The following is a 131,812-nucleotide window of genomic DNA, read 5'->3' as shown; positions in this document are numbered from 1 at the left end:
ATAAAATACTGCATAATTTTCACTGTAAATGAAATATATATTTACAAAAGTGATTTAGTCAACAGCAGTGATAGATTTTCTTTCTTTTGTTGTTTGATTAATGTGAATGACAGACAGCAGAAATATTAGACTGCTGTCACTTTAAGAGCTGCTCTGATCAAATACTGTTACACATGTTTTCTCTACCTCAGCCTTTTGCTTTCAATTAAGACCTAAATATTATTAGGTTTACGAGGATACTTTCAAAGAAGGGCATTCTGTGTATATTTAACTGTTCAAGGCATATAAAGCGGCAAAAATAACTTAAAGTGCTCATGCCTCTCAGACAGCATTCATAGCAAAATTAGTTCCCTTTCGCTTCTGGTTGTGTTTCAATGCTGTAAAATCAATTGTTTTTAAACAGCAATGCTTAAAAACACATACGAATGATTTTCAGCAACGTCACGTGACCGTGAAACCAATAAAGACGTCAGTCCAAAATTTGTACCGGGTGAAACATTTCTAGTGGTTAATCTTGCCTATCGGTATATCCCCCACTCCTTTAACCAACATGCACATGAAAATTTGTATTTTATTAATTGTATTATTTCTTATGTTATTATAACAATATAATAAACTATACGCATTTACTTCTTTTATTACAATATTTTATGCAATTATTAGCCTACATTTATGATTATGATTGTGCTGATTTCTTTTACAATACATGAAAAATTATGAATTATTATATTAAATATTCATTTACTGCAAAAAAAAGCAATATACAATGTGTGTGTGTGATATAAATATAAAAGCAGTATACAATTTATAACGTACATTATTCAGTGAGCAGTAAAAATATAAATTAATTTAATGTAGTATATTATTGCATTCTGAACATAACTTGTGTGGTGTGTCTACTTACCTCATGCCAGCGTAGTGTTTCACGTGGCAGCCCAAGGTGGCAGTGAGGACAACAGCTTACAGATTCCTCTTCCTCCTCTCCCCTCTTCATCTCCCTTGGCCTATCACTGTCCCACAGGGGGAAAGACACAGAGCGAGAGGAGTGGGCTACTCCAAAATGAGGTCTGGGGTCTCGCTGGTAGTGCAAACGCTCACCACTGGGGGGCAGTGTTAGATCCTCACTGTCCGCCTGCAACTGAAACAAAACCTTTACTGAACTCCTCCATCTAGTGCACACATGCGGACATGACACGTTATATTTTGCAAAGCTAACTCAGCAACATAATTTACAACCAGTAAATAAGTAAATAAGTAAATTTACACTCTATGGACTACTATAATACATCTGATTCTGATTTCAATATTTTTGATTCCTCTTTAATTGATTCTTATAATTTTGATGTTGACCCAGATTTATATTTTTTTTCATCATTTGATACCACAAACCTTTGTAGATTTTATGATGAAACTCAGCTTAATGACTTATATGTTTCCATGCCTTCTAATATATTCTGCACTTTCCACTTGAATATAAGAAGTCTTCCTTGTAACTATGACAAATTTATTCATTATTTATCTTTACTTAAACATAATTTCTCTGTTATTGCTTTATCTGAAACATGGCTTACAGAAGACTCTAGAGAAATATTTAAATTATCAAATTACAATTCAGTTCATTATGTAAGAGAAAATAGATCGGGAGGTGGAGTATCTTTATTTTTTTAGACAACTATGAATTTAAAGTTAGGGATGATTTATCACTGAATTCAGTCATCTGTTTGTGGAGCTCTCTGGTGTTTTTGGTGGAAAAACGTCATAGTTGGTGTCATATATCGTTCACCAGATTCTGTTGTCAAAGATTTAAATGAATGTCTATACAGTTCTCTTGATCTGATTAACAAGGAGGATAAACTTTGTTACATCTTAGGTGATTTTAATATAAATCTTTAAAAAAATAATCCAGATACATTTACTGCAGATTTTCTAAATATACTTTATTCTAGTTATTTTTTCCCTCTTATTCATAAACCTACTCGAGTAAAGGAGAATTCAGCAACTTTGATTGATAACATCTTAACAAATAATTTGAATGAAGGAATGAAATCTGGAGTCTTGTATGTGGATTTGTCTGATCATTTCCCTATATTCCAATTTTCGTCAATCAAGTTTAATACAACCAAACAAAAAAAGAAAAAGATGCTTAAAAGAATTATGAGCAAGCTAAATGTTTCTAAATTTAAAGATATGCTTGCCAGTACTTCATGGAATGATCTTTACAAAGAAAAAAATGCTCATTTTGCATATCAAAATTTTATGAAAATTATTAGCGGTAGTTTCAATGAATGTTTTCCAATTATTAGCTCTACTAGGAAATAAAGTCAGGCCTTTAGTAAGCCTTGGTTTACAGATGACTTGTTGAAGCTCCTGAGGAAAAATAATAAATTGTACAAAAAATATATTTAAAATCCTACACCCCTTACCCGTGGTGCTTATACATCTTGTAGAAATAAATATACTTATTACATTAGATCGTCAAAAAAGAAATATTTCTGTGAGAAATTTAAGAGGTGTTCAAATGATACTAAAACCACATGGAAAGTTATAAATCAGTTGCTGCATAAAGATAAGTCTCATTCAGAATTACCTTCAGTTTTTTATGAAGGTGATAATTTTTTTAACAACTCATTTGATATAGCTCAAAAATTTAATAATTTTTTTGTTAACATTGGACATGAATTAGCCAGTAAAATTCCTGCTTGTAATGGTAATCCACTAGATTATATTATAAGGAATTTTCCTTCTATTTCTTTTTTTCAGCCTCCTGATGTTCAAGAAATAAGTGATATTATTGATGAAATGAAAACATCTTCAACCGGCCATGATAACATTTCTTCCAACTTGTCAAACAGATCAAGCAGTTTATTTTGCAGCCACTGGTTTTCATTTTTTCACTTTCTCTGAAAACAGGAGTTGTACCAGAGGATTTAAAGGTTGCCAAAGTTATTCCTCTGTTTAAAGCAGATGACCCTTGTTGCTTCAATAATTATAGACCCATATCCATATTGCCTTGTTTTTCAAAAATATTAGAAAAAGTTATATATAAAAGGATCTTATTCCATCTTGATTCTAATTTAATTCTTTATAAACACCAGGATGGCTTCAGGAAAAGTCATTCCACATCTATGGCCTTGCTTTATTTGATTGACAAAGTTTCCTCTGCATTAGAAAATAATGAATTTACCTGTAGTATATTCGTCGACTTCTCAAAAGCTTTTGATACAGTCAACCATCATATTCTATTGAAAAAATTGCAAAAATATGGTTTTCATGATGTTACGCTTGAATGGTTAAAAAATTATATTTTAAACAGACAACAGTTTGTTTGTATTAATGGATGCTATTCCAACAAAGACAGACTACTTTGTGGGGACCCTCAGGGGGCCATTCTTGGACCATTATTATTTCTTATTTATATTAATGATTTATCAAATGTGTCAAATATTCTTTTCCCAATAATGTTTGCAGATGACACAACTTTAGTTTATTCTCATTCAAATTTTAATTTTCTGATTAAAAATGTAAATACTGGTTTAACTGCATATGCTACATGGTTCAGATTAAATAAATTATCGCTGAATACAAAAAAATCGAATTATATAATTTTTAGTGGGAAAAAATCATATTCTAAGAACCTCTCAAAAGTCAAAATGGAGACTGTGGAGATATCCCAAGTCTCAACAACAAGATTCCTCAGAATTTTTGTTGATGAGAACTTGAATTGGAAAACACAAATTGACTGGGTTAGCAAGAAAATAAGTAAATCTATTGGTATAATTAGAAACATCCGTAGCAGGACTACAAAAACATGCTGCCTTCCTCAAGCAACGGTCTCTGATGTGAACAAGGAAATTCAGAACATTCTGATGAAGCACAAGACTGCAAATCGAATCATCATCCATGTGGGGAAGAATGATATTCGGAAAGAGCAGTCAGAACTCCTTAAGAAGGACTTCAGTGAACTCTTTGAAACACTTCGAAGACTCAAAGTTCAGTCGTTCATCAGTGGACCACTCCCAGCAAGGGGAACAAATATGTTTTCACGGTTGCTTGGGCTGAACACATGGCTACAAAGATCTTGTAATATAAAAGGAGTGAATTTCATTGACAACTTCAATCTTTTCTGGGGCCATAGACAATTGTTTAAACCGGATGGCCTCCACCCAAACAAACTTGGTGCTAGAGTGTTTAAGGACAATATCTACTTTTCCCTCTTTCATCCTTCAGCAGAGTCTGTCAATCCATTCAGCACACACACACCGGGTCCAGTCATCATGTGGTTGACATATCCCATAAGGACACTGATAACACCATGCAGCCAAAACAAGCACTGCTGATAGACACTATCCCGGCTGACCCCTGCCCACAGAGCTCCTCACAGACAGACTGTGATGTATCAAAACAGCTACAAGATTCAGCACCCAGGGATGACTTTCTGGAAAACAGCCAGGGAAGCCAGGACAACATATCACAGCCACCGGAAACACCAGTGACGCAGCCCATCTCACCAGACACATTATCCCTTTCTCCAGCATCTCCACTTCTGTGCTTTTCACAGAAAATGGAGGAATTGGTGTATGCTGGGACTAAACTCTCTCACTCATTTGCTGCAAGCCCGCAGATATCACCAAAAAAACGGCGGGCCCCACAACCACCAAAGCCTGTGGTCCCTGCTCCTGCGAGGGCTCTTCGACCACTGCCTCAACGCCAGGGCCCAAACCCTCTATCTGCTGAAGGTGAACCAAAAACAACTGATAGCAGCTCTCAGTGATATGTGTCGGGTCCCCGCTATAATAACAGCAACATTCACAAATGCCTACAGAACACGCGGGAACCCAGTGTGCCTGTAGCTTTCTCTATTTCAGTTTTATCACATGATAGAAAGTCTAAGGCCATCTCAAGCCGAAGGGCAAACTCATCTAATCTGCGGCCTATTATGCATCAAACTAAGATTGATGTAAAGACACAAAGCACAGCCATCAAGTTAGCATCTTTAAACATTCGCCCACTAAAAAATAAATAATTTCTAATCAATGACTTTATAACCACAGACAATCTGGATTTTATGTTTCTAAACGAAACATGGCTTGAAGACAGCTGCAGTGCAACAGTCCTTAATGAAGCAGCCCCTCCTAACTTCACTTACATGAGTGTCTGCAGGACTGTTAGGAGAGGTGGGGGTGTAGCTGCTCTATTTAAAGATGTCTATCAATGCAAGCAAGTGTCATTTGGTCAGTACTTGTCTTTTGAATATCTAGGGATTGTGCTGAAAGGTGCTCCACGCATTCTGTTTATTATTATTTACAGGCCTCCAAAATACTCTCCAGCCTTTGTTGAAGAGATCACAGAAATGTTATCAATGATTTCCTCAGAGTTTAACTGTTTTGCTATTGCAGGGGATTTTAATATTCACATAGATAATGAAGAAAACAAAACTACAAAAGATATGATAACGGTTCTAAACACTTTTGACTTGACTCAGCATGTGCATGGACCCACACACAAAGGTGGACACACTCTAGACTTAATCACCAGTAGGGGTCTAAACATTTCATCCATTGTTATTAAGGACATAGCACTATCTGATCACTTCTGTATTTTCTTTGATATTTTGATGTCTGCTACAACTGAATCTAGATCGGTCTCTGTCAGAAGGAGATGCATTAACGAGAACACAAGTGTAATATTTATGGAGGCTATATCTTTAACACCAAGCATATCTGCAGACTCTGTTGATATTCTCCTTGATTCCTTCAACTCAAAAGTTAAGAATGTTATTGATGATATTGCTCCAATAATAGTCAGTAAGAAAACAAACAGACAGAAATCAGTTTGGAGAAGATCAACAGCAGTTCAGACTATGAAAAGACAATGCAGAAAAGCAGAGCGGATGTGGTGGAAGACGAAACTTGAAATTCACTATAGCATCTATAAAGACAGCCTTCATGCTTTTAATGTGAAACTAGCCACAGCTAGAAAGAATTTCTTCTCAAACCTTATAAACAGGAACTTAAATAACACTCGTACTCTTTTTGTCACTGTTGAGAGACTGACAAACCCCCCAAGTCAGATTCCCAGTGAAATGCTCTCAGACAGCAAATGCAATGAGTTTGCTTCCTTCTTTTCTGAGAAGATCATCAATATCAGGAAGGCGATTAGCACATCCTCAAGAAATGCAGAGGTCAGACAGATTCAGCCACAATATCAAAAAGATACTATGTCTATTTTTGAAGCAATTGATAGCAAAATTCTGGACGACATAGTGCAGCACCTAAAATCATCAACCTACTACCTTGACACACTTCCCACATCTTTTTTCAAAAGTGTGCTTAACTGCTTAAAAGCAGATCTTTTAGAAGTGGTGAACGCCTCACTTCTTTCTGGGACATTTCCAAACTCCTTAAAAACTGCAGTTGTTAAGCCCCTCCCGAAAAAGAGCAATCTTGATAACACCATTTTGAGCAATTTTACACCAATATCTAATCTTACTTTTATAGGCAAAATTATTGAAAAGGTAGTTTTTAATCAGCTGAACAAATACTTAAACTCAAATGGATACCTGGACAATTTTCAATCTGTTTTTCGACCGCATCACAGCACAGAGACAGCACTCATTAAGATAATAGATGATATTCGCTTAAATTGTGACTCTGGCAAAATATCGGTGCTGGTATTGCTAGATCTCAGTACTGCATTTGACACTGTCGATCATAACATACTACTAGAGAGACTGAAAAACTGGGTCGGGCTTTCTGGGATGGTACTCAAATGGTTCAGGTCATACTTAGAAGGGAGAGGCTATTATGTGAGTATAGGAGAGCATAAGTCTAAGTGGACGTCCATGACATGCGGAGTCCCACAAGGGTCAATTCTTGCACCGCTCTTGTTTAGCCTGCATTGCATTTGGAAACATAGATGAAGTGTTCAAGGTGAATGCATACCTTGACTCTAGGGGTCAAACAACTAAAAATCAAGTCAGGAATATTGGTGTGATTCTGGAGACAGACCTTAGTTTCAGTAGTCATGTCAAAGCAATAACTAAATCAGCATACTATCATTTAAAAAACATTGCAAGAATTAGATGTTTTGTTTCATGTCAAGACTTGGAGAAACTAGTTCATGCCTTTATCACCAGCAGGGTGGACTATTGTAATGGGCTCCTCACCGGCCTTCCCAAAAAGACCATTAGACAGCTGCAGCTCATCCAGAATGCTGCTGCCAGGATTCTGACTAGAACCAGAAAATCTGAGCATATCACACCAGTCCTCAGGTCCTTACACTGGCTTCCAGTTACATTTAGGATTGATTTTAAAGTACTTTTACTCATATATAAGTCACTAAATGACCTAGGACCGAAATATATTTCAGATATGCTCACTGAATATAAGCCTAACAGAGCACTCAGATCATTAGGATCGAGTCAGTTAGAAATACCAAGGGTTCACACAAAACAAGGGGAGTCCGCCTTTAGTTACTGCCGGCCGCAGTTGGAATCAGCTTCCAGAAGAGATCAGATGTGCTAAAACACTAGTCACATTTAAATCTAGACTCAAAACCCATCTGTTTAGCTGTGCATTTATTGAATGAGCACTGTGCAATGTCCGAACTGATTGCACTATACTTTCACAGTTTTTTATTTATTTTATGTAAAATCATTTTCTAACTGTTTTAAATTCATTTTAAATAAGTAATTTTTAAAATAATTTTAAAAGTTTTAAAATTGCTTGTTTTATTCTTGTTATTATTTTTCTTCATTATTATTTTACTTTCTTTTATGTAAAGCACTTTGAATTACCATTGTGTACGAAATGTGCTATATAAATAAACTTGCCTTGCCTTGCCTTGCCTTGCCTTGCCTTGCCTTGCCTTGCCTTCCCTTGCCTTGCCTTACGTGCAGAGGTCAATTTATTATCAGATTTAGGGGTACCAAATTATGGAACAGTTTTTCTCACTTAGCAATAAACTCCTCCTCATTAAAACGTTATAAAAGATATTTAAAAGCCCATTTAACTGCTGTTCTAATTTTTTAATAGATATTATTCTGTTTTTATGTTATGATCATATTTTTTGTTTATTTTTTCATTACTGTAATCGTCATTAAAATTTGTTGATGTTATGTGTATGTATACTGTACATGCATGTGCATGTGTGTTTTGTGTGTGTGTTATGGATATATGTATCTCACTAGTTTGTTGTTACTTGTATGTAGTAAAATGTTTTTATTTTCTATGTTTTTTGTTTTGATTTTATTGTAATTATGTCTATAGGTGGAGGAGTTAAATAAGCCCAGTTGGGGGTTTTTGCCTCTTCCTGCACATCATTTAATTGATAATATGTGTCTTATTTTTGTTCATATATTTTATGTTTTGTTATTATTATTTTTTTCATTTTGTATTTTAAGATGCAAATATAAATAAATAAAAAATAAATAAAGCATTAATCTATTACAGCATGCCCTATATTTAATATAGTTGCACATTAAGGACAAACATGAGTTTCTCACTGTACCCGAGGTATGTTTTGGTCTTCGATCGGGAGAGATTTCAAGCAGTACCAACATAGATCAAAGGCGACTCCTATAGCTACTGAAGCACACACACATTATTAAATTAATTACTTTACAAAGCCTACTCCACCTATGCCAACACACTATCTGACGTATTTCACTCTAGGCATACATGTTATTTCTACAATGTTTATTTTATCAAATTTTTTTTTACCACAGAACAAACAGCTCAGAATATCCAAGAGTAAATTTAGGCCTGTGGCTGGCCATTGTTTCCCATCATCCACCTGAGTAAACAGCATTAGCATTTCAGTGCTGAACATTTGCACAAGGACAAACTGTTCAGCATTTTTAAAGAACCTTACCCATATGATAAATGTAAGCATTTATCTGCTGGCTAACAGTGACAGGTTTGTGTGTGTAGGCCTACTAGAGTCGCTGCTAATGCCTGAGCAATGTTTGGGGTCTGGTTGGATTCATGTTTCTCCTGTGTAACACAACAACTCCCTTCCTTGCATGAAACAATCTTTAGTAGCCCATAATGAAATAGAAGAGAATGAGTAACAGGGTTTAGATACAGTTCACACAGAGTATTTTTTTGCGTTCACTTGCGCTGCTTTGTAAGCGGTTTTATATGTAAACATGAGCACTGCGTCAAGTTGCTTTTCCAGACATTTTTAATCATAGAAAGTCTTAATAAATTAAGTAAAACCTTTCACACGTGCCTCTGTGATGTTTACCCTTGTCTCTATGCTTGGTTTCGGGTTTGCTCTATTTTTTAATGCAAACATGCACGCTGTGTCTTGAGAAAGCAAAGTTGCAAAGTTAAAACAATAAATGAAAATAAATGAATACCTACATAAAAGAAGTTAATCTTTTAAAAAGAAGACACGCTGCGTTGCTTTTTACTACGTTGTGTCTTGCTTGACTACTTTTTTCAAGTTTTGCGTTTTAATGTGCGGAGGGAAGAATAAATAAATAAATAAATGTGTAACTTTGTTTAAAAAGTCTGGAGACATTGCATTCCGTTCCATTTAATTTCCCTGTGTTTCGCGTTTTTGAATGCAAGCACATTTTCATTGTGATCTGTTCCTGCTGACCAATAAGAATCACGTATTCTAGAGCGCCATAGCATGTCAAATCGTAACAATGTCAAAATTCTATGTAGTCATTGTAGTCACACAAAAAATCGCATAAGTAATCTGTGTACTGATTGATCCATTGAAATAAAACCCTTCTGACCTTTTCCTGTTGGTCCAGTAAAGAGTTCTCTTCCTTGTCGCTTTGGTCAGACATAATCATTCTGTATTTTTAAAAGAAAGAGTGAAGCGTAAAAATACATGTTTATATTGGTTTTGTTTATTTGTTTCTGTATTTTAATAAAATCCCTAACACATTGCTGGGCTTTTTTCTTAGACAGTGCCTTAGTTCAATTACTGCTGTTTACCCCTCAACGGGAGGTTATCAGTTAATCCATCCACTTATGAGTTACACTCATAGGCTTGAGTTTCCCCAGCCAAGACCTTAAACTCACCCTGAAGCTAGCAAAACATCAGCAGTTAAGTGTTGTACTCGTAGTGAGCTCACTTACCCCACTTGGGCTGCTTGGCCGTCATTAACCATCCCCGCCATCTCACTGACCTCCCATTTCCGTGGGAGCAACCTCTTTTTGTTTATCTGTTCTCTCGTTCTCTCTCCCTAACCCCTTCTTCTCACGGCACGAAAACTGTGGCCATTCAATATTTGATGAATCTCAATGGCTCACAAGCAGATTTGCTGTAAAGAGAGAGAGCAGTGGAGCTCAGGTGTCAAACCAGTCTGGACTCCCAGCTGAGGATAAACACCCCTAAGGGACATTTTACCACATCTGCCACAATAGCACTTGATGTAAACATCAAATGGATTACGCCCTCGAGACAAGAGGGCTGTTTGCACACACAGTGTGCACCTAATATAGTACCAAAGAGTGAGTGCATGTGGAGCAGTATCTATGAGTGTGTGTTCAGGTTTTGTCCCTGTGGGCTTTTAGAAAATAGACTCTCTTAAAACACACTTCTAACACTCTCCTGTAATTTATCTGTTGACAATTTTCAACAGAATAGACGCATTTAATCAAAGGCTGTTTTGTCTGCAATTTCATTTTTATCACATCTTATGTTAATAAAACATTTGTTAATAAAAATATTTAATAAACAGGCTATTTTACATTGTCCTTGTCATGCACTTAATAAAAGTACATTTTGCATCACAAGCAACTAACCCTAAACCGTACCCTAACCCTAGTACATGTTGTTAATTAATATTATTCAGAACTTAAATATATAATTACAATGTACACCTTAAAATAAAGTGTAGCCTCTAAATGCATTCCACCACAGAATTAAGTTTTGGAAATTACATTTTAAATGTTTAATTAGTGACAAACATCTAATATATCCTCACATGATTTATTAAAATTGCTTAAAACAGCTTAACCAAACACATTGAGCTCAGGCATAATTCCTTAGAGTTACACATCATGTCTCATATTTCATCTGCAGCTCCTCACTGACACTGTTTACTAAAAATAAATGTAAAAATAATCATTAAAAAAAGTATACTAAAAGGTTATATTTGTTACTCTTGAAAATGTGAAAAAGTATGTAAAAGGCTATGTAAAACATTGAAATTTATAATAAATTATGTTAATTATGTATAAATTAATATAAAATTATATACACACAACTTTATGACTGAGTTTTGTTTTTTAAGATTGAAAGTCTGAGTCAATTAAGATATATATGTATATATATATATATATATGTATGAGAGTGTTCAGTGCTCTAGAAGCCAGGCAATGAGCTTCTTACTCTGAAGGTGGTCGGCCACTTTACAGAGCTGCTGGATAAGTACTTATAGAGAGTGAGTCACTCAGACTTTCACCTTTATTCTCTCGGTTTCACTCGCTCCCTCTATTCTCTCTGAATCTATCAGCTCCTCAACCCTCTTCACCTCCTCCCTTTCTTTTTTTAAATGCGGCACCGACCCAACCGGCAGATGAATGAAATGTTGATGTTGTTTTTCCACTCGCTGTTAACCTTCTGCAGGTGTTTCTGCAGTGCTGATCGTGATCAACACTTTTAAGCTTGCGTGTCATAATACGCCATTTCCATACTTCCATTTACATCAATACACTTCAATGAAGATAGCAAGCCACATTAATCAGACGTTATAACGTGATAGATGGTCTTCCTCTTGTTTTATTGTCAGAGCACACAAAGCTCTTGAAGGGAAACATGACTGCTGGTGCATGCTGGGAGCCGAGAGCCTGTCGCCTGCCTCCCCTGCCAGTGCTGTCAAAGATCATTCTCCCCCCGGCGGGTGAAATGGAACATTTTGAATTGATTCCGAAAGAAAATTATTTCACACAGTCTTTAAAATGAAACCTCTAGAACGTGACATATTAAAGGCGTATCCACTGCCATACATTACAACATTACAGCACAGGTACATTCAAAATCGACGGACGCCAAAATCATTTCAATGCCAGAATCCGGCGTAATTGCACATCCTGTGAGACACAACGACAGACTCTGGCAATCAGCTCTTACGGCGAGAGCAGAGAGTATAATTGAATGGTAATTACATGGTAATTATCATCATGCATAAAGGTTTGGCATACAGAAAAGGATTGAGGGGAAGAGGAATTTTTTATTTTATCATTTTTTTAACAACCTCTCCGAGATTTAAATGATTCTGTTCAATTATGGCTAATCACTGAAATCCAGGAAGGGCATAAATGGGGGCTGTCTATCTACAAAGGCAGCAGAGAGCTTCAAGGCACTTTGAAGCACCTTAGAGAAAGTTTCATCTGAGAGTGTTTTTTCCCGTGCTGTGTTGGTCGGTCGGCTTGGCAGAATGCATCATTAGAGCTGCTGTCTGAGTCACAGTCATTATCAACCACTTTTTACCTCCAAAGTGTCATCAGGCAGTGTTTATGCCTGATTTTTGCAAGCGCACGCGTGCGTATGTGTGATCACGTGCCCGGGCAACAGATGGAGCCGCGGCGTACATTAATGACTCAGAACATTTCATGTGTGAAGGTTTTGAAGAGTCAGGCGTCCATTTACAGTAATTACCGCTGTAACTTAACAGACTCTTTGCATATTTCAATGAAACTGTTTGAGAATAGAGGTTGAGGCAGAACATAAGTGGCCATGACTCACCAGCCTCCAACAGCAGCGTCGTGAGACTTCACCGCACTTATGCTCATTCACGGCCCTCTTCGTTTTCGACACAAAAGCTGAAAGAAAAGGAATGAGAGAAACACATCAGAGCCTCATATACAACTGTCCCCCGTAGCCGCTGCACTCTGGTCACTAATGGAAAATTTTCTGCCATCGCAATGGTTAATTTGCAGCGGGGTCCACCACTAAAGGCTGTTGGATGGGAAGCCGTGGATCTTTAGAGTGCATCAGCATGATAATGAACGTCTGTTTGGGGTTAAACCCCACTATTATCAGTCGACGGGAGGTCTTGGTGGTGTTTTAACCAAACGCTGTGCAGTTTGAATTAGACGGCAAGGCCTTCTGGTAATAGGCGTGTTTGCGTCTTGCCTAATGCAGGTGTTTTCGAGCATAATTGAGTTCTGCATTGTGTCCAAAGTCAGGGTGTGGGGGAGTGGGCTGGTGTTTGTGCCTCTGTGTGAGAGAGAGAGGGAGAGAGAGGGAGAGGGTATAAGTGCTTGAGGTTCTGCAGTGGTGCATGGCAGTAGATGACTCACCCGTCAATCATGTGACTCATTAATCACTGCAGCTTTCTCTCTCCCCACCCCTCTCTTTCATTTGGTCTCAGTTTGTCTCCATGTCTATTGCCTTCACATTACTCGTCTTTTATTATTCTAAGTTCTTTTTATTAGCGAATGACTTTCATCTAGTGGCGTCTTATTGAACAGCATCATTCTAAGGAGGTTGAAACCATGGATTCGGCTTTTGCTAGTTAAAGATGCTTGCATTCAGATGCACTTACATCTTCTCTCACATAATTCTGTACGTGTTTTGCTCTGATGTTTGGTAAACATGTTCAATCTTAATAATCACAGCATGAATGCTTGTTGTGGAACAGGATGCCATGAGTAATGCGGCCGTGAATCGTGAAGGGTTTTTCTTTTAAGAATCATAGAGCCGCATATCTGTCTGTTTCATTAGAGATCTTTGTAGGTATGTGAGTAGCTGGTGAATAAATTGTCTCTGTAGTCAGTCAGTTTGTGTTTTCAGTGTTCTGCTGTAATACGGCATGAGAAAAAGCTTGTGGAAAATAGAGATAAAATTCAAAGATGTACTGGGCATGCTGGTTCAAACTCTGTGACGTCAAATGCAATTTCTGCTACAGGTGAGATAAGAAACGGCATATATCATCCTAGCAAGAACCCTCTGTGGTACAGAAACTAATTAATTTCTGCTCTGGATCTGATCAAAGACGTTCCAATAAGACATTTGTTAAAAAAACTGACTTTAATAAAATAATTGCTTTTATTTTCGTCATATAGCAAAACTAGTAATCAACATGCTGTTATTTACACATTGCACACACACTTGTTTATTTGACACTGTACAACTTACAATCGAGAAGTTGACAACAACAAATTCCTTTCACAAGACAGTTCACTGATGAAAACACTTGCTATAGTAATTAGAGTTGTCTTTCTTTTTTCTTCTTCTTTTTATTTATTTTTAAAATAATCACAGTTTGATCAAGGAAATTTTCCCCAAATGTGGTTTTTTTTTTTTTTTTTTTTTTTTTTTTTTTTTTAAGATGCAAATACAGATAGACGTGCAAACTTTTCACTCTTAGAGTATTCCTCACAAACTTCAGACATTTTAAAACTTTTTTAGGAACAAACATTACTATACAGCGTTCTGTTGGCTCTCATGACAAAGATCCTGTACTCAGTGGTTGAACACTGGAGATAACCCATAGCAACAGGGGCATTTATTTTTAATTTGCTTGAGATTTTGGCAAGATGCTAAGTTTACAGTAAATCACATGTGTACAGGTATTCCACCAAGCAGATTGACAGGGCACCGACCTAGCAAAGATTTTCATCATTTTGCATTTCTGTGAATAAAATGGAAGATTTAGTTTCAAGCATTGTTTACAGCGTGCGTGACAGAATTTTTTTTTTTTTAGTGGTGCAAGACCTGCATGCACATGGATGAGCTAAAACAGTGATCAGTATTAAGGCAATAGGAACATTGATCAAAACAATCAAACAGACCCTCAGGAAAAGCCTGTAATAATTTGACAGTTACTTGTTTGTGTAACTAGTGCCATAGCAATTATTACTGTGCCCTGCAGTATCAAGAATGCAACCCCAAGCTTTGCTTTTCAATTAATCAAGTGTTTCCTAAAGAAAATAAATCTTTGTATAAACATGGGTCTCTTGCAATTGGCACCAAAATGTTTTCTTTGACCATTTTCTCTGCTTGTTTTTGGTTTCTTTTTGTTTTATCTTTTTTTTTCCACATGCAAGAGATTTAAAAACATACCTGAATGAAACCTTACAAATTCACCTGTGTATTCTCTCACCAAATTAAAATGTAAACTGCGAGAGAAACCAAATAAGTGCACGCAGAGAGGTTCTGATAAAGCAGCACCATCTCTTCCGTTCCTGATTTGGAATGTATCAAAACACAAGAGTGGAGAAGAAACACCTAACTGTCTTTTCATAGCCCTGTCGCTCAAACTCCCTGTCAGCTTTTTCTCCTGACTCTTTCATCGCTTGTTTCACCGCTTTAGAACATCCTGAACTCCCAGCTGACTAAAATAACCTACGGTTGTAATAAATCTTCTCAATGAAGTTCTCCAGTTCTTCATCGCTCTCCTGTGGAGACTCCGGCTCATCGTACACATAGTCTGGTGGGTAGATGTAAGAAGGTGGTCTCCCACCCTGAGGAGAACGTGGTTTGGGCATGGGGAGAGCCTGGTAAGTTCGGGGATGGGGGAGAATGTAATTAGGTATGACAGTATCTGGTTGTGGGTAGGGGTTCTGGGAGCGTTGCGGGGCTTGTGCCCATTTCCAGTCCCTTGCCTTGGGCCTGTCTCTGTACCTACGGCTTGGAGGCTTCAGACCATACCCCACGGAGCCCCCAAAGTTGTAGTCAAATGACAGAGTGGGATTTGTATAGAACCGTGGCTTGGGGGGTGGAAAGAAGACCGGGTAATAGGCTCGATATGGCTTCTGATAATAGGGGAACGAGGGATAGGCCAGAAACTGCTTCTGCGGCTTAAACCAGTAGTCCTGCTTGCTGAGCTTGCCTTTGTTTTTCTCCTTGTACCATTTCTTATATGGATCGACAGTATAAGAGGATTTTTTAGGTGACTTAGGATATTGATATGCCTGGGGCCTCGGCTTGGCTTTAAGGGGAACTAGAGGGCGGAAACGAGGGTTGTTGCTCTGGGGTAAATCCTTTCTCTTTTTCTTCTTCTCCTGAACGTCGCTGATTATTTCGACCACATCGTCGGCAGGCAAGTGCAGCTTGCTGGAAATCTCTATCAACTTGTCAATGGTCTGGGGATCCATCTCATCATCGTCATCATTATCCTCCACCTCGTTTGAGCGCTTGTCCTCGGCCACGTTGTTTAGAAGAGCCGCCGCCTTCATGTCGCTCATGTAGGACGATGTTTTTGGCTTCCTGCCCATGTACTCCAGAAGCATGTCAGAGGCGATGTCTGCCAATCTCTGCTCCTCCTCACGCGCCTCCTGTGCCTCGGCTTCCTGCCGCCTCACCTCCTCCTGCTCTGATTGTGCCCGTGCCTCCTCCTCCTTGCGGGTCAGAATCTCCTCCGCTTCTTCCACAAAATCGAAATCATCCATGAAGTTTCTTTCAAGTTGGGATGGGTTTCTCGTTCGCTCCTCCTGCCACTTAAGCTTCTTGGTCGCATGGGCCAGTTGCTGGTTATATGCTTTATAGCCTTTTAAAGGTGGGAGGATCTCATTGTCTTGCAGCCCAAGGTCAATGTTTTGAAAATAGCCCCTGGTTTTGCGCTGGAGGGGGTTGGCCACTTTAGACTGACTCTGCCCGTCCGTTCCTTCAGCCGTATTCACTTCGTCCTCCTTCACACTCTCACTTTCATCGTTTGGCTTTTCTTGTCCCCAATTTTCCTCCCTTTGCTGTACTACCTCTGCCGATTTCTCTGTGTCCAGCTCAAGGTCTCCCTGTTTCCTCATTGCCTCTATCGCGAGTCCTTCTTCAGATTCCCCCTGGGTCATCTTCTCTCTAACTGGGTGGTCAAGAGCCTCAAGCAGAACCAAGGCTAGAGAACGGGCAGAGTCCATATCTGAGACATGTTCCTGTCCCGAGGATTTCTGGAGCAGGCTGTCCACTTTCCTATGTGTCCAAGCAGCTCCTTCTGCTGCCCCCGGGTCCTCTTTTGCCAAGTTGAGAGCCTCATTGATGCTGCTGCTGACTGAAGATCTCTGCTGAAGTGCAGGGCCAGCCAGGGCCAGCAGGGGGGTGAGGCTGAGGAGGAATAACAGGAGAGCTGAGGTGCTGGAGGGGTAGCAACAGCAGAACATGACCATGCAGAGAGGACAGGATGGGGGAGAGGGGAGCACCTATCAAAGACAAAAGAAAAAAAATGGTGATTAATTTTTTTTCTGAGCATTGACAAGACTATACATTTTATTGACACTGATATTTTAACATCTCGTCTTTACAGCATTATAACGTACATTAGCTGAGATCTGTTTAATTAAATTAGTACAACAGAATATTACAACGTGCGCTTGTTTTACATCAGTAAGTCGTCAACACAATACATTATCACATTTTAAATCCAATTAATAGTGCTGCTTTAATTAAAGTGAGTCCACACGGAGACTAAGTATAAAGGCAATATCGAGCGGATTCCGTGGTTGCCTCTTCACCTATCATTTCTCGACTCGGATTAGCGAAACGCCACAGCAAGGCGACATATGGTTAATGACTATATTAAAACAACACTTAGTGTAAATTGTCTTTCTTGACTTGCAAGGGAATCGAAAGCTTGCGTGAATAAAACCTTATAAATTCACGTGCTTTATCTCACTCTCTCCTGAAATGCAAACTGCGAGAGAGAAAAAACTAGTATGTCAGTCAATATTTTTCTTTTCATTCATTCATATAAAAGCAATTTGGTCTTTCATTTATTAGTTTGTAAATTCTCTCCCTCCTTTCGATTTTCAAAGAATGAACTCATAGCCAACTAGTCTTGACATTCATTTAAAATTCACATTCCTACGCACACGATCCCAAAATATATAATATTATTATTATTATTATTTATTGCTTTAACAAAGAAAAAAAAAACATTGACATCACATTTCAAAATTACCTTGTCGGAGAGGTAGGCTACTGATGCGGATAAAAAGAAAAAAAAGGGGAAAAGGCGTTTAGAAATTTATGAATGAAACGCTTGTTGATCGGTCGACCTGTATCTCCTTGAATGACTTGCACTGAGATTCAACATCATCTCAAGGTAGGTATCAGCGGAAAACTTATATCTATTCATTCATAGCGTCTCTTTGTTGTTATATGGAACTATAAACTATTTATCGAGTGCGTGTAGGAATGGCAGTGCACTTACTCACCTGATTTCCCGAACAAATTAGCTGGAACTCAAAACCTTGTGCTTCTTGGATGAGGTTTGGAAACAACCGCTATCCTTAAGTTCATTTAAAACTTGAGTTAAAGTAAGTTTGCTTCCCACAAGAATTATTTGAAACACACTTCGATCCGTCTTGTTGAGAGATGAATGCGGAGCGTGATTTTTTTCAGGACCACGGACAGCGCAACTCCCATTTGTATAGACGCGTCTGGACACGTGACCCACGAGTCATCGCGCCGCTGTTGACGTCAGAACTCTCCATTGATAAGAATTTCGTGTCTCGTTTGAACTCAGAGGGTACGCTACGGTGATCTGATGAATGAACAGAGATTGCATGAATGAAACAGTCTCTCCATTAAGAACGGAGTCTGTGGTACACAGTGAAAGCACCACTGCTAAATTAACTCATACAGAAACTAAATGTAATTGTAGCTGAGTTGATTGAACACTGGTGATTTGCTGTTTTGAACATTATACATTTAAGTCTAAAATATCCGTTTATTCGCAATACATGGGAAACCATTACAGGGTACACCATGTACCTAGCAAAATTTGACACTGTCACTTACTTAGCAGACCATTTTGGCCTGTTGATTGTTTGCGAGGTGGCCTTAATCAGAGCTGGAGAGAGACCGAACTGCTGCACCCACCGTGACGCAGGCGGTTCAGCTTCACTACTCTACTTCCGCTCAATTTCCCGATCTCGTTCAATTTTCCGCTCTTTGTCTCCTGCCGCCCCTGACTTTCATCCACCTGTCTCTAACGTCATTCTCATGTAATGTTTTCAAATTAACATGTAATTTTTTTTTATTAGGCCTATTTGCATGTACAGGAAGCTTCAGTTCACTCAAACGACCCACAAATAATCCAGAAATAGTCAAGATGTGTCTTGAAGAGTGCAACCATGGCATTCTCTCTCTCTCGCAATTATGCTTTTCGAGATAAGAATTTCGTCTGACGTGGTTTAGAACCTTTACATGAATACTGTAGCTTTACGGAATAGGCCTAATTGGAAAAAGCTCGCGTGGCATTGGAGCCAACAGCAATCCCGCCAATCACAGTTTATGAATCGTGTAATTGGATTAGTTGCAGTGCGGATATTGAAGTCCCACGAGCCACACTCGAAATGGCAGCATCAAAGCTGTCTCATTATAGAGTGGGAACCTTATTTCAATATTTTCAAAGGCTGCATCCAATAGAATCGTGTTCTTGAATTGGCATGAAACTTTGAGATCCGTCCTACCTAACCCTGTTATCGTGTATGTTTGCGTTTTATTTGTCTTTTATTGTTATTGTTATTTCCAGGTACCCTACTTAATCAGATTGATGAAAATTGGTTCGAATTAGAACCTAATCGGTTTTGCAGCCTGATGTCACTGCAAAACATTTTTAAGAACGTTTGTAGCCTACCATACGTACTTGTTCTTTAGAGAACCCATATACCAATACACTGATCCATAACGAAACATTGAATAAGAAAAGTAAAACATTTAATTAATAATAAATAAATACAAATCTAACCATATAAACAGTCCAAAGACCATATACAACCAACTTTGACTAAACTAAAATGTTTGCTATGATTCACAGCAAACAATTCATTTTTAAGCTGTCACTTAAAAATGCTGCATTTTTCGCCCCAGAGAGGTATACGTGCGAGGCCTGATTCTATCAATATTTTCCAACAGCTATACCGTGCCAATAAATAACGTGTGTTATTTAAGTTGGCAGGGAAATTACCTTTTTATTCTGTAAAGGGAAATGTGGCATGCAACAAAGGAGTTCACTGGTAAGCGTGTATAGCTATGAGTGTGAATGCTTGTCCTTTTCTACCTTGGTGGCGAATAATATAAGAGCTCCAAGGGCCAGGGGTCAGATTTTGATACGGCTTGGCATTATCGACTGCCACTCAGCATTAGCGCAGTTGCGACCCTTAAACCAGCGCTCTCCATCCCCCGCGCTGACTCACCTCCTCCTAACTGCCCATGCACTTCATCCAGGACCCAAAATGCCCACTCAAGAAGAGAATGAATATGTTAAAAACTGAGGCAAAACAAAGAGAACTGGGCAAAATAGCAGATAAAAGCGCCTTTGAAGTTTTTCCTGGGTGTATGGGGTGATGAGAGTTATTGTTCACACCTACACAAGGAAAAGATTCGTCAAGTTTTCGAGGGCTCTGCAGACATATTGGCTGCAATTATGAAAATGTATGTTCAGATACACTCAAAAAATGTCCACCGCCTAATGGAAGTGACATAACACGCGTTCATGAATAAAAGAATTCGTACTCCCACGAGACTGAAAAAAGCATCGTCCTGGGATCGATTAATTCTCCCATTTCACATTTTACTCAGCTGCGGCTCGAGCTTAATGGTGTGTAGCCCAAGCCTCGCGCCCACACACGAGCACCGCATCTGTTTGGATGGCATATTCTCCTAAGCGACTGCTCTCCTGAGGCGATAGGCTCTGATTTGTCGAAAACGTCTGACTGAAAGGTGCCTCAGTCCGGAATGAGCCCCGTGAAATATATAGGCACTTGAGGCTGACGATTTAAACCCAATTATGAGAGCAAATTTCCACGTAAATATTGACAAAGAAGAACCAGAGACGAGACAATTCATTGTGTGTCAGCATGCGCTCTTTGACCGTTGCCACTGGACTAACTTGCGGCTAGCAGTGATGTTTGTTTTATTTATTCTGTGCGGTGTCCCAATTTCAATAATGTCGACCCATGGTAGTGTTTGACCACGGAATATCTCCATATTTACAGTTCGAACAGTTCGTTACACTGCGAATGAAGCGTAGTCCGTCCTCGCGCGAGTCCTCATTCATACAGCTGTTATGTGCGCTTCTCTTTCACCAAGTGTTTACTATTGTCGCGTTTTTAATTGATGACCTTTTTCCGCCAAAAATATTTTATGGATAAATGGACAGATGATAACCCCAGTTCCAAATGTTCTGTCACACAAAACGACATTTTGCGCTGTAATAAATAAACCCGCTGTCATTAAGGACAACAATGATAATTGTAAATTAAATTTCGTTTACAAATATATTTGCCTACAGAATCTCATGCGTTTTTGTTTAGAGAACAGACCAAAGCGCTTTTTCGCCGAATTATGCGATGAACCCCTTTGGTCAGTGACATAGGCTATTACGTCGGAGGTTGGCTTCGTATTTGGAGTTAATGAGCCGATTGATATCAGCGAGAGTCATCGGTTCCCTGCCATCAATCTATCTTTCTTTCACGTGGAGAGAGGATAGATCAGCTCGCCCATAACATTTGGACTTAGTACAAGCGATGTTCAATTAAAACACGCATTTAGCATTTGTTCAGTTAATACGATTCTGAAAAATAAAAATCGTGATGTCTCGACATTTTAAGAGACAAAAAGCCCATGACAACGCATTTAAAGTGTTGTACGTATTGTACGTATTTTGTGCATTCACCCCTTACAAAACATTGTAAATAAATATAGCCTATTTAAACCTGTCGTCAGTCTGTTATTAATAATAGCCTATTTTGTGAATATTAGTGTAGACTTGAATTTCGAAAGAAATGACAGAATTTTTTCATATTATTATGATAAGTAAAGTTTTTATATATTTTGCAATGACTTTCAATTCAGTAGGCTAAACAAATCCCGTAATATGATGAATAATATGGAATCCAGTAGGCTTAGTAGCCTACAAATCACCAATTAGCTCACAAAATGTAGATGAACTTTTAAATGAATGCCAAAAAAAATTACATTATTTCTAAACATTTATTGGCTAAAATCTCAAATATGTTTTATTTTTTTTAAATAAATAGTATTTATAAATAAGTGGCCGAGAAACAATCACGTGAAGTCGGAAAGACAAAAGTGACTAATTATTGTGTTTTGCCATATTTAATGTAAAACACGTGTTTAGACATATTTGTAGTTTCGTCATACATGGGTCTACAAACTAAATTATTATTTTTTTCTTTGTCTCTCTATTTTTTTCAAGACAAAGGAATGCTGATATTTTAATGAAAGGTCACAAGAATATGTACACAAGGGAGTATACAGATAGAACTCAAAATTGTGCCTGTATTTTCATGTGGGTAGCTTTAAATACTAGGCTATATTAAATAATTCAGTATATTGTCAATAATACACAGCAAAGATGATTTAATACACTGCTTTGTCTGAGTGTATATCTCCTGGAAATAAATCCAGCAGAGGGCGCTATCATTACGTGATTCCAAGCGTTGTGACTTATGGTTCCTTTGTGATGTTGCCCATTTCACATTTAAAGTTGGCATCAAGGCAAATATTAGGAGGGGGGGGGGGCAGCCAGCCTATCAAACTGTTTCATCGTTGATAGAGATTTTTTAAAAGATATGGTAGGCTATGCGTCTTCTGAAAAGCCTTTTGAAGATTTAGGCGATGGAATACGCAAACGAGCGAATTAAGTATTACAAAAATAAAGATGAAACAAAAGAAGATAAACTGCAGAATAAAACGTAAACAAGAAAAAAAGTGGCGATTTAAGAGTAGCCTACAGCCTCAAAAAGTAAAAATTAATGATTCGAAATAGATATTTTTTCGTCATCTTCAATTATTATATAGTCGACGTTTTCAAACTAAGGAGCAATCAATTTATGAACCTGCAGGTAGCCTATTGTCTTCATCATTCTTGTTTTGATCCACATGTTCCATGACTTTCGGTGTTTACGGAGCACGAGACGCGCGCATGCGCAGCTCAGCACAACACACATACACAGTTACGCGCCATAAACTCGCACGCCCCGACAACACCAGCGCACAAGTGTCCTCCAAATCTCCTTGTAGGAACGAAAACTGTTATCGGTTATCAGCATGGAACCCGACTGGAAGGGAAGTAATTTGAAAGATGCTTTAAACTGGGTAAACTGCTGATATGACTCATCCAAGACACCCACAAGCCTCTGATCAATCGAATGGGAGGGAGGGGAACGAATTCGTGTGTGTGTGTGTGTGTGTGTGTGTGTGTGTGTGTGTGTGTGAGAGAGAGAGAGAGAGAGAGAGAGAGGGAGAGGGAGAGGCAGATAGAAAACGCAAAAAGATGAATGGAAGCACACCACCAGGATGCGATACATTCCCCAAGCCAAATGAAACAAAGAGAGAGAGAAATGTTTATAACTGCGTGAAATGTAGAGTCACGTTTTCTTAACATTCCATGAGAGGAAAGAGAAGCTCTAGACATACGGTTCCCCTCAGTTTTCGTCACCCTGACACCTTCAACACCCCAAATGTCTGATAATCCAGATGTCAGAAGACCCTGTTGTGACATGAACATGACCATTGGTTTCACTAAAAAATGTCAAACATCTCTCTACTTACAGTTAACCATGAAAATTAGCATTGCTGGACTATTTCACTGAATATGTTCTTATTCATCAAATAGCTCTAAATGTGTAAGTCCCCTCCATTATGCTATATATATCCTTGCATATATAGGGCAGGATTGTGGCCAAATTTAAGGCATAATGCAAATGTTTTTAGTTAATTAATTTATCTGAATTGTTGTAGGTTGAACTATATGTTTTAATATTGAACAATTTCAGTAACTTGTAATACTAGTTGTTATTTTTTGGTTATTTCTGAGATCATAAAAAGTGTGCCTGTTATGAAAACTTAATCCTCCACCATTATACATGTTCTGGCAACGGCCCTGCCATCTAAAATAGATGAGTTTGTTTCATCTGAACATATTTGGAAACATTTAGCATTACATCACTTGCTCACCAATATGTGCTCTGCTGTGAATGGGTGCCGTCAGAATGAGTTCAGACAACTGATAAAAACATTTAAATGATCCAAAAGTTATCAACAAGACTCTATTCATGAAAAACTGCACATTTTTAAGAAACTCTTCCTCTAGAGAATAAGTCAATCTTCAGTTGTTCACCCACATCAGATCCACTGTCATGTTTGTTTAGAACTATTTTCACTTATAAACATTCTTCATCTGTGCTTATTTCTGCCGTTTCAGACGAGATGACATTTTCACTGGAGAATGCAACAATGTGGGACGGCTGTGATTCAGCCGTAGGCACGATTCTGCAGACCAAGTGCCTTGGGTATTCACTGCATGTCGATGTACAGCCATATCACACTGCTACGAGTGTGATATTGCATTTATACAACAGTTTGACAACACAAGTGTGTACATAAGAAACAACAGAGTGTGTTTAAAAACGCTCTTTTGAACAGAACTACTTCCTTCCACCATGGATTCAAAACTAAAGTTGTTGTAAACTAAGTTAAAAGTGATTTCCAATGACAGCACAGCTCAGTGCATAGATTAGATAAGATCAATAATAGATTGATGAGATCAGAGAGTGGCCATTCAATTTACACAAATGGATTATAATTCATGTTTAACCACTATAGAGACATCAGATTCAGCGACAAATTCCAGAAGATCTGGATGAATTGAGGCTCTAAAATGGCTCTGAAAACACAGGAGCAAATTTTCAAAAAGACATTAACTTTCTAAACAAACCGCATAGTTGAAGTCTAAACATAAAATACTCTTAACACTACATTCCCTGACGCAAAAAATGTATTACTTATAAAATTATACTGGATTTAGTGGTCCTCCATGAGGCTCGCTGTGAGAAATAATGCAAGCGTAGTGATACAAACAGTGAAAGGGTTGGAGTTCCAATCTCACTTGATGAATATCGCACTCCTCTTAATATTTACAGAGTGTGTGTATACATATATACATATAAATATAGGATATTTCTGTCAACCCTAATATGCAGTGAAGGGCAAAATTCAAAATAACAAAAAAAAAAAAAACACCTGTAAAAAAACAAAAAAACAACAACAAGAAAACAGTAGGCTACATTGGACCCTGTTTTTACTTCTTTTTTAGAGGGAATATTATGGATAGTAGGCTCAAACTTCAGCTGGAAGCAACAGTTTGAAGGTTTTCATTTATTTCTTATACAAAAATGCTACGGTTCTCTTCTCAAAATGTTAATTGATGCACTGGAGTCATGTGGATTACTTGTGGACTATTGTGTTTTTTTTTTTTAGCAGATCCAATTTACATTTATTTATTTAGCAGATGCTTTTATCCAAAGCATTAAGCAGTTCATTTTAAAGAGGTAAATAGACACAGGAAGTGCTCGTAACACCAAGTTCCAGACATTGTTCAAATAAGTACTAGATAGACTCGGGATTAAGTACAAGCTACACTGGGGATTTTGACTGAAGTCAGATGACGAAAGAGACAAGTTTTCAGCTGTCGCTTGAAAACTGTAAAGGAATCAGCATTCTGGATAGAGGTGAGAAGATCTTTCCACCAGCCATGAACGGTGAACAAAATGTTCTAGAAAGTGATTTTGTGCCTCTCTGTGATGGTACCACGAGGCGTAACTCACTAGTAGATCTCAGACTTCAGGAGGGAATGTAGAGTCGTAAAAGTGAGTGGAAGTAGGCGGGAACTGAGCCTGTGGCTGTTCTATATGCACGCATCAATGTCTTGACTTTGATGCAAGTTGCAACCAGAAGCCAGTGCAAGGACATAATGAGAGGTGTGACGTGGGCCCTTTTGGTTTAATTGAAGTCCAGTTGTGATGCTGCATTCTGAATCATTTGTAGAGGTTTGATTGTGCATGATGAAAGTCCAGCCAGAAAAGCATTGCAGTAGTCCAGCTTTGAAATGACAAGGGTCTGGACAGGAAGTTGTGCAGCATGCTCCGTTAGGAAGGGCCTTATCTTTCTGATGTTGTGCAATGCAAACCTGCAAGATCAAGCCATTTTTGCAATGTGGTTGGCCAAGTCAGTTGGCCATCAAAGATTACGCCAATATGTATATGTAGAGTTGGAGTGGCAGGAAAGACAAGTCTTTGCCAGGTTGAGCTGTAGGTGATGTTCTTTCATCCATGCTGAGATGTCTGCCAAGCAGCCTGAGATCCGTGCAGATAGCGTTGGATCATCTAGCTGAAATGAAAGATAGAGCTGCGTGTCATCCGCATAGCAATGGTGAGAGAAGCTATGTGCCTGTATGATGGGTTCAAATGACATAGTGTATATGAAGAAGAGGAAGGGTCCAAGAACTGATCCCTGAGGAACCCCAGCGACCAGTTGATGCCTGAGGGTATTTATATTTTCTGCTAATTTAAATTTTTTCATGAACTATCCCTTTAAGAACTGTTCAGGGACTGTTGAAGAACCCAAAATGATTTTCTATATAATTACTGAGAAAAAAAACTTGGAGCAAACAAATTAATGTAGCTATGGATTAGAAGAACAGTTACATTTGTGGCTACAAGCAGCACTTTAAAGTCAAGACAAAACAGCATTCACATTCCACTTTAATTCCATAAGCAAAACTATAAAAAAAAAATGAGCTGGAGCAATTTATCACATATTAATGAAAAATGGCTAGGACATTATTTTTTTAAATAGTAGAAACGAATATTAATTATATTAATCATTGAAAACAGATAAAAGTGGTAGCCTAAATAGAGTCTATTAATTTTTTATATTTCCATATTGATTTGTAAATGAGTGATTTGACAAGTAGGTGGATGTATTTCAGGATGAACACTGATTTGTGGGGTGAACAATACTGATATTTCCTAATAACCCATCACCACCCACCCAACCACCAGTTATGATGGCTACTATGCCCCAGTGGAGAAGAGTGTGAGGAACATGTTTGTTGCATAACTTGCCAATAGAGTTTGTGAAACAGCACATACGGAGATGACTTGATCAGATAATGAGGACAGCACCGAATTAACATTACCATTATCTGTTTTTGTGTCATTTGACATTGGTATGGCGTACGAACGTACGTGAGCAAGCCTCCGCACCAAACAATGATTGTGTGTCTGTCTGCAGGCGAGGAGAGCGATAACATCTGTGTAATTTCAACATGATGACGGGCCCCACGGGAGCCAGCGCAGGAGATGATCTGAGTTGAGCTAAGTACTATTAATCGTTTAATTACCACTGGCTGATTCAGTCCATCAAAGCCCTCTCCGCATCGCCTCATAAAAATTCATCCATTATGAGGTCATTCATGCCCTCGTCAATCAAAATCGCACCACCCCCAACACCCAACCAGCCGTCATACCAGCTTGTGTTTTTACAGTGTGCAATGATAGGTGACATGAAAGGAACAGTCACTCTTGTCCTATTCAGTGCTGCACTCAGTGAGCCAGATGTCTGTGTTGGTTTACAGCAATATGTTTAATAATGAGGCCTATTATAACTGGAGATTAGGACATAAGCCTTGGTACAAAGAAGCAAGATTCATTGAGGATATTTCGATGAAGCATACGGAGGCCAACGTCTGTGAGGATGAAAGAATGTAGTTGTTGTCCCCTTTGTCTCTCATCTGTTGACTAAATATCACCCATCACTGTGCAAGAACTACATTACAAAACACGATATTGCATCTGCATTCATTGTAGCAATATCGCCTCTCAGTTCATAATGGCTTTCTTCTCCACACTCCAAAGGTATTATAACGGCTTTTATTTTATGTGAATAGGAGAGCATTCGCTCTTAGGATTTGTAAACTATGTCCAGAGTAATGCTCTCAATGCTTCACTCACTTGCTTCTCCTCAAGTGATTTTAGTCTGCAGATCACTGGCTTCTTAACTTTCCTTGTTCCCCGGATACAATTCATTTGTTTATGCAAATGCCATCATAGAACATAAGACTTTTAGGTTAGCAAATAAGAAATAGCAGACAGAGTATCTGTGGATAGGCTCACATAATCGATTTAACAGGTGCTTATCAATGAACCTCGTCATGGATATCATATGTGACTCAGACGCAAAGCGAGCTGTGAGGGATAGAATTCAGTGGGTTGGACTTTTACACAAAACTTTTTTAACAAAAATACTTCCAATACTCTTGTAAAAAACTTTTAAAGCATGGGTTGTGGAAAAGATATTTAGGACTACAGTATATAGCTCTCAATTTCATTCACAGCAAACAATATATGGAATCTAGCATGAATAAGGTCCATTAAAAAAAGCTTTATTTCAAACATTTCAGAAGGTTTTTTATTCATTTTATTATATTCATTTATTTAGCAAGGATGCTTTAAACTGATCAAAAGTGACACAAGAGACATTTATGTTTCAAAAGATTTCTATTTCAACTAATTGCTGCTCTTCTGAGTTTTCTATTCATCAAATAATCACTGTTCCCAGAAATATATTAAGCAGCACAACTGTTTTCATCATTGATAATAAGAAACATTTAACAAATCAACATATTAGAATGATTTCTGAAGGATCATGTGACTAACATTTTAATTTATATTCAAAAAGAAAACAGTTATTTAAAATTGTAATAGTAGTTTTAATTGTATTTTTGATCATATTAATGCAGCCTTGGAGAACATAGACTTCTTTTATATGTTTGAATGTTATTGTATTTTACACACACACGTTAACACATAATTAATTTGTGTTCTTTTACAGCCCGAATTAACTACAGGCTGTCAGATTATTTTGTTAAGCTGTATCTTGGTGGGTGGTTTTTAACAGCGTTTTCTAAGTACAGAAAGGTGTCCTCTGGCAAGCAACGACCTTGTTGTCCCAGATAATGTTTTGATAAGGACATACCTGCTCTACTACATCCCACCATCGCTTCCACTAACTCGCCCACACTGCCTCTCTATTCTGAACCTCTCTTAAAGGTCCTATGACATGAAAATTTCCCTTTCTGAGGTTTTTTAACATTAAAATGAGTTCCCCTAGCCTGTATATGGTCCCCAAGTTTCTAGAAATTCTAATCGGTGTAAATCGAGATTTTGCTATCTTTCTCTGCCTTTGAGAAAATGGAAGCTCAAACGGGCTGATCTGGAATCTCCTCCTTGTGATGTTGTAAGGAGAAACTTTACCTCCCCTTTCTCTTCTTTGCCCGCCCAAATATTTACATATAATTCAGTCGCAATGTCAGCACAGGCGTTACAAACAGACTTTTATGATATGGATTTGACAGCACCGCCACAAACGGTGAGTAAAAGTGTTCATTAATGCCTGATCTGTTAATAGTGATTTCTGATGTGTAGCTAATTATTCAAGTTCACACAGACTTTCTTTCTAAATCGTTTAATACTGTTTATGCATCAGTGAATCAAGCCAGTGACTAAACGATCAACTTCACGTTGTTTATCTTAGTAGCATGAAACAAATCTGTTATTTAAATTGTGATTTAACTACAGAGAGCGATCAAAGAACGCTCCCTTTTTTTCGGAGCTGTCAATCACAGATCGCGAGTATATCTGCACACTTGCCTAAACTGCCGTTACAATGAATGACGCTGTTATGCTGCACAACAAAGCTCTTAATGTATTCATGTGTTTGCTGTTAGTTGTGGTGAAAGCATTTTGTGAGAGAAAACGTGTTGCAATAATGACGAGATCACTACATTCACGCGATAAACAGACTCTGTCTACTCAATGCTCATCACTGCAGCCTTTCATGTGATGTGAAAAGATCGAAAAAATTATTATATAATCAACACTTCCATGATTCGTTAATCTCGACAGCTGTAATAGTAAAAAAAAAAAAAAAAAAAAAAAAAAAAAATATATATATATATATATATATATATATATATTTGAGAGGGGTTCCACATGTAATACGCATTTCGAATGCAAAGATGTCAGCCAATCACAACAGTTGTTGTTTACTCGGAGTCTCACAGCAGACACGCCCCTTCAAACAGAGCATTCAAGCCAGAGGGCTAATATCAGGATATAAAAATGCTTTTTATTTCAAAGTTTTAAATGTAATAATCATACTAACAATATAAGTACACCTAAGGTAACATTAAAAAGCATTTAAAGAAAAGGAAATGATAGATGTTATGGGTCCTTTAAGGATAAAGAGACCAGATTTCAAAACCACACAATATTTAAATAAACAGATTGTAGACTACACCTTGCCAACTTTATGCAAATAACTGTACAAAGGTAGCTGATGTTTAATTTAATATTGTCTAACTAACTATAATAAAAAAAAGTGTATACTTATATACCTTCACTTAACAATAAAATTGCTAGAGAAGTATTATGAAAAAAAGCTCTATTTACAGCTACAGGGTTGTAGGGTTAGAGAGAATACCAACATTTATAATATATAAACTTTCAATGATTTTGATGCCGATTAAAAATTAAGCAGAATCATTAATATCTCTGAGATATTAACATATAAAACATGCTGGGCATTCAATTTCCTTTAAAAAATCTGATTAGGCAAATTTTGCATTCCTTCCTTGCAAGTGGGAGATTTTGATTAGCATATAATAATGAAAATTAGAAAAATTGAGAAAATTTGCCCATAAATCACTCACCCTCAATTCATTCTAAGTGTATATAACTTTCTTCTTTTATCCGAAGTTGGGTGTTGCGGTGCATCAGTCCAAAAGAAGTTAAATAAAAAGCGCCCATCCAAAAAAAAAAAAAAAAAGTGTCTCAGAAGGCTCTGGGGAGTGAACAAAGGCCTCCTGTAACAAATCGATGTGTTTTTGTAAGAAAAATATCCATTATCAAAACTTAATATTGCACGCAACAGTTGTACACAGAAGCAGTTCCGGGAGCATGATGTATGAGGTCGGCTTTGTGCATGCACTGGTGAGTCTCGTGAAAACCAACGTTTGTTGACAGGAGCAAAGGAAGCAAAGTTTCTTTACTTTAGCAAAGGAAAACCAGTCTCCTCTTGGCTTATATTGAAATCCTCCAACGTCATTCTTAACAAATCCTTGTTTTGTACTTCTAATTAGTGACCATTGTTTTGTTTGGATCTCTCCTGTGAACTTATGTGTTCGTCACTTCTGACAAACACGCATGCGCAAAGCTGACCTCATACTTCATTCCTCCGGAACTGCTTCCATGTACAACAGTAAGTGCAAGCTATTTTAATTTGATTATTGCATTTTAAATATGGTTATTTTTTCTTACAAAAATGCAATGATTTTTTTTTTCATTTTTTTTTTTTTCAAAAGATTTAAAATTCATTTTGGACTTTTTTTTTACATTGGTTTAAATAAATGATTTTTTTTAACATTATTATATCATTATCATTATTACATTATTATTTATAAACAATGTATAAAACAAACTGATATGCATTACTGAGAGCAGAGAAAATTTGAGTAGTCAAAAGTTTTATTGTGACTCTTTAGCTAGTCATGGCACATCTGCAATGACTGAGCAAACTGCATGAGTCAGAGCTGTAACTACTTTGAGAATTCGAAAAGTAAAATTTCCGGTTTCTTTTCAGCAGCGTTTAAGCATTTTAGTAACACTTCTGATCGATTTAAAGTCAGCATGTGACCAGTTTCTCTTTATGCAATTGCAATTACTCATACACTTTTCTATACTGCTTCTTGCTTGTTTTGGTTGCAACTGTCAACTTTGGAAAATGTAGTGATTAAAAATGAGCCATAAACTGAGTCAGAAATTGTGTAGCATTTATGGTAAATCATGTTTATCTCTCTTACATACAAATACACTGATAAATCATTTCATATAAGGTAACTTCCCAGCATACTTAAACACCTGTATATGGTCTTTAGTTGTGATGCATCTTTGAAATGCGACAAACATCCACTTTTGACTTCTTTTCTTTCCTTCCTTCCTCTTTTTCATTTTTATGTTACTCTCTTACCATTTCATTATTGGAAAATGAAAAAAAAAATGCAAAAAAAAAAAAGGCAACATATAATAGAGACTGTGAGAATTATAAAGCGACTGAAAGGGACGGAAAATGAGAATAGTGAAAAAGTAGTAAAATTTTGTGGGAGAGAGACAAAAAAACAAATGCTAGAGAGACTCAAACTGGGGGATTTGGTCAGTAAGTAAATAACATGTGACTAGAGAAATCTGGGGGGACAGTGAGGAAAGGTGACGAGGGATGGAGTGGAAGGGACTGAATGGAGGAGGGCAAGAGAGAAGGAGGTACAAGGGGGGACTGGGAAAGAGGGGGATATAGAGATAGAGGGAGGGCTGGTGATCCTCAGGGCTGGATGACTCACTTTGCTGCAGCCGTTTGTGCGTCACTGGCGCAGGGCTGGAGGAGGAGATAGTAGAGAGGTCTGCACATTTAATTACAACCTGCCAATTTATATACAGTGTACACACACATATTCTCTCTTGTGCGTGCACACTCTCTCTACCCTCGCTGTCCCCCCTATAATGCCAACATATGATAACATGAACGTTCAAAGACCCCAACATCTATACACACAACAGCATTTCAGGCCACAGAATCTCTACATTCAGATCGACGTGCACACGAAACCACTCATCAATGCAAATGTAGATTTCCGGCAGCTTGGCATTTTGTCAAAAAGTGATGCAGATGCAGAGAGAGAGCATTTACAAGGATGTAAACCTTCACAATTGCAGGTGTCACACTATAAATTAAACGAAATGGATGGAAAAAGCCAGGCAAACAAATCCCATCTCTGGCTTTAAAGGCAAATGTATCTTGGCAGATAGTACAAAACAACATCTGACAAAAGTCGTACTTCAAGTGGAATGAAACCTCAAAGATCATCACCATCGTATTAACAGATAACGTCTTTTAAAAATCATGATGGCTCCAGGGCTCTGAGGGAGCAGACTATTCTCTGAACATTTCCGTCTCGCTGACATCGCCTTCAAGCTAGGCGAAGACACATATCACGGTGAAAGATGGGACTTCAGGTTACAAGCTGCAGAGTTGTCTTGGCAGACAATAGACTGGTATAAAAGCCATTACAAGTGTTATTCCCCATTTGCCACTCGCCCTTCACAGAGTACCCTGTGTCTTTGGTGAAACAATAGGACTGTGTGTTAGTACAGCTTAGTTTGAGAGTCCCTCTGGGAGGTTTTTTCTAACTAGAGTGTGTCGCTGGGAAAATTATCATAAATTATAAATCGAAAACCTTCCGTTGGCTCCATCCTCATCCTCCTTGCAAACACACAACACAGTGGCTCTCCCTTTGGAGCACGCCTCAGCCTCATTGAGCGGCAATTACCCCATGAGTGCCCATGAGCCACACTCGCTAGACAATAGCCGCAATCAGCCGCCCTTTCTCGAGCCGTGCGCTCTGTTCCGGCTTTCTTGTGTAAGAAGAGAGCAATTTAAGCAAACAACAGCATTCCAAAGAAATCACAAAGATAGAAGAGACTGCACACTGCGCCGATGATTGGCCAATGCAGCAGCACGCTCTCAAATAACACGAGAGCAAAACATAACACACCACCATTTCATTTCTGCACTAATATGGCAGCTACTGATTGGATTGAAGGGATCGTCGTGCTTTAGTATAAATACCCCAATGGAGCGACCTCAGAAAGCGAGACTCTGGTCATTGTTCAATCAGAAACAGGGTGAGGCGAGTGGGAAGCCATTGGCCCCGTCACTCAAAACATGGAAAACAAATGTCAGGCAGAATTCGCTATGAATTGTGGCGGAGGGGGAGAGCAATAAAACGACTTTTTAATTGCGAAAACAACCCACTATCTCAAAAGAGATCTGCGCTAGTGGGGCGACTTGCAATTTCAGAAAATACAGAATAGGAACCTACAGAATGAGTCGGGGTTTAGGTGACATCATAAACAGCTTGCCATTTCCACGCTTGAGCTGCACTCATTTTCAGTCAAATGGCTTTGAAACGCTTCAGCAATCACCCCTGGCTGTGAAATAAAGGCATTTTCTGGCCTTTTAAAATAATTCTTGATAGACCACTGAAAGGACGGGTGGCACATAAGTATAATGAAGCTGATTACAGACCCGCACGCAGCAGCTCTGGCACACGGTCCTTACTCGTCTGACACGTGGCATTTAAGGTGCGTATTCATTTTTGTTCACTCCCACTTCCACGCTGTTTCAGACACCAGTGTTTTCGTGAAACGAAATGGCACAGCAAGCTGTTGTAAGCCTGAGGTGTTTTAATACTGTCAGAGTGCAAATGAGCAATAACAATCATGTAGATGTGATAAATGGAAAATGGAGGATGAACAGACTGATACGGTGAGAAGAAATCGCAATGGAGAAGACAGAGAGATGGATGAGGGGGGCAAGAGGAAAGTGATGATTGATGCCAATGTGACGTTAAATGGGGGAAGAAAGGGCGGAGTGGGAAAGAAAATGAAAAAAGAGAGAGAATTGGGTGACACTCACAATAAATCTCATATTTGAGCCGATGCTCTGCACTGCCGCGTGCCCACACTCGCTACACAACACACTTACACGCTCTACACACCCTGTGACATCACGATGACAGAGCGAGGGGTGATGTGTATTGTCCAGTGATTGGATGCTGGGTTGTTCCGATGCTAAACACACATCTGAATTTGTGTCTTTTTTTCACATTAGTAAAGTGACCTGTCGGGGGCGGGCTCTCATTTTACATTTAGAGAGAGCGAGAGAGAAACAGACATACTAAACAGATACAGAAAAAGAGAGATTAGGACACAAAGAGACAAAGAAATATGCATAAAGCAGGTGAGTCACCATCAAACAACGGTCAAAAGCAACAAAGTGGGAATTTGTTTTTTTGCTGACAAACATTCATTCTCATCCTTTTGGTTGTTGTACAACAGTACTCAGACACTTTGAAGTGGAGGTTAACAGATCAACAAATTAATCTTTCTTGCCAAGTTCATAAACAAACAGTCTGTATACAGTCACACACATATCAATAAATAAATAAATATACACACAGACATTTACTCTTTCATCTGAGCCACTTTGATCAATAATGTGGATGCTAAACAGGTTCAAAGAATGAAAAGAGATGAAAAAGAGCAAAGTCTTATTGTGTATATATATATACACATACATACACATAAACTGTTTACATAGTTGGTCTATCATCCTGAGCTTTGAGGTATAGCATCAGAACAAGGATTAAAGCACACAAAACCATTACTATAGCACAAACACACACACACACAGGCCTCTGTGAGGATAACACACACACGGCAGAGCACATAAAAGGGACAGATGTCAAAGGAGTGTGATGGGAGAAAATTGTCTATCAAAAAGACCACAATAAAGGAATAACTGTACACACCAATCTAACCATCATGGGCCCAAAGATAATGTAAACATACACAAAAACATGAAAAATAAAAGAGAGAAATGTATTTTAGATCAAATTATAAACTATAATGTAAAAGCAGTCAGCCATTTGGCAAATCCTGGTATTCACAGAGGTTTTATTCCCTCTTCTCCCCCTCTGTGAATGGCTAATGTGTGGTGTGCATGGCGTGACACAGCTGCAGTGTGCTGGTCTGTCATCTCTGCTGGTTATTGTGTCTGAGATTAGCCTCTCCCATTCTCCCTAAAACCCTAAGGGCACTAGAGCCGAGACGATGGGTGTTATCACAGCGTGCACAGTCTTTATCTAGGAAGCCAAGATGATGAGCGAGTGCGGTCACATGCGTGTTTGGCTGCTCAGGTACCTGTCTGTGATGAGCCCATGTTAGAAGCATGTGTGTTCATATGTGAAAGTGTGCAGTTTAGGGTTTGAATTTGAGGCTTGTTTTCTTTTCTATTCATTTGAATTATTCCATTTAAATTGAGAATGTTGTGTAAATTATTAGTGTTAAATGTAAAATAAAAAATGTTTTATCAATTTTTATCATATTTTTATTTTAAAGTATAAATATGATGATAATAATAATATAGTAATATTTTTAAGTATATCATACAAATTTTACTAATTATTTTATAGATTTATGCAGAGCTATTTTATGAGGTAATTCGTAATATTTTATATATAGAATATTTTATTAATATCATTCTTATTGTTATCATTTTTATTATTAATTAATTATTTATTTTTATTAATAAATGTAATAAAAATATTATAAATAGTATTTTATATATAATTTAAGTATTAATATAGTACTTAATAATAATAATAATGAATACAGTAAAAACTTATTTTATTTCACATTTATTTTAAGAATTTGTATATGATATTTAATATCTGTGGTTTTATTACTGTTGGAGCAGGGTGTATATAATCCTTTTTCAAAAATAGCACAGGAAAGCAGTAATCCTTCAGAACAAAGGTGCATAAATTAGAATTGTCCCACTGAGCAGATGTTTATCATTAGACGGGCGATGTGACTCCGTCAAGACAGGCCTGTAATGAAACACTGGCACATGTTTAAAAGATGCTTAGAGGCAGCTGAAAGCAGAGCAGTCATGATAAACATCTTTAATTTACAGAACATCTAATTCCTAAATGTTTGACTCATACACTTAATTTGGCTGTGGATTCATTACTCACCATTTCCAAACCAGTCCCCGCCCCCCATCTAAAGTCCATCTTTCACTCCTACTCCCCCTTTCTCTATCTTCCTTTTTCCCTCTCCATCACACACAGCCCTTACTGAAAATTAGCCCAATTTAGCCCATCACTAATGGCCCCGGTGCCCGCTGCCCTACAACTAATGGCACTGGGTCTTTTCCTTCATTTATGACCAGTAATTAAGTCTCTGTTGTTTCAAGGCAAATTTGCACACTAAGAGCCCCAATTTTTAACAATTAATTCTGTCGTGCTCATACGACGTGGCTTTTAATTACTGTATAAAAAAAGCAAGCACCTGGGACTGCAGCCTCCTGAGTGATTCATGATGATGTGGAGGCAGACTCAGAAATTCACAAATATTTTGCAACGTGCTTGCATCTTTTATCTGGACTCAGGTTGATTTTCCATGTGACATTTTTAAATAGGCATTCCAGACATTAAATGAAAAATGCAAACAGACATCTTATATTCGAATATTAACCTTAGGAATTATTACTTTTCCATAGAGTAGATGGTTTTGTTTGAAGTGATTTAGTGTCGTGGCAGCAGTCCCCCTGGAGGAACCCGAGGTTAAATGCTTTTGAGATACAATTATCCTCTTGAGACCCAGCTATTCATTTTTATGTCTAGTATAGTGCACTTTCTTTGTAATATCTCAGAGACTATTTCTGACAGATTTACATCCTATATAATATAATATAAATAATCTTAGTTAGTTAATAATATAAAATATACACAATATGATATAACATAACAGTATAATATAATAATAACTTTTATATATATTTTTTATATTCTATATGAACACATAATAAAAACAAATAACCTTAAAACTAAAACAGATTTTATGTAAACCTAAATGCCAAAACCTTTTTTGTTCGGCCACAGAGAGGGTTATAATGGATCTGGATTGAGATCAAATTAACTCTCCAAATTCTGGACAACACCTGTTTGGGAATCTTGGCAGCTAACTACTAACTAAAAGTAACATCTGCTTATTTACACATTCAAAGAAAGCTAATTATGAAAGCAAGAGCCATCCTTGACACACAATGCCAACGAGCAATGTGCGTTCGCATGTCGTTTCACCGGCAGCATATTTAGACACTATTCTTAGAATTCAATAGAAGCTTAACTTCCAGCTAATTGACTTAATTGCTTATCCTCGTACCTCAAAATTAGTATGATCTCAGACCAGAAGTCCTTTTTGTGCATTTGTACGAGGACAAATTGAGTCATTTTTAGTTACTGAGTCAGAGCGTCATAGTCATCAGCATATGAGACATGACAGGAATACCTGCAAATGTGTAGTGAGGCAAAAGTCTATCCATGAGTCAGACTCTTAACACAAAGCATACAGCCGCTACAACACCAACTATTCTTTAACAATTTGCATTGTAAAAACAGTTAAAAACAGTTCATTTACATCTATTGTCCAAAAATTTTTTACTTTTTAAGAACTGTTCACTAGGAACTAGGATTAGCAACTAGATACCGGGGCAGTCCCCTGATAACTAAATTAAATAAACTAATGTTTACACAGCTTTTAAAAAATGCCATGTAGTCTCAGCCTCCGAAGTCACACCAATGGACCGCTGGCTGAACATCTGATGCATATGGCACACAAAATTAGAAACACTTCAGGAGTTTTGAAGTCATCATCTGATTGGTGCTTATGCTTATCAGGATCAGCTAAGCGCTAGATTTTCCAAACTATGTGAAACATGTAAAGTTCACAACTGGTCTCACTGGTCTGTTGTTGTGGGGACATTTTCACATCCCTAAACATGATGCACCCAAGGTTCCCAGAACTTCTGCCACCAGTCTGAAGGTCTGGCTACGCAAGACTATATGGCATGTGGCCAATCAATGCATAGTTCCTATTTTGCTGGGTTAGACCCTACTCCAAAGTAGGAGCTAATTTAGTCCCAGTTTTCCAGAAAGGCATTCCTATAACTAAAATCGTAAATGCCTGCAGTGCAAACACGCCAAAAAGCGGGAACACAGTTTACATAAACTTACTCCATGAACATAGAAAACACTGATAGATGGATCAATGGCGAATTCCAAGTACTTCTTCATCCTTCAACCTCTAGTTTTTGAAGATTGCAATGTTGAAGGTTCTTTATGGAGCCAATAAGGAACACCACTGGGATAAACACACTTTGGAACTTTTATTTTTATAACCATCCTGAGCTTATATTCAGTTACTTAGCAAGGTGGTCAAGTAGAGATCTTCTTACATATTGCTTTGATAAAACGTTTGCATTTATGATGGTATCATAAATGCAACATAGCAAATATAAAACAATGAAGTAACATCTGTCCTATATGTCCTTTAGATACACATGTCCAATAGAGGCGAGGTGGAAAGGGCGAGTGGGTAACCGCCCACTCCTGAGCACCATCAGAACAGGACTTACAACTGAATGGGCCACCAACCTCAGGCAAGAGTGTAATCGGCAGGAAATAGAGGCAAGAGGGACAGATCTGAGGGCATCACCACATAAACACACACGCACGCACATATGCACAAACACACACAGAAACGCACACACGTTCGCGACCCAGGGTACCGCAGCATCTCCACTGCGGTGTCAAAGCGGCTGATAATCCTAACACGTAAGCAGCTGGCAGGACGAGAGCAACATGGGAAGTTGGTTATTACTGTTATCATCAAAACTATTATCATTATCAGCCCGAGCAGCAGCAGGTCCCCTTCATCTGGGAGCGGTGCGTCATACGGCTGGGTCGAAACCATGAAGTGCCAGGAAGCAACCTGCACTGAATGTAAAATACAAAGACTGGGGGAAAATAGGCTTGATTCACTCCATTCTTTCAATTTTTTCTGCCTCTCCCCATTTCAGTCTCCCTCACCCCCTCCTCCTCTCATCGCTCTTGCCCTTCTTTCTCAATTTTATGTTTTTCTTGAACTAGCACAGATCCATTTCTCTGCTTTTTAAGGATTTGCGCTATCGGGACACTGTAACATAATGAAAGCACCTACATTTCCTCTCATACATCGATTTTCCTTGGCGCTCACATGCTCGCGCCCCCTCGCCATGTATACCGCGGTAAGGCCGCGCCACTGTACGCTGGTGGGCTGAATGCTCATGCCTGTCAGAGACAACGCATCACCAGCTGTCTTGTCTCTCTCAAACACTGTCTTTCTCTGTTCCTCCCCCATTGAACAACATTTGAACCCCCGCAAGAGTTTATTCGAATTTCTTCTGAGACTAGCATTTTTTCTCTTATCTCCGATTGGCACGTATCGGAGGGCGAAAGGAATCGTCATATTTGGTTTTTTGGACGTTTCCCACTCCGACAACCCACAGCCTGCCGCTGCAAACATGGCACACAATGGTCGTCATCACGCTTTAGGGCGCCAAACCAGAGAGGGTGACTTACTGCTGCCATCAAGTGGCCTTCGGGGAAACTGCAACCTGTTGCTCTTAAGAATTCAGATAAACCAGTGTAAGCAGGCCAAAGCCTGTAGAAATTGAAAATACTTTTGGAGCTTTTAAATAGTTTTTAAGTAATTTTTAACTAAAAATAATTTCATTAAATGTTATGTTTTATATTTACGAATTCATTTATTTTTATATTTAGTTTTTCCCACATGTATTTTTTTCAGTTTTCTTTATTTACATGTCTTACTTTTCTGTGTGCACCATGAAAATTAAGCAATCTGCCTTTTAGTGCTGCATTTTCTATATGCTATAAAACAGTCTATATATTTAAACAGCATCTGCATCAACTATAATCTATTACCTGATTCACTTAGTTCATTTAGATAAGATGGTAATACTAAGACAAATTTTTATAAAATGCATCACAAACTCACTTTCTCACATAATAACCTTTAGGGTGTATAAGAAGTTTTATTATAGCAAGAAAGACTGTACTGTACCAGTTTCAGTCATCGAAGCGTCGTCGCTCGCTTTCCCAGAACTCCAATAAAAAATGTTGTCATTAACCCGGTCTTGCAGGGTTTGAAGTAAACACACTTTCCAACAGTGTGCTAGGCTGTCTGTAAATAACATTAATGATTATGGATGTCAAGTACATAATTGACTGAGGAGGTGGACGCTGGAGGTTTATCTTTCCCGGTGGGGTTAATCAGGTTAAGTACAATGTTGTCATGTGTGCTTGACGCTAATCCTGCCTAATCTAAGGACATTATCTTGATACATATCCAAAAGGTGGAAAGATTAATGCTTCAGAAACAAAATACAAACCAGAGATGTGACAAGAATATGTTATCTGGATTAAAACTGATTTTATGTTCCCGGCCCACGTGCCTGTGGGACAGGACTCCTCATCCTCCTGAGGGTTTTTAATACTCTATCGGATGTGACTGATCAACAACCCCTGGAACAAAGCTCTGAGGCGAATGCTAATTTCATGGTGTCTTCTAAAATAAACATGTTACAAATATATGTACTGTAATGCTACTACATATGTTTATCTCTCTCCTTCTTTCATTATGCATCGCTCTCGTTCACTCAAGAATGACCTGATTTGTTTGGGGCTTTTTTGGATGTTTTGTTATTGTGGTTGCTGAAAGGTTAAGGGTGTGGGCATCATATTCAATGATTTAACTCTCTGAAGTTCATTCATGCAGCATAATTGTGGAGCACACCGTTTTAAGTTAGTAAATGTCCTCTAGTATAACCCTATCCGTATCTTCAGAATGAAGCTCGTCTTTATCTGTGTCCATCCTGCTCTGTAGACATCCAGACCAGAGAAGCTCTGATAAAATTCCACCATCGGATCAGTGAGCCTGATAAATGTCAGTAAACTCAAGTTTACTTGAGTCAAAGACATAACTTTGGGGAGAAAAACAGGATGGTATTTAAAGGCAGAAAATAGAAGCACTCTGTACTCGATGGAAAAGATAATCCACAAAGCATCTATACAGAACTAGTGACTGATGTTGTATCTTCAACCTTCTAATAATTTGTAGCCAGTTATGTTTTTAGAAAGCTAATCTCAATATTAATAATTAATAAATGTAGAAATAGGTTCATGGGGTTTCTCCTACATTTCATACAATAGTTTTCATAAAGGCTTTGTATAATATAAGCTTAATATACTCAAAAAGAAAAAAGGCTTACTGCCTGCAGTGAATTATGCATAATTATAATTATACAATTTAAACTTAATTAAATATAATTAACTCGAGTATAATCTTTATGGTGATTTGCTATGTAATGTAACATCAGTTCTCTATACTTCAGCCTCAAGCATTTCTGCTCCACTCAGTGCTTGTCTGACATTTTACAATTCAATAATAATGGTTGCCTACAACTATGGGAACTTCCGATCTAAAGTAAAGAAATTAGCATTATGAATGCTGAAGTGCATTTATAAAAAAGTTTACAGTTTCTGGTGCGCTATGAGTTTTAAACTCAGGGAAAGCATTTTTACACTTTTAAACCCAAAGGGTGTTTTACTCACATAATAAGTATTAGGAAAAACATTTCTGAAGTCAGCATACAGTATTATGTCCAGTGTCACACAATGATTTATTAGTAATATTTCAGTGCCCAGTAAAAAGGGCCTAGTGATGCTCTGCTGTGAACATTTCTCTGGTAAATTGCACAAATGTGATGTCAAACAAACAACTAGCTACATAAAACTTAAATGGGTGCATATAATTGTAACGCTATACTTCAAGTAAGAACATCTGTTTTATCGAGATTTTTACATTCAAGTAGTTTAAGAAAAAAAATGTCTGACTGAGAGACGTTTTGTGCCTTTTATTTTGAATTCACTGCATGCGCTTCATATCATCCGCCCCCTCTACAGCCAGTCAGATCGGTCCGGAAAAGAAACAAGGCAAATGTGTTGAGAACGGTATCGTGAAACTTTGAAAGAATTGGCAGTGCCGTATACAGCGAGAGTGTGTGTCTCGTTACTGATAAGAACTGACAGTTGGTTATAAAGTGAGCTTGCAGGAGGATTTTCCTTTCAGCCAATACAGCCGCCCAACAGAGGAAAAAAACCATACTGATTGGAGGCAGCTGACTCAAAGACATGACCGAAGTTCACATTAGTGACACATTATTCAACTGTTGTGGTGACCAAGCATTTATTTTCGAAAGGCCTTCAAAAAGGGCGAATATGCACGCTAAATCTCCGCAGTAAACAGCTTTGTGTGTAGTGTGTGTGAGTGATTACCATAGGTGATTACCGGCGGTGAGTTTTCCGATCCAGAACAAGTTCTGACTCATATGAGACCTGCAGGTATGCTGATAAAGAGCGACAGTGCGCATGCGCACATTTGTCAGAAAAATAAAATCATTCTTTATTTACATAAATAATGAGGAATTATATAATATCGGAATGGAAACTACTTGTTGCCTTTTCACACTGAAACTTAACTGTTTATTTTTGTGCCGGGTTCAGTTTTCTTGTAGCTCTGGAGAATGGAGCGCAGGAGCAGAATTCGTGTAGCGGTGATAGGAGGGGGGCCGGCGGGGCTCTGCGCTGCGAGACACATTCTGTCTAGGCCCGAGGCCTTTGATCCACCCGTGGTGTATGAAATGACCGATCGTTTGGGTGGGACGTGGTTCTATGAGGAACGAGTTGGCACATATGACGATGGATATCCCATCCACAGCAGTATGTATAGGGACCTCAGGTAGACACCAATATGTTGTTCCTATCCCTGCTGAGAATAAAAACATCTTCGACTTGCCTTAGACTGGTCAAGCTGGTCTGATCTTTCAAACTAACAAGCAGAAGTAACCCCAAACCCCATCAAAACCAGCAGACTTGACCAAGTCGGGTGAACTGAACAGCTAACAAGTCTAGGTTTAAGATTTTTTTATTACCATTATTATTAATCTGAGCAGGGAATTTATTTATTATAATTTTTGTACTTTTATATAACTTTATGTACTATAAAATCTCATCTGTTTTAAGGACCAATTTGCCTAAGGAGATTATGATGTTCCCTGATTTTCCCTTTGATGACCGCCTGCCTTCTTTTTTGCACCATACTTCGGTTCAGCAGTATTTGGAACAATACTGTGAGAAACATGATATTGCTCGTCATATCAAGGTATGTGTTTGTCTTTATTCTAAAATCTGTGTCTATAATGAAAAGTTATAGAAAATTAAAAATTAGGATGAGATACCTATTAAGCTCACTTCCATTTTTTTGAACTCCGATTATAAAAAGAAAAATTAATGCATTATCATACTAGATGTCTTAACCAATTGATGTGTTTGTTACTACATAGTACATACATCCTGTAATTTCAAGTCAATCTGATGATTGCACACTGAAAAATGAGTCTTGGGTAAGTTTCACTACTTCCTGTAAAATTAAGAGGTTAATGTTTAGACTTCAGCATATTATAACATGGAACTTGGATGTGGGAAATAATTACAGTTAGATCCAAAGCTAATGTATTACTTCACAGACATTATTGGCTCATACTTTTAAATCCATAATATTATAAATTGACAGTTTATTGCTGGTCTGTGTGCTCTCTTTAAGCTCTTCCACAATGAAAGTCTATGTAAATACTTTATAAACAGACTTTCATATAAACTGATGGTTGTCACTTTAAGTTAATCTTTATAAAATGGTTAATAATTTATTTTCACAGCTTTAAGAGGACAAAATCTAGACACAACTATAGTTTATGCCCAAAAATGAAAGAGGCATGTCATCCATTCAAAGAAGGAGCCATTAAAAACCTGTCATATCTGTCCTGGAAAAAGCCACTAAAGGCTGGAATACACTACAGGACTTTTAAAATTTCAACAGATTTTTAAAACACCAGTTTATGATGTGATCCTCAGTCGTTTAGTATATGATGGCCAGTTTAACTCTGTGACTTGTAAATAGTCTCAAAGGAAAACTGGGCATCATAAACTAAACGACTGAGAATCATACACTGCCAGACCTTCAAGTTCTTCCGATCGTGACAAACTCATCCAGAAATGTGCGCATTGTTGCTAGGAGACACTTGAAATTAAATTAAATTAAAACAATATGCATTCTTAAATCGGCTGAAAATATCATACTTGTTTGATCTCCTCTGACTGGGTGGAATCAAAGTCTGAAGCTAAAAAAATTGGAGTTTGTGACCATCATATGTGATTTTCCATGGAATCAGTCGACTCAGATCTGCAGACTGGCTCTGACCTTTGGCAACTAGTGTCAACTTCTGCAGACTGTAAATCTGTGGAAAATTGGAGCAAAAATCGTGTAGTGTATTCCATTTAATAAGAAGCTTTATAATGAGGCTAGTTTCTGTGTTCATCCCCATAAATGAAATGTTTTTGTTTTAACAAAACACGATGTGAGCTTAATGGGAACAGGGGTGTACTTAAAGAGTACAAAATTGTACCCATTAAGCACAGCCAGAACTTTTGCATTTAATGATTTGTGTGAGAGATTCATATTTTATTTTAACATAACTTTTTGTACTGAAACCAATATCTTGTGCACTAAAAAATGTCTCAACATAGATTTTGGTGAACTTAATGGGTATGTTTACCCTACTTCACTTCACATCATCAATGGATCCTCCACAGTGAATGGGTACCATCAGATTGAGAGTCCACACAGTTGATAAAAGCATGACTCCTGTCCATCAGTTAAAATTTTATAAAGTACAAATGTGCATTTTTGTAATAAACAAATCCATAATTAAGAGGTTTTTACCTTCAACCCGTTTCTTCTGAGTCCTCTATCCATAATATTGCTGAGAAAAAGTTAGCTGTCTGAACCAGGAGAGAAATATGCACAGATCACATTAACTCAGTTAAAAAAAAAAAACCCTGTCCAAAACAGTTCTAAACAAATGTTAGTGGATTATGATGTGAGAAGACAACAAGGAATGAAAATTTGAAGGAAGCATAATTATTGAATATGGGTGTGTATTTTGGCCAGAAGCAATATTTTAATGTTAAAATGTCTTATTTCTTACAAAACACTTTTTTTTTCTTGCTTTGACATTAATTGACAAGACATTAATCAATGGCCTGGAGTCATGTGGATTGCTTGGTGATTTTTGTGATGTTTTTATCAGCTGTTTGAACTCTCATGCTTGGTGGCACCCATTCACTGCTCAGGACTGATTTGCCAATTTGTAATTTTTTTTACAAATCTGTTCCAATGAAGAAACAAACTAATTTTGGATGGCCCGAGGGCGCGTACATTTAAAGCAAATTTTTAAATTTTGGCTAAACTACTCCTTGAATCGCTTCCCTAGTAAACAGCTCTTTTATTGCAAGAAAAGTAGACTGGCATTGCAGGATTTTATGTCTAAGTTTAATAAACCCAAATAAACCATCCAGAGTAAACTATTGTTAAAAAACAGTCCATCAGTATCCCTGTGACTGTACATATTGTGAAACTTAAACATAATGTCTCTACATATCTGAGAAAGAAGCAGAAAAAAATCCATAATAATGAGGGAAATGGATGATATTGGAAATTGTGAATGTATGTGAGGTAGAAACTTAATTAATATTGACGTGAATGACATTATGGATTAATCATCATGCGACAAATGCTATTTGGCATTTGTCCGTTTATTTTAAAAACTGAGAAAGCAATACATGACTCTCTTAGTCCAACTACATAAACTGTATTAGTCAAGTAAAAGAGCTGTAAGGGAAATATTGTTGTAGAACCGCTTGTGGTCAGAAAGTTGAGATCAGATGTAGGGGTCACTGACCCCTGCTTGTCAAAGCCATCAACGTCAACACAAAATCAAAGGACACATCCAAATGTGTTTCGAGAAATGTTCTCAGTGTTACTAAGTATTTTTCTTACCACCGGAAGCAAGAATATTGCTTATGACAGACCGCTTTGTCCCTCACAGTTCAACACCGTGGTGGAAAAGGTGAAGCCCGTCTCCATGGAGACAGAGACAGGGGGAGCTGTGACGTGGGAGATAATTTCGCGCAGCACACGTGGAGACCAGAACACGCAGACATTCGACTCGGTGTTCGTCTGCAACGGGTGAGGGATGCCATCTTAAAGAGTCCTTTTATCTCCCAGACATGCTCAAATGGACACAACTGCATCTAATCTCCGATTGCAGCTTCGCTGTGATGTTCTAAATGCATAGCATTCTTCAAATAGTGGCATGTTCATTTACCCCATGATATACCCAGAGGCTTTTATCTGGCTGAATTCTCGCAGAGGTGATGTGAATAGGTATTATGTTATGCATTCATGTGGCATTTCTGTGAGGGAATTCAGAAGACCACAGGAGCCCTTTAGCATCTCAGCGCTGACTCATATTTCCTTCCCCTTTCTGCAGGCATTACTCCGACCCCCACCTGCCCTACATTCCTGGAATAGAGCATTTTAAAGGTACAACAAATGATCACTGATCACTACAAATGCATAACCTTGAAAGCCCCAACCATTAGTCTCATTACACCCCTGCATCTTCCCTTTTATGTCTCTGTCTCTCATCTTCTTGTGTTTATCTGTGCCTTCTTCCACTGCTGTTTTGCAGGGAAAGTCTTGCACAGCCACTCGTACCGCTATCCAGAGCCCTTCACCAACAAGTCTGTTGTGGTCTTAGGGGCCAAAGCATCCGGTGTGGATATTTCCATTGAGTTAGCCCAAGTTAATGCTCAGGTTTGTGGCTTAGCTTCCTTTTTTAATATGTCACATACCATTTTAAATGCCACAGATTTGTTTGGCTGTATAATGAAAGGGTTGGGCACCTGAAAACAAAAATCTCATTATTTACTCACCCTTCATGCTGTTCCAGAGCCGAATGACTTTCTTTTCATTCTGGAAAACAAAAGATGTTAGTTCATGCTGCTCGGAATCGTGACTGATGCTGACAAGCTCCAGAAAATGAGCAGAAGCACCATAAAAGCAGATGTAAAATATTCAAAGCTTTGAAGTTTTAGCATCCTTGATATTCTTTTATAGGTTTTATTCAGATTTTATTAATTTGGTTCGATTTTTATATTTCCAATTTTTACTTTAAAGTTTTAGTCTTTTTTTTGTTACATTTTTATTAGATTTTATGTATGAATAGTTTTAATAAGTTTTATTAAAGTTGTAGTTATTTTATTACTTAATCTAAAAAGTGAGAAATGGCAACTAGCTAAAATAAAACAAGTTTAAGTTAATGTTTTTTTTAATGTTTTTTTATTATTATTATTTCAAGTATATATAAAAAAATGTGTTTCATGGTTTTTAATTTTAGTTAAGGATAATAACACTGAAGTCATAAGGTCTTTTGAAGTCATAAGTATAACAGACCCATATTTAAAGTATCTATTTTATAATGCATATTACAGACCTTATTGTGAAGAATTTAAATGTTCCTGTTTCCTTTTTCTTTTCCTTCTTTCTTTGTTTGTTTAATAAAAATGTCATAACTGGATATATACTAGGTTTCTCCAATGATTTAATCTTCTTAAATCCCACGCCTGCAATCTTAGGTTAATCTGCCTCCACTTTTAAGTGCAATGCTTATCTCTAAAAACAGTCAACAACCGATAGACAGAACAAAGTCTTCGCCCTGCTTTTTTAAAATTTATATATGGTGTGGAAGAAAATATGGAAGAAAAAAATTGTCAATATTCACTACTTCCATTTTATTGTGACTTTAATTAAACCTTCCCACCTATGCATTTTTATTGTTTTGAAAAGATCAGTATGATATGATATGAACTCCCTTTGAGTTTCACAAAAAAAAAAAAAAAAAAAAAAAGTCAAATGGGTTTAGACCAAACTGAGTGTGAATAAATAATAACAGAAATGTTATTTTGGATTGCTGCGTCCCTTTGTGTTTTTCATTTTATCCATCTCATTGGTTAACATTTCAAATCTTAAACAAGACTGAGATTGAGCGACTGTTGTTCAGTTTCTTATCCGCAAATGTTTTTCTCATTCTAGGTGATTCTAAGTCATAACACACCACCCATGTCCTTACCTCCTCCTCTGGGTATCCGGCAGGCTCGTGCTGTTGTTGGGGTTTCAGAGGACGGATCTTTACAGTTCCAGGACGGATCAGTGACTCAGGCTGATATTCTTCTGTTCTGTACAGGATACAACTTTAACTTCCCTTTCCTTTGTCCATCAGAGCTGGGACTGGACGTACAGGATCTTTTTGTCACTCCACTCTACAAGTACTTGCTGCCCCCTGGCTTCCCTTCAGTCTTCTTTATTGGCATTTGCAAAACTATTTGCCCTTTCATACATTTTGATTGTCAGGTTAGCAGAGAGGAAACACAATATGATTTGAATCCTAATGTGAGTGATTCTAACTGTAATGTTCTTGTTTTTATCCATAGGTTAAGTTTGCTCTTGCTGTCCTGGAGGGCTCAGTAAAGCTGCCCACCCCAGAAGAGATGAAGAATGAAGTGCAGAGAGAGATCCAACGAAAACAAGACACAGGTGTGCAGCTGAAGCACTTCCTCAATTTGGACAAGGATCAGTGGGATTATTACCTGGATCTGGCCAGGATGGGCCGATTCACACCCCCTCAGCCAGTGTTTGAGAGTCTCTATGAAGAGGTGCGCAGACAGAGGCAGAAAGACCCACAGAAATACAGACAGATCAACTATAGGCTCATTGATGCCACACAGTGGGAGCTTCTGGAAGCTCCACCAGAACAGACAGATTGAGTTTAGCTAGTCTAAGGACAAATTAATGAGATTTACACTGTATTGCTTTGTAGAATTGTCTGAAGGAAGAACATAAAAACTATATATATATATATATAGAGAGAGAGAGAGAGAGAGAGAGAGATAGTGTATTAATGTGTATATATATATATATACACTATATAGATATATGATAGATAGATACATGTAGATGTATTTATGTCAAGATTTGAAATTTTAATCTGTTTTCATTTTTTTTTATTTTTCTATTTCAACAAATAATAATAAAATATTAGAAATTAGTTCAGTTTTTTCAGTTATAAATTAGTAACTGAAATTTGAATTTAAACATTAACATGATCGTCATAATGTCTTACCATTAATATTATTATTTTGCTTGAATAACAACATATGAGCCCCACAAGTAATACATGTCTTATCAATGGCCAATACAGCATACGTGGCCTATCTATGTAAATGAGTCCGTGACATAACACTTCTTATTTCTGTCTAGAAAACTATTAAAAAAAAAAACAAAGATATAGTTCTCAAAATGCAAAATAGGAAACATGCTGGCGTATACATACATATACATACAATATTTTTTATCCACTTAAAACAGTGTTGTTGTCATGTCATTAAAATAATTTAAAAAAATGGTTTAATATTTCATTTTTTTAACATTCCATTCAGTATTCCATAATTGTATTTTTATTGTGTGATCCTGCATAATAAAAGTTATTTTTTTCCTCAAACGTTTTCCGTCTTCATTTTAGTGAGTACTTTTGTTGCTAAATATTTTCAATACTTTAGTCCACTTTCAAACTCCATCAGCAACCTCGAGCTCCTCCAGAAATATTTCAATATTTACAGAGAGATTAAAGGGATATGATTTTCTACATTGTTGAAGCATTGCATCACAGCTTTCATCAGCAGTGTGATCAAACACGCCACAGTCATGCAGACTTCTCCCAACATGTGAAACCGGACACCTACTTTCTCAACCCTTCCCAAACACTCTTATCTGCACTTCCAGCTGTCACTAGAACACCATACAGAACATTAACGCACAATTCAGACTTTAACTGCAGCAAGTGACTCCTGTAAAGTTCAGACGATCGACATCGATTAAAAGTCTCCGTAAACTTGCGGTTCAAGAAAACAGTTGAAGAAACACGGACGGAGGAGGGCGGGAGGAAAGGGAAAGCCAGAGGGGTGTTTCCTCTGCAGCAGAGGAAGGATTGAACTAGTGAGAAATAATTCATTAAACAGCATGAAATGTTGAAGTATATTGAATTTTCGCTGACAGTCGCGATGTCGACATCAGTTTTACTATAAAAGGTGAGTGAATTCATGTCATGTAGCCTACTCTCATAAAAAAAGAAAAGAAAACAGGAACCGGAGGCGCAGCCACGATACGATACAACTTTGTCACGTATAAAATTGAGTATAAAATTTATAACGATCAGAAAATATATATATATATTTCAGTGGTTTCTTTTCAGAAACGCTAACGTTACTTCATTTTAATGTGACGCGTGTGCTGGGATTTTTTCTCTGAAAACAGGCATTTTAATGTAGCATGGCTTTCTTTAAAGATCTGGAATAAAATGAAATGTCCTAGTGTCTTACTTGAAGGGTCATTTAATTTCATTTTGTCCCTCATGAACATGTATAATTATATTAAAAGCGAAAACATTTACTCTCGTAGGCAATTTCTTATGTAGCCTATATGCAGAAACAAAAAAATGTTTTTTTTTTCCTGCATGAGAATGTCTTTTGGCCTGTTCCCAGCCATGTTTCCAAATTCTCCTGAAGTATGTTATGAAATATGCCCTTTATGATTGCAAAACTTGCTATAAATCTGTCAACTGTTGCTTATTCAAGGCAGCTATATCCCAACATAAACTACTGCTCAAATGTTAATGTCCATTGGGTAATTTTAAGAAATTAATACTTTTATGCAGCGAAAATGTATTAAAGTGACTCTAAGGTGTTTATAATGTAACAAAATATTTTTGTTTAAAAAAAAATGCTGTTATTTTGAACTTTCTATTCATCAAAGAATCCTGAAAAAAATGTTTTCCCACAAAAACATTATGAAGCTCAACTGTTTTCATCATTGATGATGTTGACAGAAATGTTTCTTGAACAGCAAATCTGCATATTAGAATGAATTAACTTGTAATAATATTTTACAATATTACCGTTCAATGTATCAAATTAATGTAGCCTAGGTGAAAACATTAAAAATATCACCAACCCCAAGCTTTTCCAGATTTATTTGGAAAGGTTTAGGAAATTATTTTATGTCTTTATATTTTATAATATATATAATTTTGCATCACCCTCCAACGGATGGAGGAGAATCCAGACAGCGACAGGCATTATGATACGACCGCTGATGAACCCTCACCATTGGGCCGGGGGACCAAAGAGCAAAGTGAGGACTCCCCCCTGGATGATCACGACCTACCCATCATGCAATGGGAAGATTTAAGTTTGCGGATTGCAGAGCTAGAAAGGCAGGAAGAAGAAAGAAAGAAAAAAGCAGAGGTTACATTTTACCAGGACTTTATATATATATATATATATATATATATATCTTTATATTTATTAAAATATTATTAAAGACCTCATTATGCTTCAGAGTCTAGGTTTATCAGAGCGAGACCGAATACTTGGATGCTGGACAGAATCAAAACACCATTCACTCCATCGGGAGCCATGGACGGATGAGAACGACTACAGTCCCTGCCGTGTCCCTGTCAAAACATCACGGTAATTCACATATGCATGTTCATAATCTTCAGCTACCTTGTTCTGTTTAATGTGTGCTGTGTGTTTCCATCCTTCAGGTTTAATAGTCCTAAAAACCTTCAGCTGTGTTTCATCAACAACAGTGAGAGTGAGGAGGAGGATGAGGAAGGAGCATCTAGCAAAGAGGTGGGTGCAGATAGTCGTGATTGTAGTTTTCCAGAGTTTTATCTCAGGCCATGATTTATGAGGTTGCGGAAAGCATTAGGTTTTTGTTATCCTCAGAGCTCATGTGAGGCAGAGGTACGTGGGAGTTGCTCTCGGGGACTAAAACAGGAAGTAAAAGCAGCACTCAGGACTCTCAGAGACAAGCTATGGGCCGAACAGAAGGAGAAAGAGGTGAGAGATTTCAAAGACATAGTTCACTCAACAGTCTTGCATGACTGTCTTTCTTCCGTGAAACACAAAAGGAGAATGCGTTGGGTGGTTTATGCATGCACTTACAAAACAAAAATGGAGCTTGTAATGGGGATGGAAGCTTTCAAGTTTCAAAATGGATTCAAAAACACCATAAAAGTGTCATTCGAGATATCTAATTTTGTGTTCCACAGAATGAAGTTCCACAGGATCACATAAGGGTGAGTAAATGATGGCAGAAAAGCAGACTTGTTTCCCTTTCATTTTCTCCACTTGGATTTCAAAAAAAATCTTCAATAAAAAGTTACCAGCCATCTCCGGGATGATTCACAACATTTCAAACTTTCATTTGAAGTCTAAAATCATATACCCGTAATAAGTATAAAATGTGTGTACTGTTTATATTTATTATGTATATATAAATACACACTCATACAGTATATATTTTGAAAATATTTAAATGTTTTATATTTATATAATTTATATTATATTATTCCATATACAAATATAACATATTTCTAAAATATATACATGCATGTGTGTGTATTTATATATACATTATAATTATACATAGCTCACACACATATATCATGTAAACAAAAACTTTTATTTTGGATGTGATTCATGCCGATTAATTGTTTGACAGCACTAATATTTACTTCTGGAATGCTACTGTTGTACTCTGTGCCTTTAAAAGGAACACTCCACTCTTTTTGAAAATAGGCTCATTTTCAAACTCTCCTAAACAGTTGAGTTTTACCATTGCACCATGGGTGCAGCAGGCGCAATGATATTACGCAGTGCCTGAAAATAGTCCCCAGCAACTCTACAACTACACAAACTAATTGGGGACTATTTTCAGGCGCTGCGTAATATCACTGCGCCTACTGAACCCATGGTACCAGCAAAGTTCCTTGATTATTACGCTGGAATGAGAATATAGTTCCTAGCCATATCGGCCTAGAAAATTGCAACTTTTCATTTTCCGTTAGTCTTAGTACACGATGCAACTACAGAAGAGTCAAAAATAGGAAAAATATAGAAACTCTTAGATCATTTTTGAGAGAGATGCTAACGGTCTAATCAGATTCAATGATTTATGCTAAGCTAAAAGTGCTACTAGATTGGCTGAATGAATCCGAAAACGGTAAAACTCAACTGTTTAACTCTAGGGGAGTTGGAAAATTTTCTGTTTTCAAAAAAAAGTGGAGTGTTCCTTTAAGGCAAAGGAGGGTAAGTGTTAATTTCTCTGGTATATATTTTGTGCATATTTTTGTTTTATTTTCAGCAAGCCACCCACAGTAGCATGAACATAAGGAGAAAGATTCTTAGCCTTAGTGATCTGCAGACGTGCTCTTTACTGCAGCTGAATGCACTCAGGGCCTCGCTGAATGAGGACATTCAAGGTATCTTTTCCTCAGTGATACAATTTGCAGTCACTGAACTGCAGCAACAACATTTTCAATCAATAATACAACTCAGAAATGTTGTGTAGCTTTCATGCTTCTTTAAACTCTTTTCCAAAATGTTTTTGCACTTTTAAAATGCCATTGTGATAGTGACTCATGCACTCATTTGATTCATGTTTTTAGATTTGAGCTCAGAACTGGTGAAACATCTCGTAGTACGGGACCACCTTCGGACTAAGCAAGATGCTTTGCTCATGGATGTACAGGATATGACATCATTATGAACTATCTTTTTGTTTGGAACACTGCGTAACTGCAGTTTAATGTTGGCACTTTCTGAAAGCAGTAATTTACTGTTACTCATCCTGTGGACTAACAAAGGCCAAAAAGTCCTGTTTATTCTTGAAGAAATGTAGCCCTCACAGAAACTTTTGTTAAAATGTGAGTCACATTTATTATAGTCACAAGTTTTATTGTGGGAAAAAGTGCCTCATGACAAACTCTAACGGCTCTGATTCATATGTCACTTACAGTTTAATTTTACTTACATAAAGAATATATTAAGCTGCTGTCAAAGCCATATGTGATCAATAACTGTGATGTATTAATCATCAGATACTTTAAGCATTCCATTAAAATACAGTATATGTAATCGCCACGAAAATATAAACGTGTGCATATTGCAGTCATGAATGTGCCTTATAACTTTCCTGTGTATCGAACTTATACATGAGAATGAAGTATATCTCAGTGCTAAATATTCACAATAATTTAATAAATCATTTATTTTATACACAGTCGTTAGCCTTTTTTGTGGAACTGGAAAAGCGGTTATACCATACAAACTCTGCATTAAAAGATACTTAAGGTTATTTTGTGGTTCCTTAGATTGCTAGACACCTCTATTTAAGGTGCCTCAAACATCCTAGAAAATAATGATGGGTTAAAGTCAAAATTAATGTTGTGTAATTCTTTCAGTGATGAAAAATAAAATAATGCACATTTTTATACATTTGTATGAATAAATGTGTAATTTGCAGACTTTTTTCCCCACCGATAGTTTTGATTTAAAGTGACCATAAATTAAAAATTGCTGAAAATGTACTCGCCCTCAGGCCATCCAAGATGCAGATAGTTTTTCTTAATCTGAAGAGATATGTGGCATATTACCTGCTCACCAATTGATCCCCTGTGGTGAATGGGTGCAGTCAGAATTAGAGTCCAAACAGTTGATAAAAGGATCACAATAATCCACACAACTTCAAACTGTTGTTTCAGGCTAAAATGCAAGTCCTTTACCTATTATATTGATTTCTTCAATTAAGAAGTTGTCTCATCTGAATCAGGAGATAAATATGCACATACTAAGCACAATTTACAAGCCAATACAGTCTAAAATGTTGATTAATTTTGATGTGAAATGACTACAGGGGATGAACTTTTTCATTGTTATGGATTATGGATTTTTATTTTGGTTAGATGTGAGAGTTTAAAAGTTAAATCTCCTTTATGATGGATTTGTTACACGACAAAATGTTAATAATAGACCATCACTTGCTTGCTGATGGATCCTCTGCAGTGAATGGCTGCCATCAGAATGAGAGTTCAAACAGCTGATTAAAACATCACAATAATCCAGAAGGGATGGTAAAAGTTCAAATGCCTTAAATTATTTGTTTGCTATCGTACATACATGCAGTTTTTTGCTTTAATACATCTTTATTGATTGGCTGGAGTTGTGTGGATTACTTAAGTTTTATTGAGATGTTTTTACTGGCTGTTTGGACTCTCATTCTGATGGCACCCATTCACTCAATGCAGAGAATCTATGGGTGAGCAAGTGATGTAATAATACATTTCTCTAAATCTGTTTCAATGAAGAAACAAACTCATCTACAGGTGCTGGTCATATAATTAGAATATCATCAAAAAGTTGATTTATTTCACTAATTCCATTCAAAAAGTGAAACTTGTATATTAAATTAATTCATTACACACAGACTGATATATTTCAAATGTTTATTTCTTTTCATTTTGATGAAAGAAAACTAAAGAAAATCCCAAATTCAGTATCTCAGAAAATTAGAATGTTGTGAAAATGTTTAATATTGAAGACACCTGGTGCCACACTATAATCAGCTAATTAACTCAAAAACCTGCAAAGGCCTTTAAATGGACTCTCAGTCAAGTTCTGTAGGCTAAATAATCATGGGGAAGACTGCTGACTAGACAGTTGTCCAAAAGACGACCACTGACACCAGGAAGGCAAGACACAAAAGGTCAAAGTCAAAGTCACCTTTATTTATATAGCGCTTTAAACAAAATACATTGCGTCAAAGCAACTGAACAACATTCATTAGGAAAACCGTGTCAATAATGCAAAAATGATAGTTAAAGGCAGTTCATCATGGATTCAGTTATGTCATCTCTGTTCAGTTAAATAGTGTCTGTGCATTTATTTGCAATCAGGTCAACGATATCGCTGTAGATGAAGTGTCCCCAACTAAGCAAGCCAGAGGCGACAGCGGCAAGGAACCGAAACTCCATCGGTGACAGAATGGAGAAAAAAACCTTGGGAGAAACCAGGCTCAGTTGGGGGGCCAGTTCTCCTCTGCCCTGACGAAACCAGTAGTTCAATTCCAGGCTGCAGCAAAGTCAGATTGTGCAGAAGAATCATCTGTTTCCTGTGGTCTTGTCCTGGTGCTCATCTGAGACAAGGTCTTTACAGGGGATCTGTATCTGGGGCTCTAGTTGTCCTGGTCTCCGCTGTCTTTCAGGGATGTAGAGGTCCTTTCTAGGTGCTGATCCACCATCTGGTCTGGATACGTACTGGATCCGGGTGACTGCAGTGACCCTCTGATCTGGACACAGACTGGATCTGGTGGCCACGGTGACCTCGGAACAAGAGAGAAACAGACAAATATTAGCGTAGATGCCATTCTTCTAATGATGTAGCAAGTACATAGGGTGTTATGGGAAGTGTTTCCGGTTCACCTAATTAATGCAGCCTAAAAATCCTTTAACGGATTTGGATAATAAAAGCATATTAGTATGTTATGTGTATGCCAGGTTAAAGAGATGGGTCTTTAATCTAGATTTAAACTGCAAGAGTGTGTCTGCCTCCCGAACAATGTTAGGTAGGTTATTCCAGAGTTTGGGCGCCAAATAGGAAAAGGATCTGCCGCCCACAGTTGATTTTGATATTCTAGGTATTATCAAATTGCCTGAGTTTTGAGAACGTAGCGGACGTGGAGGATTATAATGTAAAAGGAGCTCATTCAAATACTGAGGTGCTAAACCATTCAGGGCTTTATAAGTAATAAGCAATATTTTAAAATCTATACGATGCTTGATAGGGAGCCAGTGCAGTGTTGACAGAACCGGGCTAATATGGTCATACTTCCTGGTTCTAGTAAGAACTCTTGCTGCTGCATTTTGGACTAGCTGTAGTTTGTTTACTAAGCGTGCAGAACAACCACCCAATAAAGCATTACAATAATCTAACCTTGAGGTCATAAATGCATGGATTAACATTTCTGCATTTGACATTGAGAGCATAGGCCGTAATTTAGATATATTTTTGAGATGGAAAAATGCAGTTTTACAAATGCTAGAAACGTGGCTTTCTAAGGAAAGATTGCGATCAAATAGCACACCTAGGTTCCTAACTGATGACGAAGAATTGACAGAGCAACCATCAAGTCTTAGACAGTGTTCTAGGTTATTACAAGCGGAGTTTTTAGGTCCTATAATTAACACCTCTGTTTTTTCAGAATTTAGCAGTAAGAAATTACTCGTCATCCAGTTTTTTATATCGACTATGCAATCCATTAGTTTTTCAAATTGGTGTGTTTCACCGGGCTGCGACGAAATGTATAGCTGACTATCATCAGCATAACAGTGAAAGCTAACACCATGTTTCCTGATGATATCTGCCAAGGGTAACATATAAAGCGTGAAGAGTAGCGGCCCTAGTACTGAGCCTTGAGGTACTCCATACTGCACTTGTGATCGATAGGACACATCTTCATTCACTGCTACGAATTGATGGCGGTCATATAAGTACGATTTAAACCATGCTAATGCACTTCCACTGATGCCAACAAAGTGTTCAAGTCTATGCAAAAGAATGTTGTGGTCAATTGTGTCAAACGCAGCACTAAGATCCAATAAAACTAATAGAGAGATACACCCACGATCAGATGATAAGTGCAGATCATTTGTAACTCTAAGGCGAGCAGTCTCAGTACTATGATACGGTCTAAATCCTGACTGGAAGTCCTCACATATACCATTTTTCTCTAAGAAGGAATATAATTGTGAGGATACCACCTTTTCTAGTATCTTGGACAGAAAAGGGAGATTCGAGATTGGTCTATAATTAACTAGTTCTTTTGGGTCAAGTTGTGGTTTTTTGATGAGAGGCTTAATAACAACCAGTTTGAAGGTTTTGGGGACATATCCTAAAAACAATGAGGAATTGATAATAGTCAGAAGAGGATCTATGACTTCTGGAAGCACCTCTTTTAGGAGCTTAGATGGTATAGGGTCTAACATACATGTTGTTGGTTTAGATGATTTAACAAGTTTATACAATTCTTCCTCTCCTATAGTAGAGAATGAGTGGAGCTGTTCCTCATGGGGTCTATAGTGCACTGTCTGATGTGATACTGTAACTGACGGCTGAATGGTTGCAATTTTATCTCTAATATTATCGATTTTAGAAGTAAAGTAGTTCATAAAGTCATTACTGCTGTGGTGTTGGGAAATGTCAACACTTGTTGAGGCTTTATTTTTCGTTAATTTAGCCACTGTATTGAATAAATACCTGGGGTTATGTTTGTTTTCTTCTAAAAAAGAAGAAAAGTAATCAGATCTAGCAGTTTTTAATGCTTTTCTGTAGGATATGTTACTTTCCCGCCAAGCAATACGAAATACCTCTAGTTTTGTTTTCCTCCAGCTGCGCTCCATTTTTCCGGCTGCTCTCTTTAGGGTGCGAGTATGCTCATTATACCATGGTGTCAAACTGTTTTCCTTAAGCGTAAAGGAGCAACTTTATTTAAAGTGCTAGAAAAGAGAGAGTCCATACTTTCTGTTACATCATCAAGTTGTTCTGAGGTTTTGGATATGCTAAGGAATTTGGTTACATCAGGAAGATAACTTAAAAAGCAGTCTTTTGTGTTAGAAGTGATGGTTCTTCCATACTTGTAACAAGAAGTAGAATTTACAATTTTGGCTATATGAATTTTGCACAGAACTAAATAATGATCTGAGATATCATCACTTGGCTGAATAATTTCAACACCATCAACATCAATTCCATGTGACAGTATTAAATCTAGAGTATGATTTCGACAATGAGTAGGTCCTGAAACGTGTTGTCTAACACCAATAGAGTTCAGAATGTCTATAAATGCTGATCCCAATGCATCGTTTTCATTATCAACATGGATATTAAAATCACCAACTATTAAAACTTTATCTGCAGCCAGAACTAACTCGGATGTAAAATCACCAAACTCTTTAATAAAGTCTGTATGGTGCCCTGGTGGCCTGTATACAGTAGCCATTACAAACATAACAGGGGATTTATCATTAACATTTGTTTCTCTGGATAATGTTATATGAAGCACCATTATTTCAAACGAGTTATACTTGAAGCCTGCCCTCTGAGAAATCCTGAAAACGTTGTTATAAATTGAAGCAACACCTCCACCTTTGCCTTTTAGACGCGGCTCATGTTTATAACAGTAATCTTGGGGGGTGGACTCATTTAAAATAATGTAATCATCAGGTTTTAGCCAGGTTTCTGTCAAACAGAGTACATCTATATTATGATCAGTGATCATATTATTTACAAAAAGTGTTTTCGTAGAAAGGGATCTGATATTAAATATGCCAAGCTTTATCATTTGTTTATCCATATTGCTTCTGTTTTTTATTTGTTGAACCTCAATTAAATTGTTAATCTTAACTTGGTTTGGACGTTTTTTGCATTTTCTAGTTCAGGGAACAGACACAGTCTCTATAGTGTGATATCTAGGTGAAAAAGTCTCTATGTGCTGAGAATTAACTGACCTCTGTGACGGGAGGCAGCTAGCAGACGGTCGGTTTAGCCAGTCTGTCTGCTTCCTGACCTGGGCCCCATTGCAAAAGAGGCTGGCTGTTCACAGAGCTCTGTGTCCAAGCACATTAATAGTGAGGCGAAGGGAAGGAAAAGATGTGGTAGAAAAAAAGTGTACAAGCAATAGGCATAACCACCCCTGGAGAGGATTGTGAAACAAAACCCATTCAAAAATGTGGGGTAGATTCACAAAGAGTGGACTGCAGCTGGAGTCAGTGCTTCAAGAACCACTACACAAAGAACTATTCAAGACATGGGTTTCAGCTGTCGCATTCCTTGTGTCAAGCCATTCTTGCATTTCCTTTGGAAATCAGGGTCCCAGAGTCTGGAGGAAGAGAGGAGAGGCACACAGTCCACGTTGCTTGAGGTCCAGTGTAAAGTTTCCATGCTCAGTGATGGTTTGGGGTGTCATGCCATCTGCTGGTGTTGGGTCACTGTGTTTTCTGAGGTCCAAGGTCAACACAGCCGTATACCAGGACGTTTTAGAGCACTTCATGTTTCCTGCTGCTGACCAACTTTATGGAGATGCAGATTTCATTTTCCAACAGGTCTTGGCACCTGCACACAGTGCCAAAGCTACCAGTTCCTGGTTTAAGGACCATGGTATCCCTGTTCTTAATTGGCCTGCAAACTTGTCTGACCTTAACCCCATAGAAAATCTATGGGGTATTGAAGAGGAAGATGCCATATGCAAGACGAAAGAATACAGAAGAGCTGAAGGACACTATCAGAGCAACCTGGGCTCTCATAAAACCTGAGCAGTGTCACAGACTGATCGATTCCATGCCACGCCGCATTGCTGCAGTAATTCAGGTAAAAGGAGCCCCAACTAAGTATTGAGTGCTGTAGATGCTCATACTTTTCATGTTCATACTTTGCAGTTGGCCAAGATTTCTAAAAATCCTTTCTTTGTTTTGGTCTTAAGTAATATTCTAATTTTCTGAGATACTGAATTTGGGATTCTCCTTAGTTGTCAGTTATAATCATCAAAATTAAAAGAAATAAACATTTGAAATATATCAGTCTCTGTGTAATGATTGAATATAATATACAAGTTTCACTTTTTGAATGGAATCAGTGAAATAAATCAGCTTTTGATGATATTCTAATTATATGACCAGCACCTGTACATCTCGGATGAGTAAATTTTCAGCTAATTTTTATTTCTGGGTAAACTATTACATTAATGATAATGTAATATTATAAACAGTATAATAAGAGTTAATAGAAAAAATATTTGTTTGGATGTTAATAAACGACTACTTGAGTGTTACTAGACAGGGTTATGGGGGTTTATTAGACAAAACTTGTTCAGCCCAGGTATGTTTTGCATAACAGCCTGTGTGTTTCCGTTAGATTGCTGTACATAAATGCTCAGCTGACTGACCATTCATGCTCAGTGCACGAACAGTGAGGAAGCAAGAGAGGGCACAGAGACCAGAGAGAAAAGAAGAAAGCACACAGAATTACTGATTGACAACTGATTAATAAAACCTAGCAGATCTGGATACCAAACTGAGAAAGTAATTTGTACACAGAGACCGTAGTTCAAGAAGTGCAGCAAAAAGTACTGAACTTTTCGTCCTGACCTTTTATCAAATGCGTGAAGAAATGAATGCATTTTGGCTGCACATTCAAGTTACCTTTTGTCTTGACCTTTAAGCAGGTAAGATATTTTATTTAGATCTACTTTCAATGGTCTGCGTGTATCAGAACAAACTTGGCTTTAATACTATAAAAAGAAAATGGCTTTAAATGTATAAGGATGACCTATCCAGTCATTTCAATCTCTATAAACAATCACATTATTTCTAGTTTACATTTTCTAACTTTTAATAATCAAATCAAGGTGTTTATAATCAATATGCACGGTTTTGTGTTCAACTGCACGCTGGATTGGGTTTCCGATCAGCATTTCTTGTCTGAATGAATGGGAATTAATTATTTACTGGAACATACCTGCAAGGACACATGATATTGTAATACCAAAACTGCCTCTGTAGTACACAAACATATTCATTAAACAAACTCAAGGGTTTTATGAACCAAACATGGAGACTTTGTCATTACTGCTCCATGTTATGTAGGCACTATGCATATAGATGAATGTAACAGCCATGTCTAGCCATAAATTAGGCATCTTAATGCACACGCTTCGCAGTTTTCATTGCAAACGGGGTCAGTTGGGTCAGGAAGTGGCGCGTGTTGATACCTCTTAATCTGTGTAAAGAAAAAACGCAATGTGAAAGAACTCGTCTAATACATGGGACTCAAAAAATGGGGGATGGAAAGATGAATGAAGGGTTTACGGAATAGTTTGTTACTGATTGATGGGGTAATAGACCAGAAGAGGCCGATTCAGCACTATAGACAGATAAAGCTGAAGGACTGAGTCATCGGTCAACCCGCAGTTTCCTTGGAAATAAACTATAGGACGGACTACAAGAAAGTCCAGATTTACAATGCAATCACGGTAAAACTATATAACGTTCCTCTGTTTTCTCCATTTTGGAGCGATGTCCTAACAGGATATCCTGAAGGCTGAAGAATGTGGAGCTTCTAGATTGAATTGAAGAGGTCTCGAGAAGACGGTGATGTGGCTCTGTGGTAACAGCTGATCATGAAGACTACGACTTCAATCTCCAACGGATCTCTGCAGCCAGATGCTCATAACCACAGCACACCGCACAGCTGCAGCATCGACGAATCCTACAAGTACATCATCTTGCCTCTATGCTACTCCTTGACCTTCTTGCTCAGCCTCGTCCTGAACTCCACAGTCCTCCTGCGGTCTCGCCGAAGCGGCCGTCAGTGGAACACTTCGCTGATCTACATGGTCAATCTGGCCTCCACGGATCTGATGTACAGCTTCTCTCTGCCCTTCCTCGTGGCTAGTTATGTGATGCGTGACCATTGGGTTTTTGGAGACTTCATGTGCAGGCTGGTGCGTTTCTTGTTTTACTTCAACCTGTACTGCAGCATCTTCTTCCTCACCTGTATTTCCGTCCATCGCTACATGGGAATATGTCATCCGATCAGAAACATTGCTTTGGAGAGCAAGCGGGCGGTTAGGGGCATCTGCGCAACTGTTTGGGTCATAGTGTTCATCCTTACATGCCCAATCGTCCGGTTTGCCAAAACAGGGGATGTTTTGAGGAAAATCGAAGGAACCGATTCGTGGTCGGAAAGTAGTGGAGATGCTGGAAGAGTAGAGGTGGAGGTATATAGGAATTGTTGGGATGACGCAATTGATAGTGAGTTTTCTGAATACGTGCCTTATGGAATCGTTCTACACCTTCTGGGCTTCTTCTTCCCTTTTATCGTCATTGCATGGTGTTACTCGCAGGTGGTGCGGACCATCTTCCAAACGCTTCACTCCCAGCCACAGGTGCAAGAGGAAGGGGGAATGTGCGGCGGGGTCGAAGGGGTCAAAGACAGGACATCCGTGTCCATCTCTGGCTCTCAACATGCACCGTACCTCAACACGAGGCGCAAGTCCATTAAAACCATCATCACCATCACCATCCTGTTCGCGCTGTGCTTCCTGCCCTTCCACATCACACGAACACTCTTCCTCGTCCTCAAGGAAACCAAGGCCGTCGAGTGCCAAACCATGCGGATGGTTTCCATTTGCTACAAGATCACTCGGCCACTGGCTTCCTGCAATTCCTGGCTCAATGCACTCCTTTATTTCTTAACAGGAGACAAAAGCTTAGCTTGCTGTGGACGGACCAGCGCCGGTCACAACACCCACCTGCTCTGGCCTTTACAGATTCTTGGAGGACAGAAAGAGGCTGAGGATCAAGAGCAAGGCAATTCGCATAAAGCAGAGGAAGATCATGAAAGTGACTCGAAATCTTCAGGAATAACATAGATGAGGATGGGAATGCACAGTCTCTATGGGGACAGACCTACTTTTAACGTTCTAGATTTCATATTATTTATTATTCATCCATGCTACTGAGCAATTTCAAACAATCTTGTGTACCGCTGTATGTTTTATGCTAGTTTGTGACCAAGTGTCTCTTTTAAACATCATGTTTTTGGAGTTGGTGTGTAAAAGAAAAATTGAAGCGGTAAATAATACTGAAATAATAATTTATGAAAGTATGAAACTGGAATTTCTTATGCACAAAATAAGTTATTTATTGCTGACTGACTAGAAGTAAAGTACAGTCAACAGGCCAAAATAATATACAAAAGAAACAGGAAGCAAAAAGTTACTAATTGACATCTTGTGACAATTAAACCGATTTGCTCACACTATTAGCAAGACTAATGTGACCTGTATGCTGTCGAGATCCTGAAACTGTCGAACTGCACATACTTTTACAATTTAATAAAGATCCTGTAGTGAATAAAAACTCATTTGAATGTATCTTAAAACTAAAAAAACTTGTCATTGTAAATGACTATTCTTCTTTTCTGCTTGAATTGCAATTCCTAAACATTCACTAATTCATAAGCCATACATTTGTTTTTAATATTGTTCACAATGATAGAATAAATTGTATACATGACTTCATTTTATTTTATTTAAAATGATGTTTATCTTGTTAAACACACACACACTTTCAGACTACCATTGTGATTAGGCTTTTCAAAAATTCATTAGAATTCACCACTTTATAAATAACTGTGGATATTTGTTATAATAGTTTTGTTATAATAGAATTCACTACGTTATGGTAAATGGTTTATATTGAATATGTCAGAGTGTAAAATCCATAAACATTTACCATGAAATTTTATTATTTGTTATAATGTAATTAACATTGATATAATTTACTTGATAGCCCCAAGGGGGTTAATTTGATTTGTTAAAATTAGTTGATGCATTAGGAATCACAAACAATCTTTTTTTTCATATACTACATTTACAAACATCAAAAGCTTAATTAAACTTTATATACACGTTTACCTTGTCCAAATACAGTTTTGTAGTGAATTACTGATGTAGCCTATGATGGTTTTGTATGACTGTCATGCATCTCAAGGAGACTCTTTTGGATAAATCCTCAATGGAAATAACCTTAAATATTTGCGTTTCTTCTTTCATTAATCGCATTAACTTTGCGTTTAATAAGATCAATCTTAAAAACAAACTCTATCGTGCATTAAGCCCAGAATGATTGGCAAAAGGATACGCAGTAAATAGTTGCACGCCACATACTCGCTTCTCTTGAGCAGTGCTTTATCTCTGTGCAGTTCTCTTGTCTACCAGAGCGAGGCGCTGTTGTACAATGGGATGCACAATCTCTATTTGGTTGCGGGAAATATTGTTTTATTTTCTAAATTAAGAAATGACCGAAAACTTTTAGTGTATCCCGTGTTCAAGACTGTACCAGCAGACACTTTCAGCTGAGGATGCCTTCACCGACAGAGCAGACGATCACATGTTTGATCGGGATGGTGTTATGTCATTTTTCCGACTGCTTTACAAACTAACGTTAGCAGGTAAACTTGAAAAAATAAGCCGTGACAGAAGGCTTCACCTTTATCGCGACATTTGACAGAAAAGACCTGAATGGTTATTTTTCTGACCACTCTGATCCGCGTTAATTCGCTTATGTGCTGTTTTTGCTTTTCGATGTTTTATTTGCTCTGTTCGGATAAATTGGATTGGATTAAAAAGCCAAAGGACCTTGTCGAGTTGGTGGCTTTGCATTGAAAATAGTGCTGAATATACCTATCTTGTGGACTGAATGCGAAAAGTCTCTTTAATGCACAGAAATACTTGTATTTGCTTCATGTTTACGCCGACGAAATCAACCTGATGAGTTTATACTAAGTTTGTGTGCGATCCGATAAACCAGCTGTGGCTCGTGCTCACAGCTGTTCTTTAAATTAGTCTATCCAGCTGACGCTATTTCGTTTAAAAAATTCAACAAAATGCGATAGACACTGGAAAGCAGCCCACTCAGTTAAATTGGATCGGGTGTTTTGGCGTGAGGCCTGCTGGTCGGGCTTTTGCCGGGTGAGATTTGGGGGTAAGGCCGCATCAGGTCGCGTTCAGGTCGGCCGTGAGTGTCGCGCAGTCCCGCTGCCAGAGGACGAGCTATGGAGAGGATGGAGGTGGACCAGTGCGCAGGCGCAGGAGGACCCCTCCGAAGGTCCAACAGCGCCCCCATGATCACGAACGTCAGGTGAGGGAACTGCTGCAACCCAATATTCATTACTTTGTGAATTAATTTAAAACAACAATACACACTACTGAATCATGTAGATAAATAATTGAATCCCAAAACATTATTTTCAAATTCTAAACTCTTGTTTGCTGGTGCTGCAGTGATGGGACGACAGTATTCAGCTCGAATAGTTCGGCTCGGTATCGTCGGAGCAGCGTTTCTGTGAACCCGAGCTGTCCCTCACGGGTGGGTGTTCAGATGGTTTGTGAAAATCAGTTTTGGGAATTTAGTTTTCTATATAAAAAAATTCCAATACCATTAAATGACTTATTTGCGTTACAGCCCCTTCCTCTGTCCCCATTCTCGCTGTCTTGTGAGAGATCCGAACACAAGAGACAGGTGAGAACTGAAGAATCGATTCTGTGAGGCTTTTAAACAGTATGTTGAGTGCCTGTTGCCTGCATTTACTTTGAAATGAAGACATAGAATCAAATGTAGTTTTTTTTGAAGAGGTTTATTAATAGACACAACTTTTTTTGTATCTAAAGAAATATAAATTCAGTGAAGTGGTTTTATTGAACAATGTTTGTCGTCCAGATTGAGAATATGGAGCTCACTTTGAGGGGAAGTTTACAGAGGCTAAGGTAACCAAACACAAAATTGTTAATAAATGAAAGGGTTATTAAAATATGAACTTATTTTAACTTGATTTTCTCTCATCTAAGTGCCTCTCCTGCTGTTCACTTCCCTCCTGTGGGTCATTGGCATGACCATCTGTCTCCAGTGAGTATTTCTCTCTGTTTGAGTTGCAGGTCATCAGTTTCAATACATTGTCGTTCTTGTCATTCACTTCACTCTGTTCGTCCCATGCAGGGCTTCCATTCCCAGGACAGTGGTGTTACTCCTAATTCCTCACCCAGTCCAACTCGAAGGTTTCGAGGGTAGGCCTGAGTTAATGAATACAACTACAGTATTAGAATGTATAGCTTTCAAATGTCAATTTGGTCTCATATTTAGTTGTTTCAAAATAGACAGAGACACAAATATCTTTTCTGAAAAAAAAGTTTTTGATTTGTTTTTGAACGAACAGAGGATCAGTGAGCTCTGGAGTGAGATGGCCATCAGTTGCACCTTTGAAAAGGAAAGGTAATGATTTATAACCTGTTTCTTCAAAATACATTTGAAAAAGAAACATCAGAAAGGATAGGAATCCTAATGAATACAATGAAAGAATTATTATTACTAGCACTTTTAATATTTTATTGGTATTATCTTTTTTTTGTATGAAGTAAAGTACTAACCATTCAAAAGTTTTTCTGGAAACAGTGACAGATTTTTTTCCCTAAGGACTCTTTGATGAATAGAAAGTTGAAAAGAACAGCATTTATTTCAAATAGAATTTAAAATTATTTAAATTTCTTTTCATTTTTGATCAATTTAATGCATTCTTGCTGAATATAAATATTATTATTTTTTAAATCAGTGACCTTTTGAATGGCAGTGTTGGGTAATTCTGAGAATAAATTTTTTCTATTGTTACTTTTTGGCAGTGCGTTTCATAAGTACATAGTAACGGTTCTTGGTTCATTTAGTGACTGATTTATTCAAAAGAATCAACTAGTTTGTGAATCAAGCTACACTAGTGATGCTGTTTGCTTTTTGCAGGCAGCATCATTCAGTTCCAGTATTAAAATGCCCATATTTTAATCAGTTTCTCCAGTGATTTTGTTGCCATATTACATTGTCTGTTTTTTCCTCTACTCAGGTGGAGTGGAATCGGACGGTCCACCCAAAAAGCTCTTTGTCGCTGGAGTCACAGACCCTGCTCACATAACCAGTTACACAGTCAGGTGAGTCTTACAATGATGCTTAAATAATAAACGGAACAGAATCTTATGCCCCATTATTTGATCTACTTCAGCACTTAATGAATCTCTTCATACATACAGTGTTTCCCAGCCAGTGGACTCTTCCTCTGGGACTGCTCCTGTTGGTTCAAACACCCAGGCCCCACCCCTGTCCCTCTCCCCTCCGCCCCCCTTCACCTCTCACCACCCCAGCATCTAACCCCAGTATCCATCAGATCATCATCACTTTGTAGAGCTTTGGATGCAAGGTGCTGTAAAATGAAGACCAAACTTCAACCTAATCTCAGTTCTGACCCTTTTTTGTTTTCCTGCTTTTAATTTGGTGCTTTCAATAGAGTGTTTCAGCTCAATCACTTCTGAAGGAAATTTGAACTAGTTGTTACTTTGACATCAAGATGCAATATAAGAAGACAAAATCTTCTGGAAGTATCTGACATGACAATATGGATGCCGCAGGTTATCATGTAATGTGTGAATAATTATGGAACTGCCTACAGAAAAGTTTGCTGTATATATGAAATAGTATCTGCAATAACACATTTGCAATGAAAGTGTTCAGGTAGTTGAAACCTGACGAATATTGACACAAAGATCCTTTCTTTAGTGTACAGATTTAAAAGAGACCAGTTTTGCTCCTTCTCATTTCCTCGAGTTGTGGCAAAACATTTTTCTATTTTGGTACATCTTCAGCTTCCATTAACAGGGTCCAACAGTCTGGTAAAACGTCCGGAATGCATAGAAAAAAGGACTGAGGAAAAGAGAGTATTAAAATCAGTTGGCCATAGATGTCAACTTTTTGTATAAATGTGTATAAATATGTGAATAATCAAATATTTTGTTAGGTATTAATCCTGTGTTTCTCTCTTGCGTTTATCCGAGGGGTCTGATGTCTGTAAATATGTTTATTTTTTCCATATATCTTTTAGCTTGGACTGAACTTTTTGAGTTTGAAAAATATTCTTTAAATCATTGGGAACTATATCAGCGCATTCAGGCATCTTCCATATTTTGATTCGCTTATCGCTTAAAGAAATAGTTCACTCAAAAATTCATATTTGCTGACAATTTAATCAGCCTCAGGCCATCCAGTATAGATGAGTTTGTTTCTTCATGGATCCTCTGCAGTGAATGGGTGCCGTCAGATTGAGAGTCCTAACAGCTGATAAAAACATCACAATAATCCAGAAGAAATGGTATAAAGTTAAAATGCCTTAAAAGATTGATTTGTTCCTTACCAACAAGCAGATTTTTGCTTTAAACGATGTTTATTGATGGGCTGGAGTTGTGGATAACTTGTGATGTTTTTATCAGCTGTTTGGACTCTCATACTGGCGGCACCCATTCACTGCAGAGGAACCGCTGGTGAATAAGTGATTTAATGCTAAACTTCTCCAAATCTGTTCCAATGAAGAAACAATCTCTTCTAAATCTTGGATGGCCTGAGGGTGAGAAAAAATGATCAGCAAATCTTATTTTGTGGTTGAATAGTCATTTAAAAATATGTACTGTAAAATCTAGATGTCTCACCTCGCGTCTACAATCCGTTGTTGTAGTAGACGCTAAGCACTTTCAGTTAAAAGTCCACATCGAAAACTGACCTAGAGCCTTAGAAAGTATCCCGTCTGAGGCAAGACGGTTTTGAGTAATGACACAGTGTCAAAATCAAACCGTTTTTCCCTCCTTAACAAGACTTGTACGTTGTGAGTTATGTACAGAAATTAAGGACTTAAGATGAGCTGTTGCATTACAAAACACGATAAACCGTTTCTACATGGATACAATCATGGTTTCAGTGGATATCATACTCTTCCTCTAGTACTATTTGCACAGTGTGTTAGATATCAATGTTGCTGTTACATGAGTGGGATCATATTTGCTTTTATTGTCATGGGCTTCGTTTTGAATTTTTGAATTGTTTGGATCCTTTCACTTGGGAAATATTTTCAGATCTTTGAAGTCGATCTGAATTTTGTGTAAAAGCAGCAGTTCTGGATTGTGGTGTTTGAGCTGGATGGATTTGAATAAGAAAATGTATTATCCAACAAGTGACATGCTGCAGTTAATTGAACTGGAAGCCCTTCTAAAGCAAATCTACCATGATACTTCACCGCATTATGCTAATTATGTTGATTGTGGCACATGTTCCATTATTTATGAATGTGTACAGGCTCCGGTAGCGGTATGTACTTCACCGTCATAATTCTTGATTCCCAAAGTCTTTATTGTATGGACACCGGCAGCTTGTCGGTCTCTAAATTTGCACATCAGACATATGAAGCCGTTCCTCTGTTTCCATATTCATATATCTGGAGGAATACAGCTCATTCCTCGATATAATCTCATTGGCTTTTATTTTTACTTATTTAGTTTTTAATTCAGTGATAATGCCTTACAAGTTTTAATTCCAAAGTTACTTGCACTGTCATTTGCAATTTCCAGTTGTTGGGGTCCTTGAGCTTTCAAAGTTTGATACCAATGTTTATGGGTCTTTTAAAGTGATTACAAATGTGCAATACGCATTAAAGTTGCTGGAATTAATATGTCAAGTTCATCGGGATAATCAGTTCCAGGTATTTAATCAAGAACCTGAATGGAAGACTTGAAAGCTGTTTGTTCAGAATCATTTGTGTAATGTAGAATAAGTACCATGTCATTTATTATTCAGATTTGCCATACACTTACTATGACAGGCTCTGTTCGTCATAGAGAGAGAATCACGATTTGTCCTTTCTTTGTTCACCTTAAATGATTGAGAGGTGTGTTGTGAAGAAACTAAATGGATTGTGACCGCAAGAAAAACCTTGTAAAGAAATGCCAAAGCCGATAGATTTTGTTCAAGTTGTAAATACATTCTGGAAGCCAGAAAAAAATTATGTGAAAGATCGATATTTTTTGACATATTGGTAGCAAAAGTACATTTATTCCCTCTCAGTCGCCCATGATGAAGGTCCATTTATCAGACACGAAATATCATTTAGCATAAAATGTATATTATACCATATATTCTTATGAAAAAGATCATAATAAAAACTCATTTTATTGATTTGTATCCTGTCTTTTTTTTGCTGAGCAAAGAAATTGTATGACAGGACAATTAATACATATAAAATTTAAGCAGGCATGTCTTATGTTAAAAATTGACCGGTTAAATTATTCTGTAATGGTAAAAAACAACATATATACATACAATAGAAGCTGCACCTAACATACAGTGGCAGTGAAAGAAAATTGTCCAGTTTTCTTAAAACTATTTTTGATGTTGTGCTGCCACATTTTCATTACAAGCAGCATCTCGCTTCAATTCACAAAGCTTTACTTCAGCCAAAAGGGCCTAATAACTAAAAAAGGAAGTATTTTTACAAGTTTTTTGACCACTGTCCAGTTAAACCCTTTTCAGCTGTGGGCAGATCAGATCACACAACACGAACCACTAAAACATAATTCCATTATCTATTCCTGCTGCATAATAAGAGCTAATGATCCAGTTATTTTTCACTGACATGGCTACAGAATGGTTGGCAAAGTAGTACAGCAGAAAAGGTGGTAGAGGGACCTGAATGTCACTTCGACTGACAAGTGAAGATCAGCGGGACAGCAGAGGCAGATCACTGGAGTTCATTATAAGACTGGAGTCCAGATTCAAGCTCTCTGCCAGAAAAAAAAGAAAAATGTAACACGTGTAATCAACAAACTTGGTTCATATGCATTCATTTACACCAAAATGAAAATTCTGTCACCAAGTAGTCACCTTCGTGTCATTTGTGATATCAGTATCTGTGAAACAATTTTGAATAATACAGGAAAAATGCACAAAAAATGTAATAATACGGTCACTCTTTTACATGCAATTACAATGAATGTTTTCTGCAGGTTTTATGAAGGTACATTTAAGACCAATTAAAGAAAATGTATGCAATAAATTAAAGGGAACAATACGTCAATATGTTCTCTAAACATAATATGCATATGTATGCATCAGCATTTTGAAAACAAATAAATAAATTTAAAAAAAAACCTTGCAACAGATTTCCATTACTTAATAATAGACTTGAATTACTTTTACTTTACCTTCTGCAACGTATTTGTAAAAGCAAATGTATTTTCCAGAGCAAATATATAGATTGTTAAATCAATGAAAAGCAATAAGATAGCAAATCTTGTTTTCTGTTAAATCAAAGTGAACTGAATATACAAATAAAACGAGAACAAACATCTGCTGCTGAGCTCAGACAAAGCAACTTCATTTAAATGGAAAACTTTTGGATATTTATACTTGCTTTAGGCGTCATTTTTATTGATTTTGTTCAATTACTCAGAAAACAAGACTTCAAGGCTACCTAAATGTATCTTGCTTTCAAGATGTATAGATATTTGGAAAACAAGACAAAAATACAGAGAATACATTTATTTTTTGCAGTGCATGCAAGATTTAATGCCATTACTTCATTTGTGAAGGGGTAATTCAAGACTTTTTAAGACCTGCAAAAACCCTGTTTTCCGGCTTCATAATGAATGCACAACCATAAAATATTTTTGAATGATACAAGAGTTTTTATTTATTTATTTATTTTTAAGTTCTATCCTTCAGTGCATTCAAAATGTGACTCACCTTGGTCAAAGTTTGGTTTTTTAGTGGAACCCTCTCCAAGCCCCTCGATATCCACCAAATCACTGTTCACATCAGAGTCATTCAGAGCACTCAGAGTCACATCTGATAATAGACAGCCAAACTGTGTAAGTGCACTGACAGACATATAACCACACTGCTTGGATTTTGTTTCATTATTTAGCCTTATTCATTGACATGGATTCACCTGCTGGTTTAGGGTTCTTTATTGCTGGTTGTAAAGATGAAGAACTCTGCAATCCAGATGTCACAACCTGTGAGGTCGGCACAGTGATAACAGACGGGGCGACTGATGCCGGAGGCGGCGGTAGCGTCACTGTGCTCTTCTTCATGGTTTTTTTAGGCGACTCTGCAGTGAGAGGTACCCTGCTGTCTTCATACATCTTCCTTTTCACTGTGGTCTTAATCTGGGCACTACAAGACCAAAGGAAAAAGAGAGACAAAGTTTTTTTGTGGTGCATTAGGGGAAGATGGGGGAAGATGTCCTCCTTAAAGAAACCGTTTACCTTAAAAATGTTAATTCTGTCATCATTTACTCACCCTTGTGTCATTCCTAACATGTATATGTTTACTTCTTATTATATGTTGAACACAAAATAAAATATTTTGAATAACTAAACAGTTGTTGGTCACCGTTGACTTCCATTGTAGGAAAAGAAACACTACCAAAGTCAATGGGGACCAGACACTGTTTGATTACCAGAATTCTTCACAAAAAAAAAAGATTTAAAATTCCAGTAAATTCGTTTTGGGGGCTGCACTGTGATCCTGAAATATAGCCTATTAATGTCATTCTTATTCTAAATTTGCCTGACAAGATGTTTTGGTATATAAGCTATTGTTACACTGAATGACAATGTAAAATACAAATGTGAAAATTTGGGGGGGGGGGGGGGAATGCATTTTATATTCCACACAGTTCGATTATATTACATATAATGTTTGATAATTGTAATATTTTAATAATATATTAATAATAATAACATATACAGTATTTCATATAGATTTCATATATATGACTATTACTCTATCTCAGCTTCAGCATCAGAAACACGTACACTGTCCGCTCTTTTATGACGGAGCTGATGCTGTTCAAATCTTCACCGAAGCGGCGAACTGCAGAACGCAGCATCTCGATTTCCGTGTCGGTCCATTTGGCTCTGAGAGAAGCGGAGTGCGGAGGACAGAGGCGGTTATACAATATCGACTATACTTAAACAACAACGGTACACGTGAAACACAGCAGAAGATGCAGTTTGAGCGGAAAGGCGGTCATAAAGCACATCTCACCCCGCTGGAGACGAGTCCGCCACTGGATGCAGCTGCATGGTCAGTTCACCCAGTTTAGAGAAAGCAGCGCCTGCAGCCGAGAAGATCTCGCCCACCTGATTCACATTCATATGTGATTTTGGTTTATCATCAATTATTTATGAATATGTATAATGCAAAGCAACGAAAATGTTTACCTTTGTGGAAGCTGAAGTCATGTTGGAGTGAAAGAAATACAACAACAGTCCAGTCGAGTCTCAGTCAGCTGCGCTTAGTAACTAAAACGAGCAAACCGGTTTAAAATGAAGGCTGCAGGCATCCAGTAAACTTTTGTAGGAAAATATCGTTATATTTATTAACTATCTAATGTAAAGTCTCTACAATCAGCATGAACGGAACACAATAGTTCGAACTAAAACTTCCCAGAGTACAATGCGCTTCGACTATGAGGCGTGTGATTGGTCAGTGCATAGCCAATCAAATGCTTGCACACGATCTGCGCAACATCCTTACGCAAATAGCCGAGCGCTGTCGAATGCGCTTCCGTTACTAGTCGAACACACCCGAGTGGTGCCGATGTACATTCCGTCGATTGGCTCGAGAGAAGACTAGAGAAACATCCCGACTGGATGTAACGTAAGCATCATTTTCCTAGTTTTGAGAGGAAGAAGCGATTTCGGATAAAATGCCGTCGCTTTTGTTCTGTGGGCCGAAGTTGGCCGCCTGTGGGATCGTGTTAAGCATCTGGGGTGTCGTTATGCTGGTAAGGATTATAACGTAACCATCGTGACATTGCTTGCTAGCTGTAGCTACAACGAAAGGGATATTCTACCTGTATAATAATAGTAAATATTGCTGTTTTTAGATATTTTTTGATAGAAAACAACATACAAAAATAATAAATGTGCATAGACATATTTTTTTCAGTCATGTATTTATCTGCTGAATATACCAGGAGCTTGATATGAGGAATATAACAGCAGGTCATGGGATGTAAAGGCCTAAATAGCTATTCTTTACCACCTTGACATTTTTATAAAATGTTATTTTTCTTTGTGTGTCTGTATTTTAATAGATATCCATTGGGTTCCAATATCCATAATTAATTCCACCTAATGTCGTAATATTGAATATTAATTAAAAATCCTATTATTATGCTTTTCTTCCAGTCAATGTTGGGAATTTTCTTCAGTGCAAAATCTGCTGTGCTGATTGAAGATGTTCCTTTTACTGAGGAAGACATCCGTGATGAGTAAGTTACTATCCCCTATCTTTAAAGGGGTAGTTGATTGTGATTTCACTTTTTTTTAACGTTAGTTAGTGTGTAGTATGGAATGAGAACTGCCAAATGTGACATTTCAAATGCAGATGTTTACTTGTGAACTTTATCTTCAACAGCAAGAATCCACCGCAGAACATTTATGGACTCTACAACCAAGTTGGCATCAACTGCTTCATTGCTGCTGCCATCTACGTAGGTGTCGGCGCCGTGTCTCTGTGTCAGGTTCGCCTTAACAAGCGCCAGGAGTACATGGTCACATAAACCCAAACTTTTTCAAATTCAGCAGCAATTGTTCATAATTATTTATTATTAAAAGACTTCTCAGTGATCTTGGAGGACAGTCTGTTCTGTTACATTGTCTTAAATGGCTATATTTGGCAGTTCATCTTCAGGTCAAAATCTAAACACTAGATATATTGATAGCGTAATGAATACAAGTTTAAATAATCATGTAAAAAAAGTATATATATATGCACGGATACAAGCATGTTAAGTGTTACATTTTTTTTTTCAGAAATATTCAGATATTTGGCTCCACATTCCCTATGATATAAATAAAAAAACAAGCAGAAGGTCTTTAATAGTTGTCTTCTGATGAATAACCTAAAAGACACTGAGTCCATATGATAGTTGATGATGTTCATGTAGAATGTGTGAATGTTCGATTTTTTTATTATTATTTAAATATTTAAAAATTTGTGTGGTAATATAAATGTCTGATTTTATTGAAGTACACCCTGCAACCTTTGTGCTGTACACTTGATATTATCACATTTGTGATGAACAACGTAAGATATGTTTATAGAGAGTCTTATGTTCCCTTCAATAAAATTCTAGTGAAAAAAAAAAGTTTTTTTTTTTTATTGTTCTTTTGTCATTAATATAAAAAAGTGATCACGGGAAATTACGAAGCATGTAACATTTGTAAATAAGACAAACGCTTAGGTCATATTACAACGAGAGATATTTAAATCACTGAGTTTTTTCAAACAAAATTTATTTAGATTATGAAGAACAAAAAGTGTTGTTGGCTTGTAGATGGTATTCAGAAAGGTTTGATGCGTGTAGATAATTATAAAGTCAGCTGGCATATATTACAATGCAACAGTCCATTTAATATGTCTTTATGTCTGCGGATCAATCATCATCTCGCAGGTGTGTCCCAGCTCTCCCAGTTTGACGCGGGCATATTCTGCACGGTTTAGGGCCATCTGACAGTCCTTTCTGGCCGAGTATGTCGATCCCTCATGAGGCTGACCTGTTGCCACCTTTACTCCAAAAAAAAAACAAAGGAAGAGAAAAAGAAGTTAGTCCATCACATCATAGAGGTAGTCAAAGGTTTCCTCCAATTCTATGTTTTATACATGTATACAGCCTTACAGTATTGATAAAATGTATATATAGTGTATAGATGTATCAATGTATAGATTGAACAATAGATAGATGTGAACACACACACAGACCTGTGTCAGATACCGGATCTGTGCACTCAGTTCACTCTCAACTCTGTTGATGGAGGTCTGGAACTGGTTTAGCTGTCGGTCTAATAAACTGGCATTGGCCTTTTCTTTAGAAAGCTCCAGCACGATCGTTCCTGAAAGATAGATTATTATGGTTCAATTCGTGTACTTGAATAAACTTACAAAATGCAGAATAATATCACTGTAAAGCTGTAAATATCTAATCTGTTTTAAATGTGTATATTTGTAATGTCAGTCACAAAACTCATAATTTAATGTAAAACAGCATAAATCAATGAACTTAATCCAGTTTGCTGGTCTCCCAGTCTGGCCTATTTACTGATTTTTAAAGGAAATTCCTTGAATGAGCAGCTAAAACCAGCTTGTCTAGTCTAGGACTTTAGTAGCAAATTATCTTGGGCTGGTTTTAGCTTATTTTCGTCAGTAGGGACGTCAGTTCTGTATGTATTTATCATATTTAATACGTTTTCGTCATGATTTAAAGACAATGCAATCACAATACAAATCCCAGAATTTGACACAGTGTCTGAATAAATGTGACCCTGGAGCACAAAAGCAGTCATAAGTAGCACAGATATATTTGTAGCAATAGCCAAAAATGCAATGTATGGGTCAAAATTATAGATTTTATGGTTTTATGCTAAAAATCATATCCAGGGTCACATATTAAGCATTACTTTAGTTAAATCCACGCATACATTTATGAAGTATCACACACCTGCGCTCTGCAGCACTAAAGCTATCTCCTTCTCCACATCTTCTAACGCCCTCAGCCTGTCGTTAGCCATGCCGAACACAGAACCTTCAGAAAAAAGAGGAAATATAAGTATAAACATACAAAATACAAGCGCTCAACTCTTACAAACAAACAGAATGATCAACAACAGTAGAAAAACTACTTTCGCCACTGTAGCACACAAAGCGCTGTCAGTGTGTAGCGAACTACGGAAGCCGCAGAAGAACATAATAACAGAACGCAAAACCCGCTGACTGCGTTGGAGAAAACTAAACATGGATGATGTTTAACTAGTAATTAAAGCCATTTGTGCAACATCTTTAGAAAATCTGCAACATAAATTAGTTATCCAGGACTGCACGTAATATCTAATGTGAAAACGCTGTAATATAACATTAGATAAGAGTCTAAAATAAGTGAATTGTCCAGCTAAGTTCCAGCACAGATCATGGAGTCCTGGAAGAGTCACGTGCGGGCAGAGCTGTTTCACAGAGACTGCAAACAGAGAGATCCTTTCTCTGGCCTGTTTGGCAAGGGTGAGTTTTGTTACAGATGCTGTCAAATGTATCGAAACAAGCAATCAGTAGTGCTTCAGTAATGACTGGATGCTCTGACAGTGTCCAGGCTGGAGGAGATGCTGACTCTTCACATGAAACTCAGGTAAGACACACAATGCCTGACATAATTTTAGTACTGGTTTGATTTCTTGACTTATTGGAATAGATTATGCACATAACCTGATACATGCTCTTGCTATACATTTAAATGTATTGTTTTGTTTGCTGTCAGATTTAACTGTGTTAATGTTCCAGTGACAAAGGAAGCTCCAGATGCCCAGATGAAGGCGGCATCCTTCATTTGAGAGTCAATGAGCTGGAATTTCTTAATCAACAGGTGAGAGTAATATTCATTACTATACACATCAGTAATAAACCGCCTTATTGATAAAACATGATATTTTATTTCCCACTAGATCTTGAGATTTTGTGCATAACATGTTTTTGTACATTTAATTAAGTTTTCAGTTGCTTAACCCAGATGAAATTAGTTTTTACCTTTGTTTGTTTCTGAGCAAATTAAGCCATTAACTGGGACTTTTAATAGATTTATTCCAACATTTATTCTCAATATTTGGAATACTGAAAGAAATCTCTAATGCTCATCAAGGCTGCATTTATTCAATTCAGTGAAGAACAGTAATGTTGTAAAATATTATTACAGTTAAAGTAACTTTTATATTTGGATATATTTTACTCCTTCAGTATCTCATGGTCCTTCAGAGTTCATTCTGATTTGCTACTCTGTAAACATTTATTTTCGTAGTATTATCAATCATTTATGATCATTTATGAACAGCTGTGCTGCTTAATATTTTGGTGTAAACCCTTACACACTACCATTCAATACTTTTATTCAACAAGGATGCATTAAATTGACCAAAACTGACAAAGACATTTATAAGGTTACAGACTTCTGTTTCAAACCAATTCCGTTCTTTTGAACATTATTCCTCAGCGAATCCTGAAATAATGTATCAGTTTCCACAGTCTATCGCTGCTACTACTAACGATTTAATATCCTTCTTCTTCTCTTCATTCTAGCTCAAGCAGAACATCTCGGATCTGACTAGCAATATATACCTGAAGGAAGCAGAGTTGCAATACTGTCACTCACAGTAAGTCAAACAGCCAGGAACATCCTGAGAAAGATGACAAAATCATCAAGAGAAGGAGTCCTGATAGGCCTTTGTGTCTTCCTGCCGTAGAGTTGCCCGCTACAGGACCGAAGCGGTTGTATTGGCCCAGGGGGCTTCCAGTCTGAAGGCTGAATTAGAGGAATATGAGTATCAGCTGGAGTGTCAATCAAAGGAACTGACAGCACTGAGACTGGAGCACAGCTCACTGAGAGAAGAGCTGACGGCCGCAAACCTCCAGAACGAGCAGCTCCTCGAGCGCTGGTTAGAGGAGAAGAAAGAGGAGGCTGAGAGGATTAATAAATATAATGCAACACAAGAAAGGTGAATGTAATTGTATTCATATTTTATTACTGTTTCTTCAATGATTTTTACACATTGTTTTGGGATTAATTTATCATCCTCTTAGATGGCAACGTTTGGCAGGTCGACTGAAGAAGCGGCATCGTGTCAGATCTCGTGCAGCGTGTGCAGCAGACAAACCGACAGAGTCCAAAACTCAGCCCCCTTCTTCTTAAGACTTGATTATCTGTTAATGTTAATCTTATGTTTTAGGCAATTTTTCTATGCTTTTGGAGATTATCACACACACGCACGATAGTAAGTACACCTGAGAGCAAACACACTGGATTTTCTTGCTGTTGATATTCTTAGCATCCATATTTAATAACACAGTAACACAGCCATGTTGTATTTCTAATAGTTTTATTTAAAAAAAATTAAATAAAAATTCTGTTTTAAAATTAAAATATAATGGCAAACAGTGTATCCTTTGTGTATGAAATCTGTAATAACACAACTACTTTCCTTGCTTCTGAGGGATGTTACATTTCTAGACATTTACTTTTTTTTTAAACCAATGCAGCAGTCCAACAAATTAAAAGCAGCACTTTCATATATTTACATCCTGCAGTAAAACAATAGGTGCTCAATCACATATGATCCTCACAGCAGCACTGAGAAACATGCACAGCCCATGTCAATGACACCATCCATCTGTCCATACTGTACATAGATCACATGACCGTCTCTGTAAAGTAATAAATATGGAGCAAATTTCACATCTTTACAAATTCCCTGGAATCCCTTTCTTCATTAGCTTTTCATGTGTATATTGATAAGTGTTTTATTTTTTTCTCCAGTTTTCAGTAAAATATCCCAATACTGCTTCTTTCATAATGAGATGAGAATCGTTTCATTGTTGCACCCTTTAGGAGATGAGATGCACAATTTGGTGAGAAGCACTTCTGCTCTTGATGAAAGAGATGATACTCTAAATTCAGCAGTCCTCTTCCTTGTCGATTATTCCTTTTAACCGCAAGCGAGCAAAGTCCTCAAATACAATGTCTTCATCTGGGGTCAAACTGCTGTTAGAAAGAGTAACATGGAAAACAAAGCTTAAGATAAGAGAGAAATACAAACGTGATCCCTGAGATTTGTACATATTTAAAAAGTCTTGCTTACTTTGTGTCGAACTCTATCAAGTTGGTGTCAATTGGTGGATCCAACACTGGAGCAGCTGGTGAACAAAAAAGTATTATTAAGTGACTTAATGAAGGAGATCCTGTTACTCTTCCATGTTGCTTATTAAGTGCAATTAATGGATTTTTTTTTATTTTTTTTATCATTACTTGGCACAAACCTGAGGTTGAATGTAAAAGGGTGGAATCTGTGGGTTTTGGATGCATTAAGACAAAAGGCAGTTCTACTGAGACGTCCCTGAATGAAAGAACACAACAAAACCAACTCTGCCATCATTTGAAATACTTGAAGTGTGCAAGAGCTTATAAGAGAGACAAGACATCTCTCATGAACTGACTAGGCCATATTTCACTCCATAATCAATATCGCTTTTCTCTTGAACTTTCTATTAATTAAAGAATAAGCAAATCAGCATATAAAAATGATTTCTGAAGGATCATGTGACAATGAAGACTGGAGTAATGGCTTCTGAAAATTCAGCTTTGACAGCACAGGAATAAATTACAGTACATTTAAAAATATATTAAAAAGAAAACATGAAATTGTAATAATTCACAATATTACTGTTTTTACTGTATTTTAGATCAAATAAATGCAGCCTTGGAAAGCATTTAAAACATTAAATAAACCTTATCAACCCATTTCTTTTTTACAGTAGTGTATATTGTACAAAAAGAAAAACTACTGTAGAACCATAACAATTTTGGGTATTCTGACATCATCACAATTAAGTCCAATTCACTTCCATTGTTAAGCATCTCACTGTAACCACTAACCACTTTTTTATACATTATTGAAAATAAAATCTCAATCTTTAAAATAATAATTACCAAAACAACTCATAACTGTCTTTGTAAAGGAATAAACATACATAAAAAAGGCTTTCAAAAAATATATAATTGATCATTATCATTTGTCAATCTTAAAGCTGGTTTCATCATGTGAAAATATATATATTTTTAATTAATTTGTTTAAATTTGTGAATACAAGTGGAAATATACAGTCGTGGCCAAAGGTTTTGAGAATTACATAAATATTGGAAAGTTTTATTTATAAGTTTTTATAATAGCAATTTGCATATACTCCAGAATGTTATGAAGAGTGATCAGATGAATTACATAGTCCTTCTTTGCCATATAAAAGTAACTTAATCCCAAAAAAACCTTTCCACTGCATTTCACTGCTGTCATTAAAGGACCTGCTGAGATCATTTCAGTAATCGTCTTGTTAACTCAGGTGAGAATGTTGACGAGCACAAGGCTGGAGATCATTATGTCAGGCTGATTGGGTTAGAATGGCAAACTTGACATGTTAAAAGGAGGGTGATGCTTGAAATCATTGTTCTTCCATTGTTAACCATGGTGACCTGCAAAGAAACGCGTGCAGCCATCATTGCGTTGCATAAAAATGGCTTCACAGGCAAGGATATTGTGGCTACTAAGATTGCACCTAATTCAACAATTTATAGGATCATCAAGAACTTCAAGGAAAGAGGTTCAATTCTTGTAAAGAAGGCTTCAGGGCGTCCAAGAAAGTCCAGCAAGCGCCAGGATCGTCTCCTCAAGAGGATTCAGCTGCGGGATCGGAGTGCCACCAGTGCAGAGCTTGCTCAGGAATGGCAGCAGGCAGGTGTGAGCGCATCTGCACGCACAGTGAGGCCAAGACTTTTGGAAGATGGCCTGGTGTCAAGAAGGGCAGCAAAGAAGCCACTTCTCTCCAAAAAAAACATCAGGGACAGATTGATCTTCTGCAGAAAGTATAGTGAATGGACTGCTGAGGACTGGGGCAAAGTCATATTCTCCAATGAAGCCCCTTTCCGATTGTTTGGGGCATCTGGAAAAAGGCTTGTCCGGAGAAGAAAAGGTGAGCGCTACCATCAGTCCTGTGTCATGCCAACAGTAAAGCATCCTGACACCATTCATGTGTGGGGTTGCTTCTCATCCAAGGGAGTGGGCTCACTCACAATTCTGCCCAAAAACACAGCCATGAATAAAGAATGGTACCAAAACACCCTCCAACAGCAACTTCTTCCAACAATCCAACAACAGTTTAGTGAAGAACAATGCATTTTCCAGCACGATGGAGCACCGTGCCATAAGGCAAAAGTGATAACTAAGTGGCTCGGGGACCAGAATGTTGAAATTTTGGGTCCATGGCCTGGAAACTCCCCAGATCTTAATCCCATTGAGAACTTGCGGTCAATCCTCAAGAGGCGGGTGGACAAACAAAAACCCACTAATTCTGACAAACTCCAAGAAATTATTATGAAAGAATGGGTTGCTATCAGTCAGGATTTGGCCCAGAAGTTGATTGAGAGCATGCCCAGTCGAATTGAAGAGGTCCTGAAAAAGAAGGGCCAACACTGCAAATACTGACTCTTTGCATAAATGTCATGTAATTGTCGATAAAAGCCTTTGAAACATATGAAGTGCTTGTAATTATATTTCAGTACATCACAGAAACAACTGAAACAAAGATCTAAAAGCAGTTTAGCAGCAAACTTTTTGAAAACTAATATTTATATAATTCTCTAAACTTTTGGCCACGACTGTACATCATTCTAGTAGTATGTGTTTTACATATATTTTAGTATTAAAAAAATAAAAATCTATACAGGATGATTTTCCTTAGTGTAATAAAGAGGCCCAAAACAGGAATTATTTACATTATAAAATGTCTTTCTTTGGCTTTATATATAAAAATATGACCTAGACATTTCTTAGTGAGATTGATCCATACATGCGGATTCATGTGTGTTAAGGTTAGTGCTCTACCACTACAGATGTCAGACAGGAAACATCAGGGTAAAGTTGAGCAGAGCATTGAACACCAAGCAGATCTCTGTCGTTGGGCAAACCAAGAGACACTATCACAAGACACCAGAATGCACAATGGATGCATTTACCTCTCCAGCAAGCTGCTTAAAAGCCTGACGCAAGAGACAGATGGAAGGGAAGGAAACAGACAGAAAGAGAGACATAAAACAATGGGATAATGACTAAATGATTTGATAACCAGAACGAAGCAGCACAGAGAGGCGAGGGTTCAGGGAGGGAATATATAACACAAGGCTCACAGCATCCTGCAAAAATTGATACATACACACACACACACACAATGAATTACATGTGACATTAAATCTCTAAACCAATGGCAACGTCTAGCCGTTCTTAATATCTGTGGACAGTTACAGACCAATCAAAACTGCTCCCCAGTGTGTGACTGACTGTAGAGAGGAAGCAGGTGACTCACCCTCCACGGGAGACCACCAGCTTGACTTTGACCCGATAGGACACCAGGACACCCAGAACTTCCTTGTTACTCACATCTTTCACACTGCAGGCAGACACACAAACAGAACCAGTCCATCGACTCTTTATCATTTGAAGAATTGAAATCAACACCAAACTCACTTCTACAACGTGACATACTGTGAAACAGGAAATTCATCTGTTTTTCACTGATGAACCATGCACAACAAGACAATGAAAGTGCATTAAGAGAATGAATAAGGATATTTTTGTACATTATAGAGTAGAGTAGTAGTGGTAGAATTCAAAGTATGAAACTTGCATTTTGTTAATATTTTAATTTAACTTTTAACTTTTTTTTTAAAAAAAAGTGCTTTTTTTCTTTTTTTTTGATTTACTAATGTTTGCGCTCGTGAAAATACCGGTATTTGCGCCATTATTTAACACTCAAAGCATGTCTGAAAATAGGGGGTTATTTGCGCTGCTCTTGGTAGATTGCGCTGCTCATTATTGTTCTCTAATGTTTTGCATTGTTAGTAAATCACCTGCTGAATTTTCCCTCCCATCTGCACTTTTACGGAATTGCGCACTAATGCCAATTTGCCCCTTTTAGTAAATCTGGCCTTAAGTTGCATTTTGTAATTCTACAAAATTCCAATTTTATAAGGACATAAACAGGTGTTTTTATGGTAACCACTGAGCATATGCTTAAAATGTGGTGATTAAGTACAGCAATACTCACATAGTACTGGACGCCAGGTTGGTGTCCTCGTGTTTGAGTTTTCCGTCCAACGCCAGTCCTCTCTTCTCTCGATTGTTGTTGAGAGTGGGTGTAAGTGTGTATACTTTACAAAAAGTAGAGCTGGATGCCACCTGATCACTGCAGGATGCAAAGACGGAACAAATACATATCATTACCCATGTACACATGATTTCATAGTCAGACTAAAGACAACAACGTGTTTTTTTATGTTTTATTTTTTGTCATTTCTGGGCAAGTTGGTTTTCTTAATGACATCTCAGCGATTAATCTTGACTATTCGAATAAAGTTCAGATAAAGAATGATGTCTATATAGTCTAAACTTACTCGGCCTCTATCTGAGCCACTGGACATTTGTACTGTGCTGTACTGAAGAGACAGATATCAGCATACTGTCGTACTGCAGAGACACAAACATAAACAGTACTGTAAGAATAAGTACACCGATCATAGATGATGAAAGCGACATGAAAATAATGTCAAACAACAAACACCAATTAGAGGACTATTGGATGTAACTCACCTGATATTTTAACCCTTTTGACAGTCTTGGTTGAGTTATTGGTGACATGGACGTTAACACTGATGGGTTCCCCATGGTAATACAGCTGTGTGAGAAAAACTGAGCTCATTTATAGGTTAATTATTTCTTATTAGCACTGATCAGTGTTAACCTTCCTAATGTATTGAAAATCTGTAGTGCTGTCAAATGATTATTCACAATTAACTGCATCCAAAATAAAAGTTTGCATTTACATAATATATATCTTATACATAATATATTTATTTTGTATATAAAAGTAAACACACACATGCATGTACATATGTAGGAAAATTTTTATTTTTATGTAAAATATGCAATAATTTAAATTATGTATAAATATAAACATGTAAATATCTTTAAAATATATACATGTGATTGCATTTATACTATATTATTGTATACATAAACAGTACACACGCATCTATAATGTAAACACAAACCTTCAATTAATCACGATTAATCATTTTGGCAGCACTAAAAATAACATAGATATTACTCCGTTTAAAAACAATCAAATTCATTTTAATTGCATAAATGTTCATATGTTCACATATTCATATGTATCAACAAAATACACTCCCAAAATTGTGTGGGTTGTGGGGAAAATGTTAAATATATTTTTCAAATGTTTTTTGACACTAATATAATTCCACAGATAATTTAACAAAAAGAGTTTATGACACCTTAAGCTACTCCATACATACCCAGGTCCAAAAAAAATCATCTTTTTAAATGGTTATCTCAAAAAAAAATATATATATAGAAAGAAAAATAAATAAAATAAAATAAAATAAATGATTTGTATTTGAAGACCCTGAAGCCCTTGCAAAGTTTTGTTCTCTCACTAAAAACTATGCAGGTTTTAGAAATGATTATAAATCTCTTCTGGGTCAAACGGGCCTAATCTGTGTCGAGGGTTAAACAGTGCGATACCTCTTTATCTAGTGAAGCCTCTAGGTGTAAAGACCGGTCTGACATGAGGAAACTCCTCGTTGTCTCCACCATCGGCTGTGGGCCGGGGTTCTCAGGAGCATACTGGACTTTGCGGATCACTAGTCGCACTGAATTCCTGTAGAGGAAGAAATAAGCTTCAAATAAGATCTAAACTATTTTCGAATCTCTTTTACACTGAAAACAAATGATTTGGGGCAGGAAATTGTAAATAATCAAACCTTTTGTGGTTCTTCTCTTCCATCGTTTTGGCACAGAAAGCCCTGATCTCAAAATCCACACCACAGGCCTGGAGTGAGAACGACGGAGGTGAACAAAGGACAAGTTCGCCAAATCTTCACAAACAGGATGTGTGCAAAATTGGTTGAAAAATCTAAAGGTGTTAGAAGGTGTTTGTAGTGTTAAAATGAGCCTTGTATGAGTGAAAATACCTTTCCTGTGTCCTCAGGCCCAGGCTGCAGAGTAACAGAGCATGGCAAGTTTTGCGGTATCTGAAAAACAGAAAAATATATCTGATCAAGTTATTCCTATAAAAAAAAGTACATTAAAGTTAATGTAATGTAGCATACCAATATTTATTTTCACCTTATAACTGATAAATGGCCAATATTATAAATTCATATTATTTTTGTCTTAATAAATAGTCAAAACATGCAATGTAATGACTCATATTATCTTAATAAATTACAACATAAATGCATAAATAATAAAAATTAGAAAGCAAATATAACAAAAATAATAATAATTTAAGTAAATTTAAGCATCACAACATCATTATTTAAAGGTAGAATCGGGTAGAAACTCACACTGAAATGGAAAGGATAGGCATTCTGTCCTAGTTTCTTCAAAAGCCTCTCCTGCAGACGACTGTTGGGCTTGAAGTCCTCGGGAATGGGAGGATAGGCCTGAAAAGTGTAGATGTAAAGATCTTTTCGGAAGGAGAGCCCTAGAACATCAAGGTCCTCACGGCCATACCGGAAAGCACAGGTTAAGGTCACAAATACTGGAGGAAAAATGAAGAACGTTTTAGAGATTATTACAGAAAAACCAGAAGTGAAGACATCATTTGCATGTGATGTGAAGTACGCTGTCATAAAGTATAGAAATACACTCTATATGAGAGAGGCTTCAGTTCATCAACTGGAAAACCAAGCAGTAGGGATGCACAATATATTGGTATCCCAAAATGTAATTGTGCATGCTCATTGCCTTGTATTTAGATTTAGATTACCTTTGCCATCATCAAATATTCACTTGAAACTTTAAAAAGTCACAATTTAATTGTTTACCAGGCCTTACATGATAATAATTACTGACTTAAAGGTCTTGTCCAGAATTGTAATTTCAAGGCATTCATACCAAACAACAAGGATGCTTTCTGGCTCACCTTTTCTATCTTTGAGATATTCTGGGTCGACCAGAATCACACCATCTGTAGCAGAAGTAAATATGAATTATGTCAGTGAACTTTCACTAGTAGACTTTCACTTCTCCATTTAAATTCAATTGAACCGTTTATCTGAAACCACTAACCAACAGGGTCCACCTGATCTAGATGGTCCACAAAATCTCTTTTCCCCAAATATACAGTAAGCTGTGAAAACAGACAGGGTTTTAACTACTACTTGTGGAAATCAAAACTGTGACTCTGTGATATATAAAAACATCTTACCTTGCAATTTGGACTGGACTTCTTGAATACCCTTTAGAATAAGAGATATGAACACATGAATAAATCACATATATTATCAGTGCTGATATGGTAAATGTAGGTGGGAGCATTTTATAGTGAAGCAGATGGAAAGAGCAAACAAATGGTGGAGAGCAACAAATGGCATGCTGGGAGAACTAGTTTGCTTGCAAAGCCCAGTATTGCTACAATCATGCTGACAATATTAATAATACTAAGTTTTATTAAATAAGCAGAAATAGCAGCATGAGAATATTGCATAGACCCAACATGGGCAACTGTTGTTAGCTGCCAGGCTATGCGACATGCATGCTAAAGGATGAACTGGCTTCTGATCAAACATTTGCAAATGCTTAATACATATTTCTAATACAATCATCAAGACAAAACATTTTTAATATAGTTAACGTACACATTAGGTGCTGTTTCTCCATCATGCTCAGTCACCTTATCCATCCACGTCCATTTACAATCCAGCTTGTATTAGCTTTTCTATAGTTCGCTTTATAATTTCAACAATAATGATACCAGGGAAAATGATTTTGAGGTCTGAAGTTTTAAAAAAACTCACCGGGTGCCTGCCTTGTCCCCCATAATGAGGGAGAATTTGGCTGTAGGAATTTGTGGAGAAAAACACTGATTGTAAACAGCAGCAGCAGCAGCAGCTCCTGTAGATGGTGGTGGGTGGAGCTACCGTTGGGTCACGTGACCTGACACCCACAGAAAAAAGCGGCAGTTTTTTTAAGCAAAATTTATTTAATAACACTGAATATTCGCTTCATTAATTATATGAAGTGTATTATTTATGTATTAATTATATATTCTATGTATAATACAAAATAATTATAGCATAATACAATATATTATTTATATATTTTCTCCCAAATTAAAATGTACAGCATAGTTCGTGTTATAGTAGTGAGGTACTTGATAACACGGGGGTCAAACATGTCATCGTTAGATGTATTTCTATCCAGTGGCAGTATGTGGGAGATATCGTATGAGAGATATTTTCTCTCAGTGTAATATCTCCACAATCATTATTTGGGCAATTAATGTGGTAGATGCTTGTTTTTCTTTATAATAATAGCTTGAAGGGAGTAGCTTCACAGAACAATGTTGGTGTCACAACACATGCTGGTATAAAATGATGAGGGGATTTCTTTTTATTCATGTTATCAGACTCAGCTGCATTATAGCTACTGAGCTAAAGAGAGAAACAAACCATCCACTGTTTTATCATAAACTATGAACTCAAAAATCCATGCTTTGGTAAATCATAATTATGAGATAAAAAAAAAATCTACATTATGAGACTGTACATTATAAGTAGCCTACAACATAAAGTCGAAACTGTGGCATAATAAATCATAATTATTATTTTTTTTATTAAATATCAAACTGCTAAAGATAATCTAAATTAAATCTTTTAAATTCTCACGTCAAGCACGCACGTTTGAGCTTCCATTTACCATATTAAATGTGCTTAAGATAATAAACATGTAATGTACTTTTCGAGATGAAATAACATTTGTAAGGAGTAAAAAGTACTGTTTTTTTCTTTAGAAATGTAATCAAGTAAAAGTACAAGTATTCATTTTAAACTGTCCTTGAATAAATTACAGATCCCCAAAAATAATACTCAAGTACAGTAATCAAGTAAAATTATTCAAGTAGGCTATTTTACACCCCTGGCCAGAGATATTGTCAAAAACATCAATTATTTGCAATTTTAAGAGGACTTGGCCTTTCCAATGAATGTAGGCCTATTATTTTCTGAAGTTACTTTATTATTTTTTATTAAACCCACTGTCAACGATAGTTGCCGCAGTTTATAATTGTCATTTTCCCTTTGTAAGTATTTTTCTAGATGTTATCCATGTTTTATGTCTCAGCTACATGCAAGAAAACAAGCAAATAAAGGATTTCAAGAAAAAAAAAAGGTAATAGGTCCGTTTGACTGCAGGAGCATTAATTATGACACAACTGTTTCATCACATCACTTATAAAGCACTTATAAATTCACCACAAGACAACAATGAAGTTTGTTTCGAACATCTTCAATGCCAATACTGATCACAAATCTGTGATTTTAGAACAGTGAAAGTTTTTTTATTGTAGTTGTAATGTTATATTGAGTCACACTTATCAAAAAACACTGGTAAAAGCATATATACCCCCACTTTATTGGTAATTAAATAATATATGTCTATGTTTAACTTTATGCTTGAACAGATGGCTCTGTATTAAGCACTATATAAAGCCTACTTTATATATATATATAGCCTACTGAACTGTACCGAAACTGCGACTTTAAAACTGTGATACTAACCGAACTGTTCCACCTCTAATATATATATATATATATTTAAAATATAAATGACATTTTTCTTAAATATTAAATATATTCATGTGTTTGTATTTATATATAAATAATAAATATACACAGTACACACTCATATATTATGTAAACAAAACTTTTATTTTGTGTGTGTATACATACCGGTATATATAGAAGTCATTTATACATAGTCAATGTTATACACCTCTGGTTTTATTTTATTTTTAATAAAGAAACTCTATTTTGACAGTCATACTTGACACAATATTGTCATATCTCCAAAAATCTCTAGATTCAGTATATAAAAAAAAAATGAAAGGATTTGTTCATATGCATAGATTATTACCATCTTCCCAACAAAATAAAAAAAACAATACAAATTGTCGCTGGAAGAGGCACACAGCAGTTTGTTTACTGTTCTTTCCATCTGGTTAGGTCAGATCCGTATGGTGTAGGAGTCAGAATGAGTGACATATCGAACCCAACGTTGTGACAGTCCTGTCTGAGTTGGAGAGAGCCGGAGGAAGCGGATCTGAAGGCCAGTGCAGGTTTGTTTGGGCAGTTCAAATGACATACTGACAGGGCCGACCTCCAGCAAAGAGGCGGAGCTAAGACCAGGAACATCCACCTGTGGGATCAGAATTGACCTCATCAGTGATGGATCACGTGAATTGTGTCAAGCAAATTACCATATAATAACATCACCTTGAACAGAGCTGACAACTGTGCTCCTCCTGGGAAACGTGGGATCTCCCAGAGCAGGGCTTTGTTCTTCGGCTGCAGTTCAGCGGTCTGGTCTGGACTACTGAGCTCCTGAGACATACTGTAGTGGATTGAGAGGGGTACAGGGGTTATAGATGGTCCACAAGACTAAATAACACTAATAACCATGCTGTTACATAAAATCTGACCTTGTAGAGCCTTTTGGCACAGGAACAGTGATGGAAACATTAAGAGCCGTACTGCAGCAAAAATAAAGAACAACAGTTGTAATGGAACCGTGTACTCATGTTGACACATTTTTTGATGTATCATGACATTTTAAATACTATGCAGTACTGACCTTTTAGGTGGAAGATCACATCTAAGCTTAAGGAAAATCAACACCCTGCAAAGAAAGATTTATTAAAATAAAAATCCATGAGAGGATGAGCATTACAGTGATTTTTCATGGTCAAGAGGTGTGTATGCATTTTGATAAAGCTACCAATATTGACTAAATAGAGCAAAGTATTATCAATAATAAACAATTATTCCATTCTGAAGTTCAATCGGTGTCGCTCATGTTGGCTTTAATGTCCAACTCTATAAAGAAATGAACTGAATTTAAATTAAATATATATGAATTAATTTAAAGTTAAGTTTGAATTTCAAGTAAGGATTCTTAGTAGCAACCTGTGTATGTGTTTTTCAAGAAAGCAACTAAACATTAGCGTTGTTTATTTTACTGTCTTTATATTCATTCATTCATCCTTCATTCATTTATAATCATTTATTTAAATATTCCACTTAAAACAATTTAATAATCATTAACGATTTATATACTAATTACATTGATTCATTCATTGATCTATATTATATAATCTACCTATATTATATAATCACAATCTAACAAATGATTAGATTGCATATTATGTGTTTTGCATAAAAATGTCAAAACACATAGATAAGTTTACAGACCTGTTTACATAATCCTTCTCTACAGAGGGGAATAACTGAAACGGAGGCGCACACGGCAGCTCATCACATAGCTGATACTGCATCACTGTTTGCTGAAGAAAAAAACAACTACATCAATTATCCATTCAGAAATTAGTCTAAAGTGCATTTCTGAGCGTTTCGCAGCAAGTTACCTCTCCTTGGCTCGGACAAACTTTCAATATTCTGAAGGTATCAAATTCATCCAATTTGACAGCCTGATGGAATCTGCATTCATCTACACGCACAGCTGAACTATAGCCTGAAGAATAGAAGGAAACAGACTTAATCACAGCTGTAATTAAAGATACACAGCCTCTAGAGAGATATCTGTATTGATCAGTGTTGCATACTCAACCTTTTAGTTGGGACTTTCCAATACTGAGCTCTTCATTCAGTCCAATCCGCATCTCTACAGGATGAAAAGAAGAAATATACAATCATAAAAGGAAAGATCATTTCACGGTCTGCATTAACATGGACTGCAAAATGCAGCCAACTCACCTGAACAGGTCGGGAGAAAACATTTTATTCTTATCTCTCCCTGAATATCTGCTTTCATTAAAACTCCCTTAAAAGAAGAGTAGCATGTAAAAGATGCAAGCAATTAGGAGTTTTAGTTCAAAACATGGTTCTTTTGAGTTGTACTCACCTTGGAGCCAATAACCACAGACAGCCTTTCTATCACATCCACAAAGATCTCATTCTTTCCACCCTACAGCCAGAGAGAAGGACAATTCATAATCATTTCTGAGATCATCAAAGATAACTGAAGAATCTAAGACAACCCACCTGCTCTCCTCGACTGGACATTATAGGACGACTGGCTGCAACACTAGGGGCCACTTTACTCTGCTGTGTCTCAGCTCCAAACTACAAAATATGAAAATGTAAATGTTTATACTTATCATTAATATTCATTTGGGTGATTCTCAACCAGGGGGTCAGGACTCACTAGGGGGCCACTGCACACTTCCAAAGGGGGCCGCAAAATGGCTTACAATTACTTAAAATAAGACAAAATAAGATTTGTTTTAAGCTATTAGTTTTAAGAACTGTTGTAAGCTACAACAACAATTTCAGCTGATTCTTTAATTTGTTAAAGAAAAAACATATATATATATATTGTGCAATAATAATCTGAAAATCTGAAATCAAATCAAATGTATAATAATCAAAAGTCAAAGTGAAAATCATAAAGCACTTATAAAGCACATATTTTTTTACTTATACATATTCTATACATAATTATATTGCCACTTCTAGTTTCTAAATAAAAGCAAGTAAACGGAAAGATTGAAAATCAGCAGCTTTGTCAGTAGAGCAGAAATATCAGCAATATCTTGACTTTCAGATATTGAAATATTCACATAACTCTGACAAGTGGTGAAGTCACTTGACTTGGAGTCAAAATGATTGAGAACCACTGCTTTAAATGTAAAATCAACTATTATAATGCAGACCACAGCTGTCTGTTTGTTAAACAAAAAACGTTAATAAATTTAGAAATATGTTTAATAAGTAAAGAAAAAAAGATTACTTACCAATCCAACATTACTTAGATCAAAAAGACTGAAGGGTTTGGATGAAACAGCTTCTGTCTGGATGAAGTTTTTCAGGATGTCAGTTGAGGTCGTCTGTATGTAGCCAAAGTCCTGGTGATCAGAAACACACAGGTAGAATATAAACAGTTGTGTGCTTTTAAGACGTATGTGTTTGATGTGACAATAAAAAGAAAAAGAAAAAACATTTACCACCATCTCATCCAGTAGCTCATAAATCAGAGCGAAATTCATTCGCACTGATTTCTCTGACAAACTGCCGCAGTAGTCCTTCGTAAGAGCTGCTAATCTGTGAGACATAAAACTGCTGCTTTTTACCACGGCATCTACACAGATAATAAACAGCTGTAATATTATTAAAATAAAATATGACATTACTGATAAAATTAAGATTTGTTAACCTGTTGAGGAACTCAATTATGGTGAAGGGGGACGGGTTTGTGTTGGTGGACGCCACCCAGTAAAGCCCACCCTGCCTTATGTGGATGAAATGAAGACCTTTGTGTGACTGCAACAACATCAACAAGTGTAAACAAAAGCAAAATAATGCACTGGAAAATTATTACCACATAATAATTAAGCCAGGCATCAGATCACCCAACAATGCTTATTTTACCATGACAACAGGAGGCTGATCACCACTAAGAGCTGTGACCATCTCATAGAAGACATTGATGGCGTCTTTACTTTCCTCTCCTCGGACTGACACGCAGAGTTAAGAAAACTAATAAGCAAAATGTATACAGATTTATGTCATATGAGTCCAAAACGAACTAAAGGCAGGGCTTCATTATTATTTTATCTTTATACCAACCAGACATATATAAACAAATAACATCTCACTATTAGATTAGTAAGCCAGTTGTAAGGATACAGTCTTTATATATGAGATGATCTCCCTTTGATGACAAGATGAAAATTTGACTGATCATTTTCTTCAGCACACACGATTCGTTTTCATGTTATTAAAAATCAGTCTGCTTCCTTATCCGCCGTCATTTGTATTCTACAATCTGACAAAATAAACTCGTTTAGCTGCTCAAATGTTTCAGTATTTCTACGGTCACGACCGTGAAGTAAACAGCCGGTTTTTTCTTCTTCACGAGCACTCACGCATTTACCGTAACGTTTCCTGCCATCTACTGAGCTGGAATATGAACTGCTCCTCGGCGACGACACCAAGGTACACGTGAATTGAAAGTATGGTGTAACACGTGCGAATCGAACTTGTATACATATATTTATATTGATTTATTCATGTAGAAGTAATAACAAGTCTAAGAGGACGAAGACAAATACGTGGATGAAGCACTTAGCGAGGTAAATCATATCAAACACAACACTATTAATCACTTGTGTCTTCAGATAAAATGTTTAGAACTGAGATCTGAAAACTCTGGTTGTCTTTAACAAAGACTGATCGTAACTGAATGACTGCACTGAAGGGTGAATATGGTTAAAAAATATACTGTTAGGCTATACTGTTAAATCGATGAAAAACTAATAGATCTAATATTATACTTTTAACTGATACTGTTGAATGTAAATAAAAAAAAAAAATAGTAGGCTACAAGTCCTCTTAAGAATCCTGTTTGTGACAATTAACGTTTAGCCTAATTAAAATAATGTTTCTTCTTAGTTTTGTCTTATCAGTTATGTAAACTATGTTACATTTCATGTTGCTTAATTACAGTTTATGCATTATATCTTGTGTAACCATGATGGTCTTTGTATTTGTGTGTGACACCGTGCAACTTCTATAACAAAATGTGGAAAAAACTGTTAGAGACAAATTATGGTTCTTATGGTATAGATTTTCTTTACCATGTTGTTAGTGGCCATACTTGATCAGAAATGTAGAATAGATTTTAGTATTTTGGTGGTATTAGTGGTGGTCAGTAACGGAGTAGTTTTATTTTGAGTAACTTTTACTTCACTACATTCCAAAGCATAAGATCGTACTTTTTACTACATTTCATAAAACATTATAATATATCACGTGCTCCGACACGCAGAAGCGGTGTCTGATTGAAGAACGGACTGACGGACTGATTCTTTCAATTAAACTTTTAAATTGGATCGCAAATCGCACCAAACGATTCATTCACGAATTAGAATTATCCGATTATCTTTTACTGTCTGTGGATTGCAGCTGTTCTAGAGTCGATAACTCATTGATTCAAATGAACCGTTTAGTGCGAGTCTCCAGTGAACTGAATTCACAAGTAAGAAGAACCGGTAGATCTTGTGAGCGCGCGCGTCTGATGCAGTTAAAAGTAAGTTATTAATGTCGAAATTTAGGATTAATTATTGTAACTGAAAATCATATTTTGGTCAAAACTGTCAGTTGTTTGGGAACTAAATCTGCTGTAAAGGGTGATCTGTTTAAGCCCACTGAAATGCTTGAATGCATAGGCCTACACATATCAATCAGTGTCTCTGTTTTAGGTAAAAATAAAAGAAACATTAAAATAACACAGATTAAATAAAATAACTCATGCACGTTCAATTCCCCGCCGCTGTAATGTTAACAGGTTTATTTATTTTATTTATTTATTTATTTTTTATTTCCAGAATTATATATCAAGTAATACAGTGAATACAAATATTTAACAAATAATAATCTAAATTATTACAAAGCATCATAATACAAAAAACAAAAAAGAACACATACACACACAAAAACATAACGGAAAGGGGTATACATATATAATTAAAATAAAGAAGAGAAATTAAATTCTTTGATAATGTCCATAGTTCTTATTGCTTTGCGGTTTGAAAGTCCTTTCAGTGTTTCAAAGGAAATCTTCATGTCAGCCTTAAAATGGTAGATGTTGGGTATCCTTTCAGACCATTTACATTTATGTATGTAAAACTTACCAAGTAATAAAATAAGATTTAACACAAAACTGTGACGTTAACAGTTTTATTAAAATGCTACGCATGCCCTATGTGACGTCTGTTTGTATATTGTTTATCAACAGTATACATTTTTATACTGTTTGGATTAACTAGCCTAGTAGACAGATATGAATGTTTATTCATAACCATACTGAAAATAGGTAAATATTGTTAGCTGAGCTAACTGTCTAGCTAACAAGCTTGCTGGTGCTAAGTTTTAGATTAGATTCAACTTTATTGTCATTGCACATGTAAGGTACAAGGCAACAAAATGCAGTTAGCATCTATAAGCTCAAGATATTTACTTGATCTTCAATCAAGTTTAGTTTATCAAATTTAGTGTCAATGACAGAAATTAGTAAGTACAATTGATTGATAAAATAACGTGGACAGTTTTAAGCCAAGTGTGGTTTGTTCAACCTGCAAGAATCAACCTGATAAATTTGATCTCTAACTTTTTTTCAGATAATTTTGAAGTGCAATAAACAGTAAGTGCAGAATATACAAGGTCTACAATATGTACAATAAATATACAGATAAGGCAGTATTATGGACATCATTTACAGATTTTAAATAATATCAGCATGATATACAGATAGGTGTACTATGAACATACTATACTGATGGATTATGTAAAAGTGTATGTATACTATAGGCAGAAACTATGAACATATGAACATAATTTACACTAGTGCAATGGACAGTATGTGTATAGAAAATATTTCAGCGTGCAAATGGATTACTCGGTGTTTCTGGATGAACAGACAGTGCAAGTAATAACTAGCTAGCTGTTTTTTGCTTGTTGTAAATAAATAAATAAATCAGATGTAGTGATGAGGAGGGGTGAGGAGTCTGTGTATGTGGTGTGGGGGGTGTCAGAGGGCAGAGTTCAGTGAGGAGACAGCTGTAGGTAAAAAGCTGTTCCTGGATCTGCTGGTACTTGTCCGGAGGCTCCTGAAGCGCCTCCCAGAGGGCAGGAGGTTAAACAGTCCGTGGTCAGTGTGAGAGGAGTCCTTGAGAATGCTGCTAGCTCGACGTGGACAGCGTTTCCTCTGGATGTCCTCAAAAGCAGGAAGTGGTGTCCCTGTGATGAATTGGGAAGTTTTTACCACCCTCTGCAGTGCCTTGTGGTCAGCAGCTGAGCAGATCCCATACCACACTGTGATACAACTGGTCAGGATGCTCTTGACCGCACACCGATAAAAGTTCACCAGGATGGCTTAAGACAGCTGGTTATTCTTCAGTGTCCTGAGGAAGAAGAGACGATGGTGAGCCTTCTTGACCAGGCTGGAGGTGTTTGTGGTCCATGACAGGTCCTCCGAGATGGTGGTCCCCAGGAACTTGAAGCTGGAGACACGTTCAACAACCATCCCGTTAATGTGGATGGGGTCATGCGTGCTTCCTTTCTTCTTCCGGAAGTCCACAATGAGCTCCTTTGTCTTACTGGTGTTAAGGAGCTGGTTATTGTCAGCGCACCATGCTGCCAGATGCTGTACCTCCTCCCTGTAGGCAGTCTTATCGTTGTCTCTGATGAGGCCAATCACCGTGTTATCATCTGCAAATTTAATGATGGAGTTGAATCCATGCACAGGCTTGTAGTCGTGGGTGTAAAGGGAGTAAAGGAATGAGGTAATTTTTAAAAATAAAGTCCTAAAAAAAATTTCAACCACCTAGATAGACTACATCTGGGGGAAAAATTAAAGATGTGATGTTCAGAACATGGTTCCTAAAGTAATTATCAAAATGGGAGGTGATGCCCTCTGGGGGCATTTGGCCAGGGGTGTTTTTACACCACAGACAAGGTTTGAGAAGAAACAAATCATTATGAAAATATTATTTTATTTATCTTAAAATGTTCTTCCTAACTTCAGGCCTTATTCTCATGTCATATATAACTGTGATGTTCTGCAAAACAACAAACTTTAAAACACTTTTCTTCTTCCTGGTGAAGGTCACATCTGTTTTCTCTCAGGCACATGGCAGTGTAAGCTTCACAGAGGACATTATTCTCGTCAGCGTAGCCCATATCAACAACAAAAATATATCTTGACTCCATATAGTGGTTATTTTGGAAAAAATCCCAGGTATTTTGAGCAATAGGATTATAAAAAATATGTGCTAATATAAAATTAAATTAAGTAGCCTATATAAAATTGCAAAATCTATCTTTCACTCTTTTTTTACTTAAAGGGATAGTTCACCCAAATATCAAAATTATGTAATTTATAACTCACCCTCATGTCGTTCCAAACCAGTAAGAGCTTCATTTATCTTCGGAACACAGTTTAAGATATTTTAGATTTAGTCCGAGAGCTCACAGTCCCTCCACTGAAGCTGTGTGTACGGTATACTGTCCATGTCCAGAAAGGTAAGAAAAACATCATCAAAGTAGTCAATGTGACATCAGAGGGTCGGTTAGAATTTTTTGAAGCATCGAAAATACATTTTGGTCCAAAAATAGCAAAAACGACGACTTTATTCAGCATTGTCTTCTCTTCCGGGTCTGTTGTGAGAGAGTTCAAAACAAAGGGTCAAAACAAATTTGGGTCGCAATGTAATTTCAAAAGGTTGCATATGCCACCATTTTGGTTGCAGTGTAGTTCCCTGGATGCACAACTGTGATGATGTTTTTCTTACCTTTATGGACATGGACAGTATTCCATACACACAGCTTCAATGGAGGGACTGAGAGCTTTCGGACTAAATCTAAAATATCTTAAACTGTGTTCCAAAGATAAAAGGAGGTCTCACGGGTTTGGAACGACATGAGGGTGAGTTATTAATGACATAATTTTGATTTTTGGGTGAACTATCCCTTTAAGTACATAAAAAATCTAGTACTTTTGTACTTTCACTTGAGTAAAATTGAAAAAGGAGTACTTTTTACATTTATTGGAGTAATATTTTATTATACATATCTGTACTTTTACTGAACTTGATTTGTGTACTTTGTCCACCACTGTTTGGTATTAACATTATATACTTTATTACTGTAACTTTAATTTGTAAAACATTAAATGTTGCTGCCAAACTTAATACTGTGAAGGTCTGGCAACCATAGCGTTTTCTCTCTCTCTCTCTCTCTCTCTCTCTCTCTCTTTCACAGTGTAGGGTGTAGTTATGATGGGATCATTTTTCATTATTTATCATGAAGATGAGACTGTACAGAGGCTGGACATTTCTTTTCTTCTTCCTTCTGTTATTTGATCATTGTCACCAGAAACCCTCTGTTTTCCTGCATATCTCAGATCCCAGCTCTGTTCGATCACAACTGTTTAACCGCACACTAGTTTTCTCCACCTTAAAGTGTTCTGATCCTTCTGCCTTCCTGCCGCTACATATAATTGTCTCATATAGCCCCCTTCCTTAATTAACATACTAAACTCTTATTAGATCAAGACAAAAGTTCAGAAGATTTGGTTAAAGAGGTTTTTTATGTTCTCGAGTCCATAATTAGAGCTCCAGCTGTTTTTGTGGGAGTAAAGGTTTAATTTTGCACGGAGTCTCTAAACACAGGGGTGCTCTTGTTATCATCACCTGAACACACATATCTGTGCTATTTTTCAAACCAGACAGAGATGTTGAATGTATGTTACTTTAAAAAATTTGATTTCCTGACACTGTACCAAAAACATGTCTGAGGGATCATATTTACAACATGTCATATACATACTTGATCCCATAATGCCATAAGATCAATCAAATGAAATGTAGTCGTATCTGTTCTAATTAGTTTTCATAATATCTTACTGGTAAAGACTATTTAGGTCACTGAGACCCTGAAAGAAAAATGCTAGTCATTAGGGAACACATTCAAAATGCCTAAATGTACATATACATTTTACAAGTCTTTGACCTCTAATTTTAGATTATATTTATTATTCATTATTATTTGGCCCACAAAGTTGTTTTAAGTAATTTTTAAAATGTCTGTAAAAATTAATGGCGGTACAAGTAGGAGGGGAAGCTTCTTGATATTCACAACCAATAAAACACAAGGATGCAGTTGCTGGTATTGAGTCCATATTTACATGCTTTGCTATTTGACATTCTCCTGTCTGAAGAGAGAACAAAGATGATACAGAAGGTTAGTGATTTTATTTGACTTTCAGTTGTCTAGCATATCTATACATTTTGTAAAACAAAATACTTTTATATATGGAATCTTGCTGAGATATATAAACTCATATATATTACTATGATATATAAAACATTAGGTATTTGAGACCTTATGTTGACTAATGAAATAAATGTTAACAGATCAGAATAATAAGTTAAATTAATTATTAATGTAAAAAACATACCTGTTTTCTGGTGACGTCTGTGCTGTGCCTTTATGGGGCTCTGCACTGCTTAGTTCTTATTCTGCCAGGTATGATTATTTACAAAAGTTTTCTTTAAGAAATCAGTATTCAGCCAAACATTTGTTAACTGTTTTTAAAATTTGCACAGTGTCTCAGGCAAAATCCTTAGCAAAAGTCTCCAAAGACAATATATATACATATACATATATATATATATATATATATATATATATATATATATATATATATATATATACCTTCCTTTTTCTGTCATATAATAAACTTTTAAAGGGTTACTTCACCCCAAACTGAAATTTTAGTCATTAATCACTTACCCCAGTGTCGTTCCAAACTTGTAAAAGCTCTTCGGAACACAATTTTAGATATTCTGGATGAAAACCTGGAGGCTTGAGACTGTCCCACAGACAGTAAATATCACCCTGCAGTGTATGCTCTTCTGTGTCCTCCTCGACACAAGGATGCACCATTTTATTTCTAATCACAGCTAAATACATTTAGAAACAGCGCATCATTGTGGTGCGGAGAAAGGTGATATGGAGTGACACAGAGGAGACTGTTGACAAAGGAATTATTGAATAAAGTCGTTATTTTTGTTTTCTTCGCTTACAAAAACTATTCTTGTTGCTTCATATAACCCAGATTGCATGTCTGATAGCAGATGGAGTATTCTGACAACGACTTTTCATACCTTTTATGGACTTTGACAGTGTTATTTACTTTGCAGTCTATGGGAAAGTCTCAAGCCTCCCGGTTTTCATCCAAAATATCTTAAATTGTGTTCCGAAGATGAATGGAGCTTTTTGGAGTTAGGGAAGTCATGGTCTAGTGGTAAGAGAGTTTGACTCCTAACCCTAGGGTTGTGGGTTCGAACCTCAGGTCGGCAATACCATGACTTAAGTGCCCTTGAGCAAGACACTGAACCCCCAGGGTGTGTGTGTGTGTCTCTCTCTCTCTGGATGGGTTAAATGCAGAGCATGAATTCTGAGTATGGGTCACCATACTTGGCTGAATGTCACGTCACTTTTTTTGAAAGTCAGAGGGGTAAGTGATTAATGACAACATTTTCATTTTAAGGTGGAGTATCCTTTTAAGTTATTGAAAGGATAGTTCACACAAAATAGAAAGATCTGTCATCATTTACATCCTGATATTGTTCCAAACAAAAACAAGTAAGTTTTTGGCTAAAAGCAGGGTAGGTGATTTGGTGCAAAAACATTTTTTGTTATGTTGGTTGAAAGTCTCTTCACAGCCTGATAGCAAACCCTTAAGTGGTCTACATAGTACTGCTTCACACGACTTGGATTAAACCGCTGAGTTTATATGGATAAGTTTTATGATGCCTTTATGACCTTGTTAAATCTTTTGAGTTTTTAAAAGATAAATTCAAATCTTATTTGGTTTAGAGCAACACAGTTTGGAAAGTAAATTATGACAGAATTTGCATTTTTGGGTGAACGGTTCCTTTAAGTTATTTCCTCAGCAAGCAATACACAGCAGAAATAAAAATAGAAGTGTTTTTCAATAACATAAACAAAAATCTGTATTTTCTCTGTCCCTCTTCCAGCTCTATGAGATGGACAGAGTTCAAATGCTTTACCAGCAGATGTGTCATCTGGAGCTCACGTATGGCCCTGATGCAACCAAATGCCAGAATACCCTCGGCCTCCAACTAAAGTCGTTGCCTCCACCCACAACCCAGCCTCCACCCCCTACTTTACCACCTGTCTCCAAGATGGATGTTATGTACCTGTGTAATTTCAAAAGACCCCCAATCAAGCCACATATTGTGTACCTTCCCGCTGGTGGTATACCTGTACTGTGCGATCCACGTTACCACCCAACAGTTTTGCCAGATTGGAAATGTCCAAGTATCGTACCAGAAGTTCAAAATTATCGTATCTGGAAGAAAATTATCGTACACGAGTCAAAAGAGTTATTTATCTATTCTAAACCAACAACATTTTGACACGACCTGCAAATTACCACAATATATAACAAGGCGTATTGTTGGACGGAAGCAGTGCGACAAAATACTATCCCATTATTTTCAGTGACTCCATCGCGGCGCATATTAAATTATATTAAAATGATTTTTAACACTTGCTTTGTCGCATCCAGTGAAGAAGGAATTTAGTTGTTGCTGCGTGGTGCAGTTAACTCCACATCTGAGCCGCTTATATCAGAATCCTGCGTGTTGCCAGATGTTGAAGGGGTTCTTGCTATCATGGACCGCAACTAGTGCTCGTTGGCTTTAAAGCAGGGCACACTTCTGCATTCTTAACACACCCTGAGGTGCACACGAACCCATTTAGAGTGTCTGTAATGAGCCGATTTCGTTTATGAGTAAAGAAGCCATATGACTGCAACTACCCTCATTTAAATTTTCATAGAATTCTGAAATTATCGTACATTAAGGGATTTTTTTCATTATTGATCGTACATCGTACAGAGGTAAAAATTATCGTACAAATACGATAATTATCGTACATCTGGCAACACTGCCACCCAATCTGCAAATTCAGTCCTGTCCAGTATGGGGTGCCGTTTGTAAAGCTGCTCATGCTGAAAATAGCAGCAACATTTTGTCACATTTAGCTTCAAACAATGTAAAAAAAAACGGTATAAATTTTTTGACGGTCACTTTTTAGAACATTTACAACAATATTTGTCAACTTAGAGATATTTTAAATAGTTAAATATAAATATTAAATGTTAAACCTAAATGTTAAATGTTAAATCTAAATGCTAAATCTAAATGTTAAATCTAAATATAAATATAAAATCTAAACGTTAAATATAAATCTAAATGTTAAATCTAAATATAAATATATAAATCTAAATGTTAAATCTAAATGTTAAATCTAAATGTTAAATCTAAATATTAATGTTAAATCTAAATGTTAAATTTAAATGTTAAATCTAAATATTAAATCTAAATCTAAATGTTAAATCTAAATGTTAAATCTAAATGTTAAATCTAAATCTAAATGTTGAATCTAAATGTTTCGGGTGAAACTAAATATTTAGCTAATATGCAAATTCAAAATGCCGGAAGTGCCAAAATAAAAGCTCGATGAGGTCAGTGTGTGTTTATATCATCGTGTTAAATAAGGAACGAATAAAAATCATCTCATCCGAGGAAATTGACTCTTGGACATGGATTATCGTGATAATGACTACCGTATTTTCCGGACTATAAGTCACACTTTTTTCATAGTTTGGCTGGTCCTGCGACTTATTTATCAAAATTAATTTGACATGAACCAAGAGAAAACATGACCGTCTAGAGCCACGAGAGGGCGCTCTATGCTGCTCAATGCTCCTGTAGTTTTTATATTTTTAACTCCACTAATGTGATTTTTTTTATATAGAATTAGAAAACCCCAAATCGTTATCTCTATAATATTTTTTCAATTATTTTATGGGATTTTTTTTCTTGTATAGGATCTCATATGATGAACACGTAAAATTTTTATTTACTGTTTTATGGTGTTATGATTGTTATTGTTAAATACAACCGTCTTACCCTGATCTTTTATGTTATAACTTTGGCAATAATAATAAAAAGAGGTACAGGTGCACTACCACTTCACAGCATCACTAACTCCACAGTCCAGTAGTTTCTCTCAGCGACTCTGTAATGTCTGCACACGTCGAACAGCTGCTCGAAGATCTCACCTTTGGAGAAGACTGATGATTTTATACTCTAAAAATGTAAGTATTACTACTCAAAAATGAAGATTACCCCATAATGAACTGCATCCTTTGCCCACCCCAACACTTACATGCAATAATAATGATAAATGCCAACCAATAATTATATACATTGTTTTCCTTAAAATTACATTTTAGTAAAAGAAGCAAAATGTATTTTCTGTCATGACATAGCTATACATGAATATGCACTAATGCAGTTGATGTGAATGCATCAGTTTTCAGTCAAGCAATTAATACACGAATAGATAAAATATTTATATTTTATTTACTGTCAACAAGAAACATGTTTAAATGATTAAAAGAATGTATAAATGTTAGCATCACAATAAATGCATACATGTACAAGTCAACAACACATGAATCAAAGCTTCATTTAAACTTACTGTTCTAACAATCATGTATTTACAGATGGTGAACCCCACATCTTACTATAATCTCAACACAGCTGTGCCAATTCTGCTGCTGCACTGTGCTTCACGGTCTCACTCTTCTCAACGGGGATGTCGTTGAGCAACAGGATGAGGAAGACCATGATGTCGGCTCTCTCAACCACACAACCTTGAAGCGAGAGCAGAAGAACACGTGCAGGACAATCTGACTGCTGCTGTGTCTGCTCCAAACAATCGTGTGCCTGCTCTTCACGAGCACCACTACCTTTAAAACATTTACACATAGTTTACAAGTACTTGCATTAATTTATTATTTTTGTAGTGGGCTAAACCACTGAACTGGTTCAAAACCACCAGTATGTCTGTGAGCACGGCTCTTTTCTCCAGGTGGATCAGAGGATTGTAGGCCCCTGTAATAAGAGCACTGTCAATGACTTCAGATAAAAGCTCCATCACATTTTTTGATGATGCTTTTGAAGCTTCTGAAAGTCAGCCTTCATTGTATAAACAGAAACCAGCAGAACAAACTTTACCAAAATCAAATCCTCGGTGTCTTTTGGTCTTTCTCTATATGCTCTCGCTGCTCTGGGGCCACCGATGAGGAAGAGACCACAGCAGCATCTGGTCCTGATGAGACAGTGAGAGCTGGAGTGATGGAGCATCTCATCCATATCTCTGGACCATTTCCGGATGCTGCAGTGGACTTCTCCATCCTCAGTGCACACACCAGTCTGTAGACATTTTCATAACCTACACAAATACACACACACACACAATACAAAAAGTCATTACTTTATTCTTTTGTTTCAGGTATTTCCTTTTTTCCCCTTTCCTTGCAGGTCCTGCTCCACCACAAAAGATCTGCAGCAAATGCACAGAAATCAACAATAAGAAAAGTGCTGTTATAACTCTTTGAAATTACACTAATTAAAATGTTTCATTTATTTTTGTAGTGTACTTACACAAATCCTTTGATGGCAGCATTCCTTCATCAGTCACTCTACAGCAGATAAACATAATCTGTTCCTGTAACATCCAGACAAGAGTCAGTCTCCTCTGTGATTTATCTGTGATATACTGCATCTGCATGTTGAGTTAGTAAATGATGTAACTCGCTTTTTATCCAACACAAATGTTTCTAAAATTATCAATATTGCAAATGGACAAATAAAATAGATAACCTGTGTTTAGTTACATGACTTACACTCATCTAAAGCAGTGTTGACAACAATGAGTGAACTCAGATGCCTGTTTCATGTCTGTTAAATGTGCTCACCTGCAATACTTATCAAAGACTATCCTGTCAGATGATAGACATTTAGTAATAGTCTTCAAGATGTATATATGGTTTATATAAATCCACTTTTGAGTCGTGTACTTAATGGAGCTCCCCTGTTAGTTATTCATTATAAAACGTATTTTTACAGCACAATCACAAATATGCTATATTATGTAAGTAACACACAGGGTTTAGATTAAGCCAGGATCAGGCCATTGCTCAATTAGTCTTGCCTGTGAAACCGGAGGATAGCGTCTTTACACCTTTTGCTTATATGTTGCTGACTTTACACCTTAGATTTAATAGATTATTAACTCCAAAATCAATACCACTGTATGAAAATAACTTGTACTCTTAAATTTAAATAATTATTTCGTGAAAAAAATATATTCTCACCATTGTAACTCACAGCAAGCCGTCATATTCGTCTTCTTCCCAGTTTAACGGCGGTTGGCATCCAGCTAATTGGCGCAATACCGCCCTCTTCTGTTCCGGAGTGTGGATCAGATGTTTTCCTACTAAACGTACACAACGTGTAAATTTTTCCAAACGTGTTTATTATTTTGAGTAGTCATTATCACGATAATCCATGTCCAAGAGTCAATTTCCTCGGATGAGATGATTTTTATTCGTTCCTTATTTAACACGATGCTTTAAACACACACTGACCTCATCGAGCTTTTATTTTGGCACTTCCGGAATTTTGAATTTGCATATTAGCTAAATATTTAGTTTCAACCATAGACTGTATAAAAACATGGACGTAGTGTCCCTGACGTCACCCGTAGACTCCTGAAGTGTGTTTTTGAAGCCTAAAGTGTGTAGAGCGGGCCATCGCCATCTTGGCAGCGCGTCACCGCGCGACTCTCCCGGACAATCAAAAATGGACAAAAAGGCGGGAGCTACTTGCTGTAGCCACACCCACCTAGCACGACGGCAGTGTCAGCAGCGGCAATCCACCTGTCACTCAAGTGGCTACGCCCTTAATTATGCAGAACTTTAAGTCTTAATATAATTTAAACGGATGAGTTATAAAAAAATTCACCCCCCTCACAGTTGTCATGAAGGGCAAAATTAGCTATTTAGACCAAAATCATTTTTTGAACCAGGCTGTAAACATGTTTTTTCCTGCTGTAAAGTTGGGCATTTTAACATGGGGAGTCTATGGGACTGACTCCCTTTTGCCGCCAGCCTCAAGCGGCCAGTCGATGAATTGCAGTTTTAGTCACTTCCTTATTGGCCTCATGAGAGAGAGCCGGAGGTTGGCGCTCGGTTTCAACCGAAACATTTAGATTCAACATTTAGATTTAACATTTAGATTTTACATTTAGATTTAGATTTAACATTTAGATTAAACATTTAGATTTAGATTTAACATTTAGATTTAACATTTAGATTTAACATTTAGATTTAACATTTAGATTTAGATTTAACATTTAGATTTAACATTTATATTTATATTTAACATTTAAATTTAACATTTAGATTTAAATTTATATTTAACATTTAGATTTAGATTAAACATTTAGATTTAACATTTAGATTTAGATTTAACATTTATATTTAGATTTAGCATTTAGATTTAACATTTAGGTTTAACATTTAATATTTATGTTTAACTATTTAAAATATCTCTAAGTTGACAAATATTGTTGTAAATGTGCTTAAAAGTGACCGTCAAAAATTCATACCAGTTTTTTAAACATAGTTTGAAGCTAAATGTGACAAAATGTTGCTGTTATTTTCAGCATGAGCAGCTTTACAAACGGCACCCGATAGTCCAGAAGTCACGCTCTCCACCTGTAATTGCCTCAGAGCCAGTGACGTCTGCCCCTTCTCAACCACCACAAAAATCCACGCCTCCACAAGCCCCTCATCCAATGATTACCAATGGAATAGAGTTTGACTATGACTGATTGCCTAATCAACAATCCTCTGAGGCCAGTTGAGATGATTGAACCATCACCAGCACTGCCAGTGGAAAGGTGAAAAAAGAAATGGGGAACAAAGTAATCCTAAATGCCCCAGTTCCAACCTATGACCCATATGACTTCAATCAAGATCTATATGATCCTTTCCACCATGCAGCTCCAGCTCCCCGATTTCTTAAATAAATCTAATAAGTGAGAAAAAAAATCTTAATAATCTTAATAATTTACTCCGTTTACATTTTCTTATCAAAAGGATGTATAATTTATGGTCACATAAAAACTAGTTTGGTTTGTTTATCGGATTGATATTATTGTTTTTTTTTTTTTGTTTTTTTTGTTTTTACAAATTTATCCCGTCAAAACGGTTACTTGAAAAGTAAATTATTTCTGTTGTGGAGATCATCACGAATAATTATTTATAGATTTTTCAGACTGGCCTCACAGGGTAGCGTGGCCGAGCGGTCTAAGGCGCTGGATTTAGGCTCCAGTCTCTCTGGAGGCGTGGGTTCGAATCCCACCGCTGCCAAATTTGTTTTAAAATTATTTAAAATTGAGAATCTATCACGTCACAAAAACATGCTTTTAAATTTCCGGATGTTTCAAAGCGCACAGAACTTCAGCTTTTATCTTTAGATGTGTCTTCAGAAATATAGCTTCCAATTTATAACTTGCAATTGGTCATCTTTTTCACATAATCCTTTAAACAATAATTATTGAGCGCTTAATACATTTTTTTTTCAGTCGTACTTGTACAAGAATCACTATTTGCGAATTTCAAAAGGCACCGCTGGGATTCGAACCCAGGATCTCCTGTTTACTAGACAGGCGCTTTAACCAACTAAGCCACGGCGCCGCCAAGTGTTACATTAAAATATATTTTTTTTGGAACACACATAATGATAATTCATGTGAGGGTTTTATCGTATACAAAAGTATGTTATAAGAAGAACATGAGCCCGGGAGCCGAAAATAGTCAAGCTTCAAGCTTAACTTCCCTTAACTTTTCCTGTTCATTCTCTATGGTAGTGCTTATCACTACGGATGCAATATATTTGTGGCCACGCGTAGATTTCGTGGCGCTGTTTCGCCTTTTCCGTGGCGGGGAATTCAAACCGAACGTAAAACATAAATAATTTTTAATGTAAAAAAAAAAAGTGTTCTCCACATCTTTATTTTTATTATATTTGTTGTTGTTTTTTAATCTCTAATTATTTTATGTATATTTATTTAATTATATATATATATATATATATATTTCACATATATGGGTTTTCTGTGCAGTTTCTGTGCAGTTATACAAATATAAAATGAATGCCTCTTTAATAATAAAGTTCTGAAACATTATCAAAATGTTCTTTTTAATTATTCACATTTTTCTATATGAAAAATAACTATTCCCTATTATAATGTAAATGTTTATTAAGATCATTGCACATTTTGTACACCCTACAAAAAAATAACATTACTAGACTTATTTTATCTTTGTTCACATAGTTCGTTTATCATATGTTTATCATACTTATTTGTATCTAGATGTAAAACGAATACAAACTCATTTTGTGTCATTTGTGGCCAAGGCGGGATTTGAACCTTTCATTGTGTGTATTTTACTCGTCCCGCTTCCCTTGAATTTCCTTCGTTCCTATTGGCTAGTCAGCGTTCTATACCTACCCGCGACTTCTTGAAAATATTTCGACGAGGATGGGATTCGAACCCACGCGTGCAGAGCACAATGGATTAGCAGTCCATCGCCTTAACCACTCGGCCACCTCGTCTGAAGACCGCATCCTCTCGAAAACGAAATTCTATAATAACCTACAAAAACAGACAAAATCTTACTCTCCAAAAAAATAAATAAAAAAAATCACATAGACGATTCCAGTATACTGAAATTTAAGTATTCTCAATCATGGTTGTGATTCTGACGAGTTATTAGATGTTTTACTATATAATGAATGAATATAATGAATTAATTTATCAGGACTCAAAATTAATCACACTGAAATACATTTATTTATATTTTATTTATTTATTTTTAACGCTTATGAAAATAGCCTGTTTATTCAGTCGAGTCTGTTTCTATTTATTTGTAGCCACAGTAGCCTATATACGTCACATTAAGAATGAATGTTAATATCTTTATCTTTATAAAAGCTCCCGAACAAAAACATTATTATATTTTTATGATAGGAAACGTGCAGCTATAACTCTCAAGACAAGATTTATGACTGATAATAAAAGTTACTAAATAAATACACGATTGTGATAGAGAATAAGAAGCTGAAGTCTGATTTCTCCTGGTTACCCATGTTTACTATGGTAACGTTAATGTTTAGCGTGCAGTCTTTTGCATCGCTTATAAATATTTCTGCCCTGTTTAGTGATTATAATCCACATCGGATCAAGTTATTTCAAACATTCGCTGATGACTAAGGGGCCGTTCACATATCGCATATTTTGCATGCTCAAGTTTGTTATTTCCAATGTAGGCGCGCGGTATGTGCGCTCATAATGGAAACGATGCGCACGCGGTGCGACGCTCATTTTTTCCTGGCGCGTCCGCACCGCATCGAGTTAAATAAATCTCAACTTTCAGAATGCTGCAAGTGCACTGCAGGTTAGGTAGCTTCCTCTTTCCAGCAGCGATGAGCTCTCCAGATGCGGAGAAACTCCGCCTTTGTTCATAACCACTCCTCTAGCCCCAGCTGGCCCGCTTTGGCCCAAGGTTTTCGTCGGGACAAAAAGCCCTGGCCGTTGTCCCCGAGGAAGACCCAACGAGGCATGATCAAGCCCCGGAAGTGACAGTGGTAACGCCACTGGCCCTGGCACGCACTGGCATGCCCGGTTTAAGCTCGACAGTGGAAACGCGGCTATTGACTTCCATTCATTTTGGCGTCACTTTGACAGCGAATAACTTTATATTTGAGGCGTTTAAAGACTCAATTTGTCCATTAATATATATTTCTATTTCTAAAGAAACATTTTCCCGGGAATATACTTGTTTGTATGGTAGCGTGGCCGAGCGGTCTAAGGCGCTGGATTAAGGCTCCAGTCTCTTCGGGGGCGTGGGTTCGAATCCCACCGCTGCCAGTCACTTTTCCCCATTTTACTATTACTTTTTGACGTCATATGTTACAAGGCGTACCGCGTAAGGCACACAATATTAGACACACGATATTTACTTTATGTAGTGCTAAAAGTATTTAATTGTATTGTCGGCACATGTGCTATTAGGCTTTATTACAATAACACTGCTCCAGAAATCTAAATGTTTTCATATTTCCCATTCCCTTTACCAAGTAAGTTTACGCAGCCTGGTAAGCGCATTCATCCCTTCATATGCCGCCATTTTGTTTGTTTTAGCAATCCTTACTTATAAATAAATTAACCACAAGGCATGTTGTGCAAATACAATCCACGAACCCCATCCCGCGTCCTCTTACAAATAATGTTGAAAGTGTTCCACACGGATAACCTAAATGTGCCCTGTCCCGTCATGTCATACTGTCAACAAGCAATGCATCCTCCATCTCCTGCCTCTCATGGTCACTGCTTCCATCCCGCAGCTTCCCGGATGACGAATGACGTCAACGAGCCATCTTTGTTCGCCTAATCCGAGCATCTATTTTTTATGTGTACATAGTGACAGAAGAGAATAGCAGTAGAGCGCCCTTGTTATAAAGGCAATAATAGCGAGGCGCGGCACACCGCTGGAAAGAAAGAAATACAAACCATTAAGGAATACCGCTTTACTGGAATAACCTGGAGAGTGCATTATTTATCCCGGAGACGGGGAGAAACACCTGAAGCAGCGCGTTCATCCACACATTTCTTGTAGACGCACACGACACCCGGTTTAAAATGTGAGTACGGTTTACTTTAAATGTGTTTTCGTAATCTAGTTTTGAATGAGATTTAGAACGTTGAACGTTTTATCACGCTGATGCCACTTGTTAATAGAACGTGGTTGACAAATAATAATAATAATAATATGTACGCACAAAATAACCTTTTTCCATATTGCCGTAGGTTTGTATTTGATATTTCCATTGAATTCTGACGAGCGCACTTGCTAGATAATAGTCTATAAATAGACTCCTAATGGCCAATGTTTTTCCATTTTTAGTTGCTACCGCTAACATACAAAATGTGCATATATTCAGTAAATTGCTGTACGGGAACGTGTTTATTTATAATATAGACGTGTTTCGCTTTAATCTCGTGTTTGGTTTGAACAACAGCGATAGAATCACGCCTAGACACCGGATTGGACTGGTTTGGCTGATAGTGTTCGCTTGCTTTTAGAATGAAAATAATTTATGAATTGAAATTATGTAGTCTATGTCAATTAATATTTGTCCACCCCAATCCCTGTCCCTATGATAATTTCGATGTCAATTCAAAAGCCCTCTGGGAGTTGTCTCAAATAGCCCAAGGCCCACTGTATTTCAACCCTGGCCTGATATCAGTTTGAACAAATTGACATTTACAAAATAATAATTAAAAATACCTCACATGGTATAAAAAAAAAAGAGAAGAAGAAAAACTCAGGCTTGAGGCGTGATATTTCAGTCGTGGGGCTTGGTAAACGGACCGTCACATGTTTCAGGCAAAGTGGGCGATGCAATTGGTTACATTTTCGAATTATATTATTCTCTAACCCATTCACCGCGTTTCTATGGAACCAGGCCTTGATATTCATTAATATTTGGTTAGACTAAAGCCAAATGGCTGGCACAAAGGGCGCAGGTGTTCCTCTGCAGGAAAAAATGGCCGAGTATACTAGTATTTTCTAGCCACGCTCGTTAAACGGGTTTAAACAATCGAGGCTGTAATTGGCGCCCAGCTTCAATAATATATCCATATTACCTCCCATATTGTATACTGCTATTAAAGCATCTCTGGGCCTGGAGTGTGATATTTTGACATGACCAATTTGCTGTTTTAAGGAGAATAGCATAACAGATTGGTATCAAGTAGTGACAAATGTAAACATCTGATCCAGTTATTTGATAAAATGTATGTTGATTGTGACGCAACAATGACAGAGACTCACACATGCTATATGAAGGCCTTGTGTGGGGGTGGGGAAAATGTCTCTATCATTCATATGACCCTGTCTTTACGAGTCCAGTGAAAGGAACAGTACAGAAACAATTTATTGAACTTCATATTAGTGTAAATGTACATTGGTTTTTAGTTTATTAATTTGGGATTTGTCAGTTGGCATCAGAAAAAATAGCCTTGCATAATCTGACCATAAGAGCACAGGACAAATGTTTGGTGTTTGGTGTGTTATTTAATCAAATTCATTTTGGTGAACCGACACACGTTTTGCTTTAAGGGGGAAATTAAGCATCAGTGCAGCCATTAGTCTTGATGATGATAAAACTACTATGATATTGGCTATACCCATTTTGTCTTCAGATAATTTAGTATTGAATCATGTGCTCAGACTGGTTCCTCTTAAAGCCTGTTTTTGCTTCTTATGCTTGGATGATAGATAGATAGATAGATAGATAGATAGATAGATTGTAATGTATGTGCATTAACACAGAACACAAATACATTTCACACAAATACGTTTAATTTTACACCATTACAAATAAAAATCTGAGTTGCAAGAATGTTACTATTTTGTTCTGACTAGATGAACTATTAAAATGATACACATCACTCAAAGCAAAGTGCACATCAATCTTTTCGTGTCAGTGAAGGGAAGAGGAGCCAAAACTTAATGTCTAAATATAGACTACTATAAATGCAGATGAGTGGATGTAAATGAGAATGAAAAAATGCTGGTAAATAAGAATAAAAATATGGTAAGCTTTACTCCTAGCTCATTTACTCAATAATAATAATAATAAAAAAAGATCCTAGTAGGAAAAAAGAAAAAGTCTTTCCTTTCTTACTAAACAGGGATTATATCCAGGGGATCCTTCAGAGGTGACCTTTGTACAGAGATTTGTCTTCCTCTGGTGGCTGAGACTGGCTTTAGCAAGGAGACTTTTTTCAGAAATCCATGTTTACTTATTTCTGTCAGTTAAATTAAAATACATTTAATTTTGCTTCACAGCAGTCTTTACAAATGACAAAACTGTAAGCAAGCAAGTGAACAGCTACAGTACATTTACTAAACAATGTATTTTTATTTTCATGCAACAGCTGCTCATCAAATGACAGTAACAATATGTGATTGTCTGTTGGTATGATGATTATGACCAATCAAAGTGGTGAATTTGAATTATAATCACAGTTTGAAAACAAGAAATTCAAACAAAACTACTATTATTAGTAATTTAAGACAACACTAACAAACATCCCTCATATATAGATTCTGTTAATCACTGTACTGATAATACACCCCAGTGATACTGAAGTTTTGACAAATCCCTATATGTTGGTTTGCAGGTCTGCCCCAGGCCCTGCCGGTGCCCCAGCCACAGAAGGAGGTAACCAGCCTCCCCCTAACCTCACCAGCAACCGTCGCTTACAACAGACTCAGGCTCAGGTGGATGAGGTGAGCAAACCCCATCTCTTTGTCTTCTTTCACCTATAAGTGCATTTTCCGAACACACATTTATGACAAAGTTTACTAAGAGTCACCTTCATCTTTTCTCAGGTGGTGGACATTATGCGTGTGAACGTAGACAAGGTTCTGGAGAGGGACCAGAAGCTGTCAGAGCTGGATGATCGGGCTGATGCCCTGCAGGCTGGAGCCTCACAATTCGAGACCAGTGCCGCCAAGCTCAAGAATAAATACTGGTGGAAGAATGCCAAGGTAAACAACACAAAAAGTGCCTTGAGTAAGACTGAAAAAGGCAATGGATTTTCATTACAGCGCATCTAAATCAAGTAAACAGCTAACAGTAAATCTCAAATCAGTATACTGCTTTGAAATTAAAGTCCTTTATCATTCATTCAACATCTTTAGCTGTCAGTATAAGTACATGGTGTTATTTGTATTTACAGTTTAAAATTGCATATTAAAAATAATATAAAAAAACAATAACTTTGAAACAAAAAGTAGTTTATAATAACTGACTTTTTGATCAAATGTTTGAATGTTGGGTCTTCATAGTCGACTTTTTACAGCTTATCAGCTCATTCTGCCTCTTTTTGCCTCTTTTCTTTAGATGATGATTATCCTGGGGGTGATATGCGTGATTGTCCTCATTATAATCATTGGTAAGCAATGATACTATTGTTACTGATTTTCAAAGGAATATTCTAGGTTAAATACAACACGGAAAATATTTTTAGACTCTCAAATGCATAAATTATTAGTTTGAGAAAGGAAATACATTTTTAAATGGGTAATTTGCCATTGGCAAGTTAAAACTTGGCTGTCTATGCAGTAGAAAGACTTATTTTGTCTATAATCAGTGCTATATGACTAGGGAATACATAGTGTTCTATGCTAAAAAGGTAGGTAGCTTCAACACTCATGCTGCACTGGGCTCAGTTTGACTGTCTGTAGGTGGGAATATAAAAAATGTATAAATACAATCTGTAGTTTTAACAAAAGCCCTAGAGCTATCAAAAGATTTAGCATTTTGCGCCATCCAGCGGACTTTAACCAGCTGAAAAGTTAACCATGAGATCTGAGCGCAGGTTACATCAGGAAAGACAGTGTTCATCTGCATACTATCGAAACTAAAAATACATAGCTGGTTGAAAATCTGTGAATTTGTCCTTTAAAGGGATCATATGATGTTGCTAAAAAGAACATTATTTTGTGTATTTGGTGTAATGAAATGTGTTTATGCAGTTTCAAAAAACACCTTATTTTCCACATACTCTACATTATTGTTGCTCCTCTATGCCCCGCCTTTCTGAAACGCGTAGATTTTTACAAAGCTCATCATTTTGAAAAGCAAGGTGTGCACTGATTGGCCAGCTATCCAGTGTGTTGTGATAGGACAAAAACATTAAAACCCATTATAAACAAAGCAGTTGTTGCATCCAGTGAGGACATAATTACAGATTATAATGACAATACCAGCTGTTCTCAATTCCAGTCCTTGCGACCCCCAGCTCAGCATATTTTGCATGTCTCTCTTTGTTAACACACCTGATTCGGATAATCAGCTCATTTAGAAGTGAGCTCCGTGCATGAACTGGGTTCCAATTGATATGGTCCCTACACAGTGTTCATTGCTCCCTACTCCCTGAGCAGGGGAAATCTTTTACATCACTTCAGAACATTCATTCACAGATTTTTCTTTACGCACGGACAAGTGTGACATCATATACTTCTGTAAATAAATACAATTTAAATTCACGTCTCGCACACTTCAATGCACTTTGAATGGAACATATACATTCGCTTCGAACTGGAATCATGGAATATATTGTTATGTCTACTTCGCAGGGCACTTACAAAATGTGCAGAGCAGGGGGGAGCGAGGACTGGAATTGCTGCAAACATCTGAATATTTGGGTTGAACAGTTCTGAAACAGTGTCGTAAATACAACTTAACCTTGGATTTCTAGTTGTGTCCTCTTTTGGAAGACCAAACAAAGTAGTTTCACTTTCACAATGAAACACACAGCATCTCCACAACATGGAGACAGCAACAGCGAGAATCAAAGTTACACTTTCTTTCTCTGCGTGAACATTTGGGCGGTGTAATGCAAATATGTAGACATGTGGGGGCGTGTTTAAACGAGGTGAGGTGTTAGTCTTTGCAACTTTACAGATCTTCTTCATGCACCAAGAGCTTGTAACACTCCAAAAGAAAAAAAAGGAAAAATTGAAATCGCATCATATGACCCCTTTAAGCACTTCACAGTCAACTTGGTGTTTGTATTTGATTTAACAAACCTGTGTGAGAAAATTGCAAGTTGAACTATTCCTTTAAAACTAAAACCACCTTTCCACTATCTCTGATATTCTCATACAATCATACAAATTTCGCCCCCTAGTGCCAGTCATGGAATATTAAATAAAATCTGCTGTTATGCCAGACCGTTCTCATCCCAAGGCGTCATGTACTGACTCTTTTGACATTTCGTCAACATCCTACGCACATGGCACCCTCTAGCGTCAATATTAGAAGCAGATAAAAATGGGCCAGAAGGCGCCTCCTAGCGGTCTAACCCTAACCCTCACCCTAACCCTAACCTTAACCCATAATCTGTGTCTCATATTGACGCTAGAGGGTGCCATATGCGTAGGATGTTGACGAAATGTCAAGAGGGTCAGTATATGACGCCTTGGGATGAGAATGCGTTAGTTATGCTGATGTTATTCACCATTGTAAAATAAATGAATAAAGAGTGTGGATATATCCACACAAAACAAATCAAAGCCACTATGTTCTAATTCTGCATACACATTTGATTAAACTCCACGCCTCGCCCATACTATTCTCCAATCTCCATTAGAAATGAATGTCTTCCGGTCTGTCCTTTGTCTTGGATAGTGAAAAGGTGGCTAAAGTAGAAAATACTTAAGAGTAACTCCTTATAACATAATATTTCATATTACGTACTGTTTCTTGAATCTTGACGTGAAATCTTATCTGCTTCTCTTCACAGTGTACTTCAGCACCTAAAGCGCGATGTTCCTACCCCACTCTGAGCTCATGAACGCCCAATTCCAAGCGACAGAAAAATCCCTCCCAAAAAAAGATTCTCACAACAATCAATTTATTTGCTCCCTCGCCCCCTCGCCCCCTGCATCACAGCTGGGCCCCTTTCACTCCTCGTTTGTCCTGTCCGTGAGTGTGTGGCCATGTCTCTTCTGTAAATACCTCCGGCTTTTCTGAAATACTGTTCATACTCCAAACTCCTGATTACTTGTGACAACCCATAAAAAAAGAAATCACAACTCTTAGAATATGATAAGATTATACAGTATATATTCTAAATGTTCTTTGTAGAGTTTTATTCTGATATGATGGTTTTTGTAGTTTGTGTGCGAGTGTGTATTTGTAAATTTTTTTTAAAGTTTAGAAAGACTTATTTTGCTTCAGGTTTTAACTACTGCCTCTTAATCTGGGTGTTTGTATCTTGCACGCTCTATTTCACTCTTTCTTGATCACTGAGTATTGGTGTATTTTTGCACAAACGATAGACTCCCTTAACTGAGGTACTAAAATCAATATCCCCAATTTGTTCTTTGTCACATGCACTCTATCTCAGACCTAAATATTGCCCCCTCAACCCCCTCTTTCTTTCTTTCTTTCTTTCTTTCTCTCTTTCTCTCTTTCTCTCTTTCTCTCTCACCAACAGTACTTACTCTTTAAGTGAACTGCCACAACAAACTGGACCAATGACTGTAGATGCTTATGTTAATTTAATGTCTTTAGTGTCTTATCTCTTAAACATTCCTTAATAGCAGTGTAGAATTATGCTGTCTATCTAACAAAGTAAGTGTATTTATTATAAAGAATTCCAAAATAGGTCTTAAACAACCTCAAGTACTTGTAACGCAGTCAAACTAGGTTTTGAAAGGGATAGGGAAGTAATTAATCGCACATGGGTCATTTGCGCTGTATATGAAAAGATTTGAAAGAGTTAGTGCTATTCGAACGGCAAATCGGGACCTTTCCCAGATTCTTTCTGCTGGTAAAGATTTTGAAGCCCAGAGAGATTCAAGGCCGAAAAGGGGATACAGTATCATGCACAAAAAGCTTGTTTTCGATGGCGCTTTTTAACTGGTTAGACTGCAGGTGCGAATGGGAGAGAACCATGCGCTGTGTTACTTCCTCGCAGCAGAACTACTGCCAAACCGATACACGAGTTCATCCATCTAAAAAGTAGCACATAGGTTGAAACTTCAATGTGAGGTAACGTTAGGTTTGACAGCCGTGGTTCGCTCTCTTAAATCTAGATACTGCCTTTAATTTAGTCTTTCTTTGAATTTTAGATATAGATTCTATTATATTTTTGTGTGCGAAGTAGGAAGGAAAAGGAGCACGTCGTTTCAGGACTTGAGGCTGGTGCCATGTGCACAGCGAGCACTTTTGTGTCCCTCGCTATTGTCCACCTCTCTGTGTGCCTGTTTGTTCAGTTCAGCTGTAGTTTACACACTGCCAAGCACCTGAGGGGAAGTTTTTTTCTTGTTGTCTTTTGTTTTTTTTCCCACCGTGCTCTTCCTGGTTTGCTCTTGTGCTTATATAGACCTACGCCTCCATCAGCATCACCCTTCAGTCTCATCCGCCCCATCTGTCGATAAAAAGCGAGCCAGGCGTGAAGTGTGTGTCTGCACGTGAACACCCCCCTCCTCCCCTGAACCTTTGCAACTTAGCGCCATTAGCATTTCTTCTTTCACACATGATTCAGTTTCTAGCCGCCCATCGTAGTGTGTGTGTGGAGTATTTCTGCTTGATCCTGACAGATTAGGCTGCTTAGACCTATGCAGGTAAAGAAAGGCTGTTCCCGTGGCAACCTGTTTGCATAAACAGGGGGGAGGGCATAGATTAGCTGATTGATTGTGACAGGGGGCGGGGCTGTTAAGGGGGTGGGGCTAGATACATTTTTCCATTCCATATTAAGAATGAACTGTAATATTTGTAACTTTAAAATTTTTTATTTCATTTATTTTTTTCTTCTTTAAAAGCCTTAGTTCATTTAATGTTTTTTCCCCATTCCTGCATGTTCATTCATTCCTTTGTCCCACTCATGTTAAGCTTATTTAATGAAAAATGACCAAAGACCATATTATATCTTGCTTATACTGCCAACTGCCGTCAGAAACAGGTTAAGAGACAACATTTCCCCAGATCTCTGGTTTTTAAAAGCTCTCATCCAGCAAAAGGAAACAAGAAATCGCCCCTCTCTCTTCAGGTCTCTGTTTATTTTACTTGAAAATTTAGTGGAGGTGATTGCTAACAGGATAAGGAATTTGAAACCACAATCTGATGGATGCATCCCCAGGCCTGATATCTAACGTATAATAGCACAACTTCTCCTTTAGGTCTGTATCTTTAATGCTGAATATAAAACATGGAACTATTTCTTTGTAGCTGTTTAAACAAGAAAAAAGACAAAAAAAATCTGTATTGTTTCGTGTTGTAGTGTGGGCTTCATCCGGAGGAAGGGGGTCCTTTTTTAGATTTTACATTTAAGGCATAAACAATCTGGAATTAGAATAAGATGTTTTAATATTAAAATAGATAAACTATTTATTATATTAGGTAAATCTAAAAATTTTCTCCCAGGGGTTGTCAACATTTTAAAGGAGTCTATAACAAACTAATAAACATCATGCAATGGGGTAGGACTCAAACATGACAAATGAATTAAACAGCGTTTAAGACGCTTCACCAATTGGAAGTATTCTAATAGAGGACTACTACAAACAATGTATGTGCTTTTCTGTTTTTCTTTGTGGGAGTGTATGAAGACGTTTCTTTTGTTTTGACACTTACTGTATGTTTTCTTCAAAACCGTGTGGGTCGACAGGGACAGTGGGAGTAGTTTTGTCATGCCAGCCTGTTAAAGATGCTGTGCCTTCTTTATTGGGAGGGAACCAATGAAGACACAGAACTTTACTGGCTCAAAGCCACAGTGATTTCTCCATTGCTCACGTCATACAGTTGTTTAGTCTTCAGTTGTTTACTTTTAAGTAGAAATTAGTTAAGGCTTCACTGTGGTGCTCTGTGGCACAGCTTCATTGTGCATGAAAGGGTGATTTTATTTTTTTTTAATATATTTTAAGTTTAAAAATAAGAACGGTGACCTAAGATATCAAAGTAATACTGGAAAATGAACCCTGCCTTTTTAAAGGTTAGCGTGTCAAAAGTCTTTTTCAGAAAGCTTGTACAGACTGGGATTTTAACTTCAGATGATTGCTATTCATTCAGAGATGTTATGAATGAAAATTTATGGCGTTTGGTTGGTTGTTGAAGGATTTTGGGACTGAATAAACAGTATAAACAAGCAGAATTTAAGGAGCTGATACCATAGAGCTTCATGGAGGTCTAGAAATGCATCGAACCAAGAGCCAAGTTGCTGTATTAATAACAATTTGTGTTTCATTTGTGTATTTATTTGATTTATGGCGGTTCATTTGGGAAGGAAAGGTTGAAGATTAGCATTACCCCTGATTGTCTGGCCTTTTTGGAGGGACTAGGCTGGAGGATCATGGGTAATGCGGTCTTCGCAGTTTTATGTTGTTATTTTATTTTATTTTTTATTTATTTGTGTCATAAGTTATAGTGGACTACATATGAAACAGAACAGAGTACATTGTAACAGGGAACTTTTTTGGCAACCAGACATACATAAAATCAATTGTAGAGTAAATCTGTAATGTCTATTATATGGATGAACATCTTGGGAATATATATATATATATATATATATATATATATATATATATATATTGCAAAAAAAAAAGAAAAACCTGTGTTTATTGTTCCGAGTTAGAAATTGCAATGTGTGTGTGTGTTTGAAAACAATGACAACATAAAAATAAATATATATATAAAAATGTGTCAGTGTGGATTTTTTTTTACATTTTATGTAAAATATTAATTTATTTCTTAATTTTATGTATTAAGATTGTGTATTTAAGAACATATTAGCTGTCTTTTTTTTAAATAATCCAATATAAAACAAGGCCAGCTTCAGCATTTAGAGAAGATTTTTACACAGAATGAATCCGAAGGAAAAATGTTTATACAGTAAAAATACTATTTTTTTTTCAGTAAGTGAATATTTTAAATTTTTTAGGTAACTATTCACTATGCGTCACTATTTCATAAACTTAACAAAAAGTTACCAATGAGTATCATGGTACCTGTAATAGGCTACTATGGTAGAAGTACATTAAGTTACATGAGTATGCAGTCAGAACAGAATTAATGTATGATAATGCTTTAATAAAACACTCCAATAAGTTAATATTGAGCATTAACTTAAGACACAATATTTCCAGAAAATGTGTATTCTTTGGCAAATTATAATATAAAAAGTCATAAGACAAATGTCAAATATGATTTTTTTTTTAATTATTACGCATAAAGTGTAAACTGAATATCACACAAAAAATGACAAAAAGTCATAATGACGACTTAAAAAGTTTACAAATATAACAAAAGTCAGAAAAGGTTGAAATTATTCGGTCAGGGTCATCTATGACTATCATCTTGAGCCATGCTATCACCATCTAATGAAACTATTATAAAAGTATGGCACTGCACCGCCCTACATATTTGAAAGGGATGTCAAAGGCTATTAAAGGGATAGTTCACCCAAAAATCATAATTATGTTATTAATAACTCACCCTCATGTCGTTCCAAACCAGTAAGACCTCCGTTTATTTTCGGAACACAGTTTAAGATATTTTAGATTTAATCCAAGAGCTCTTAGTCCCTCCATTGAAACTGTGTGTACGGTATACTGTCCATGTCCAGAAAGGTAAGAAAAACATCATCAAAGTAGTCCATGTGACATCAGAGGGTCAGTTAGAATATTTTGAAGCATCGAAAATACATTTTGGTCCAAAAATAGCAAAAACTACGACTTTATTCATCATTGTCTTCTCTTCCGTGTCTGTTGTGAGAGTTCAAATCAAAGCAGTTTGTGATATCCGGTTCGCGAACGAATCATTCGATGTAACCGGATCTTTTTGAACCAGTTCACCAAATCGAACTGAATCGTTTTAAACGGTTCGCGTCTCCAGTACGCATTAATCCACAAATGACTTAAAGGCTGTGTTGCAGGGTTAATTTTTCAACGAATTTGGGCAATTTGCTTGTTGGTAAAAAACATTTAAACTGTTATCCATTGTATTTTATGTTGTTGGGTATCACAAAACGGAATATAATACGAAAAAGTAGGTACTATCTTACAGCGGTCTCCTTTCCCCCACAATGCATGGCATTACGTCACCTTGGGGAGAGAATTTACCAAAGTAGACGAGAGTATTCAGATAGCGCAGATTATAGATAAATACACAGATATAGATAGATAGACTACATATATAGATAGATAGACAGACAGACAGATAGATATCGACCAACAGCGACCAAAACGCACTCACTTCCCTACAGTACAAGATTTCCAATGCAGTTTCCATGGGACGGCACCTGCCAAACACAGCGACAGATACTATGTTTGCAACAACATTTTCACCAGGAGGAAGAGATAAACGCTTAGAAACGCCCATATAGCTAGCATGATGCCTTCTATTTCTAGATGACAAAGACATAGTTTACCAGTTCTACGACACTATGACAAAGGTTACCGGAACTTATCTGAACTAACGTCATGATCACTGCCACTAGATATAAAGAAAACGTTGATTTTTCACTCGGTGCTATTCAGTGAAAGTAAAAAAAAAATAGGGCTGCAACTAACGATTATTTTGATAATCGATTAATCTGTCGATTATTTTTACGATTAATCGATTAATCGGTTCATGTACTTATATTTTAGTTTTTTCCATTTTTCCCCAAGTAAATTATTAATAAATGGTCTTTATTCTTCAGCATAGATTTTTAAGAGATTTTAACCATTTTGTCATATCCTCATCAAAAATATACCTGGAATTGTTTTATTGTGTTAGTAATCCTTTGTCGAACTCTTCTGCAATCAAAACACTGACCCATAATTTCACAAGTAGATTTCAAATAATGTTTTCACCATGGCAGTCCTTAGAGCTACTAAAGTAGTTTAACATCACGAACAAAGCTTATTAAGGAATCTTTCAGAACATATTTTCACGAAGAATAAGGATAAAACAGAATAAAATTGCAGTGCATTGTATTTTTTATTTACTGGGAAACAGCTTTATAGCTTTTGCTGTGAAATTGTAAACAATCCTTCGAAAAAAGTTCCAATGGCATGAAACCTGAATGGAACTCACAATTGAAAGTAAAATCCATCAGAAGGTTGTCCAGAAAAAAAAATTGGACACACACAAAAAAACCTGCTGTGTGAAAAAGAGCAGTGAATACTTAGAAAAAAAAGTGCATTTCAAATATCTTTAAACATTTACCTCTCTCATTCAGTCATAATTAGGCTGCACGACTTTTTGAACTGGTAAACGACAAACTGATCACAGAACATGTTTGTAAAGCTTTAAATGTTAACTGTTAAAAAGCAATGTTATCAGCTTTTACGACTAAACATTTGCAAACAACATTGTACTGGAGAATCTGCACAAAGGAAAGTCTTAGGGGCCGTTCACAAATCGCGCCTAAAAACGCGTGGAAAACGCTAGGCGCACAGCTTTCTCCTTCTTTCCAAAGCGCTCGGGCAGAAGCGCCCCTGAGGCGTCTGCCTTTGCTAAGCAACCATGACGTGCTCTCTCCTTGAAGACGCGGAAATTTCAGCAAAGGATAAATGGATTTGCAGCTCAAAAAACCGCTTGCAGTAGCTCTGCTACTAAATTTATTTCAAAATGGAAATCCATATACAACTATGATCAGCTGTTCCTTTCATCTTGACTGAGCTTTTAACGTTAAGGGAAAGGATGAAGCTGATTGGTTAGTTCTTGTCACATGACCCGCGGTGCGCTTGCTGCATTCTGAAAAGTTGAAATGTTTTTAACTCGATGCGGTGCGGTGTTGGAAATAGCGAACTTGAGCGTGCAAAAGACGCGATATGTGAACGTCCCCTTAAACAGTTCAGTAGTGCAGAGTTTACAGATTACTCTTCTTTTTTGAAGGCTCAAAGTAAAGTACTCCCACATCACGCTGAATGCTGCAGAGACGCTGTTCGGGAAGCACGTGACATAAAACAAGGCCAGCTATTGGCTATTCGCTACTTCTCCTGCTATACTGGCTGAGTAAAACCTCCGGTGGCTCATTACTGCCACACTTTGGTCACCGCAGATTTGAAATATGCACGAAATGAGCCGCTTACGGCAACTAAAAGTTATTTAGCAACGAATCGATGACTAAATTAGTTGACAACTATTTTAATAATCGATTAAATCGATTCGTTGTTTCAGCTCTAAAAAAAAATATGTGTCGTTATTGTGCACTGCTGCTAGTAGACTAGCTCCAGTGCTCATTGCTGCGTAGCTGAAAGCAACTCACCAGGACACTTCTCTCCACTCGTTCTCCTCGGACCATGCATTTAATTGGCTTTGAAGGACATCAGTTCTTGGCAATTCCTCATTTGCCCTCTCACATCTGGCAGGTTCTAAATTATACGGCTGCGGGCCATCATACATGTTAGCTCTTGCCACCTCTTCATCATCCCAGTCGTCGCTATAGTTCTGATGCTGCGTTCCAGGCAGGTTTTTGAGCTCGTAATCGCTATTTCATACCACAACTAATGACTTTGTACCGTTCCAGGCAAGTTACACCAAACTTTCTGAGCGCAAGGAATTGTAGCTAGATTATTTATTTTATTGCAACATTACATTGACCTAAAATCTTTTTTCAACGTATACCACTTGCATAAACACGGGTGGGAAGTCACGGGTTTGATTGCCGTTCCAGTGCACTTTCACAGGTTTAAGGTTGGAAAAACACGGGTTACGGGTTGCCTGGAACGCGGCATCATACTAGGCTTAGGCTACCTTTCCTCCACTTCTCCCCAACGTGACATCATCACCGAGTTGCGTAAAAAAAAACCCAGTTAATACCAAAAATGTAAAAAACTGGTCTTTAAGTCCATTTTTGAGATATTTTAAAAATGATATACATATCTTGAGTGATTTATGTACCCATTAATCGAAAGTGGTGGTTAACCTGCAACATGGCCTTTAAGCTGTTAACTTTTTTAATGTGGCTGACACTCCCTCTGAGTTAAACCAATATCCCGGAGTAATTCATGTACTCAAACAGTACACTGACTGAACTGCTGTGAAGAGAGTACTAAGATGAACACCGAGCCAAGCCAGATAACGAACGAAAGACTGACTCGTTCTCTAGTCAAGAACATTTCTGTCAGACGTGTCCGATTCAAAAACCGAGGAGCTGATGATGCGCATGTGTGATTCAGCGTGAAGCCGACTGACACACAGAGCATCTGAACCGAACTGATTCTTTTGGTAATTGATTTTGAACTGATTCTGTGCTAATGTTATGAGCCCAGGTGAACCGAAGGCTTGAATCAAGGGCAATCATCGCCATTGACGCCATTACGTCGAGCGCAAAAGAACCGGTGAACTGTTTTCTTCAACCGATTTATTGAATCGAACTGTCCGAAAGAACTACTGGGCTGCATCCGAAAACTGAAAAATGCTGCCTTCGGAGGTCACATTCCAAGGTAGGAAGGCATAAAGGCACATTCGAAATCAATGTCAGCTTCATTTCCTGTCTTCTGAGCTGCCTTCATCTGGCCAGTTTTTGAAGGCAGCATAGATGTATCCTTTGCTGCCTTTGATATCCCACAATCCCGTGCATTCCATTCTGTGACAGTTAAGCCAAAAAATAAAGATGGCGTCTGAAAGTTGCGGTCTGTGGTCAGTTTGTGTGTAAATGTATGTTTCTGAACAACGTTTTCCACTTTTTATGTAATTTCTAGCGAGAAATTAATATTGCAGTAATAAAATATCCACTTAGTTATCACCAAAGCTCTCTATATTTTGCTGTAGATCATTAAACCATTACTCCGCCTCAGAAACCTGTCCATAATCCATTTCATGAGGTGCCTTCGGGCAAAAACGCTGCCTGCAAAGTCATTGACTGATTAGACAGCAAGGCAGCAAGTCACCTGCCTAAGTTTTCAGATGCAGCCCTGGTGATCCGAAAACCGATGCAACCGGTTCTTGACTCGTGCACGAGTCATTATCTGGCTCGGCTAGGTGTTCATCTCTCTCTTCACAGCAGTTCAGTCAGTGTACTGTATGAGTACATGAATTACTCCAGGATATTGGTTTGTTTGAACTCAGAGGGAGTGTCAACCAAATTTAAAAGGTTAACAGCTCAAGTCATTTGTGGATTAATGCGTATTGGAGACGCGAACCGTTTAAAACAATTCAGTTCGATTTGGTGAACTGGTTCAAAAAGATCCGGTTACATCGAATGATTCGTTCGCGAACCGGATATGACAAACTGCTTTGATTTGAACTCTCTCAAAACAGACACGGAAGAGAAGACAATGATGAATAAAGTCATAGTTTTTGCTTTTTTTTTGGACCAAAATGTATTTTCGATGCTTTCAAAATATTCTAATTGACCCTCTGATGTCACATGGACTACTTTGATGATGTTTTTTTTACCTTTCTGGACATGGACAGTATACCGTACACACAGTTTCAATGGATGGACTGAGAGCTCTCGGACTAAATCTAAAATATCTTAAACTGTGTTCCGAAGATAAACGGAGGTCTTACTGGTTTGGAACGACATGAGGGTGAGTTATTAATGACATAATTATGATTTTTGGGTGAACTATCCTTTTAAGTTAGCCTAAACACTGGCCAAACGTGAAATTATTAATTAAAAATAATAATTTAATTTTCTAAATAATAACATGTAGGTTGGCGTGCGTTCAAAGCATTCAGATATAAACTCACTTCGTCCACATGTGTCCAGTTGTGATCTGCTTGCAGCGTATATTTGAGCAGCAAACGAAGGGAGTACAGTCATGAGATGGAGATTTTGCACAGTTACAGCTGGCATGGCCCTCACACGCCCTCATGTGTCAGCGGTAAGTGGACGGACACGCTTTGTGCGCACAAACACCGAGTGCGCTAAAAGACGTGCAGTTACAAACAGTAGCACATTAACGATGCACGTGTAATTATTCTCAGAATCATAGCCCTGTTTATTTGGCTTTTGTTTGAAAAAGCTCAGTGTATTAGTCTTGTATGGTATAAGGTATGGTATAAGCAAAAAATACAAATGCGGCTCTATAGCAGGTAATACGGTTTGGAGAACGGCAAATTAGGTCTCGATGTTCCCTCACGTCCACATTTCAGATGGAGCCTTTGCTTGCTACAACGTGACCAAGGAGCGTTGAGCATCAATAGCCCCGCCCACTAGTCCAATAGCAACGCGAGTTTCTCATTGAGGGGTGGGGTCTACGTGTAGTAGGCGGGGGTAATTGCAGGTTACGAGCCAATGAGAGACGGTTTCGGGAGGTATTGGTTACACGTGAAATTTGTTCCCGAAGCAAGACTGATGATGGTGTCCGTACACGGGTTAGTATCAGACAAGATCCGAGTTAAAGTACCGAACTACAGTGTTGCACATGCGTCGATCCGTATGCAAGCTCTGAAAAGCAGGCTAAACTTCACTTTGGAGCAGCTGGAATATTTTTATAAGGTAAGAAAAGCTGTCCTGATAGTTGGATCACTGCTGTCATAGTCTTGCATCGTAACTATAAATAACATTTGAATCTGTATTTGTCAATGAAAGTGCTTTAAGCCTTTAAGCATTTAGCTTTTAGTCTATATTGTTTTTATTTCACTACGGATCTATGATCAATGGTAAAATATTATATTGTAATTTTGAGATGTGCTGGAGGACCATTGTATATAATTCCATTTGCATCGTCCTTTGACTGTATTATATTCCAGTATATTTTTTTACTTGACAACTTGTTTGTCTGTTTGATGGATGTTATGTAAATGTTTCAAAATACATCTCATTTGCAATGTTTGTATGACGTCAGTCATTTCATTGGTCTATAGATAGAGGGCTTGCATTCATCTGAAACTGTATGCACTGCTGTTATAGTCATATCATAGGCACACGACTAGACTAATGAGTCTCCAAAAGAAGATTATTTTAACAAAATAATAAGGATTTGTAACTTTGTTTCTTATATATACAGTACAGACCAAAAGTTTGGACACACCTTGTCATTCAAAGAGTTTTCTTTATTTTCATGTCTATGAAAATTGTAGATTCACACTGAAGGCATCAAAACTATGAATTAACACATGTGGAATTATATATGGAATTATATACATAACAAAAAAGTTAGAAACAACTGAAAATATGTCATATTCTAGGCTCTTCAAAGTAGCCACCTTTTGCTTTGATTACTGCTTTGCACACTCTTGGCATTCTCTTGATGAGCTTCAAGAGGTAGTCACCTGAAATGGTCTTCCAACAGTCTTGAAGGAGTTCCCGAGAGATGCTTAGCAATTGTTGGCCCTTTTGCCTTCACTCTGCGGTCCAGCTCACCCCTAAACCATCTCGATTGGGTTCGGGTCCGGTGACTGTGGAGGCCAGGTCATCTGGCGCAGCACCCCATCACTCTCCTTCTTGGTCAAATAGCCCTTGATGCCTTCAGGGTGACTCTAAAATTTTCATAGTCATGAAAATAAAGAAAACTCTTTGAATGAGAAGGTGTGTCCAAACTTTTGGTCTGTACTGTATGTATATATATGAGAGAGAGAGGGAGCGAGGTGTGTGTGTGTGTGTATATATGAATTTATTCTACTATTGAATTTACTACATTATGCAAGATGCACAGACTATATATATATATATATATATATATATATATATATATAATTTTTATTTTATTTTTTATTCTATTTTCACCTGTTTTTCTCACCCTGAAAAGTTTCAGTTTTCAGTGCGTATAGCATATATGCATTGAAGACTGAAACTTCTCAGGAAAAGTAAAACTGATGAAAAAACTACATCAAAAGGGGGAATCTTACAGTATTTCAGTTTCATGCTGAAAAGTTGAAAACCGCTTAGTCACATCTTCCTACACATCTAGTGTTACTCATAAAAGCATGTATGAACTTTAGGTCTATATATATATATATATATATATATATATATATATATATATATATATATATATATATATATATAAATAAGAGAAAGAGAGAGATGTGTGTGTGTGTGTATATATATATATATATATATATATATATATATATATATAATATGAAGAGTTCACATGGAAAAGCCCAGAGGTGGAAAGTAACGAATTACATTTACTCGCGTTACTGTAATTGAGTAGCTTTTTTGTGTACTAATACTTTTTAAAGTAATTTTTTAAATCTGTATTTTACTTTTACTTAAGTATATTTTGTTTGAAGTATTGTACTTCGCTACATTTTAAAACACATTAATTACTGAGTAAAAAAATAAATAAATAAATCGCTCCCTGGAAACTTCGGCAGTAAATAATGGGCAGGAGGGCAAACTGGCGCTAAAATCACAAGAAAGATGCAGACGGTCAAAACAGGCGTTAGTTGTGCAGACACCGCTGAAAACGAAACCCCGTCATATTCTGAAGTTGAACTCGAAGGAAATGAAGTGAACCCCTGGCCATATGTATGCTCTATTATGCAGTGTAAGCTGTACTTGCCTAGGAAGACCAAACTAGCAGCTTATAAAATCTCGACAAGACATCAACCCTTCGCAAGAATGTAGAGGTAAGCTAAATAATTGCATTGGTGGTTAAAATGAAGCTTTGACATTTTAGCAAGAGGTTTTGCACAAATTAGCCAAAAAGACCGTGGTGAGGAGTGTGCTATTTTTGTTTTAATGATGTGCGCGCGCATTTATAGTGCGTTCTTTCACTGTGTGATTCAGTCTCCTAAAATCCATTTAGAATGATCACAAAATTGAAGATATAGGGGCAGAAAATTCACATATTTATATAATTTCATATATTAAATCAAAATCACACAAAGAATGCCATCTTTTCCTCCAAAAATCATCATGAATATATACATACATATATATAACAGTTCAGTAAACAAGTTAATTAAGAGACTTGCGTTTTAGACACCATATTGCCTTTTTTAGCTCTATTTCTACAACAGAAAATAATTCCAAACACAGCCACCAAAGCACAGTTTTGCGTCTCTGAGCAACGTGACAGTGTCTCGTTCCTGAATGAATCAACCGTTTAAATGATTCGGTTCAATCGCAATGACTCACTTATTAACAGTGACTTGCTGACACATACTGGCCATTTTAATTTCACATTTAAATTATCTTTTGATTTTTTTAAATAATTAATTTCTTATTATTTCAAATGAGTATTCAACATTTTATGTCTTGTATATCAAAACATTATTCATGCATTTGTAACTGCAGGTTAAATGCATTCTTGTCCTGCACTAAACAGTGTAATACATCTAAATGCCACTTCCAATGAATCTTCTGCATTTCCTCTGCATTAAAAGATGAGTTTGTTGATACTGATTTGCCTGGTAACAGCCCAAATGTTTTATTATTCTAAATAACTGATTCCTTTAATTAAAAACAACTAGTTTGAGATTAATAGACCTATCACAGGGGTGTCAAACTCAGTTCCTGGAGGGCCATAGCCCTGCAGAGTTTAGTTCTAACCCTGCTCCAGCACACATATCATGTAGTTTTCAAATAAACCTAAATGATTAGATTAGCTGGATCAGGTGTGTTTAATTAGTGTTAAATCTAAACTGTGCAGGACTGTGGCCCTCCAGGAACTGAGTTTGACACCCTTGGCCTGTCCCATTTTGACTCCCTCCCACTGTTAAAATGTAACTAAGTAATTTTTACTCTGAGTAAATTTTAAATGAGCTACTTTTTACTTTTACTTGAGTAGATTTTTAGACTGGTACTTTTACTTGTACTTAAGTAAAATTTCATTAATGTAATGGTACTTTTACTTGAGTAGAATATTTTTGTACTATTTCCACCTCTGGAAAAGCCTCTAAGTGCCGTTTCAAATTTTCTTCTAAAATGAGCATTTTTATCAGGTTCCTATGTGTAGGTTTAATAATTTCACTTTAATGGCAATGAATAGTTTCTTTTCTTTCCCATTGAAGTAAAATAACTTACCTTAAACATTAGTGATGCACCGAAATGAAAATTCTTGGCCGAAACCGAAAACCGAAAAAGAGAAAACCAAGGCCGAAAACCGAAACCGAAACACCGAAAGAAATTATGCCAATTATTCCATTGCATTTATTGCTATGACCATGTACTAACTTTACTAAAATTAAGACATTGCAATTGCATAAATTAATATTAAAGTTTCAAAGATAATTACAATTACATAAATTATAAAAAACATAAAAATACATAATTACAAATTATGCAATATTTATTAAGCACATTGCAACAATGCACAGTATAAAATAAAATTCAAACTAAAAATGTATCCCACTCATGTGAATATTAAATAATAATGTACAGGCCTACTGGCCTGCAGAAAGGTTTTAAAATGAACTGTTCTCTCATAAAAACAAAGTGCATTTAGGTCAAGTGCATTTGAAATTGTTCTCTGTAGGACTAGAAAGTGCATTACTTCTCCAGTAG

General features: G+C 37.0%; 13 protein-coding genes, 1 long non-coding RNA gene and 4 other non-coding genes across 26 annotated transcripts; 10 read left to right on the top strand and 8 right to left on the bottom strand.

Moving 5' to 3' along the window:
* Positions 1-14,191: 14,191 nt before the first annotated feature.
* On the bottom strand, positions 14,192-18,783 carry si:dkey-175g6.2 (uncharacterized). The gene is made up of 3 exons (XM_059539516.1): positions 18,703-18,783; positions 18,117-18,445; positions 14,192-17,102 (listed from the first exon to the last, which is right to left on the bottom strand). Exon 3 carries the CDS (start codon positions 17,067-17,069, stop codon positions 15,306-15,308), a length of 1,764 nt encoding a protein of 587 aa, XP_059395499.1. The 5' UTR covers positions 17,070-17,102; positions 18,117-18,445; positions 18,703-18,783; the 3' UTR covers positions 14,192-15,305.
* A 23,850-nt stretch (positions 18,784-42,633) lies between these two features.
* On the top strand, positions 42,634-49,193 carry LOC132127534 (uncharacterized). Its single transcript, XM_059539440.1, has 8 exons — positions 42,634-42,694; positions 42,857-43,091; positions 43,376-43,514; positions 46,297-46,436; positions 46,741-46,793; positions 46,942-47,066; positions 48,345-48,662; positions 48,743-49,193. Exons 2-8 carry the CDS (start codon positions 42,877-42,879, stop codon positions 49,073-49,075), a joined length of 1,323 nt encoding a protein of 440 aa, XP_059395423.1. The 5' UTR covers positions 42,634-42,694; positions 42,857-42,876; the 3' UTR covers positions 49,076-49,193.
* Positions 49,194-49,951: 758 nt separating this feature from the next.
* Positions 49,952-54,430, top strand: im:7136398 (schwannomin-interacting protein 1). Of its 4 annotated transcripts, none has more exons than XM_059539466.1 (8): positions 49,952-50,395; positions 51,422-51,610; positions 51,705-51,835; positions 51,913-52,000; positions 52,097-52,210; positions 52,423-52,449; positions 53,517-53,634; positions 53,821-54,430. In XM_059539466.1, the coding sequence occupies exons 2-8, from the start codon at positions 51,536-51,538 to the stop codon at positions 53,919-53,921; spliced, it is 654 nt and encodes a 217-aa protein (XP_059395449.1). In that variant the 5' UTR covers positions 49,952-50,395; positions 51,422-51,535; the 3' UTR covers positions 53,922-54,430. The 4 variants fall into 4 exon arrangements, with proteins under 4 accessions (XP_059395449.1, XP_059395447.1, XP_059395445.1 ...); XM_059539464.1 differs by having other exon boundaries at positions 51,419-51,610; XM_059539462.1 differs by lacking the exon at positions 49,952-50,395 and having other exon boundaries at positions 51,344-51,610.
* A 7,237-nt stretch (positions 54,431-61,667) lies between these two features.
* Positions 61,668-63,829, top strand: LOC132127434 (P2Y purinoceptor 3). The gene has a single exon (XM_059539299.1). The coding sequence runs from the start codon at positions 62,382-62,384 to the stop codon at positions 63,633-63,635; it is 1,254 nt and encodes a 417-aa protein (XP_059395282.1). The 5' UTR covers positions 61,668-62,381; the 3' UTR covers positions 63,636-63,829.
* Positions 63,830-64,989: 1,160 nt separating this feature from the next.
* On the top strand, positions 64,990-69,427 carry LOC132127263 (PPP2R1A-PPP2R2A-interacting phosphatase regulator 1). The gene is made up of 9 exons (XM_059539054.1): positions 64,990-65,907; positions 66,051-66,135; positions 66,232-66,288; positions 66,487-66,533; positions 66,615-66,672; positions 66,763-66,830; positions 66,980-67,035; positions 67,655-67,739; positions 67,839-69,427. The coding sequence occupies exons 1-9, from the start codon at positions 65,822-65,824 to the stop codon at positions 67,954-67,956; spliced, it is 660 nt and encodes a 219-aa protein (XP_059395037.1). The 5' UTR covers positions 64,990-65,821; the 3' UTR covers positions 67,957-69,427.
* Positions 69,428-70,657: 1,230 nt separating this feature from the next.
* Positions 70,658-74,099, bottom strand: c45h17orf49 (chromosome 45 C17orf49 homolog). Its single transcript, XM_059539414.1, has 6 exons — positions 73,851-74,099; positions 73,675-73,769; positions 73,443-73,544; positions 72,572-72,798; positions 72,367-72,468; positions 70,658-71,405 (listed from the first exon to the last, which is right to left on the bottom strand). Exons 1-6 carry the CDS (start codon positions 73,869-73,871, stop codon positions 71,341-71,343), a joined length of 612 nt encoding a protein of 203 aa, XP_059395397.1. The 5' UTR covers positions 73,872-74,099; the 3' UTR covers positions 70,658-71,340.
* Positions 74,100-74,230: 131 nt separating this feature from the next.
* Positions 74,231-75,784, top strand: rnasekb (ribonuclease, RNase K b). Its single transcript, XM_059539416.1, has 3 exons — positions 74,231-74,416; positions 74,823-74,905; positions 75,052-75,784. Exons 1-3 carry the CDS (start codon positions 74,339-74,341, stop codon positions 75,194-75,196), a joined length of 306 nt encoding a protein of 101 aa, XP_059395399.1. The 5' UTR covers positions 74,231-74,338; the 3' UTR covers positions 75,197-75,784.
* Positions 75,785-75,818: 34 nt separating this feature from the next.
* med11 (mediator complex subunit 11) lies at positions 75,819-77,283 on the bottom strand. The gene is made up of 3 exons (XM_059539415.1): positions 77,135-77,283; positions 76,399-76,529; positions 75,819-76,203 (listed from the first exon to the last, which is right to left on the bottom strand). Exons 1-3 carry the CDS (start codon positions 77,250-77,252, stop codon positions 76,060-76,062), a joined length of 393 nt encoding a protein of 130 aa, XP_059395398.1. The 5' UTR covers positions 77,253-77,283; the 3' UTR covers positions 75,819-76,059.
* Positions 77,284-77,331: 48 nt separating this feature from the next.
* Positions 77,332-79,750, top strand: si:ch1073-143l10.2 (uncharacterized protein LOC565165 homolog). The gene is made up of 6 exons (XM_059538602.1): positions 77,332-77,688; positions 77,770-77,812; positions 77,965-78,046; positions 78,754-78,827; positions 78,918-79,169; positions 79,255-79,750. Exons 1-6 carry the CDS (start codon positions 77,601-77,603, stop codon positions 79,361-79,363), a joined length of 648 nt encoding a protein of 215 aa, XP_059394585.1. The 5' UTR covers positions 77,332-77,600; the 3' UTR covers positions 79,364-79,750.
* Positions 79,751-79,920: 170 nt separating this feature from the next.
* arrb2a (arrestin, beta 2a) lies at positions 79,921-88,234 on the bottom strand. Of its 5 annotated transcripts, none has more exons than XM_059539410.1 (16): positions 88,097-88,234; positions 87,508-87,538; positions 87,369-87,429; positions 87,223-87,267; positions 86,642-86,838; positions 86,267-86,326; positions 86,057-86,124; positions 85,818-85,953; positions 84,864-84,948; positions 84,668-84,740; positions 84,322-84,459; positions 83,581-83,664; positions 83,234-83,257; positions 80,488-80,564; positions 80,310-80,364; positions 79,921-80,212 (listed from the first exon to the last, which is right to left on the bottom strand). In XM_059539410.1, exons 1-16 carry the CDS (start codon positions 88,117-88,119, stop codon positions 80,125-80,127), a joined length of 1,245 nt encoding a protein of 414 aa, XP_059395393.1. In that variant the 5' UTR covers positions 88,120-88,234; the 3' UTR covers positions 79,921-80,124. The 5 variants fall into 5 exon arrangements, 4 of the variants coding, with proteins under 4 accessions (XP_059395393.1, XP_059395394.1, XP_059395395.1 ...); XM_059539411.1 differs by having other exon boundaries at positions 79,921-80,209; XM_059539412.1 differs by lacking the exon at positions 83,234-83,257.
* A 2,012-nt stretch (positions 88,235-90,246) lies between these two features.
* On the bottom strand, positions 90,247-102,181 carry ap4m1 (adaptor related protein complex 4 subunit mu 1). 2 transcript variants are annotated; one of them, XM_059538620.1, is made up of 16 exons: positions 102,164-102,181; positions 94,001-94,139; positions 93,743-93,828; positions 93,528-93,634; positions 93,319-93,415; positions 93,109-93,219; positions 92,357-92,437; positions 92,217-92,279; positions 92,069-92,135; positions 91,923-91,976; positions 91,720-91,826; positions 91,547-91,638; positions 90,930-90,974; positions 90,778-90,828; positions 90,572-90,689; positions 90,247-90,494 (listed from the first exon to the last, which is right to left on the bottom strand). In XM_059538620.1, the coding sequence occupies exons 2-16, from the start codon at positions 94,056-94,058 to the stop codon at positions 90,303-90,305; spliced, it is 1,329 nt and encodes a 442-aa protein (XP_059394603.1). In that variant the 5' UTR covers positions 94,059-94,139; positions 102,164-102,181; the 3' UTR covers positions 90,247-90,302. The 2 variants fall into 2 exon arrangements, with proteins under 2 accessions (XP_059394603.1, XP_059394602.1); XM_059538619.1 differs by lacking the exon at positions 102,164-102,181 and having other exon boundaries at positions 94,001-94,240.
* Positions 100,103-107,851, top strand: and3 (actinodin3). The gene is given in 5 exon segments (XM_059538601.1): positions 100,103-100,114; positions 101,917-102,220; positions 107,517-107,649; positions 107,651-107,712; positions 107,715-107,851. Coding segments are annotated over 5 exon segments (648 nt in total).
* LOC132127001 (uncharacterized) lies at positions 104,764-105,490 on the bottom strand. Its single transcript, XR_009427479.1, has 3 exons — positions 105,421-105,490; positions 105,221-105,319; positions 104,764-105,161 (listed from the first exon to the last, which is right to left on the bottom strand). It is a non-coding gene; the product is annotated as an uncharacterized LOC132127001 (long non-coding RNA).
* A 261-nt stretch (positions 107,852-108,112) lies between the features above and the next one.
* Positions 108,113-108,194, top strand: trnal-uag (transfer RNA leucine (anticodon UAG)). The gene has a single exon. It is a non-coding gene; the product is annotated as a tRNA-Leu (tRNA).
* Positions 108,195-108,447: 253 nt separating this feature from the next.
* On the bottom strand, positions 108,448-108,521 carry trnat-agu (transfer RNA threonine (anticodon AGU)). The gene has a single exon. It is a non-coding gene; the product is annotated as a tRNA-Thr (tRNA).
* Positions 108,522-109,361: 840 nt separating this feature from the next.
* trnas-gcu (transfer RNA serine (anticodon GCU)) lies at positions 109,362-109,443 on the bottom strand. Its single transcript has one exon. It is a non-coding gene; the product is annotated as a tRNA-Ser (tRNA).
* A 1,233-nt stretch (positions 109,444-110,676) lies between these two features.
* Positions 110,677-110,758, top strand: trnal-aag (transfer RNA leucine (anticodon AAG)). The gene has a single exon. It is a non-coding gene; the product is annotated as a tRNA-Leu (tRNA).
* Positions 110,759-111,256: 498 nt separating this feature from the next.
* vamp2 (vesicle-associated membrane protein 2) lies at positions 111,257-117,329 on the top strand. Its single transcript, XM_059538513.1, has 5 exons — positions 111,257-111,531; positions 114,080-114,188; positions 114,291-114,449; positions 114,805-114,856; positions 117,212-117,329. Coding segments are annotated over exons 1-5 (339 nt in total). The 5' UTR covers positions 111,257-111,529; the 3' UTR covers positions 117,229-117,329.
* Positions 117,330-131,812: the final 14,483 nt, after the last annotated feature.

Source organism: Carassius carassius, chromosome 45 (assembly GCF_963082965.1).
Source record: "Carassius carassius chromosome 45, fCarCar2.1, whole genome shotgun sequence".
In the NCBI taxonomy this organism is placed as follows: domain Eukaryota; kingdom Metazoa; phylum Chordata; class Actinopteri; order Cypriniformes; family Cyprinidae; genus Carassius; species Carassius carassius.
Note: the sequence above shows the minus strand (reverse complement) of the source record. Positions and strands in the feature narration are given on the sequence as shown.

What these genes read in the sequence shown, in the direction of transcription:
- si:dkey-175g6.2 (XM_059539516.1), bottom strand. Translation starts at nt 17,069, where the DNA reads ATGGTCATGTTCTGCTGTTGCTACCCCTCCAGCACCTCAGCTCTCCTG.
- LOC132127534 (XM_059539440.1), top strand. Translation starts at nt 42,877, where the DNA reads ATGGAGCGCAGGAGCAGAATTCGTGTAGCGGTGATAGGAGGGGGGCCG. An exon ending in TAGCCCAAGTTAATGCTCAG is followed by an intron (nt 47,067 to 48,344) that starts GTTTGTGGCTTA and finishes TTCTCATTCTAG; the next exon opens with GTGATTCTAAGTCATAACAC. An exon ending in TCATACATTTTGATTGTCAG is followed by an intron (nt 48,663 to 48,742) that starts GTTAGCAGAGAG and finishes TTTTATCCATAG; the next exon opens with GTTAAGTTTGCTCTTGCTGT.
- im:7136398 (XM_059539462.1), top strand. Translation starts at nt 51,413, where the DNA reads ATGGAGGAGAATCCAGACAGCGACAGGCATTATGATACGACCGCTGAT. An exon ending in GTCCCTGTCAAAACATCACG is followed by an intron (nt 51,836 to 51,912) that starts GTAATTCACATA and finishes TCCATCCTTCAG; the next exon opens with GTTTAATAGTCCTAAAAACC. An exon ending in AAGGAGCATCTAGCAAAGAG is followed by an intron (nt 52,001 to 52,096) that starts GTGGGTGCAGAT and finishes TGTTATCCTCAG; the next exon opens with AGCTCATGTGAGGCAGAGGT.
- LOC132127434 (XM_059539299.1), top strand. Translation starts at nt 62,382, where the DNA reads ATGAAGACTACGACTTCAATCTCCAACGGATCTCTGCAGCCAGATGCT.
- LOC132127263 (XM_059539054.1), top strand. Translation starts at nt 65,822, where the DNA reads ATGGAGAGGATGGAGGTGGACCAGTGCGCAGGCGCAGGAGGACCCCTC. An exon ending in GATCCGAACACAAGAGACAG is followed by an intron (nt 66,289 to 66,486) that starts GTGAGAACTGAA and finishes TTTGTCGTCCAG; the next exon opens with ATTGAGAATATGGAGCTCAC. An exon ending in GGAAGTTTACAGAGGCTAAG is followed by an intron (nt 66,534 to 66,614) that starts GTAACCAAACAC and finishes CTCTCATCTAAG; the next exon opens with TGCCTCTCCTGCTGTTCACT.
- c45h17orf49 (XM_059539414.1), bottom strand. Translation starts at nt 73,871, where the DNA reads ATGACTTCAGCTTCCACAAAG. An exon ending in GTCATAAAAGAGCGGACAGT is followed by an intron (nt 72,799 to 73,442) that starts GTACGTGTTTCT and finishes TTGGTCTTGTAG; the next exon opens with TGCCCAGATTAAGACCACAG. An exon ending in AAAACCAAACTTTGACCAAG is followed by an intron (nt 71,406 to 72,366) that starts GTGAGTCACATT and finishes TTTTTCTGGCAG; the next exon opens with AGAGCTTGAATCTGGACTCC.
- rnasekb (XM_059539416.1), top strand. Translation starts at nt 74,339, where the DNA reads ATGCCGTCGCTTTTGTTCTGTGGGCCGAAGTTGGCCGCCTGTGGGATC. An exon ending in TCTGGGGTGTCGTTATGCTG is followed by an intron (nt 74,417 to 74,822) that starts GTAAGGATTATA and finishes CTTTTCTTCCAG; the next exon opens with TCAATGTTGGGAATTTTCTT. An exon ending in GAGGAAGACATCCGTGATGA is followed by an intron (nt 74,906 to 75,051) that starts GTAAGTTACTAT and finishes TATCTTCAACAG; the next exon opens with CAAGAATCCACCGCAGAACA.
- med11 (XM_059539415.1), bottom strand. Translation starts at nt 77,252, where the DNA reads ATGTTTATACTTATATTTCCTCTTTTTTCTGAAGGTTCTGTGTTCGGC. An exon ending in TTTAGTGCTGCAGAGCGCAG is followed by an intron (nt 76,530 to 77,134) that starts GTGTGTGATACT and finishes TCTATCTTTCAG; the next exon opens with GAACGATCGTGCTGGAGCTT. An exon ending in AGATCCGGTATCTGACACAG is followed by an intron (nt 76,204 to 76,398) that starts GTCTGTGTGTGT and finishes TTTGGAGTAAAG; the next exon opens with GTGGCAACAGGTCAGCCTCA.
- si:ch1073-143l10.2 (XM_059538602.1), top strand. Translation starts at nt 77,601, where the DNA reads ATGGAGTCCTGGAAGAGTCACGTGCGGGCAGAGCTGTTTCACAGAGAC. An exon ending in ACTCTTCACATGAAACTCAG is followed by an intron (nt 77,813 to 77,964) that starts GTAAGACACACA and finishes TTAATGTTCCAG; the next exon opens with TGACAAAGGAAGCTCCAGAT. An exon ending in TTGCAATACTGTCACTCACA is followed by an intron (nt 78,828 to 78,917) that starts GTAAGTCAAACA and finishes TTCCTGCCGTAG; the next exon opens with AGTTGCCCGCTACAGGACCG.
- arrb2a (XM_059539410.1), bottom strand. Translation starts at nt 88,119, where the DNA reads ATGGGGGACAAGGCAGGCACCCG. An exon ending in AGTCCAGTCCAAATTGCAAG is followed by an intron (nt 87,430 to 87,507) that starts GTAAGATGTTTT and finishes CTGTTTTCACAG; the next exon opens with CTTACTGTATATTTGGGGAA. An exon ending in AGGCTTCACTAGATAAAGAG is followed by an intron (nt 84,949 to 85,817) that starts GTATCGCACTGT and finishes TTTCTCACACAG; the next exon opens with CTGTATTACCATGGGGAACC.
- ap4m1 (XM_059538620.1), bottom strand. Translation starts at nt 94,058, where the DNA reads ATGATCAGTCAAATTTTCATCTTGTCATCAAAGGGAGATCATCTCATA. An exon ending in ATAATTGAGTTCCTCAACAG is followed by an intron (nt 93,416 to 93,527) that starts GTTAACAAATCT and finishes TATGTCTCACAG; the next exon opens with ATTAGCAGCTCTTACGAAGG. An exon ending in TTTGTCCGAGCCAAGGAGAG is followed by an intron (nt 91,639 to 91,719) that starts GTAACTTGCTGC and finishes TTTTTTCTTCAG; the next exon opens with CAAACAGTGATGCAGTATCA.
- vamp2 (XM_059538513.1), top strand. An exon ending in CTCAGGCTCAGGTGGATGAG is followed by an intron (nt 114,189 to 114,290) that starts GTGAGCAAACCC and finishes ATCTTTTCTCAG; the next exon opens with GTGGTGGACATTATGCGTGT. An exon ending in ACTGGTGGAAGAATGCCAAG is followed by an intron (nt 114,450 to 114,804) that starts GTAAACAACACA and finishes TCTTTTCTTTAG; the next exon opens with ATGATGATTATCCTGGGGGT.